General features: G+C 45.6%; 2 protein-coding genes and 5 long non-coding RNA genes across 11 annotated transcripts; 1 reads left to right on the forward strand and 6 right to left on the reverse strand.

Annotated features, from left to right (window-relative positions):
• Positions 1 to 52687: 52687 nt before the first annotated feature.
• Positions 52688 to 69919, reverse strand: NGDN (neuroguidin). Of its 3 annotated transcripts, none has more exons than XM_078868708.1 (11): positions 63688 to 63746; positions 62698 to 62757; positions 61537 to 61608; positions 61007 to 61144; positions 60357 to 60441; positions 59406 to 59458; positions 58410 to 58518; positions 56872 to 57046; positions 54005 to 54164; positions 53683 to 53737; positions 52688 to 53324 (listed from the first exon to the last, which is right to left on the reverse strand). In XM_078868708.1, the coding sequence occupies exons 1-11, from the start codon at positions 63700 to 63702 to the stop codon at positions 53305 to 53307; spliced, it is 942 nt and encodes a 313-aa protein (XP_078724834.1). In that variant the 5' UTR covers positions 63703 to 63746; the 3' UTR covers positions 52688 to 53304. The 3 variants fall into 3 exon arrangements, with proteins under 3 accessions (XP_078724834.1, XP_078724836.1, XP_078724835.1); XM_078868710.1 differs by lacking the exon at positions 63688 to 63746 and adding an exon at positions 69861 to 69919 and having other exon boundaries at positions 52691 to 53324; XM_078868709.1 differs by having other exon boundaries at positions 52691 to 53324; positions 63684 to 63697.
• A 3938-nt stretch (positions 69920 to 73857) lies between these two features.
• LOC144942192 (uncharacterized) lies at positions 73858 to 74745 on the reverse strand. Its single transcript, XR_013639328.1, has 4 exons — positions 74594 to 74745; positions 74355 to 74474; positions 74157 to 74224; positions 73858 to 74018 (listed from the first exon to the last, which is right to left on the reverse strand). It is a non-coding gene; the product is annotated as an uncharacterized LOC144942192 (long non-coding RNA).
• Positions 74746 to 84579: 9834 nt separating this feature from the next.
• Positions 84580 to 85698, reverse strand: LOC144942193 (uncharacterized). Its single transcript, XR_013639329.1, has 3 exons — positions 85585 to 85698; positions 84752 to 84973; positions 84580 to 84643 (listed from the first exon to the last, which is right to left on the reverse strand). It is a non-coding gene; the product is annotated as an uncharacterized LOC144942193 (long non-coding RNA).
• Positions 85699 to 91978: 6280 nt separating this feature from the next.
• On the reverse strand, positions 91979 to 92549 carry LOC144942194 (uncharacterized). The gene is made up of 3 exons (XR_013639330.1): positions 92483 to 92549; positions 92253 to 92372; positions 91979 to 92052 (listed from the first exon to the last, which is right to left on the reverse strand). It is a non-coding gene; the product is annotated as an uncharacterized LOC144942194 (long non-coding RNA).
• A 644-nt stretch (positions 92550 to 93193) lies between these two features.
• On the reverse strand, positions 93194 to 94189 carry LOC144942195 (uncharacterized). Its single transcript, XR_013639331.1, has 4 exons — positions 94149 to 94189; positions 93754 to 93975; positions 93524 to 93643; positions 93194 to 93323 (listed from the first exon to the last, which is right to left on the reverse strand). It is a non-coding gene; the product is annotated as an uncharacterized LOC144942195 (long non-coding RNA).
• A 1009-nt stretch (positions 94190 to 95198) lies between these two features.
• On the reverse strand, positions 95199 to 100406 carry LOC144942196 (uncharacterized). Its single transcript, XR_013639332.1, has 3 exons — positions 100356 to 100406; positions 95874 to 95942; positions 95199 to 95246 (listed from the first exon to the last, which is right to left on the reverse strand). It is a non-coding gene; the product is annotated as an uncharacterized LOC144942196 (long non-coding RNA).
• Positions 100407 to 118914: 18508 nt separating this feature from the next.
• LOC144942057 (rho family-interacting cell polarization regulator 1-like) lies at positions 118915 to 138516 on the forward strand. 3 transcript variants are annotated; one of them, XM_078868712.1, is made up of 18 exons: positions 118915 to 119140; positions 120931 to 121011; positions 121457 to 121589; positions 126070 to 126231; positions 126812 to 126890; positions 127114 to 127137; positions 127315 to 127368; positions 128979 to 129128; positions 129494 to 129557; positions 129663 to 129706; positions 130055 to 130180; positions 131398 to 131546; positions 132576 to 132693; positions 133147 to 134253; positions 135030 to 135169; positions 135286 to 135406; positions 136133 to 136367; positions 136763 to 138516. In XM_078868712.1, exons 3-18 carry the CDS (start codon positions 121495 to 121497, stop codon positions 136858 to 136860), a joined length of 2766 nt encoding a protein of 921 aa, XP_078724838.1. In that variant the 5' UTR covers positions 118915 to 119140; positions 120931 to 121011; positions 121457 to 121494; the 3' UTR covers positions 136861 to 138516. The 3 variants fall into 3 exon arrangements, with proteins under 3 accessions (XP_078724838.1, XP_078724839.1, XP_078724837.1); XM_078868713.1 differs by lacking the exon at positions 118915 to 119140 and adding an exon at positions 119906 to 120447 and having other exon boundaries at positions 133150 to 134253; XM_078868711.1 differs by lacking the exon at positions 118915 to 119140 and adding an exon at positions 119910 to 120447.
• Positions 138517 to 143323: the final 4807 nt, after the last annotated feature.

A 143323-nucleotide genomic window follows, 5' to 3' on the forward strand; every position in this document is an offset into this window, starting at 1 on the left:
GACTGACGCCGAGGCATTAGAAGTTCTTCTGACTCTCCTTGATGACGAGTCCGTTCGATTCTTTCGCTCTATAAAAGCCGCGAAGAAGAAAACATTGCGTGGTGTGTTCGACGAAATGGCAGACGCTTACGAGCCGCCGGATGATGCTCATCGCCAGTTTGTGCAATGACAACGCGCACCCGAGGAGTCTCCGGTGGCATATAGGGGCGCGGAACTGGAGCTGGCAATGGCCGCAAACCCGGAGATGGAGCCTGACCTGTTGGAACCTCTCATCCTGGGGAAGATGCTGGAGTTGTCCCGGGATCTCGGCATTCCCATGCCGGTGTGCGGTCACGAGAAGCTCACATCCCGGGCTGCGGCTAAGTGTCTGGACGCCCAGTTCAACCTGCGCCGGTGGAAGCAAGTTACGGCGTGGACGGGGGGGCCCATCGTCGAAGGGGGAGCCGTGGGTTGGGACCCCAAGAAGGCAGTTTATGTGCCGGACGACAGGTGCCCGCAGGAGCTGTCGGCTGCCGCTGCTCCGTGGCCGGGGCCGCGAGAGAAGCGTCCGTGTCTTTTATTACATATATGTGCTTTCTTGAGCAGGGGGACCTTGCGGGCGCTGCAGGATTTCAGTCCTTCACGGCGTAGTGTGTTACTAACTGTTTTCTTGGTGACTATGGTCCCAGCTGCCTTGAGATCATTGACAAGATCCTCCCGTGTAGTTCTGGGCTGATTCCTCACCGTTCTCATGATCATTGCAACTCCACGAGGTGAGATCTTGCATGGAGCCCCAGGCCGAGGGAGATAGACAGTTCTTTAGTGTTTCTTCCATTTGCGACTAATCGCACCAACTGTTGTTACCTTCTCACCAAGCTGCTTGGCGATGGTCTTGTAGCCCATTCCAGCCTTGTGTAGGTCTACAATCTTGTCTCTGACATCCTTGGAGAGCTCTTTGGTCTTGGCCATGGTGGAGAGTTTGGAATCTGATTGATTGATTGCTTCTGTGAACAGGTGTCTTTTATGAAGGTAACAAGCTGAGATTAGGAGCACTCCCTTTAAGAGTGTGCTCCTAATCTCAGCTCGTTACCTGTATAAAAGACACCTGGGAGCCAGAAACCTTTCTGATTGAGAGGGGGTCAAATACTTATTTACCTCATTAAAATGCAAATCAATTGATTAAATTTTTGACATACGTTTTTCTGGATTTTGTTCTTATTCTGTCTCTCACTGTTCAAATAAGCCTACCATTAAAATTATAGACTGATCATTTCTTTGTCAGTGGGCAAACGTACAAAATCAGCAGAGGATCAAATACTTTTTTCCCTCACTGTACATGACTTTACCAAAAGACCCAAGAATAGGAATGGAAATTTCCAGATATGTAGATATGACGTATTCATATTTAGGTTATCTACTGGCAGTTAATAGAGTTATTCTGTCAACAAACCTCTTTCACAGTCGCTTTCATCAGATCCATCGCGACAGTCAGTTTCTCCATCGCAGACGTAGAGTGGGTCCAAACATTCGGTGTTACTGTTATTGCATTTGTACTGGTTCGCATTGCACGCTGCAAACACACAATATCAATTAAAATCTTCCAATAAATGATACAGATTTTACATTGAGAAATAGCTTTCATATTTAAAAGTATACATTCCATGTTTTAACTCACTGCAGTTGATTTCGTCTGAATAGTCTCCACAGTCGTTGACTCCATCACACACGGACACTATTCCAAGGCAGGTTCCATTGCCACAACGGATTTGGTCTGAGCGGCATTGGCAGTTTGGAGTCTCATCACTCTGGTCTGCACAGTCCGGCTCCCCATCACAGTAAAGACGTCCAGGGATGCAATGCTTCTTATCAGCACAGCGAAACTGACTGTCGGAACACTCTGGGATGACAACGATGAAAGTTTAAATATTCGTGACATTTTATACTTTGACAATCATGAATTTGTACTTAATTTGGCCGAGCCGCTGTCCAAGTTACTTTATGGAATGTAAATTGACAGATTTGTAGATAAAATGCATCCATGTTTAAGTTATCGAATGGCAGTTAATACAGTTATTCTCTAAACAAACCTCTTTCACAGTCGCTTTCGTCAGATCCATCGCTACAGTCAGTTTCTCCATCGCAGACGTAGATCAGGTCCAAACATTCGGTGTTACTGTTATTGCATTTGTACTGATTCGGAGTGCAAGCTGCAAAAACAAAATGACAATTAAAACCTTCCTATAAATGATACCGATATTTTCATTGAGATATGGAATTCTTAACTTAAAGTATACATCCCATGCTTCAACTCACTGCAGTTGCTTTCATCTGCATAGTCTCCACAGTCGTTGACTCCATCACACACGAACACTATTCCAAGGCAGGTTCCATTGCCACAACGTATTTGGTCTGAGCGGCATTGGCAGTTTGGAGTCTCATCACTCTGGTCTGCACAGTCGGGCTCCCCATCACAGTAAATATGTCCAGGGATGCAATGCTTCTTATCGGCACAGCGGAACTCACTGTCGGAACACTCTGGGATGACAACGATAAAAGGTTAAATATTGGTGACATTTTATACTTTGACAATTATGAATTTGTGCTGAATTTGCCCTAGCCGCTGTACACGTTATTTTATGGAATGTAAATTGACAGAGATAAAATGCATCCATGTTTAGGTTATCTAATGGCAGTTAATAGAGTTATTCAGTAAACAAACCTCTTTCACAGTTGCTTTCATCAGATCCATCGCTGCAGTCAGTTTGTCCATCGCAGATGTAGAGTGGGTCCAAACATTCGGAGTTACTGTTATTGCATTTGTACTGATTCGGAGTGCAAGCTGCAAAACAAATGTCAATTAAAACCTTTCTATAAATGATAGAGATGTTTTCATTGAGATATGGAATTCTTAATTTAAAGTATACGTCCCATGTTTTAACTCACTGCAGTTGCTTTCGTCTGCATAGTCTCCACAGTCGTTGACTCCATCACACACGGACACTATTCCAAGGCAGGTTCCATTGCCACAACGGATTTGGTCTGAGCGGCATTGGCAGTTTGGAGTCTCATCACTCTGGTCTGCACAGTCCGGCTCTCCATCACAGTAAAGACGTCCAGGGATGCAATGCTTCTTATCGGCACAGCGAAACTGACTGTCGGAACACTCTGGGATGACAACGATGAAAGGTTAAATATTGGTGACATTTTATACTTTGACAATTATGAATTTGTACTTAATTTGGCCGAGCCGCTGTCCAAGTTACTTTATGGAATGTAAATTGACAGATATGTAGATAGAATGCATCCATGTTTAAGTTATCGAATGGCAGTTAATACAGTTGTTCTCTAAACAAACCTATTTCACAGTCGCTTTCATCAGATCCATCGCTACAGTCAGTTTCTCCATCGCAGACGTAGAGTGGGTCCAAACATTCGGAGTTACTGTTATTGCATTTGTGCTGATTCGGAGTGCAAGCTGCAAAAACAAAATGACAATTAAAACCTTCCTATAAATGATACCGATATTTTCATTGAGTTATGGAATTCTTAACTTAAAGTATATGTCCCATGCTTCAACTCACTGCAGTTGCTTTCATCTGCATAGTCTCCACAGTCGTTGACTCCATCACACAGGAACACTATTCCAAGGCAGGTTCCATTGCCACAACGGATTTGGTCTGAGCGGCATTGGCAGTTTGGAGTCTCATCACTCTGGTCTGCACAGTCGGGATCCCCATCACAGTAAAGATGTCCAGGGATGCAATGCTTCTTATCGGTACAGCGGAACTCACTGTCGGAACACTCTGGGATGACAACGATAAAAGGTTAAATATTGGTGACATTTTATACTTTGACAATTATGAATTTGTGCTGAATTTGCCCTAGCCGCTGTACACGTTACTTTATGGAATGTAAATTGACAGAGATAAAATGCATCCATGTTTAGGTTATCTAATGGCAGTTAATAGAGTAATTCAGTAAACAAACCTCTTTCACAGTTGCTTTCATCAGATCCATCGCTGCAGTCAGTTTGTCCATCGCAGACGTAGAGTGGGTCCAAACATTCGGAGTTACTGTTATTGCATTTGTACTGATTCGGAGTGCAAGCTGCAAAACAAATGTCAATTAAAACCTTCCTATAAATGATACAGATGTTTTCATTGAGATATGGAATTCTTAATTTAAAGTATACGTCCCATGTTTTAACTCACTGCAGTTGCTTTCGTCTGCATAGTCTCCACAGTCGTTGACTCCATCACACACGGACACTATTCCAAGGCAGGTTTCATTGCCACAACGGATTTGGTCTGAGCGGCATTGGCAGTTTGGAGTCTCATCACTCTGGTCTGCACAGTCCGGCTCGCCATCACAGTAAAGACGTCCAGGGATGCAATGCTTCTTATCGGCACAGCGAAACTGACTGTCGGAACACTCTGGGATGATAACGATGAAAGTCTAAATATTGGTGATATTTTATACTTTGACAATTATGAATTTGTACTTAATTTGGCCGAGCCGCTGTCCAAGTTACTTTATGGAATGTAAATTGACAGATTTGTAGATAAAATGCATCCATGTTTAAGTTATCGAATGGCAGTTAATACAGTTATTCTCTAAACAAACCTCTTTCACAGTCGCTTTCGTCAGATCCATCGCTACAGTCAGTTTCTCCATCACAGACGTAGATCAGGTCCAAACATTCGGTGTTACTGTTATTGCATTTGTACTGATTCGGAGAGCAAGCTGCAAAAACAAAATGACAATTAAAACCTTCCTATAAATGATACCGATATTTTCATTGAGATATGGAATTCTTAACTTAAAGTATACATCCCATGCTTCAACTCACTGCAGTTGCTTTCATCTGCATAGTCTCCACAGTCGTTGACTCCATCACACACGAACACTATTCCAAGGCAGGTTCCATTGCCACAACGTATTTGGTCTGAGCGGCATTGGCAGTTTGGAGTCTCATCACTCTGGTCTGCACAGTCGGGCTGCCCATCACAGTAAAGATGTCCAGGGATGCAATGCTTCTTATCGGCACAGCGGAACTCACTGTCGGAACACTCTGGGATGACAACGATAAAAGGTTAAATATTGGTGACATTTTATACTTTGACAATTATGAATTTGTGCTGAATTTGTCCTAGCCACTGTACACGTTACTTTATGGAATGTAAATTGACGGATGTAAAATGCATCCATGTTTAGGTTATCTAATGGCAGTTAATAGAGTAATTCAGTAAACAAACCTCTTTCACAGTTGCTTTCATCAGATCCATCGCTGCAGTCAGTTTGTCCATCACAGACGTAGAGTGGGTCCAAACATTCGGAGTTACTGTTATTGCATTTGTACTGATTCGGAGTGCAAGCTGCAAAACAAATGTCAATTAAAACCTTCCTATAAATGATACAGATGTTTTCATTGAGATATGGAATTCTTAATTTAAAGTATACGTCCCATGTTTTAACTCACTGCAGTTGCTTTCGTCTGAATAGTCTCCACAGTCGTTGACTCCATCACACACAAACACTATTCCTAGGCAGGTTCCATTGCCACAACGGATTTGGTCTGAGCGGCATTGGCAGTTTGGAGTCTCATCACTCTGGTCTGCACAGTCCGGCTCGCCATCACAGTAAAGACGTCCAGGGATGCAATGCTTCTTATCGGCACATCTAAACTGACTGTCGGAACACTCTGGGATGACAACGATGAAAGTTTAATTATTTGTGACATTTTATACTTTGACAATCATGAATTTGTACTTAATTTGGCAGAGCCGCTGTCCAAGTTACTTTATGGAATGTAAATTGACAGATTTGTAGATAAAATGCATCCATGTTTAAGTTATCGAATGGCAGTTAATACAGTTATTCTCTAAACAAACCTCTTTCACAGTCGCTTTCGTCAGATCCATCGCTACAGTCAGTTTCTCCATCGCAGACGTAGATCAGGTCCAAACATTCGGTGTTACTGTTATTGCATTTGTACTGATTCGGAGTGCAAGCTGCAAAAACAAAATGACAATTAAAACCTTCCTATAAATGATACCGATATTTTCATTGAGATATGGAATTTTAAACTTAAAGTATACATCACATGCTTCAACTCACTGCAGTTGCTTTCATCTGCATAGTCTCCACAGTCGTTGACTCCATCACACACGAACACTATTCCAAGGCAGGTTCCATTGCCACAACGTATTTGGTCTGAGCGGCATTGGCAGTTTGGAGTCTCATCACTCTGGTCTGCACAGTCGGGCTCCCCATCACAGTAAAAATGTCCAGGGATGCAATGCTTCTTATCGGTACAGCGGAACTCACTGTCGGAACACTCTGGGATGACAACGATAAAAGGTTAAATATTGGTGACATTTTATACTTTGACAATTATGAATTTGCCCTAGCCGCTGTACACGTTACTTTATGGAATGTAAATTGACAGATATGTAAATAAAATGCATCCATGTTTAGGTTATCTACTGGCAGTTAATAGAGTAATTCAGTAAACAAACCTCTTTCACAGTCGCTTTCATCAGATCCATCGCTACAGTCAGTTTGTCCATCACAGACGTAGAGTGGGTCCAAACATTCGGAGTTACTGTTATTGCATTTGTACTGATTCGGAGTGCAAGCTGCAAAACAAATGTCAATTAAAACCTTCCTATAAATGATACAGATGTTTTCATTGAGATATGGAATTCTTAATTTAAAGTATACGTCCCATGTTTTAACTCACTGCAGTTGCTTTCGTCTGAATAGTCTCCACAGTCGTTGACTCCATCACACACGAACACTATTCCAAGGCAGGTTCCATTGCCACAACGGATTTGGTCTGAGCGGCATTGGCAATTTGGAGTCTCATCACTCTGGTCTGCACAGTCCGGCTCCCCATCACAGTAAAGACGTCCAGGGATGCAATGCTTCTTATTGGCACAGCGAAACTGACTGTTGGAACACTCTGGGATGACAACGATGAAAGTTTAAATATTTGTGACATTTTATACTTTGACAATTATGAATTTGTATTTAATTTGGCCTAGCCGCTGTCCAAGTTACTTCATGGAATGTAAATTGACAGATTTGTAGATAAAATGCATCCATGTTTAAGTTATCGAATGGCAGTTAATACAGTTATTCTCTAAACAAACCTCTTTCACAGTCGCTTTCGTCAGATCCATCGCTACAGTCAGTTTCTCCATCGCAGACGTAGATCAGGTCCAAACATTCGGTGTTACTGTTATTGCATTTGTACTGATTCGGAGTGCAAGCTGCAAAAACAAAATGACAATTAAAACCTTCCTATAAATGATACCGATATTTTCATTGAGATTTGGAGTTCTTAACTTAAAGTATACATCCCATGCTTCAACTCACTGCAGTTGCTTTCATCTGCATAGTCTCCACAGTCGTTGACTCCATCACACACGAAGACTATTCCAAGGCAGGTTCCATTGCCACAACGTATTTGGTCTGAGCGGCATTGGCAGTTTGGAGTCTCATCACTCTGGTCTGCACAGTCGGGCTCCCCATCACAGTAAAAATGTCCAGGGATGCAATGCTTCTTATCGGTACAGCGGAACTCACTGTCGGAACACTCTGGGATGACAACGATAAAATGTTAAATATTGGTGACATTTTATACTTTGACAATTATGAATTTGTGCTGAATTTGCCCTAGCCGCTGTACACGTTACTTTATGGAATGTAAATTGACAGATATGTAAATAAAATGCATCCATGTTTAGGTTATCTACTGGCAGTTAATAGAGTAATTCAGTAAACAAACCTCTTTCACAGTCGCTTTCATCAGATCCATCGCTACAGTCAGTTTGTCCATCACAGACGTAGAGTGGGTCCAAACATTCGGTGTTACTGTTATTGCATTTGTACTGATTCGGAGTGCAAGCTGCAAAACAAATGTCAATTAAAACCTTCCTATAAATGATACAGATGTTTTCATTGAGATATGGAATTCTTAATTTAAAGTATACGTCCCATGTTTTAACTCACTGCAGTTGCTTTCGTCTGAATAGTCTCCACAGTCGTTGACTCCATCACACACAAACACTATTCCTAGGCAGGTTCCATTGCCACAACGGATTTGGTCTGAGCGGCATTGGCAGTTTGAAGTCTCATCACTCTGGTCTGCACAGTCCGGCTCGCCATCACAGTAAAGACGTCCAGGGATGCAATGCTTCTTATCGGCACATCTAAACTGACTGTCGGAACACTCTGGGATGACAACGATGAAAGTTACATTTTTTGTGACATTTTATACTTTGACAATTATGAATTTGTACTTAATTTGGCCGATCCGCTGTCCAAGTTACTTTATGGAATGTAAATTGACAGATTTGTAGATAAAATGCATCCATGTTAAAGTTATCGAATGGCAGTTAATACAGTTATTCTCTAAACAAACCTCTTTCACAGTCGCTTTCGTCAGATCCATCGCTACAGTCAGTTTCTCCATCGCAGACGTAGATCAGGTCCAAACATTCGGTGTTACTGTTATTGCATTTGTACTGATTCGGAGTGCAAGCTGCAAAAACAAAATGACAATTAAAACCTTCCTATAAATGATACCGATATTTTCATTAAGATTTGGAGTTCTTAACTTAAAGTATACATCCCATGCTTCAACTCACTGCAGTTGCTTTCATCTGCATAGTCTCCACAGTCGTTGACTCCATCACACACGAACACTATTCCAAGGCAGGTTCCATTGCCACAACGTATTTGGTCTGAGCGGCATTGGCAGTTTGGAGTCTCATCACTCTGGTCTGCACAGTCGGGCTCCCCATCACAGTAAAAATGTCCAGGGATGCAATGCTTCTTATCGGTACAGCGGAACTCACTGTCGGAACACTCTGGGATGAAAACGATAAAAGGTTAAATATTGGTGACATTTTATACTTTGACAATTATGAATTTGTGCTGAATTTGCCCTAGCCGCTGTACACGTTACTTTATGGAATGTAAATTGACAGATATGTAAATAAAATGCATCCATGTTTAGGTTATCTACTGGCAGTTAATAGAGTAATTCAGTAAACAAACCTCTTTCACAGTCGCTTTCATCAGATCCATCGCTACAGTCAGTTTGTCCATCACAGACGTAGAGTGGGTCCAAACATTCGGTGTTACTGTTATTGCATTTGTACTGATTCGGAGTGCAAGCTGCAAAACAAATGTCAATTAAAACATTCCTATAAATGATACAGATGTTTTCATTGAGATATGGAATTCTTAATTTAAAGTATACGTCCCATGTTTTAACTCACTGCAGTTGCTTTCGTCTGAATAGTCTCCACAGTCGTTGACTCCATCACACACGAACACTATTCCAAGGCAGGTTCCATTGCCACAACGGATTTGGTCTGAGCGGCATTGGCAGTTTGGAGTCTCATCACTCTGGTCTGCACAGTCCGGCTCCCCATCACAGTAAAGACGTCCAGGGATGCAATGCTTCTTATCGGCACAGCTAAACTGACTGTCGGAACACTCTGGGATGACAACGATGAAAGGTTAAATATTGGTGACATTTTATACTCTGACAATTATGTATTTTTACTTAATTTGGCCGAGCCGTTGTCCAAGTTACTTTATGGAATGTAAATTGACAGATATGTAGATAAAATGCATCCATGTTTAAGTTATCGAATGGCAGTTAATACAGTTATTCTCTAAACAAACCTCTTTCACAGTCGCTTTCGTCAGATCCATCTCTACAGTCAGTTTCTCCATCGCAGACGTAGATCAGGTCCAAACATTCGGTGTTGCTGTTATTGCATTTGTACTGATTCGGAGTGCAAGCTGCAAACACAAAATGACAATTAAAACCTTCCTATAAGTGATACCGATATTTTCATTGATATGCTAATTTTTTCTCTAACCCTCCTCCCTCTCTCTGCCTCCGCCCCCCCCCTCTGTCTATTTAAGGCCACCACACAGAGACGATCACCCCTCTCTGTTACCTGTGTTGCTCTCGCTATGTATCTTGGTGATATCTGTCTGCTAATATGTCTGTCTATAGTTTTCTGGTTAGATTTTATGTCGCTATTTCATTATACCTGATGATGATTGCTTGTGTTGCAATCGAAACGTCGTATTCTATTATTTAATTTAATTTATTATTTTATCTTTAGACGTGACTTAACCGAAAGAAACAAATAATAATTCCTGCAGTCACGAAAGTTCTAAAATTAAGATTGAACCACTTCTACGGGGAAGTTTTAAGCTTATCTTTTTTCTCTCTCTCTGGCGACTTGTTTTCTCTGCCTGTGTCCTCTCTTTAGATTGTTCACACTTAAATTCTAACTTAGCAATCTTTGAAATACGTAATCAACCAGGCTATGCGTTAATTGTGTGTTGACCGACCCTCTGTGTTGTATTACATTACATTTCGATATTTTACTAGGTTATTTAATTTTAGTGTGTCCTTCTCCTGATTTTCAGGCTTGCTTGCCGTGCCATCGCATTCGCAGCACCACGTCTGTTGACCACTCATTGATATGCTAATTTTTTCTCTAACCCTCCTCCCTCTCTCTGCCTCCGCCTCCCCCCCTCTGTCTATTTAAGGCCACCACACAGAGACGATCACCCCTCTCTGTTACCTGTGTTGCTCTCGCTATGTATCTTGGTGATATCTGTCTGCTAATATGTCTGTCTATAGTTTTCTGGTTAGATTTTATGTCGCTATTTCATTATACCTGATGATGATTGCTTGTGTTGCAATCGAAACGTCGTATTCTATTATTTAATTTAATTTATTATTTTATCTTTAGACGTGACTTAACCGAAAGAAACAAATAATAATTCCTGCAGTCACGAAAGTTCTAAAATTAAGATTGAACCACTTCTACGGGGAAGTTTTAAGCTTATCTTTTTTCTCTCTCTCTGGCGACTTGTTTTCTCTGCCTGTGTCCTCTCTTTAGATTGTTCACACTTAAATTCTAACTTAGCAATCTTTGAAATACGTAATCAACCAGGCTATGCGTTAATTGTGTGTTGACCGACCCTCTGTGTTGTATTACATTACATTTTGATATTTTACTAGGTTATTTAATTTTAGTGTGTCCTTCTCCTGATTTTCAGGCTTGCTTGCCGTGCCATCGCATTCGCAGCACCACGTCTGTTGACCACTCATTGATATGCTAATTTTTTCTCTAACCCTCCTCCCTCTCTCTGCCTCCGCCCCCCTCTGTCTATTTAAGGCCACCACACAGAGACGATCACCCCTCTCTGTTACCTGTGTTGCTCTCGCTATGTATCTTGGTGATATCTGTCTGCTAATATGTCTGTCTATAGTTTTCTGGTTAGATTTTATGTCGCTATTTCATTATACCTGATGATGATTGCTTGTGTTGCAATCGAAACGTCGTATTCTATTATTTAATTTAATTTATTATTTTATCTTTAGACGTGACTTAACCGAAAGAAACAAATAATAATTCCTGCAGTCACGAAAGTTCTAAAATTAAGATTGTACCCTATTGTAAGTAAACTGACAACGTGCCGCGTTGTCAGTTTACTTACAATAGGGTACGTTGGCGTGCAGTCTTTGATATGCTTGATTCTCTCCGCCCTCTCCCTCTCCCCGTCCCCACCCCCTCCTCTCTATATTTAAGGGACCGTCACAGAAACGACCCCTCTCTTTGTGCCGATGTGTGTCCTCTCTCTGTGTGCCGTTGTGATGTCTGTCTGCTTGTATGTCTGTCTATAGTTTACTAGTTAGATTTTTGTTGCTCACACTTAAAATTCTAACTTAGCAAATTTTGAAACACGTAATCAACCAGGCTATGCGTTAATTGTGTGTTAACCGACTCTCTGTGTTGTATTACATTACATTTCGATATTTTACTAGGTTATTTAATTTTCGTGTGCCTGCCTCCTAATTTTCAGGCTTGCGTGCCCGTGCCGCGTTGTCAGCTTGCTCCTCTCTCTGTGTGCCGTTGTGATGTCTGTCTGCTTGTATGTCTGTCTATAGTTTTTTCTAGTTAGATTTTTGTTGCTATTTCTTTTATGCCTGATGATGATTGCTTGTGTTGCAATCGAAACGTCGTAATATGTTATTTTATTTTAATTTATTATTTTATTTTTAGACGTGACTTAACCGAAAAGAACCAAAGAATACCTTCGTATAAATGATACCGATATTTTCATTGAGATATGGAATTCTTAACTTAAAGTATACGTCACATGCTTCAACTCACTGCAGTTGCTTTCATCTGCATAGTCTCCACAGTCATTGACTCCATCACACACGAACACTATTCCAAGGCAGGTTCCATTGCCACAACGTATTTGGTCTGAGCGGCATTGGCAGTTTGGAGTCTCATCACTCTGGTCTGCACAGTCGGGCTCCCCATCACAGTAAAAATGTCCAGGGATGCAATGCTTCTTATCGGTACAGCGAAACTCACTGTCGGAACACTCTGGGATGACAGCGATAAAAGGTTAAATATTGGTGACATTTTATACTTTGACAATTATGAATTTGTGCTGAATTTGCCCTAGCCGCTGTACACGTTACTTTATGGAATGTAAATTTACAGATATGTAAATAAAATGCATTCATGTTTAGGTTATCTACTGGCAGTTAATAGAGTAATTCAGTAAACAAACCTCTTTCACAGTCGCTTTCATCAGATCCATCGCTACAGTCAGTTTGTCCATCACAGACGTAGAGTGGGTCCAAACATTCGGAGTTACTGTTATTGCATTTGTACTGATTCGGAGTGCAAGCTGCAAAACAAATGTCAATTAAAACCTTCCTATAAATGATACAGATGTTTTCATTGAGATATGGAATTCTTAATTTAAAGTATACGTCCCATGTTTTAACTCACTGCAGTTGCTTTCGTCTGAATAGTCTCCACAGTCGTTGACTCCATCACACACGAACACTATTCCAAGGCAGGTTCCATTGCCACAACGGATTTGGTCTGAGCGGCATTGGCAGTTTGGAGTCTCATCACTCTGGTCTGCACAGTCCGGCTCCCCATCACAGTAAAGACGTCCAGGGATGCAATGCTTCTTATCGGCACAGCTAAACTGACTGTCGGAACACTCTGGGATGACAACGATGAAAGGTTAAATATTGGTGACATTTTATACTGACAATTATGTATTTTTACTTAATTTGGCCGAGCCGTTGTCCAAGTTACTTTATGGAATGTAAATTGACAGATATGAAGATAAAATGCATCCATGTTTAAGTTATCGAATGGCAGTTAATACAGTTATTCTCTAAACAAACCTCTTTCACAGTCGCTTTCGTCAGATCCATCGCTACAGTCAGTTTCTCCATCGCAGACGTAGATCAGGTCCAAACATTCGGTGTTGCTGTTATTGCATTTGTACTGATTCGGAGTGCAAGCTGCAAACACAAAATGACAATTAAAACCTTCCTATAAGTGATACCGATATTTTCATTGATATGCTAATTTTTTCTCTAACCCTCCTCCCTCTCTCTGCCTCCACCCCCCCCCCCTCTGTCTATTTAAGGCCACCACACAGAGACGATCACCCCTCTCTGTTACCTGTGTTGCTCTCGCTATGTATCTTGGTGATATCTGTCTGCTAATATGTCTGTCTATAGTTTTCTGGTTAGATTTTATGTCGCTATTTCATTATACCTGATGATGATTGCTTGTGTTGCAATCGAAACGTCGTATTCTATTATTTAATTTAATTTATTATTTTATCTTTAGACGTGACTTAACCGAAAGAAACAAATAATAATTCCTGCAGTCACGAAAGTTCTAAAATTGAGATTGAACCACTTCTACGGGGAAGTTTTAAGCTTATCTTTTTTCTCTCTCTCTGGCGACTTGTTTTCTCTGCCTGTGTCCTCTCTTTAGATTGTTCACACTTAAATTCTAACTTAGCAATCTTTGAAATACGTAATCAACCAGGCTATGCGTTAATTGTGTGTTGACCGACCCTCTGTGTTGTATTACATTACATTTCGATATTTTACTAGGTTATTTAATTTTAGTGTGTCCTTCTCCTGATTTTCAGGCTTGCTTGCCGTGCCATCGCATTCGCAGCACCACGTCTGTTGACCACTCATTGATATGCTAATTTTTTCTCTAACCCTCCTCCCTCTCTCTGCCTCCGCCCCCCCCCCTCTGTCTATTTAAGGCCACCACACAGAGACGATCACCCCTCTCTGTTACCTGTGTTGCTCTCGCTATGTATCTTGGTGATATCTGTCTGCTAATATGTCTGTCTATAGTTTTCTGGTTAGATTTTATGTCGCTATTTCATTATACCTGATGATGATTGCTTGTGTTGCAATCGAAACGTCGTATTCTATTATTTAATTTAATTTATTATTTTATCTTTAGACGTGACTTAACCGAAAGAAACAAATAATAATTCCTGCAGTCACGAAAGTTCTAAAATTAAGATTGAACCACTTCTACGGGGAAGTTTTAAGCTTATCTTTTTTCTCTCTCTCTGGCGACTTGTTTTCTCTGCCTGTGTCCTCTCTTTAGATTGTTCACACTTAAATTCTAACTTAGCAATCTTTGAAATACGTAATCAACCAGGCTATGCGTTAATTGTGTGTTGACCGACCCTCTGTGTTGTATTACATTACATTTTGATATTTTACTAGGTTATTTAATTTTAGTGTGTCCTTCTCCTGATTTTCAGGCTTGCTTGCCGTGCCATCGCATTCGCAGCACCACGTCTGTTGACCACTCATTGATATGCTAATTTTTTCTCTAACCCTCCTCCCTCTCTCTGCCTCCGCCCCCCTCTGTCTATTTAAGGCCACCACACAGAGACGATCACCCCTCTCTGTTACCTGTGTTGCTCTCGCTATGTATCTTGGTGATATCTGTCTGCTAATATGTCTGTCTATAGTTTTCTGGTTAGATTTTATGTCGCTATTTCATTATACCTGATGATGATTGCTTGTGTTGCAATCGAAACTTCGTATTCTATTATTTAATTTAATTTATTATTTTATCTTTAGACGTGACTTAACCGAAAGAAACAAATAATAATTCCTGCAGTCACGAAAGTTCTAAAATTAAGATTGTACCCTATTGTAAGTAAACTGACAACGTGCCGCGTTGTCAGTTTACTTACAATAGGGTACGTTGGCGTGCAGTCTTTGATATGCTTGATTCTCTCCGCCCTCTCCCTCTCCTCGTCCCCACCCCCTCCTCTCTATATTTAAGGGACCGTCACAGAAACGACCCCTCTCTTTGTGCCGATGTGTGTCCTCTCTCTGTGTGCCGTTGTGATGTCTGTCTGCTTGTATGTCTGTCTATAGTTTACTAGTTAGATTTTTGTTGCTCACACTTAAAATTCTAACTTAGCAAATTTTGAAACACGTAATCAACCAGGCTATGCGTTAATTGTGTGTTAACCGACTCTCTGTGTTGTATTACATTACATTTCGATATTTTACTAGGTTATTTAATTTTCGTGTGCCTGCCTCCTAATTTTCAGGCTTGCGTGCCCGTGCCGCGTTGTCAGCTTGCTCCTCTCTCTGTGTGCCGTTGTGATGTCTGTCTGCTTGTATGTCTGTCTATAGTTTTTTCTAGTTAGATTTTTGTTGCTATTTCTTTTATGCCTGATGATGATTGCTTGTGTTGCAATCGAAACGTCGTAATATGTTATTTTATTTTAATTTATTATTTTATTTTTAGACGTGACTTAACCGAAAAGAACCAAAGAATACCTTCGTATAAATGATACCGATATTTTCATTGAGATATGGAATTCTTAACTTAAAGTATACGTCACATGCTTCAACTCACTGCAGTTGCTTTCATCTGCATAGTCTCCACAGTCATTGACTCCATCACACACGAACACTATTCCAAGGCAGGTTCCATTGCCACAACGTATTTGGTCTGAGCGGCATTGGCAGTTTGGAGTCTCATCACTCTGGTCTGCACAGTCGGGCTCCCCATCACAGTAAAAATGTCCAGGGATGCAATGCTTCTTATCGGTACAGCGAAACTCACTGTCGGAACACTCTGGGATGACAGCGATAAAAGGTTAAATATTGGTGACATTTTATACTTTGACAATTATGAATTTGTGCTGAATTTGCCCTAGCCGCTGTACACGTTACTTTATGGAATGTAAATTTACAGATATGTAAATAAAATGCATTCATGTTTAGGTTATCTACTGGCAGTTAATAGAGTAATTCAGTAAACAAACCTCTTTCACAGTCGCTTTCATCAGATCCATCGCTACAGTCAGTTTGTCCATCACAGACGTAGAGTGGGTCCAAACATTCGGAGTTACTGTTATTGCATTTGTACTGATTCGGAGTGCAAGCTGCAAAACAAATGTCAATTAAAACCTTCCTATAAATGATACAGATGTTTTCATTGAGATATGGAATTCTTAATTTAAAGTATACGTCCCATGTTTTAACTCACTGCAGTTGCTTTCGTCTGAATAGTCTCCACAGTCGTTGACTCCATCACACACGAACACTATTCCAAGGCAGGTTCCATTGCCACAACGGATTTGGTCTGAGCGGCATTGGCAGTTTGGAGTCTCATCACTCTGGTCTGCACAGTCCGGCTCCCCATCACAGTAAAGACGTCCAGGGATGCAATGCTTCTTATCGGCACAGCTAAACTGACTGTCGGAACACTCTGGGATGACAACGATGAAAGGTTAAATATTGGTGACATTTTATACTCTGACAATTATGTATTTTTACTTAATTTGGCCGAGCCGTTGTCCAAGTTACTTTATGGAATGTAAATTGACAGATATGTAGATAAAATGCATCCATGTTTAAGTTATCGAATGGCAGTTAATACAGTTATTCTCTAAACAAACCTCTTTCACAGTCACTTTCGTCAGATCCATCGCTACAGTCAGTTTCTCCATCGCAGACGTAGATCAGGTCCAAACATTCGGTGTTGCTGTTATTGCATTTGTACTGATTCGGAGTGCAAGCTGCAAACACAAAATGACAATTAAAACCTTCCTATAAGTGATACCGATATTTTCATTGAGATATGGAATTCTTAACTTAAAGTATACGTCCCATGCTTCAACTCACTGCAGTTGCCTTCATCTGCATAGTCTCCACAGTCGTTGACTCCATCACACACGAACCCTATTCCAAGGCAGGTTCTATTGCCACAACGTATTTGGTCTGAGCGGCATTGGCAGTTTGGAGTCTCATCACTCTGGTCTGCACAGTCGGACTCCCCATCACAGTAAAAATGTCCAGGGATGCAATGCTTCTTATCCGTACAACGAAACTCACTGTCGGAACACTCTGGGATGACAACGATAAAAGGTTAAATATTGGTGACATTTTATACTTTGACAATTATGAATTTGTGCTGAATTTGCCCTAGCCGCTGTACACGTTACTTTATGGAATGTAAATTTACAGATATGTAAATAAAATGCATTCATGTTTAGGTTATCTACTGGCAGTTAATAGAGTAATTCAGTAAACAAACCTCTTTCACAGTCGCTTTCATCAGATCCATCGCTACAGTCAGTTTGTCCATCGCAGACGTAGAGTGGGTCCAAACATTCGGAGTTACTGTTATTGCATTTGTACTGATTCGGAGTGCAGGCTGCAAAACAAATGTCAATTAAAACCTTCCTTTAAATGATACAGATGTTTTCATTGAGATATGGAATTCTTAATTTAAAGTATACGTCCCATGTTTTAACTCACTGCAGTTGCTTTCGTCTGAATAATCTCCACAGTCGTTGACTCCATCACACACGTACACTATTCCAAGGCAGCTTCCATTGCCACAACGGATTTGGTCTGAGCGGCATTGGCAGTTTGGAGTCTCATCACTCTGGTCCGCACAGTCGGGCTCCCCATCACAGTTAAGATGTCCAGGGATGCAATGCTTCTTATCGGCACAGCGGAACTCACTGTCGGAACACTCTGGGATGACAATAATGATAGGTAAAATATTGGTGACATTTTATACTTTTGTATTGGTTTAACTCGCACAAAGGGGGATAAGTGTCAACACGTGTGGGCTGGGATCAGTGGGGTCGTACCGGGAAGGGCTGGTGTTGCTGGGGGACAACGGAGGAGACAAAGACGGCCCATTAGGCAATTAGGGATGCGGGGCAGTGATTGGCCGGTTGTTGTTGTCAGGGTCAGGGTGGCGCCGCTAAGTCTGGGAATGAGGACAGGTGGCGCCGGGGGCTGGGGGAGCGGGGCATTAGGGGGGACGCCAACTATTTAATTGGGAATTAATGAGGAGGGGGATAAATAGGGGAGCGTCAGAGCAAGACGGGGAGTTGTGTTGGGAGCTGGACGGAGACGGTCGAAGCAGAAGAAGAAGCATAGAGTAGCAGTGGAGAAGAAGAAGAAGTGTAGGGTAGCAGTAGAGAAGAAGAAGTGTAGGGTAGCAGTGAAGTCTAAGAACAAGTGTAGGGTAGCAGTGGAGTAGAAGAAGAGGTGTAGAGTAGCAGTGGAGTAGAAGAATAAGTGTGGCGTAGCAGTGGAGTAGAAGAAGAAGTGTAGTGTAGAAGGAAGTGGAAGAAGAAGTAGAGACGGAGAAGCCGAACGAGAAAGATAGTCGGAGTGAGACTGTGAAGCCGAACGAGAGAGACAGTCGGAGTGAGACGGAAAAGCCGAGAGTGAGCGACGGCTGGAGTGGGATGGGGAAGCAGCGAAGGGAGTCGGGAGAGACGGAGAGAGAGAGGGAGGAACGGAGCGAGCGAGGCCGGCGGAGCACAGCGAGCGAGCGGAGAACGCGCTAAAGGATGGTGGCGAAATGTGCTGTGTTGGACAAATAAAATGCCGACAGAAAAGGAAGAAGTTGTCCACATAATGTTTAGCACTACACTTTGACAATCATGAATTTGTGGTGAATTTGCCCTAGCCGCTGTCCAAGTTACTTTATGGAATGTAAATTGACAGATATGTAGATAAAATTCATCCATGTTTAAGTTATTGAATGGCAGTTAATACAGTTATTATCTAAACATACCTCTTTCACAGTCGCTTTCGTCAGATCCATCGCTACAGTCAGTTTCTCCATCGCAGACGTAGATCAGGTCCAAACATTCGGTGTTACTGTTATTGCATTTGTACTGATTCGGAGTGCAAGCTGCAAAAACAAAATCACAATTTAAACCTTCCTATAAATGATACCGATATTTTCATTGAGATATGGAATTCTTAACTTAAAGTATATATCCCATGCTTCAACTCACTGCAGTTGCTTTCATCTTCATAGTCTCCACAGTCATTGACTCCATCACACACAAATACTATTCCAAGGCAAGTTCCATTGCCACAACGGATTTGGTCTGAGCGGCATTGGCAGTTTGGAGTCTCATCACTCTGGTCTGCACAGTCCGGCTCCCCATCACAGTAAAGATGTCCAGGGATGCAATGCTTCTTATCGGCACAGCGGAACTCACTGTCGGAACACTCTGGGATGACAATAATGAAAGGTAAAATATTGGTGATATTTTATACTTTTGAAGTGGTTTAACTCGCACCAAGGGGGGTAAGTGTAAACACGATCAGTGGGGTCGTACCGGGACGGGCTGGTGTTGCTGGGGGACAACGGAGAAGACAAAGACGGCCCATTAGGCAATTAGGGATGCGGGACAGTGATTGGCCGGTTGTTGTTGTCAGGGTCTGGGTGGCGCCGCTAAGTCTGGGAATGGGGACAGATGGCGCCGGGGTCTGGGGGCGTGGGCATTAGGGGGGACGCCAACTAATTAATTGGGAATTAATGAGGAGGGGGATAAATAGGGGAGCGTCAGAGCAAGACGGGGAGTTGTGTTGGGAGCTGGACGGAGACGGTCGGAGCGGAAGAAGAAGAAGAAGCATAGAGTAGCAGTGGAGAAGAAGAAGTGTAGAGTAGCAGTGGAGTAGAAGAATAAGTGTAGCGTAGCAGTGGAGTAGAAGAAGAAGTGTAGTGTAGAAGGAAGTGGAAGAAGAAGTAGAGATGGAGAAGCCGAACGAGAAAGATAGTCGGAGTGAGACGGAGAAGCCGAACGAGAGAGACAGTCGGAGTGAGACAGAAAAGCTGAGGAGAGCGACGGCTGCAGTGGGATGGGGAAGCAGCGAAGAGAGCACGGAGAGACGGAGAGAGAGAGAGGGAGGAACGAAGCGAGCGAGGCCGGCGGAGCGCGGCGAGCGAGCGGAGAACGCGCTGAAGGATGATGGCGAAATGTGCTGTGTTGGACAAATAAAATGACGATAGAAAAGGAAGAAGTTGTCCGCGTAAAGTTCAGCACTACACTTTGACAATCATGAATTTGTGGTGAATTTGCCCTAGCCGCTGTCCAAGTTACTTTACGGAATGTAAATTGACAGATGTGTAGATAAAATGCATCCATTTTTAAGTTATCGAATGGCAGTTAATACAGTTATTCTCTAAACTAACCTCTTTCACAGTCGCTTTCATCAGATCCATTGCTACAGTCAGTTTCTCCATCGCAGACGTAGATCGGGTCCAAACATTCTGTGATGCTGTTATTGCATTTGTATTGGTTCGTTGTGCAAGCTGCAAAAAACAACGTCAATTAATACCTTCCTATATATGATACAGATGTTTTCATTGAGACATGGAATTCTTAACTTAAAGTATATGTCCCATGTTTTAACTCACTGCAGTTGCTTTCGTCTGAATAGTCTCCACAGTCGTTGACTCCATCACACACGAACACTATTCCAAGGCAGGTTCCATTGCCACAACGGATTTGGTCTGAGCGACATTGGCAGTTTGGAGTCTCATCACTCTGGTCTGCACAGTCGGGCTCCCCATCACAGTAAAGATGTCCAGGGATGCAATGCTTCTTATCGGCACAGCGGAACTCACTGTCGGAACACTCTGGGATGACAATGATAAAAGGCAAAATTTTGGTGACATTTTATACTTTTGTAATAAATCAGGTCGACGACAAGTGACTGTGTCTCCGTGTTTATTTCTTCGTTATCTGGACAGCTCGCATTCCGCTCTCTTCTGTCGTTCCGCGGCGCGTCGCTTGAGCTGGCGTCCCGCTCTTGCGCCGCTCTCTCTTTCTCTCGCTTCTCCGCTCCCGCGCACCGTTGGCAGACGGCGCGCTGAGAGCTGTCTCCACGTCGCCACATGGCTGATGGCTCACGGAGACCCGCGACGTGGCCCAGCTTCCAGACCTTACCAACTGACCCCGAGCCCCTTCCGTCTTTCCCTTATATCCCCTTCCCGCTTCACCCAGACCCCACCCTTCACAACACCACCTTAAGAACTTTCCAGATAATACCACCCTCCAGTGCCTGCGGGCTCCGTCCTTGAACTCTGCCCCTGATGGTTCGTGTCGCCTGGTTGGCTTAGAGGCTGAGGCGGCGAAGCCCACCCCACCAACCGGCGACCCCCCAGCATACGCTCACAGTACATCACCCCTCCCCCTCCCCCCCGGTGTAAAAGACTAGCCGTCCCGGCTAATTCAAAACAAGACCATAATGCGAGAGACATAATAACACAGTAACGGACAATTTGAACAAGTGCAACGCATAACGTGAAGGAACGGTAACAATCAACGGAAGGGGAGAGATTTGGATCTGGTACGCGACGCCGGACCATCCCCTGCATGAGCAGGGGGCTTCGCCGACTGCAATCCAGACGGGGTTGGAAGAGCGGCGGAATCGACATCCCTCGCCGCAGGTGAAGACCCGGTCGGTGCAGGATCACCTGTGTCCAGTTGCCTCAGGGCCGCCGAGTGTGTGGGAGGCCCCTTCGGAGGTTCAACAGGCAAGGGGGGTGGCTCATCCTACGCATCAGACACCGGCAAGGCAACCTTTGGGGATGACGGATTAACGCGAGGAGCAAAGAAGGGTTTCAACCGAGAAGTGTGGACATACCAACGGTGCGACCCTGCCCGGATACGTGCGCACTGAGGACTAGATACCTCGATCAATTCCACAGGACCTTGCCAGGGTCTGTGCAGCTTGGGAGAGATACCCACCGGCACCTGTGGACAATGGAGCCAGGCCCGGTCCCCTACAGCCCATGGCATAGCGCGTTGCGAGCGCTTAGCACACTGCTCGTTACGGGCCTGGGTTTTAGACGTGGCAATCCGTGCCGCATCCCGTGCCTCCGTGACGCGGCGAACCGTGTCACGAACGTATTCGGGGAGAGTCAGCACGGGCTCCTTTGCGTATGCCCCCAACTGCACATCAACGGGCGGCATGTTCTCACGTCCATATATGAGGAAGAAGGGTCAGTACCCAGTGGACCCGTGTGGTGCCATCCGGCAGGCGGAGAGCACCCCAGGGATGTGCAAATCCCAATCGGCCTGCTTCTCGCTAACCATATGGCAGAGCATAGCCGACAGGGTACGGTTCAACCGCTCAACCATCCCATCCGTTTGTGGGTGGTAGGGTGAAGTACGTACTTTCCTGGTGCCCACACACATTACGCAACAACTTAGATGAGAAGTTGCGGCCCTGATCCGTAAGCAGCCGTTCGGGCGCGCCCTTGTCCATCACGTACCCGTACAAAAATGCCTCCGTGATAGACGATGCCGACTGATCGGGCAAGGGCTAAGCCACCGGCCACCGCGAGAAATATTCCACACCCACCAACAGAAATATATTACCCCGGGCGGATGGGGGAAAGGGTCCGAGGATGTCCAGAGCCACCAGCTCGTTAATGCGCGTCACCTGGATCGATTTCAAGGGCGGAATATAACCCCGTTTCGGTGGCTTCCGACGAGCACACTCGGAACAGGCCTGAATGTCCTTGGCGACATCAGCCGTCATGCCATGCCAAAAAGGCTTTCTGTAAGCCGAGATCTAACAACTTCTCGGCGTGCAGTACCCGAATCAATTCGTACCGAAGCGCGACAGGAACCACCAGGCGCCAACGGCCCAGCAAATCATTCCTCCACATCAACAACCCGTCCCGGAGGGCCGCCTGTGGGGAATCGTCCACAGACGAGGACACCCGCGGCCTGCCCGCCTGACCTCGCAATGAACTCAATGAATCGACCAACAGTTGCTCGCGGACCCATACCGAACGCGGAAAGTTCAACACCCCGTCAGCCGGCTCAGGGCAGGCCGGGCCCGTGGAATCCGCCATCGCGGACATGACCGGCCGAAGGGGCTGAGGGGGGCGCGTGCACCGATTAGTGCCCGAGGCGCACGCGCAAGAGGATTTCTGCGATAACCTGGAGAGCGCAGCCACGTTACCATGACGAGAACCTTTACGGTAATGTATATCAAATGAGAATTCGTGCAACATCTCCAACCACCGCGACAACTGGCCAGAGGGCTGTTCGATCTTCAAGGAATATTGCAAGGCGGCATGGTCCGTGCGCACTAGGAATTTCCTGCCGTACAGGTACGGGCAATATTGGCGAACGAAATGAACAATCGCCAATAATTCCCTACGGGTAACACAATAGCGAGTTTCAGTCGACGAGAGAACGCGGCTAGGAGAAATCGGGGTAATCAAGCGTCGGCGCAGTCGACAATCGATCTCGAAGGTCCTGGAACGATTTCTCCTTCTCCGGTCCCCATTTGAACCTTTGATTCTTCGCCGTGAGGAGGTGCAGCGGTCTAGCGATAGTAGCGAAATTCGGCACGAATCGACGGTAGTAGGATGCGAACCCGACAAACCGACGTACCTCCCCTACCGAGGTGGGGGTCGGCCCGTCCCGGATGCATGACGTCTTGTCCGGGTCCGTGGCAACACCGTCCGAGCTGACATGTCCCAAATAACGCACGGAGCGTTGCAAGAGGTGGCACTTTTTAGGTTTGAATTTGAGATTTGCGGAACGCATCCTGTCGAAAACAGCCTTCAATCTCTGAAGGTGTTCCTCGAACGTACGACTGAACACAATGACGTCGTCTAAGTATATCAGACACGTGTCCCATTGTAACCCGGTCAACACTAGTTCCATCAACCGCTGGAACGTGGCGGGAGCGGCGTTCAGTCCCATGGGAAGGCAGTTAAACTGGAATAACCTCTGAGGCGTATGGAACGCCGTCTTTTCCTTCGACGAATCGTCGAGGGGAAGTTGCCAAAACCTAGAGGAGAGATCGAGGGTGGAAAAGTATTGTGCTCCCGACAAGGCATCGAGGGAGTTATCCATCCGTGGCAGAGGGTACGCGTCTGCCACCGAAATTTTATTAAGCTTCCGGAAATCAACGTAGAATCGGAGGCTACCTTTTCTTTACGAGGACAACGGGAGCGCCCCACGGGCTATTCTACGGAGAGATAATGTCAGCGGCCAGCATATCATCCACCGCACCGCGTACATGGTCCCTCTCCGAGGGACTTAGCCGGTGCGGATTCATTCGTATAGGGCTCGCCCCCCCAGTATCAATGTGATGGGACAACAGTGAAGTGCGCCCCAAGTCGAAATCGTTCTTGCTGAAAATGTTGGAGCTGTCCAAGGAACTCGGCATTCCAATGCCGGTGTGTGGCCATGAGCCGCTTACTTCCCGGTTGGCCGCCAAATTCCTCGATTCCCAGTTCAACTTGCACCACTGAGCAGCGTTCCTTGCGGAAGTCCTGGCGCGGCGGACGGCGCGACCAGCGTCACCAGGTTGAGTAGGACGGCATGCAGCGAATCGATCTGCTCCGCCATATGCCGCCAGCCATCGCCAGCGCCCGGGGACGAAGACGGCTCGGCACCGACGACCTTCTCCGGCACCTTAACAGAGCCGACCGTAGCCGCCGCGTCCGGGCCCACCGCCCCCGGGATCGCCAGGTCCTGGGTGAGTGAGTCATCGTCGTCGGAAGACGGCGTAGGCGGAATTTTCTTCTTGAGATGCTTGGACATGTCGTCCAACGTCAAGAATCACTTCTGACCCTAATTGTAATATATCAGGTCGACGACAAGCGACTGTGTCTCCGTGTTTATTTCTTCGTTATCTGGACAGCTCGCATTCCGCTCTCTTCTGTCGTTCCGCAGCGCGTCGCGTGAGCTGGCGTCCCGCTCTTGCGCTGCTCTCTCTTTCTCTCGCTTCTCCGCTCCTGCGCACCGTTGGCAGACGGCGCGCTGAGAGCCGTCTCCTTCTCTGCTCCCGCGCACCGTTGGTAGACGGCGCGGGAGACTGAGAGCCATCTCCGCATCGCCACGTGGCCGATGGCTCGCGGAGACCTGCGACATGGCCCAGCTTCCAGCCCCTTACCAACGGACCCCGAGCCTCTTCCGGCTTTCCTTTATATCCCCTTCCCGCGTCACCCAGACCCCGCATTTTATCCCCCGCCCTTCGCCACAACCCTTAAGAACTTTCCAGATAATACCACCTCCTAGCGCCCGCGGGCTCCGCCCTTGAACTCTGCCCCCGATGGTTCGTGTCGCCTGGTTGGCTTAGAGGCTGAGGCGGCGAAGCCCACCCCACCAGCCGGCGACCCCCCAGAATACGCTCACATTACACTTTGACAATTATTAATTTTTGCTGAATTTGCCCTAGCTGCTGTCCAAGTTACTTCATGGAATGTAAATTGACAGATATGTAGATAAAATGCATCCATCTTTAGGTTATCTACTGGCAGTTAATACAGTTATTCAGTAAACAAACCTTTTTCACAGTTGCTTTCATCAGATCCATCGCTACAGTCAGTTTCTCCATCGCAGACGTAGAGTGGGTCCAAACATTCGGTGTTACTGTTATTGCATTTGTACTGATTCGGAGTGCAAGCTGCAAAAAGAAATCTCAATTAAATCCTTCCTATAAATGATACCGATATTTTCATTGAGACATGGAATTCTTAACTTAAAGTATACGTCCCATGTTTTAACTCACTGCAGTTGCTTTCGTCTGAAAAGTCTCCACAGTCGTTGACTCCATCACACACGAACACTATTCCAAGGCAGGTTCTATTGCCACAACGTATTTGGTCTGAGCGGCATTGGCAGTTTGGAGTCTCATCACTCTGGTCTGCACAGTCGGACTCCCCATCACAGTAAAAATGTCCAGGGATGCAATGCTTCTTATCGGCACAGCGGAACTCACTGTCAGAACATTCTGGGATGACAACGATAAAAGGTTAAATATTGGTGAAATGTTATACTTGGGCATTTATTAATTTGGCCTCTCACCATACCAAGTTGCTTAGTGGTACATCAATTTCCAGATATATAAATAAAACACATCCATGTTCAGGTTATCCAAATGTCAGTTATTCAGTTATTTTTTTTCTGAAACAAACCTTTTTCACAGCTGCTTTCATCAGATCCATCGCTACAGTCAGTTTCTCCATCGCAGATGTAGATCCAGTCCAAACATTCAGTGTTACTGTTATTGCATTTGTACTGGCTTGGAGTGCAAACTGCAAAACACAATATCAATTCACGTCTTCTTTTAAATTATACGTATTTATATTAAATGAGATATGACATTCATAATAGTATCATATAGTTAATATAATTAACTCACTGCAGTTGTTTTCATCTGAATAGTCTCCACAGTCATAGACCCCATCGCACACATATTCTATTCCTAGGCATGTTCCATCGCCACAACGGATTTGGTCTGACCGGCATTGGCAGTTTGGAGTCTCGTCGCTTTGGTCCGCACAATCAGCCACCCCATCACAGTACAGGATTCCCAGGATGCAGCGCTTATCAACAGCACATTGGAAGTCACTTCCTGCACACTCTAGTAGAAGAGAAATACATTTTGTGATCATTTTACCCTTCGAAAAATAACAGGTGAAATGTTAGAAAATAATTAAGGAACCTTTTTTGTTTGTGATAAACATTTTCTAGACAGTCACCTTTTTCACAGTCACTATCATCTGTAGTCCACTTCGCCATCATAATCATACAGCACATCCAAACAATTACCATATATTCACATCCCCTTAGTTCCGTATGTTTGTGTTACATTGGGTAAATAAATGTTGGAAGCACTGGGTGTCTTACCAATAATCAAAGATGTTATCTGTACTGTCACTGGCAGATGTGTTGTCAATGCTGTCGGGGTTGTCTGTCCTGTTAAACAAGAATAAAGTGCATTTGAATGAACATTCAGCTCCTGTAACTATGCCCCATGTCCCACCATTTCAACAAATGTTATTAGCTGCAATCAATTCAATAGCTTACCAGGACTACAGCTAAGGGTCGTTCTTGGCTATCATCGCTTTGAAGACAAAATATAAACGTCCAAAAAGGCCCAGACCAAATTCTCTCTAAATTGAGTTCACTAACACAAATAGACAAATAGCCACTGATGCAGAGGAGATGCAGTCCAGTCACACAGCTTGTCTTTTCGAAATGTGTCCTCACCCTCAACTTGTACATTTCTCCAATATAGTATAAATAAAACACAGGAACAGGTATACAATTGAAGTATTGGGTGACGTCTCCGGCAGTGGACCAGATTCCAGGGCACGGATCAAGGCTTTGTAAACAACACAATGAATAATACAATGGTTTCCGAGGGTCAGAAAGTAATTAGAAGCACACATCAAGAGCAAGATCAAAGTTAATAATAGTAAAACATACTGTAGGGTTAGGGTATAACACGATAAATGCAGATTTAACAATGTGCAGTAATATAGCCACACAAAGTCACGTAATAAAAATGTGCTAAAATGTAAATGAAATTCGGAATATGTCAATTTACTAAAATGTAAATAGTATATACTTTAGAATAAGTACCATTATAATGTATAATAAAATTGAATTGAACATGTTACATCGTGTAATGGAGCTCTCGGATACACCGTCTTGTTCAGTTATATGTATATTTATTATGAACTAGCTTTACTACCCGGCTTCTCCCGGGACTTGGATTCACCACGCCTGGCCACCATTGTCTCCCAAGTGGCGATGTTCACATACCACACCAGTTACTCGTTTGAGGCTGAGTCGACCTAGGGGAGGCCCAGAAGCGGTTAAAATAATCGTCACCGGTGGTGGCCGTGAGCGGGAATAGAACTTGGGTCGCCGGGTTCGTAGCGCAGAACGCCAAATACTACGCATGCGCGGGTGACATGACAGATGTGATGTCACAGCTCACTGGCCGTACAAAAAATATGCATTATTGCGCCCCCCCCAAAAAAAAATACCAAAGTCTATTTTTATAATTTTTGCATGGTGTACAGTTTGGAAAGTACCCACATGGCAAATTTCAAGTTTGTTGCATGTTGGGAAGTACGCTAAACATTTTGAACAGACACACATAATCACAAATGTTCCTTTTATATATATGTAGGGGTGTTAGAGAGAGAGCCGTTATGCATGGCAGCTTATGGGAAACAAACACAGTGGGCGGGGCTACGTGAGTGCACGGGGGGGGGTGCTCTCAACGACGTCCGCACCAGGCAGCCCGGGGCCCCACCCCTCAGCGGGGGTGGAGTATAAAGGGGGATGTGTCAGAGGGCTCGGGGCAGAATGTTAAAGCTAAACCAGTGAAGACCGAAGATCGTCTAGCTAGAGCCCTGGACTCCCCTGGGACGCCGCCCTTGTCAGGGCCGCGCAGGACCGAGCCAGCGGCGTGGTCCCGAGAACCAGAGCTAGTGCTCTGGGACTCCGGGTACCGTAGCCCGACTTACCAGTGTCGGGCCAGACAGCCTCCCCTAGCCCGTTAGTGGAGGACTAGGAGGTAGGTCAGAGATAGCTAGCAGTGTATTCCCAGCTAGCCGGGTGAGGGGGCCGATACCTCCTCCAGTATTGTATGTCCGCGGTTGTGACAACTGTTGCGGAATAAATGCGTGTGCCTCAACCCCGGGTGTCCAAGAGTCCTCAACGGTATTACATATATATAAAGTCCGCCGACTCACTGATAACTTAACAAGCAACCGCAAGTAACTATATACACTTGAGTAATTTAGGTAATTCTATTCTGAGACGACATAACTCTAGCCTTCCAAGACTACAAGGTGCCCACTCCTGGATGATGAAGACGACCCGCTCCAAGGTGACGACGGCGACGGCAGTTCCCTAACAACAGCAGCCCAGAGCCCCGGTTCACGCTGGCTCTTATCCCCCTCAGGACCTGACCACGCCCCTATTCCCGAACCCTCTCTCACCGCACCTGGCCCTGTCTGTCTCTGCCCTTATTACAATTTATGACCGTTAGATCCCGTGCTTCCCCTCACACGACCCTGTCAAAGCTTGTCGCATAATTATTATTAGCGACCACTTAGGTCCCACATTACCCTAACGTGACCCTGTCTGTTCCCGTTATATTAATTAGTAACCATGGCCACGGGGAGCCGTACTGTCCCTACATGCTGTCCTTACACAAGTGTATGACATAGTGACATCAACTGGTTGGAAAAGGGAAGCACGGGTACAGGCACCACTATAAAGATCATCCAATCCCAAAAGGGAGAGGTATCTGTGCCAAAGGTAAAGGGCGGGGCTGGCCGAGATACTCCGGGAACCGGCTAGAAGGTTCCACAAGAGGGCGTGGCTGGAGGCGGAGCCTAGCCGCACCTGCGGCAATATAAGCGGAGGCGGACTCGTGGTCGGTGTGGGGAGCCTTAGGTCCGGACTGCGTCGCTGCTCGCCGTTATCTCTCTCCGTCGTTCGGCCACGTGGCAGATCTCCTGCGAAGTCCCACCACCCTCGCCGGCACGCCATCAACCAGCGGTGAGGCCAGCAGTGTGCGGACAGAACCATGCTGTGGGATCGACCACGTGTAGCCTGTAGGGAGGCTAATATCTATGTGTGTACTCGAAGAAGGAAGAGGATAAGGTTGGCCTGTGGTGTGCCCGAATGTGAATAAAGAAGAGAGTACCCTCTATACGACGTGTCGCGGAAGTCGCTCATTACACAAGTATACCCCCAATATATCTTCATTCGATTTACGATGATTCGTCATGAATGAAGACCTTTTCGTTTGTTTCATTATTGTGTTTTTTATAAAAATTGGTAGAAAAAAATCTAAATACTTCTAGTAAATGCACATTGTTACGTTGCTTGTTCGTGCGTGCATTGTATACAGTTCCATGCAATTTGCCTAGGGGCAGTGTTTCGTAGCTACACTACTCGTTTGTGTTATTTTAGGATTCTGGGTGACGAAATATTTTCTTAGGAATGCACGTTAAGTTACATAATGGAGGCCTCATTATGGGAAAATACGTTTCAAAGTTTCACGTTTTAAAGAACGCTAAATCAAATGTTATACATCGAGGTATGGTCAAACGTTAATGGTGGAGGTGTGATAGGGGAGAGATAGGGGAGAGATGGTGGAAGGTGGGGGAAGGAGGACCGGTGAAGGACCAAAGGATATAAAGTTGTAGAGCTAGCTATAGACTTTTCAGGTCTGGCTGACACGGTAGCAGGCCTGCAGACCGAAAGCTCAGCCAGCCATACAAGCCAGCAGGCCGTCAGTCTTCTTCGTTGGCAGACGGGCAGACCCATAGCTCAGGTAGCCCAGGTGGTTGGACAGGCAGGCAGGCAGACTGACCAGCAGAAAACCCTGTTAGGTAGGCAGCTGAACTGCAGAAAGGTGGGTTACAGTGGAAGAGGCCAAGCAGTGGAGAAAGCAGCCAAAGCGTGGAGAAGGATGCTATGCGAGGACGAGGCTGCCCCCGATCGATATAGGCCGCTTCTCTCAGTAACCTTAAACTTATGCTGGTGCTTTAGTTCATGGCGCTATTGCTCATGCTATTAGAACTGTTGCTATTGTAAATGATTTTACTTTACATAATATTTCCACTGTTATATTTAACTATTAATCTATGCACATTCACAAACAAGGACATGAACCCTCATTAGAATTTTTGTCATGTGTAGATTCAAACATTCACTATAAATCGTGGTATGTTGAATTCTCCTAAAGCAACAAATAGCTTTCTTTAAACAGCATATACTGCAAATACAGGAACGTAGCAAGCAATTTTAACCCTTGCTTACGAATATAACACGTTACGGAATTTTTTTTTATCTTTAGGATTAAGAGCTTGTACACTATTCCTAGTCACACAGTGTCACCAATAATCACCTTCATGGGACCTCCTTTGCCAGTACCAAAATATGTTAATAGGTTTTCCCCCTTTCTTTCTGGCAACAAAATAGGTGTTAAGATGTTAAAACACCAAAATGAAACCTTTTACAAGGAATCATGTCTGCATTAACCACAATGCTTGTGGTCAGAAGACACCTTTTGGCGTCCTCTGGTCTAACACCGTTTGAGACGAGGCTCAAAAGAAAGGTGTCTCTGGTGTGGACCAATCAGTTTCAAGGACAACTTCAACTTTAAAGTTATTAACCGTGTACTACATTCATGTATTCGAATACAAATACGAATGCATACATGTTATGTATATTTATGCAAACAAACTCCATACACCTTTTATTTAAATGACATGCATTTAAAATCCAGGAATCGTAACGTCACCCATGATGTAAAGACAAGTCTATTCTTGTGTAGTCGGATCTCTCACTTTCAGGTCACGTCGGTGCCACTTCTCGTTTCAACCCAGATTAATCTGACTACTGTTCACATTCTAGGGAAGCGATTATTGTGGGTCGCTTCTTATCACTGCCATGTCTTTGAAAAATCTCGTTTTACTCGTAAGATAACATTTGTGGAAAATCTTTGCTCATTCTGCAGTAGAGCCGACACGTGGAAGCCGAAACCAGCTGACATGCTTCACACCAATGCCCACAGTCCTGCCCGCACACGTACTAATTCAGGTGTTTTAGAGGCGGCTCAGAGGTCAGAGCACTGAGCTGGCACTGCCGAGATTCTGGGTTCTCACGAATAGTGAGTTGATGGTCTCAGCTCAGTCACCAACGATTGGACAAAATAAACAACAATAAACTTATATTTTGACTTCATTTTGCTCCATCCCAGACGTGAAAATGTAAATTACAGCTGTACTGTATATTATTTTAAATGTCGTGTTACGTACATTATTTTCTGTAGCAAAGTGTGTGGCAAAGTTCTGCCTCTACTGTGTGACCAGACAAGCTATTTCACTTGTCAGTCCCACCTGAGGTCGTATTGTCGTTCCAATTTTTTTCGTTCCAATTTAAGGCCTTGACACAGAGTGGTTGTCCTTCTGCTTGTCTTGGTGTGTGTCTTTGTGTGTGTGTCTCTCTGCATGTGTGTCTGCCTATGTTTTGCCGTGTCTGTGTTTTATCTTAGTATGTGTCTCACTCGGTGTGTCTTTGTGTGTGTGTCTCTCTCTGCATGTTGTCTGCCTATGTTGTTTCCGCGTCTGTGTTTTATCATTCATTCTTACCTGATGATGGTTGCTTGTGTTGCAACCGAAATGTCGTATTCTATTATTATTTGATTTATTTTCTACGTGACTTTACCGAAATAACCAAAGAGTACAGTGGTTCTACTTTAAGTGGGACCAATTTCTGCTCTGGTCCAGCGACTAAAAAGTATTGCACTTGCCTCCTTGAAATCCGAATGGGTAGTGTACTCTGTCTCGTGACAGGACACAACAGTACAATCGGCAGTGGCGGCTCGTGACATTTCCATTAGGTGGGGTTGTTGTGAGTGACTTTTGATAAGATGGTGTTCTAATTAAGAAAAACCTTGTCATGTTATTGGCCTTCCCGTGAAAGTGATATAACTGTCTTATCTACCAACAGTAGGCATTAATAAACAATATGAAGCAAAACAACAAAGCACTCAAATGCTGTCTCCATGAACCTCAAGTCCACACGACACAACCCCTTTGACACTGCCAAAAGCCGTGACCTGTTACATTTGCAGTGCTACCTCGCAGCGTGACATCGTCTCATTACAGCCATGGGTGCCTTTTTCCCCACCCTGAATGGGTCTCAAACGGCGTGGCTAAAATGTGAAGCTAATCGCAATGAACGAAGGGATATCTCTCACTCGGACACCTTCACAGCCACCCCCGGCTAAAAATCAGGCTGTGGTGTTACAGCGGTTTCTAATATGAACTTTAAAATGTTATCTTCATTAGGCAATTCACGTTGAATGAATCGTTGTATTTGATTTTTTTTAAACACAAAAAATGAATTTCTAAATTATCTGGTTCAACAATTTTGAGAATATTTTTTACTACTGATTTGAACGTTCCGGGCCTTTTTAACATGTAGGCTTTTGCGACCAATATCATCCATAATGCAGGTTTTTTGGGTTATATCGCGTAAATATATAAATGTGTCGTTAAACCCGGCACCACCCGACAGCCAATTAGTAAGGTTTGTCATGTAAACAGAACATGCCAATCAGGTGACTGATGAAGCTAGTTGTAATTACTGGCGAAACGTCGTACTCAGATTGTAAATGTTGTGGCTTGGCTCTCCAACACACCAGTATGCTGGACTAGTAAGGAATTGGCATGTTCTGTTTACATGACAACCCCCTTACTAATTGGCTGTTGCGGGTGGTGGCGGGTGGTGGTGGGTTTAACGACACATTTATATATTTACGCGATCCAGTGCCGGATTGAGCTTGTACGGGGCCTGCATTGTAAGTAATTGTATTTTTTTTATTTTCTATACAGCCAGATAATACGACAAATCGCTAACCTTAAACACCCAGTCGTTCATAAAAGTTGAAGGCAGTATAATACTATAGTTATAGAACAAGTGCAGAATCACTGAACCGGAATTTATAGCTTGAAAGCATCTAGCACGGGGCCTTTGAAAGCGCAGGGCCTGTAGCTACTACATATATGTAACTACTACATATATGTAGCTACTACATATATGTGTAGTGTTGTAGATTTTAGGTGGACGACTTCTTGTCTTTATCTTTCCAGGCCACTTTATTCACGATGTCAACATTACAGCACTTAAATTTTGATTTAAAGCTTTCGTGACTGCAGGGATTCATATTCTTGGTTCTTTCGGTAAAGTCACGTAGAAGGGAAATAATAAAATAATAATACAAATTTACAATAAAATTATCACGTTTCGATTGCAACACAAGCAATCATCATCAAGGTGTGAAAACCACAGCAAGAAAATGTTCTTGCTGTGCTTTCTCCGTTTCCGTTTTCCCATGTGTTTCCCCCGATTTGTTGCCTGTGTAGGGTTGTTACGGGAGGGCTGTAGGTGCATGGGATCCAACGGGGAATAAACACAGTGGGCGGAGCTCCGGGAGTACACGGGGGTGGGGTGCCCGCAGCGACGTCCGCATCAGGCAGCCTGGGGGGTTGTGATCCTGACGGGGGGTATAAAGGGGGAGGACAGAGAGAGCTCGTGGCTCAGTCTGGGAACGAAGGAGGAAGAAGGAAGATCTCCTAGTTAGAAGCCCTGGACTCCCCTCGACGCCGCCCTTGTCAGGGCTGCGGAGGATCAAGCCAGAGGCGTGGTTCCGTGAACCAGGGTCAGTACCCTGGGACTCCGGAGACCGTAGCCCGATTCACCAGTGTCGGGCCAGTTAGCCTCCCCTAGCCCGTTAGTGGAGGACTTGGGAGTAGGTCAGGATTAGCTAGGGTGTATCCCCAGTTATCCGGGTGAGGGGGCCGCTACCCCCTCTAGTGCTGTCCTGTACCGACAACTTGTAATAAAGATACGTGTGCCTCAACCTGGGTGTCCAGCGTACTTACCGGTACTTCATCTGGGGTCAGAAGTATTACGAACATGGATACACGTCAGACAGCTCGAGCCAGAGTGCCGGACGAGGACACTGCTGAAATCGTTGAGCCCGAGACGGCTCACCAGGACATGGTACAGCCGGGGCCTGACGCGTTCCTGCCGGGGCATCGGCATGAAGAGGGGCCGCAGCCAGACGCGCTACGGCTGGCTCACGAGAGGCTGGCGGAGCTGCTGTATGCCGCTGCCGCCACGCTGGAAAACATCACGCGGCTGGGGGCTGGTGGTCCACCACGGGGCGAGGGGAGTCGACGACCGGAGCGCCTTCCCGCCATTTCGGAAGACTCCAACTTTGAATTTCCCGCCATCGCCACGGCAGCTGCAGAGGGCGTGGCCGGGCTAAACCTTGGGTCCGACACCGCTCTCGCTGGGACAGCCGCATCATCGCCAGCGGCGGGAACGTCATCACGGCTGCGACAGGCGATTCCATCTGCCATTCGCGCCGACGCACAGCCGAGTCCTGGGGATAGCAGCCTGCAGACTTCCAAGGCGAACGCTGCGCTGCAACAACGCCTACCTCCGCTGAAGGAATTTGTTGGCGCGGAGGGCGACTGGGGCGGCTTCCAGCGTCGCTTCATCGCCCACCAAGAAATGGCTAGGTGGTCGGACGACGAAGCCCTCTGCGCGCTGCCGGCGCTCCTCGACGCCGACGCGCTCGCCGCCCTCACATCGGCGCCAAGAGAGAAGCGTTCTACTCTGCCGAGGGCGCTACAACTGCTGGCTGGGGTCTATGGACCATCTGCAGAATGCAGACAGCAGTTCTACGACCGCAAGCGGGGTGAAAAAGAGTCGCCCCTGGCATACAGGACGAGCCTCCTGGCGCTGGCCAAAACGGCTTTTCCCCGTATGGACGACGACGGCGTGGACGCGATGGTCACGGAGAAGATCCTCCTCCTGGCAGACGACCTGGACATCGCTGTCGTCGCACAGGAGGACGCCGAGATGACCTCTCTTCAGGCGGCGCGCCTCCTTCACGCCAACCTTCTGTCCCTGCGGCGGAAAGCCAGCAGGGCATCGGCCGGGCGTGCGGTGGCTGCAGCCACCCTTCAGACGGAGGAGCTCTACGCCGTCGACCACCGACGGCAACAGGCGCAAGGAGCACGGGCGGGCCGGGACGGCTCAAGCCGGTTCGACCGTCCATCGTCTCCACCGGGGGGTCCGCGGTGTTTCAACTGCGGCGTTCGGGGCCACGTCGCCTTGGGGTGCCGCTCGCCTCGACAGCGCGGGACGACGCCTCGACGGGACGCCGGGCCTCCTCCTCCCAAGCTCCAGCAACATGATCCGGCGAGTCGCGGCACCACACATGTTTGGCCAAAGCAACCACCCGTTGCACACTCTCGCACCACAACGAACGGGGGGCCGATGTTGCGTTGCGACGGCCCAACGCGGATCACTGCGGGGACTCGAATCGAGCCCAAACAGTGGTCCGTGTTGGCCCATCGCGTGGTAGCCGCGTCGTCAGGGTCGTCGGCCGTGGTCGGACACATTGACGGGGTAGAGGTACGCATCCTGGTCGATACGGGGGCATCGGCGACAATCATTTCGGAGTTAATTTACAATATTCTGCCTGTACAAAGCCGGCCCTTACTGCCGGTTAACGTCCCATTCTATGCCGCTAACGGGGGCTCTCTGGGCATCATGGGACAGATTCGCGCGCAAATTTGTATCGGGGACATCAAATTGTCGGGGCCGATTTTCGTTTCCTCCTCGCTGGCGGTTCCGTGCCTGCTGGGGACGGATTTCTTAGGAAAAATGCCAATTCGTATTTTGATCGACCAAGGATGCATTGAGCTTCCGTCAGGGCGACGCATGGCCTTCCTGCCTTCCCCTGCGGCGGCTCGGACGGCGTTCGCGACGGTACCGGCGTTTGTCGTCAGAACAGTTAGTGTGCCGCCGGGAGCTCAAATGCTAGTGCCTCTGAAACTTCGTAAGCCCTTCGCTATGGGCGTAGGGGATCAGGGTGTTTTGCTGGGACCGTCTAGGGCCGGGGTTAGTGCACCTAATTTGATTCCGGCCCAGACCGTCGTAAGAGGGGACGAGGACCCTTTCATCGCGGTCCTCAATGTGGGGTCGCAGACAGTGGTGGTTCCTCAAGGGACGGTGCTCGCTCACGCGACGCCGGTACCCTGCGAGGAACCTGTCGCGAACCATGTTGGCACTGCTTCCCGAATGCTCCCACATTCGGACAGCGATGAAGGGTGGCTCGACGCGCTTTGTGCGGGATCGACGGACCTGACAAATTCAGAGCGCCAACAGCTTAGAACGCTACTGAGGGAATTTTCCGACGTTTTCAGTCGGGATAAATATGATTTGGGTTGCACTCACCTGCTGCGTCACCATATTGACACGGGTGACAGCGCGCCAATTCGCCAAAATCCGTTTCGGTTAAGTCCCGCCGAAAAGGACCATGTCAAATCGGCTGTTGATGACATGTTAGCCGCCGACATCATTTCTCTCTCCACCAGCCCTTGGGGAGCGCCGATTGTCCTGGTTAAAAAGCAGGACGGCTCGTTGCGGTTTTGCGTGGATTTTCGGCGCCTTAATAAAATTTCGGTTGCCGACGCATACCCGCTCCCACGGATGGACGAATCGCTGGACGCCTTGGCGGGAGCGCGATTCTTCTCCACACTAGATTTACTTTCGGGATTCTGGCAGCTTCCTCTGGACGATGATTCTAAGCCTAAAACTGCTTTCCGTACACCGCACGGCCTGTTCCAATTCAACCGGTTGCCGATGGGCTTACACTCAGCGCCGGCAACTTTCCAGCGATTGATGGAATTGGTTTTGGCTGGATTGCAATGGGAATCGTGCCTGATTTATTTGGATGACGTTATTGTCTTTGGTAAAACTTTTGATGAACATCTCCAGAGGTTGCGGGCGGTTTTCCTAAAGATGCGGGCTGCTAATTTGAAATTTAAGCCCCAGAAATGCCATTTGTTACGCGAGTCGGTGCGTTATTTGGGGCACATCGTAGGGCGCTCGGGTATTGCTACCGATCCCGCCAAAACGCAGTGTGTCAGCTCCTGGCCGACTCCCACCTCGGTGGGAGAGGTCAGGAGTTTTATTGGCTTCGCATCATATTACCGACGCTTCGTCGCTAATTTTGCAACGATTGCCAAACCCCTACACGCGTTAACATCTAAAGGGGTTCGGTTCCACTGGGGTCAGGAGGAGGAAGCTGCTTTCTGCTCCCTTCGGGACGCCCTGGTAAAGGCTCCTCCCCTGATTTACCCAGATTTTTCTAGGCCGTTTTTGCTCGACACCGACGCGAGCAACACGGGTATTGGAGGTGTGCTTTCCCAGGTGGTTGACGGCGTGGAACGGGTGGTTGCGTACGGCAGTCGGGTGTTGTCTCCAGCGGAGCAAAGATATTGTGTCACCCGTAGGGAACTGTTGGCAATTGTCTATTTCATCCAACAGTATCGCCCATATCTGTACGGTCGGCGTTTCACCGTCCGCACAGATCATGCGGCACTGCAGTACGCCCTGAAGGTTCAACAGCCATCGGGACAATTGTCCCGATGGTTGGAGGTCCTCCAGGATTTCGATTTCGAAACCACCTACCGTAAGGGCGTTCGCCACACCAACGCTGACGCTCTGTCACGGATGCCAACCGCCTCCGAATGCGCATGCCTCCTGGGGTCTGGGCGTTGCAAGCCGGCAGGGGACATGATGGTTCCGGTCCTGGCGGCCGCCGCCAATGACGAAACATTGGTCACCATTGATATCGCGGAACAGGGGAAAGATTCCCTGCTTGGGTTGCCCGTTAATGAATGGGGGCGCCTCCAAATGGAGGATACCTCCCTCCTCGCGTTGCGTCGTCGCGCCGGGGAGAGGGGGCGGGGGACGGGTGAGGCCGACGCTTGGGGCATGCACGCAGGGTTGCTCATGCATTGGGACAGCAAATCCCACCGTCACCGGCTGGTGGTCCCTTCGGGATTACGGGGTAAGGTGGTGTGGGCTGCGCATGAGCGCCTCCTCCACCTGGGGACCCAGAAAACTCTCGCCTTGCTCCAGCTGAATTTTTTTTGGCCAGGCATGACAAGGGATGTCACTGATCTGTTGGCAGCGTGCCCTCGGTGTGCGCAGCGCAAACCACCGGCACGGGAGTCGAACCCGCCCTTGCAGTCCATCCAGGTCTCCCGAGTAAATGAACTGGTCGCACTGGACATTCTGGGGCCATTCCCCGCCACCCCCAGGGGAAATAAATATTTGCTTACTGGGGTCGAATATTTTACGCGCTGGCCTATGGCCTGGCCCCTGGCGAATCAGTCGGCAGCAGCCATCGTCGACGCCTTTGTCCAAGGTTATGTCATGGACAAAGGTGCCCCGGAGCGGTTGTTGACCGACCAGGGTAGAAATTTTTCCGGGAAACTCCTAAAACAAGTCTGTGATCTCCTAGGAACGAAAAAAATTCGAACCTCTCCTTATCACCCGCAAACGGACGGGATGGTCGAGCGTCTGCATCGCACCATCTCGTCTATGTTGTCGCAGCAAGTCTCGGACTCACAGACTGATTGGGACTTACAAATTCAAGGGGTTCTAGCGGCATACAGATTGGCTCCCCATGCTGCGACGGGATTTTCACCATTCTTTCTTATGTATGGCCGCGAACCCGACCCACCTGTTCCGGCACAGCTGCAGATCCCCGCGCCGCTGGGTAAAATTAAATTGGATGAACACGTTAAATTTAACCTTGACAAACTGACTGAGGCGCGGGATGCTGCGAGGCTAAATTCTGACAGGCGTCAAAAGGCGAACGAGCGCCTCAGGCTGGCTCGCGCGCACGTGCTGCAGTGGAAGCCGGGGGACAGGGCATGGCTGCACTGTCCCCAGGTACCGCTCGCGACCTCCTCTAAACTCGTGCGCCCGTGGCGGGGCCCCGTCGAGGTTGTCGAGGTTTTGAGGCCTCAGTGCGTTCGAATCAAATGGGGCAGGCGCCGGTGGTTTGTACACCCCTCTAGGCTAAAACCGTTTGTTGCGGTGCGAGGGCCCACTCCACACGCGCGGGGCCAAGCATGTGGGGGGTCGACCGACTCGGAGGGTCCGTCGCTGCTCTCGCCTGATGTGTTGCCGGCTGTCCCACCCACAGGTGCACCGGGAATGACGGGCTCATGCCCTACAACCCACACGGGTGATGCCGACGGTCGCGCCACTTCAATCGCGACCTCATCTCGAAAGGGACAGCCGCCACCGGATGGTCCGCCGTCCGGGGTTGCCCCGTGTGACGGGCCTGCGGCAAGGACGCGCGCTAAGATGCGCAGACTCTTATAATATACAGAAAGAAGAAATTTTTTTTTATTTCACGTGTCATGGTTACTGTATGCTGCGTCGGTGGTGCGCTCCTGCCACAGTGTGTGTGTTGTGGGTGCGTTGTGTGTCGTGGGTGTGCTGTGTGTGCTGGGGGAGTTCCTGGCTAGTTGTATATACGCGCTTTTACGGATTTCGTATTTATACGGGGGGGGGGGTGCGTCGGACATTCCCTTCGGGGGTGTGCTTGTTCTTCTTGTTGTTCTTGTTGTTGTTGTTCAATTTGCATTTTGTTGAAAAAAAATGAGGCACACACGGGGTTGAGGGGTAAATGTTCCTTTATTGGAATTGTTGCAGCCGGGACGGCTGCGAGCTGTAATGGGGGGAGTGATGTAGGGTTGTTACGGGAGGGCTGTAGGTGCATGGGATCCAACGGGGAATAAACACAGTGGGCGGAGCTCCGGGAGTACACGGGGGTGGGGTGCCCGCAGCGACGTCCGCATCAGGCAGCCTGGGGGGTTGTGATCCTGACGGGGGGTATAAAGGGGGAGGACAGAGAGAGCTCGTGGCTCAGTCTGGGAACGAAGGAGGAAGAAGGAAGATCTCCTAGTTAGAAGCCCTGGACTCCCCTCGACGCCGCCCTTGTCAGGGCTGCGGAGGATCAAGCCAGAGGCGTGGTTCCGTGAACCAGGGTCAGTACCCTGGGACTCCGGAGACCGTAGCCCGATTCACCAGTGTCGGGCCAGTTAGCCTCCCCTAGCCCGTTAGTGGAGGACTTGGGAGTAGGTCAGGATTAGCTAGGGTGTATCCCCAGTTATCCGGGTGAGGGGGCCGCTACCCCCTCTAGTGCTGTCCTGTACCGACAACTTGTAATAAAGATACGTGTGCCTCAACCTGGGTGTCCAGCGTACTTACCGGTACTTCACCTGCATTGGTATTTGCATGTCCATGCACGGTTACACTTCCCTTCCCCCACCTCTACAGCCTATGTAAGTCCCTGTACGTTATCCCTCCCGGCATCTTTCTGTGTGTATGTCTCTTGGTGTGGTGTTGCTCGTTGTGTCCCTCTGTACTGCCTAAAACACCTTTCCCTGTGTCTTCTTTGTGTATGTATCTCTGCTTCCTTGTACCTCGTGTCTGTTCACGAGTCCTTATCCTCTATTTACGTTGGTGTGTTCAACCTAGAAGATGACCACAATATTTTGCAGTCTTTTGAAATACGTGGTCAACCAGGTTTAGTGTCTAACTGTGTTGTTGGTCGATTGGGTTGCATCGCATTATATTTCTAAGGTTTGCTGAGTTCGCGTCTCCCATCTTCTTGCTGTATTTGCCTCCGTGCATTTTATTTCTACATACGTGACTTTACCAAAAGAACCAATGAGTATAGTAATTCCTGCAGTCCCGGTGTGCTCTGCGTGTGATGTCCCTCTGTGTGTTCCCTCGCGCCTCTCCCATCTTCTTGCTGTATTTGCCTCCGTGCAGTTCTCCATTCTCTGTGCGCTCTGTGTGATGTCCCTCTGTGTGGTCCCTCGCTGTGTGGTTTACGCTATTTTCACCTGAGGACGAGCGCTTGTGTTATGTTCGAAACGTCGTGATTTATTTTTATTTTATTTCGACATACGTGACTTTACCGAAAAAAACAATGAGTATAAAGCATGACATATTTTTTTTGCATGATCGTTACTGCTTTATCAACTGTTCAAGTCATATTAATTTCCCCAGTGAGAAACACGAACATTCAGGACTTACCTTGGGCACTTAACAGAACCGCCAGGAGGGTTAGAAGACGTAAATAATTCCATGCCATTTTCCCCTCTGTTAACTTTAACTGCGACACAACCAATGGGAACAACACAAAACGAAATACAGTAACATCAGAGTTTTTTTTTTAAACATAGATCAAACGTTCGCAACTATACATTTAATTCTACAATGTTGCGACATCTAAATGCTGGAGAAAACTCTCGATACCAAACCAATATTGTTAATTAACGTCACTGCAATGTACTCCCCCTCTCCAAAAAAGAAGTGCAAGCTTATCTGATGATGTCTTATCTGAGGATGTCTTCAGCAGAACTGCGAGCACCTGCGTAGCAGTAAGTGAGGTTGCGACACGTAGACAATGCGTACACACACAGAGAGAACGCAACACGCGTGTGCAGCACGTCGAACAAACGTACAAGTTATAAAGTCTTACCGGCGTTTGAGTTGTACACGTCTTTAGCGCGCACACTCACACGCTCATCCACTCGTATGGAGCAAATACATTGTCGTACTTAATCTAGCGGCAGGTTTGATTAGACAGACTGACGACGATGGTGACGAGTGATGAACACCTCCAATGCAATGCCACTCACGTTCCTAGGCGCACGGCTTGGTGAAATAGTTTGTTCACTATGTATAGTACCGAATGGCTATGAGCAAGTTTAAACAATGCACTCTCATACCCCCCCCCCCCCAAAAAAACCGGTTTTCACCACCACAAAACTTGTTCCAGGTAAATTCAATGCTTTAAGAAATACGACCCGACACGCTTCAGAGGAGACGCAGTAAAACATTTAAATCTGGGATGGCAAACCCACCGTCGTTCCTGGATTATCTTTGCCACTTGGGTGTATAACTAAGTTGCCAAAGCCTAATTTACCATTGTTAATTTTAGCGATAAAGCTGTAAATAGTAAAATTGTGGCATCCCAAAGTAAAGACAAACACAATAGTAACATCATGGGACCTCCCTTACCAGTATCAAAATATAAGAATAGATCTTTGTGCTATTTGCCTTTTGGCGTCCTCTGGTCTAACACTGTTTGAGACTAGGCTCTAAAGAAAGCTGTCTCTGGTGTGGAACCAATCAGTTTAAAAGACAATGCATCATATACTACCAGAGCATGTTTTTTGTTTGCACGCTTATCACAAGTATATGTGGTTAATGCAGACATGATTCCTTGCCAAAGGTTTCCGTTTGGTGTTTTAACATCTTAACACATATTTTATTGCCAGAAAGGGTAAAACCTATTCTCATACAACTAGCTTCTTTGCCCGTCCTAGGCCGGAAGCTGTAATATTTACGAAAAAAATCGAGCAGAGTATAATTGTATCTTGTGTAAATTTAATGGCAGTGAATCTTGCACAAAACTACGTCATCAAACACTTCACTGCAGTGCACTGTAGCACTGTATTAATGGCAATTAATCTTTCACAAAAGTACGTCATCAAACACTTCACTGCAGTGCACTGTATAACTATATTAATGGCAGTGATTCTTACACAAAACTACACAATAAAACACCTCACTTAATGTCACTTTAGCACTGTATATAAACTCACCTTCAATTTGTTAAAATATACTGCTCTGATACTTTATTCTCTTATGCTTTCGGTCGCTGTGGTTGAAATCATTTGGAAATCGATGCAACATGTGGAAAATCACCGAGAAGTATATTTTACCATAATGTAGAGGCATACATTAGACTTACTGTACCTTTTGACTCAAGTGCTGAAGAAATAAATAAAGACACCAAATCCACTTTGTTGCTGCGTAGAATTATTTATTACATTTACTATCAACCGTCAAACTTAAAGCGAATTTGCGAAAATAAATTATTTCTGCTCGACCTGCGTGAGTGTAAAAATCCACCCGCGCATAATTATGTTATTATTAATGACGGGGGGGGGGGGGGGGGGCGGCATGTGGAGTGACGTCACGCGCATCCCACATATTTCTGGACTATTATTATGGTAGTATGGTGGGTAATACACCGCCACTACTTTGGTTGAGCAGGTACTTCCAATCAGGGGCCAACAGGGGGCAATAGCGAGTCCGGCCTGTGCGAAGCAGGACTTGTGGGTCAGGCATCCCGGGGGGGGGGGACGGTTGGGAACCGGAGCGGGACACCCCAGGCCCCCGGGTGAGGGGCTGGGGAGGATTGCGCAACAATCCAGGTCCCTCGAGAAGGTTCCAGATGGTGGGCATGACCAGGGGCGGGGTGACCCTGGGAGCCCCATAACAGCCAGACCCCAGAGCGGCTGAGGCAGTTCGCCTCAAGCCGAAGACCCAGAAGCCCACCTGAAAATAGGACCCTGGACCCCAAGCCCCGCTGTCCTTATAAGGGCCACGGCTCAGTGAGGCCAGTGGTCAATAGGTTAGGACCCTGAGGATCCCCCGACCTGAGCCAGCGGTCGAGACCCGAGGACCAAAGGCGTAGCTAGGATATTTTGCGCCCGGGGACGAACTATAAATATGGCGCCCCCCCCCCCCCCCCCCCCCCCCGTTTAATCACATTTTCCTATTACATCGAATAAGGAATAACAATTTAAATTTGAATGAAACATTGTATTTAAAGAAGCAAATTTATAGAAATTATATTACATGGCTCACTCAGTCACTGTCGTAGACTGGTTGACATAGTCTACAAAAGATTCGTTTTTCCTGATTTCACTGTCGCAAACTGGTCAATCACGTAATCAAAATCTGTTTTTTCCAATGTTTCTCTTTCAACGTTATGAAGAGCAAGATCGCTGAGACGATATTACCCCATTGAAGTACGCAAATACGTCAAAATAAGTTTCAATTTGCTGAACGACCGCTCACAGCTTGCAATTGAAACTGCTATTGTTAATAAAATTTGCAGTGCATTTCGGAAATATGTCGTCTCCATAAAACACAATAAAACCAAGAAGATCCAAAGGATTTTCTGGTAGAACTTCAGTCCGGTTACTGAGCAGCATTTTGCAATCTCCAATTTCTGTGAAAAGTTCGTGGCCATTGATGTCGGTGTCATGCAAATTTCCAAAATCTGTGCAATTTCGACGAATTGCATCAACATCTGTGTCGGATAGAAGAGTTTTGACGTCCAGCAGAAATCCAAATTTTGTGTTCAGGTCTTTTAGTCGTAAAAACCGTGTTGACATCTCCTGTTGAAGTCGATAAAATACACTCTTCATAACGCGCACAATTTCTTCTTCTGCTGAAAGTCCTGCATCTCTTGCCAGTTCTCCTGGCATCTTCCGACGTCGCCTAATTCTTCTGTCCACATCGATCCCCCAGGCTGTGCATCTTGTTTTGGCGTTTTCTACAGCAACTTGGCTCAAATCATCACGAAGCTTGACAAATTCATGCTCCAAAGATTCAAGATCAGTTGCTGCTTACTTGAAATTCATAGTAGGATCCTGTAAGCGCTTCTGAACACGATCAATATTTCCAAGAATGACATTCCAGAAATGTAATAAAACTATGAAGTTAAAATTTAATACGCATGCCTGTAACTGTTCTGCATCACTTCTGGTTTCAGGCGTCATAGTTACGTCCTCCAATAATTTGTCTAGCAGCCCTACTAGTTCATCCAGTCCTTCATAGATAGCTTTAACAGCTTCTGATCGTGCACTCCAGTGTGTTTCAGACTCCCGCTTTACTGTGATGGGCACATCTTTTTTAACTCTTCCCAACGAATTATTGAACGAGAGAAAAACAAATATATACTTTCAACTGTTCCAAAAAAATGTGACAAGTGGATCCTGTTTAGCTGAGTGTACTCCTGCTAAGTTTAAGCTGTGGTTGTCACAGTTGACAAACAATGCTCTGTGATTTTTGTCACATATTCGTTGTTGAAGGCCGGATATATGCCCAGTCATCACAGCAGCATTGTCATAACATTGTGCCCGACAGTCGGCTAGATTCCAAGAACACAGGATGAGATGTTACTATCCTTTGTGCAAGCACTTCCAAGAGTTCATGAACAGTGAGCCTGGTGAAATTTGGGGAGCGCATCGTCAGTAGTGAACCTTTGGTTCCTAGGGTGTTTCGGCCTTTCATACTATACACCCTCCCCAAAGGCGGCCAGCGACAGGGTGATCAATCCTACGCTTGCGTCCCATTCCCAATTAGTCATAGGAGTTGCTTTGTTGTTGATAGCCAACATCCCATGGGACTATGCATGGCAGGGGCGTCCTCCTCCCTGAGTCAAGCATTGTTGACTGCATACCTCCTGGCCCTCTCACTTTGGGGCCCAGCTGGGTCTTTCCTCTTCATCCAGAGCCACTGACTGCTGCCTTCTGCCGCCTCCGATACAGCTCTGATTGCCGAACGCTGGCTCTGGCCCTTAATTCACAGGTCTCTAAGCAGTCTGGTTGTAGATGTTGCCACAAAACCTCTGCAGCCCACCTCCACTGGTCGGACTTCTGTGTTCCAGCCATGATGCCGTGCTTCGGCAGCTAGATCGGCATAGCGCAGATGTTTTCGCTCATAAGCCTCATCTACTGAGTCCTCCCAGGGTACTGTGAGCTCAATGATGAAGACCTTCTTGAGCGAACGGGACCAGAGCACCATGTCAGGTCTTAGGGTGGTGGTTGCGATCTCCGGAGGAAACACAAGTTGCCGGCCAATGTCAGCTAGCATTTTCCAGTCGCGGGCCAAGCGCAGCTGGTCTCACTCTAATGGTGTAGAGCCGCTCTTCGGTGGTTTAGCCCCTTCGCGGACAAAGGTCGTCCGTAAGGGGTGTGATGCTGCTGGGGGTGGTAGGGAGTTGGTGGCAGCTCGCTTGTCCTCCAGGGCGGATGCAAGGTTTTTAAGGACTTGGTTGTGATGCCAAGTGTAGCGTCCTTGGGTGAGGCTTGTTTTACACCCTGTGAGAATGTGCCTGAGGTTGGCTGGCATGGAACAGAGGGCACAGTCCGGATCTTCACCATACCATTGGTGAAGATTAACTGGTGTTGGAAGGACGTCATATGTTGCGCTGATGGAAAAGCTCAACCGCCTCGCTTCCATAGCCCACAGATCCTTCCAGCTGAGGTATGTTGTCAGATTTCAGTCTCTCGACGATGACTCTTTCTAGGCTTGCTGCATCTTTTGCATGTATCTTACTTTTTAGTTTGAAAAAGCTGTTCCCGATGTCCTAGATCAGGAGTTGAGTCAAGTAAGATACCGTAGTACTTGTTTTTCCTGATATCACTCAACAATTGGTTCTTTACAGTCGACGCAAATATGTGGATACATTCATTCTGGATTTCCGGTGACAAATAAGAAACTGATCCCGGATTTTCTCCTGCGTGCTGTACGTGTTTTGCTAACAATGGGTCATACTGAGCAACGAGTTTGATCAGCGCGAGAAAGTTTCCAACATTTTTATCCTCATCCGCATTCAAATTTTCCGCGTACCAAAATGTAATTATATGACATGTAGGCTGTGTGTGGCGGGATATATAAACTTTTAGGTTGAGGTGTAGATTTGTGCAGTAGTTTCAGGCTGCCGCGCCCGCCGCAATAAGTTATAATGTAACGTTGTAAGCCTCATTTTGGCGCCCCTTTACCTTGGCGCCCGGGGACATATGTACCCCCCTGCCCCCCCTAGCTACGCCTCTGCCGAGGACCTTGGCTGGGTCGGGTCAGCCTCCCCTAGGTCCCGCTAGCCGGAGGGCTAAAGAGGGGTTAGCCCTATAGTAGTTAGGGCACGTTAGCTCGGAGGCCATACCTCCTTAAGTTGTGGGTAGAAGGGGCCATTACCCCTTCGTGTTAGGGACCTAGTGTTACTGCTATTGGTGTTATAAATAAATACGTGTTGCCTCCTACGAAGACTCCGTCTCCATACAAACCCACTACAGTAGTAATAGCAACAATTTGTTGCCGTGTTTCGCAGAGCCGAGTAGTGCTGCACTCCTGCATTCCAGCGCTCGAGGCAAGAGCAATTGGACTTTGTACATTTGTTAAACTTTGAAACCTGCTGGACTGCAAGGTGATCAGATGTCAGTAAATATATTGCATTCAGGAACCTGTATGACCAGATATTTGAAGCATGCCTTGTATAAATGAGGTTTCTCTGGGTGCTCAGGAAATACACCCTGAAATATGTAAATTTTTGGGGTGTGTAATGTGAGCTTTTGTGAAGGGTTTCTGTTCACAAAAGCTTGCTATGGTTTGTGCGCAACGAGAATGTTCAGAATCATTCCAGAGTGGAGATGGTAAAATGAGTGTGGCGCTAATACAATGTACTTCCTTCACAATCTGGTTCACAGATGTTACGTGCAGACATCATTTTAACTTATTTTAGAGGCCAACAATGTGTGGCCCTGCCAACACGACCTATTGAAAAATTACATAACGTACTGTATTGTCCTAAAGCCAAAACATACTCATACATTTGCTATGAAGACAATTTAAGTTATTAATATGGCTTGACTCAAACATGGACATCACATGATACGTTCAGATATACAGTAAGCCCTCGATATTCATGGTTCCTGAATCAAGGATTTTGCATTATCGCGAGTTACTAAATGCAATACTAATTCCCTATTCAAGACCTGCTGGACTCCAGTACACAGTCCTCTACTTATGAATGCCTGACTTACGATTACCCCGTACATACGAACCAGCTGCCATGATTTTTACATCGATTTAAAACACGAGATTGCAATTGCAAACTGATATGCGGAACTATTTTGTCCAGAGGAGCGATCCTCTGCGAGATGTAATGAGCATTCCTCGCGCTGGGAGTGAGTCTTTGTGTGTGCGTGCGCGCAGGTCTGCAGAGCATTTTTGTGAGGCCTTGGCTGTGGGCAATCCTTTGAGCTTTCGGAGTCCCTGACTCTCTACTCACAACCATTAAGGGCTTTCATGATGGTGGGCAAGCTGCCAGGCGTCGGAGCCAATGTGACGGGGGTGTCCACTGGTTCCCACATTATTTAACATCATCTTTGACCACGTCTGAGACCTTGCTTCCATTCACGGGCAAGACGACCTCAGCAGTACGTAACTCAGCTGACTTGGTCTCTCTAATCAAGGACATATCACTGTCTCCAGATGATTTGCTTGTCAGCTTTGATGTAGTCTCTCTGTTCACCAAGGTTCCTGTACCTGACACCTTAGCAATAATTGAAGACTTGGTCCAACATGGACTGAATCCTGATGTACCAACTTTGGTTAGGCACTGCCTTACCAATGCTTACTTCGCCTGGAATGGTACTTTCTACAAACAAAATGAAGGTGCCCCCATGGGTTCCCCTTTATCACCAGTGATAGCGAATGTTTTCACGGAGAAATTTGAAACAGATGCCATCCAGACCTCCACCCTACGCCCTTCCTTGTGGAAGAGATACGTAGATGACACTTTCAAATTCACCATGGAAGTGGAGAAGGATGGTAAGCTACTATTCCTGGATGTTCTGTTTGAGAAGAGGCCTGACGGCTCGATGGGACACTGTCCACAGGAAAGCCACCCACACTGATTCCTATCTTAAACCTGATTCCCACCACCATCCAGCCCAGAAGAATTCCCTCATCAAAACACTACACCATAGGGCCCACTGTATTTCCGACCAACACCACCTAGCCAGTGAACTGGAACACGTACACCAGGCCCTCAAGATGAATGGGAACTCGGACCGCATTAATCGCAAAGCTGTTTCTCCAACCATGGCGAAACAATCCCCTGAGAAGCCGATCAAAACCATCATGTTACCATACATAGCAGGTGTTACCAAAAATATTTCAAAAATCTTAAACAAACACAAGATCCAGGTCCGATTCAATACAGTACACAAAATCCGTGATCTAATCCCATCTGTGACGGATGTCATTCCTGACATGCAATATCCTGGAGTTTACAAACTGAGTTGTACCTGCGGTAGCAGTTACATTGGGGAAACAAAACGACATGTCTCGGACCGTGTTCGCGAGCACAAGGCAGATCTGAAACGTGGCAGAACCAATACCTCTGCCTTAGCTGTTATAACGCGTTGGGCTCGCATGATATATAAATGATATATAAACATAGACAAAACTTCAACTGAGAAGATGAATACATATTGAACAATCATTGGAAGGATGTTATCAACCAGATCATGCCTTAACTTGTTGTTTCAATCATTACCTGCCGGTTTACTAGCACATTTGTATCTGTTCTTCTCCAGCTTCCCACTGCTAGCCCCGCCCATGTCCCCCCCCCAGCCTCGCATCCTCTTCCCCGAGCGCTCACGCGGCCCCCTCCTCCTACCCCACACACACCCCTCTCTCTCTCCCACCTTGCCTCCTCTCCCCTTTCTTACCTATATTACCTCTTGCCACGGCAGCTCTCCCGCCAACTTCAGCATTTTCTTGCTGTGGTTGTCCCACCTGATGAGGATCGCTTGTGTTGCGATCAAAACGTCGTGATTTGTTTTATTTTATTTCTACCTACGTGACTTTACCGAAAGAACCAAAGAGTATATTTGACCACGTAGCTCGAGAAGCTTTCCATGGCTGTAACATAGGAATTTCCATCTGGTACAAATACAACGAGAGGTTGATTGATGCCCGGGTGCAGTCGAGGGATCGCTCCCAATTAGTCAACCATGTATGTATGCCGATGATCTGGTGATTGCTGCTCACTCAGAGGAGGAGTTGGAGGCGCTGCTGGTGAACCTGGAGTGTGCCAATAAGAGGTGGGGTCTTACAATCAGCCCCACCAAAACTACGCACCTGCCTCTGTATTCTGTGCCACGAAACACTCCACCCCCTCAACTCCCCATTGGTGATGGAGCAGTTGTGGAGAGAGTGGAGAGTTTCCCATACCTGGGCAGTGTGCTTATGACCAGCTCCGGTTTGACAACAGAGGTATTGCTCCGACTCTGTCGGGCGGCATTATCTTTTCATCGGCTGCGCAATGTTGTGTGGAAGCTACCTGGCCTGTCGCTCCACACGAAACTTCGGGTCTTTTCGGCCACAATCATTCCTTCCTTTCTCTATGCTTGTGAAACGTGGACCCCTCTAATGGGACATTTGCGCCGGTTAGAAACATTCAGGGTGGCATGCCTCCAATCCATCCTGGGTTTAACCGGGCTGGATTGTGTACGGAGCTCACAAATCCTTGAAATATCTGGACACATTCCCATCAGTGAGCTCCAGCAGGCAAGGCTGCGTTGGCTGGGTCATGTAGCCCGCATGCCCAGCCACCGCATGCCCAAGCAGCTTCTGTTGGGCCGCATAGAAGGGAAAACTGGCCACGACATGGGCTGGAGAAGACATGGACTGATGCGGTACGGGAGGATGTACAGCTGAGTGGACTTGCCGATGACTGGTACCAGCGGTGTCAAGATTGGCCTCTATGGAGGAGGTTCGTGGAGGATGCTACTGGGCAGTTGGAGGCAGTCGCCCTCCAGCAACAACAAAGGGCAGAGGAGCGATGCTCACAACAATGAGCAGAGCGCCGGGAGACTAAACACAGCAAGTTGGCACAGCTGGTGCATCTGCCAGTCATCTCAGTGAGCCAATCCATGGCACTCGCTGGATCTGTCCAGTGTCCTCCTGTCAGCAAGCCTTCGACACTCCACGTGGCCTCAAAGGGCACCTGACCTGGCACAGGCACCGTGGTGATGTCACAGTCACTTCGTGGCGAGTTATTGGTGGGTTATTGGTGTTGGTGTGCGCGCGCGGACGTGGGGAGCGGTAGTGTAGCGGTTAGCGCGCAGCTGTACGAAAGCAGCAACGCGAGTTCGATTCTTGCTCACGGCCAACACCAGGACTGTATCTGGTGTGGTGTGTAAACATCACCACCGGGGAGACAAAGGCAACCGGGCGTGGCGCTGGCCACCCACCTCCTCGTGTGCCATTCCGGCCTTCATGTGTGCTGTTTGCTAACAGCTCTTGCCCTGACAGTTTAAGGCTATATGGGTTTTTTGTGTTTGTGTGTACACGTGTGGGGGCAGTGGTAGCACAACGATGAGCGCGCTGTGCTACCAAACTGGCGACCAAAGTGGAATTCCCGATCACGATCAACACCAGTGACGATTATCTGAATGGGACCTGGGCGTCCCCTATGTCGACTTAGCCTCAAATGAATACGTGGTGCAGTTCGTAAACATCGCTATTGGGGAGGCAAAGGCAGCCAAGCGTGGCACTGGCCACTCACCGCCTCGTGTGCCGTGACGGCCTTCATAGGCGCTGCTCACTAACAGCACTTGCCCCGACAGCCTGTTAAGGATACACGAGGGATCGTTGTCGTTGGGGTGTCTGCAATTGTGTTGACTCATTGCCCCCCTTCCGACGACAAGCTAGCATGACTCAATGTAAGTGAAAACACATTCCTGCGGAGGGAGCTGGTAGGAACGTTTGGTTGCTCGGTCAATGGCCAGGGTCAACGGCGGCGTGGTGTATTCCGCAAATATGCCCGACTGTGAGGGCGGGCACAAGCCGGCGTGAGTTGGTTAAACGTTGAGTTTTATAAGGGCACCACGGGGTGACCAGCCCCTCCCCACCTAGCCCCACCCCACCCAGCCCCACCCCACCAAGCCCCTCCCTGCACGACGGACACAATAATCCCATGGGCTGGTGTAACCAGGTTCCTACCAGTAATAAACGTTTTTTGTTACTATATTTTATTTACTAGTCTTTTTTACAGTGTTACATGCTAATGTACAATATTTCTTCTTGAATTTAACAATGCTTCCCTTTTTGTTGAACCGCAACATTTCATAACACTTACCTTATGTACATTTAAATAGTGCATTGTTCCGACTTATGAACGGATCTCAGGAACGAATTAAGTTAGTAACCAGAGGACTAACCGTATTCTCGAGTGTGTGCCAGACCACCAACACCGGGAGGTGAGCGCAGAAAGTTTAATTTGAAACTGTCTGCGAAGATTAGGCACATCACCTAGGCTGCCCGCTTTGTCCTCAAGTCTCGCAGTAATCCCGTGTGCCACGAATAGGTTACTATCTTGCAGCTCCTCTTAACTCGACAATTCTGCATTTTTACTTCATGAGTACGCTTGTTAATTCCCTTTAATCATGGCTCGCAAGCATCATGCTAGCAGGGACCATTTTCCTCTCATTGCATCTCCCCCCATCAACACCAACCTTAGTCGTCAAATCAAAGGTAATATAAAAATACACATTTTTAATTGATCTACTTAATAATTATTGTTAAAGGTAAGAAAAAACACCTCATTGTTATTTATAATGTATTATTTATTGCAGTCATCGTTTTAAAGAATGTAACACCTCGCAAATTGAGGGTTTATTGTATTATCCAAAAAACCATGGCTCTCAAAGATAGTTATTTTCATATTGGTTTATTCTCAAACTTTTTCTTGTACATAAAACACAATTCCAGACAAACGAAAAATTGTTACTTTCGTTAGTGTCTTGACAAACATAAGCAAATCAATAATTTAATTTAATGTTAGGTTGAAAGAAAACTACTTTTTAAAATGGCATCTAACAATGGGTAGCCGTCACCTAAAAAACGTTGTGTCACAAATCAAAACTGGAGGGCGAAGCCTTGATAATAATAATGCAGCTGGTGGTGGACTGTTTGCTTCAACACGTTAATATCATTAATCATTGATCGTTTCTGCGTGGATTAAATATCGGCCGTTCTATGTGCGTCAAGCGTATGTACGCAGGTGGGGGGGGGGTGTCAAAAGTATGCGTGCGTACAGGGAGGGGGGGAGGGGGTCACGTTGACAGATTTTTGCGTACATACTAAATGGATGGCCCCTAACTGGAGTCTCAAAACCTTTATTTAAGTCTTAACAGCACATTTTTTGTACAAAAAAACGTGTGGTCGGAGATTTCTGGATGTGAAAATGCAAATTTCCAAATAACTTCCCCTTCAGTGCCTCCGCCGGAAACCTGCAAAACAACCATGTAATTAAAACACATTTTCACAGATTAGGTTTGAAATATTATGAAAAATACCGTGCAATGGGGTTACAGTTCTAATATACAACTCGTCATTCTACTTCTGGATGAAGCCCCCTCCCCCACACTGTACTGGTTATGTGGGTTGTTTGACCATCTTTTTAATAAAGGTTGGCGAGGGTCAATTGTCAAGGACAAGTAAAGACATCACTCAACAGATATTAGCCATGGCATGGAATTCAACTCAGGTTGTCAGGTTCAGAGCAGTGCGCTTACTAATGTGCGCTTCTCATGCAAGCAATGAGTTTATTTTATCTTAATGATCAGTCATTAACGTCACAACATTTACCTTTCTTTCCCTTCTTTTTAAGTACTTTCTTCTTTTTCTTGTGAGGCCTCTCATCCTAAAAAGTACACAAATCAGATTTAACTTGAGGGATTACAACAAACTTGCTACGCAGCAGTTCCAGTGAAAACTCCATCCATTTTACATTTACTTCATGCCTAAAAATTACTGAACAGAGCCCCAACATGCACTCATGCGCTGATTTGAAAAAAGAATTTACAAACCAGCAGCACAACACCTCATCCCACACTGCATTTCCCTTTGGCTCTGCCCGTAACTTTTAAATAATTCGTGTGTACCAATCCATTGACCAACCACCACCTACTTCGTCCTCCCCCAGCGTTCCATCTCTGGTCAGCGCACTGATGTCACCAAAGTGTGTGAGTGAGTCCAGCTGCGATGTCATGGCCAAGGCGCGCTTTCTCTTCTGCTGCTCCTTTTTGGGCACGTTGAGACGTACCATCATCGCCTCCTCATACTCCTTTCTGCGTGCGCACAGTGAAAAACGGTCATTAATCCTCCATCTCTGTGGCTCCCCACCAACTTCTGATTCCACAGTATTCCAAATCAACGCTGTCAAGGCAATTGAGGCTGGGAATGGGAACACTCATGACAACACAATGGAGTGCACCAGCCTATATTTTACTATAATGAACTTATTAAAATATTTGACCTCGTAAATATGCAGGATTTCTGTAGAGGCTCCCAGTTAACATTCACTCAGTGAGAGGTCACTCATTTTCCTTGTTATCCTATGCATTTTCATTCTCCCATAGCATGGAACTCCCTTCTCCCAGTCATCTGTGCTGTTGGCTTCCTGGCCCTGATTCAATTCCAGACTCACCTGAATTTCTCTTCCAACGGCTACCTTGCTCTTTATGAAATCAAGATGCCATTTCTGTACATGTCCAGATGCAATCATATTGTCGCTATTCAAATGCAAATTGTATTATAGACAAAACCCATACAAAACAAATCTGTGTTTGAAAAGTACAATGCCACAATGAATAAATACCGGAATTCCCTGCTATAAGTAGTCGCGTAATGCGTCGCTCTACATATACATGTATAGTGGGTACCGTCGAAATTCCCTCAACCCACGTGCTCAGCCTCCATCATTGTGCAAGTGTTAGGTAAAGACTCCAGTATAAGGTGACAGTTTATATAAAAAATACAAAGGGCTTCCAAAGATGAGTGCAAAATGCAGTGAATTATGTATTAATCTAAAGGTAAAATTACACATTTTAAAAGCTTTGAAGGTGCCTACATTTTTTGCCTACCCATGGCCTCGGGGAAAACTATTCAAGTTAATGTGGTAAAAATTCTAGAATGTGCTTCCCTTTAAGTGCCATTAAAATAACTTGCATAGCAGTTGTGGAACTACAGAAACTATGGAAAGACTTTTACGTGTCTGGATTGAAGATAAAAATCAGCATAGCTTTTCAACCATATCTGGTAAGTTTTATCTAATAATTTGAATACATTGTTTATTAAAATGTATGTTAACGTATACTCATGTGCATTTTTGTATACTTCATTACATTCAGTCACTCGTTTTTTCCAGAAATATCAGCTAGGAATGCAACCCCCGACTTTAACATTGTATATGGGAAATTAAGAGTTCACTTTCTCATTAACGCATCCCTTACGTTTCACAGGGGTTTTCCTGTATATGAATTACATGCAAACATAAAGGCAGTTAGGCAAAGATATCGGTTTTGTCAATGAAAACACTTCCTTTTAATTAATTGGTATATGGTTCTTGTTGGTGTTAAAGCATGGCAACGTTTGATAAGTTTTTACGTCATGAAGTCTTATTAGCAAGGTGCGGCCTGTTTATCCAACACAGCTAGGTAGCCTGATGTATGCATAAAAGCTACGGAGGTTCAGATTTCAAGTTGCAGCAATATATTATTGCAGTGTTCTGAAATAAATTTTGGTTGCCGTCGTGATGCTGCCCCACCACTTACCTACTGTCCCCAACCCACCACTTCCATTGTTCGGCAGGGACACGCCCCCCCCCTCCCCCTTCTACAACCCCCACCACTACCCCATACGTCAAGGATTTCCACTGAACTCACGGTTTTTCATAACCCTGAGCATATCATGCCCATGCAATTGATTCTAGTTTTTTGTTGTTATTGTTTATCTGAATATAATGCACTCAAGCATATTTTTTGCAGTGTACTGGCAGCTGTCGCTGGTTCAGGATCCTATGAGAAAGGGAGCGTGGCTTAAAGAGAAGGGGGCAGGGCGTGAGGAGAAAGGAACAGGGCCTGAAGAGGCAGCCCAATTAAAACAGGGCCCAAAACAACTGCAATCCCCGCAACTCTCAAAACAACTCTGCATATAGATGTGTACTTTAGCTGTTCACTTCCCTTTTGATATAAGAAAATGAAAACTCAAATAAGCACAGCAAGCAGTAATAATGTAATGCCGTAGATCCGGCCACAAGCCAACGAGTGCATGTAACATGCTCATTTTTTGTCCGTTTGGCAACCTAATGCTGCTCCCTACAGCTGAGTACAACAAAGTGCACCCACCTTCATCTAATCTCGTTAAAGTGCAGCAGCTAAGCAAAGCAGGTTTGAGTCTAGGTAGTGTGTGGACAGGTGCCAACTAATGGCAAACAGTTTATCATGGTCTTTGGTTTTTTCGGTAAAGTCACGTAGGTTAAAAAAGAAAACAAATAAATTAAATGACGACGTTTCGGAGGCAACACAAGCTTCCGTCTTCAGGTGAAACCGTCACAGCAAAATTGCTGCATCAAGTGAAGAGAAGTCCCAAGAGACACGACCTTATATACTGGTTATCATAGGCCTGCATGGCTACGTGATGGGAAGCAGGAGGCAATGCAGCAGAATCCACTGCTGTATTGTTCTTCTATGTTCCCCACCTTCACAAATCCTCAATGACCACCAAAGTGGAATAATGTTAATAACCCTCATGACTCACCCAGCATAGAGATGCCTTTATCCAACAGAAGATGGGAAAAAAATTGCTGTACATATGCATTCATATAAAAAAATTACTCTTTAAAAAAATACGAAATTACCAGGTAACGGTCACTGAGTGAAATAGCTTTTTCATATGTGACCTTGCCACAAATGAAAGTGCAAAGAAGTGGCTTATCATGTGGAAACGTATAGTCAAATATATCTGAGCAACAACCCCCAATGGGGCTCTGGGCACCTGTGCTGGTCCTCACGGCTGTGGCGCATGCGGTGCATGTTGTATCCGTCGCGGATCTCCTCAGGCGCCTCCGAGTACTCCTCGTGCAGCTCACGAATCACAGAGCTGCTCAGCGCACGCCGCCGCGCATCCTCCAAGCGCTTCCGCTGCCGGTCCGCCTCCGTGTCATCCTGGTCTGCGGACGCAAAGAAACACACACATGAGCATGAACGGATAGACGGACAGACCCATCTACGGCCATATGGAAACCTTGTTTTGTCAAATGAAAGCACACCCGGGATCTCAAGGATGCCATGTGCAAAGGGGTTTGAGCGATGGTTGCTCATCGTTTTGATCATGAGTAAACAATGGCATCAGTTGAGCAGTTATTGAGTTCATAGTTTGAGTCCAAGATTGCCAATATCTTGAGGTATGGTTGTAGCATTATAAACCACAATCGCTGACAGAGGCATGTAATGGCCAACCATAATGTGTCCCAACTCCATTCCTCGTAATGCCCCCAACGGTCCACTGCATGCACTTGGTAATCACGGTCAACTGTAGTAATGCTTGGGGAGTTGCAAGGACTGGAGTGCAGAAAACATACCCCAGGCTCAACCGAACCAATTCAGAAGCCAGACGATGCCAACCAGAGGATTAAACATAGTAATATTAAAGCAACGATGAAAGGGCAGATGTGGAAAGACCACCGCAAGGAGACGTCAGGGAAATGTTTACGCCTCAATGGCCCAAAAGCCAAATACACTTTTCTGCCCCCCAGTATTGTCCACCCGCCAACTACGACCAGGCCGATCCCAACCCTCCTTCCTTATCAATCCCTCTTGTTTTACTGAATCAAAACTACACAACTACGTCCAATAACCCAATTCTTCATTTCAAACTATTATCATGCAATGTACAATTTTATAATTGCTATATTCTTTGGTTCTTTCGGTAAAGTCACGTAGATAGAATACAAATTAAGTGAATATAAAAAACACACACTTGGGCTACGCCCATCTCTAAACCTTTATAAACAGTTTGCCTTTAGAGGCTAACCCCCCCCCCCCCCAATTTTCCTGATGACGACCGCTTGTGTTGCGATCGAAACGTCGTGGTTTTTGCTTTAGTTGATTTTTATTTTATTCAGGTTAGAACCAGGCCACAGTCTACATTATAGACTGCCAGTACACTCACCGAGGTTAAGAACCAGGCTACAGTCTACATTATAGACTGCCAGTACACTCACTCCGATTTAGAACCAGGCTAGTCTACATTAGTGTTTTTTTAATTCACTTTCTTTTTTATAAGTATTCTATCTACGTGACTTTACCGAAAGAACCAAAGAATATGAATTCCTGCTGTCACGAAAGTTAAGTAAAAATGTATAATTGCTGTAAAGCACCTTGGTAAAGGCGCTATATAAACCTCATTAAGGTAAGACGAAGCACAATTCCCTCCTGTGCATGTATGTATGTTGAACTTCTTTCGAACCGTGCGTAGCCAACCGCGCTAATCGGAGATGCGGGAAACACAATGAGCAGGCATCTATATCTTACTGTAGGGCATTGCTGCAATCTGCGGCGGGACATATCTATTTTGTTTCTTCTGATCTTCCTTCGTTGTCTTCTCGTCTTGTTCACTGTCTTCATCATTCTCATCACCCAACTGTCACAAAGCACATACCCAACAGAACGAGGGAAAGGGAGGAAGGGTATAATGTGATATTTCTTTACCTCAATCCTATCATACCTTTCTTTCCATATTACCCTCATCAGTCAATATACAGTAAACCCTCTCTATCCACGAGGGTTAGATTCTTGAAAACAATCAGGAATTAAGAATTCGCAAATGCAGAAACTTTGTTCCAATGGGAAAAATGGGGTTACATTCCTGGTACAAGTGAACATGGGGGGGAATTGTAAATGTTTAATAACAATGACCGCAATAAATACTATATAAAGACCAATGTGTTTTTTAAATTACATTTACTGGTGATGATTTGATAATGATGGAGGTGGTGGTGATGCTCAAAAATTCAGGTGGGTGACTACCGGGAGATGCATGTGATTGATAATCTTTTTCACAGATGTCCATTTTAGCACTGGGCAGCACTCGCTGCAATACTTTCCCCGATTGCATTCACGTTTTTTTTAAATGGAACTCAGTAAACTTTTATACCAAAATGTATAAATGAGTCGACTGCAAGTACGTATCAAGTATAATGCAGAAATATACTTTTTTCACTGTCATCATTCAAATGTAAAATTCTACACGCACCTCCCCGGTGTCGGTGATCTGGTACTACGTCCACTCGTAAATACTGGAGTCCGGTAGGTCACGAATAGGGACTAAGTATACATTTAGGAACTCGTTAATATGCAAAACTCGCACATAGCCACCACATACCTCATATGGTTCCTACTGCCCTTATCAGCTCCACAATTACTTTACTTAAATCCGTGAAAGTGAGAATTCACTCAGAAATATGCAATCTGCAAAGCATTACAGCACAAGTTCTTAAAATGCAGAATGCAAGGCTGTTTCGTGCTTACCTTGCTAACCATGTTGTCAGGGTTGGGCTTGAATCTCAGTGGGTTATTCTCTCCTACAAAAAAGTGGAACAATGTGCAAAACAGCTTGACAACGCTGAATCCTGACAATTGCATTATGACTGCAGGTATTGTGGTCTATGCAAACATGACTCCTTGTAAAAAAGGTGTCAGTTTTGTTGCCAGATGGAAGGGTAAAAAACCAATTATCATATTTTTTACTGGCAAATGAGGTTCCAATAATGTGCAAATACATATAACATGACAACCTGGAGGATGGCTAAGTTGCAAATGCCACCAAAAAAGCCTCAAATGGCATAAAATAAACAACACTAAATTCTCATATACAAATACGGAATTTTATATGGCTGCCAAGCAAAAAATAATTCGCTCTTTTCTTACAGATGTGCAAATGCATCCCTGGTTAAAGCTTCGATGGTAAGGCACTCCCCGTTACAGTGCTATAAATGTCACACGTCTTAATACACCAATGTGGCGGCATCATCAAAGCACTGCGACATGGCACCTGACCGTCATTTCAAAGTCTCGTTTCTCATTCGCAAACAGCTATTGGCAAACAGTCCAGGAGTGTCTTACATTAAAAGCACACATTTTCTTAAACCCCACTAAACACACAATGCTCTTTATAATGCATATAACTTACTGGCATAAACAAAGCGAAAGAAGCTGCAATAATGGTTTGAACGAGTCAATCGAAAGACAAGGGGGACTTTCCAAAATCATGTAGCAGGGCCCAGTCGAAGGGAAGTCAGCCAAGGAGCAGAAGGATGATGAAAAGTGTCAAGGACATTAGTGGTATGCATTGTGCAGATCATAAAAATGTTTACCCCATGATTAAGGGATGATGATGATTATTATTACGAAACTATGTACATAAACACACATGGTGGTTTCATTTTGTGAAGTTCAAAACCAACAACCGTCCAAGCTTACCCATGCTGCCAGTGAGTGTGGTCTTCACCAGCTTGTCAATCTGGTAGCGTAGCTTCTGTTCTACAGGACGCATCTTCTCCAGCACCTACAGGGAAAACGTCCTCCTCTTGAAACAAGCCTTTGGAATTTACCATTTGTCATTGCTTCAGGATGGAGGTAAACATTGCTGACACCTGCAATTAGCACGGTTGGCTACGTATGGTGCAAAATACGTTTAACATACATACAATCATGTTCTTTACGCAAGTGTTGTTACAGTCACTGAACATGTAATGGTTAATCTCCGCACCCTCGATATTCAATCAATTATCAGGATTCGAAGTTGTGAAGCTTCAAGAATACCGGCTTATTGCCACTGTGGTTAATAAATATGGTATATGTAGTAATCTCCAGTGGCTGCATGGGTTACGCAAATGTATGCATGTTGAACTTCTCGCACCAAATGTATCCAACCATGCTAATCGGAGGTGTGGGGGAAGAACAAACTAAGATGATGATGATGTGCAACATACAAACTATTTCCATTCTTATACATACAATTCTATACAGTGTTCATAAAATGTTTTGAGATACATCTGTATATACCGAGAACACCATTAATAATCACGAAGCATGGCTCGAGGTAATGCAAAAAATAAACAATTACTCACAGTTCTCACTTCCACCAAGCGGAAGATCGCCGGCTCATTTACCAACGTCTGTCCTTCCACTTTCTTAAGCATCACGAAAGTCAGGTCCATCAGGTAGGTGAGCAGCATATGGTTCTTAACGTCCAATAAACTCAGCCCCTGTATGTGGATTCACAGGCAAGTGTCAACCAAGATCAGTGTTGCCAAATCAGATCAGCAATTCTCTAGTAAGAGTGACTCTTTGAGGTTCCCGAATAAAAATGTTTTTGTCCAGGTGACTTTAGTGAGAAATTGAGCTACTTTCTGGGACAAGTAAATAATGCAGATTTAGGGGCAATTCCAGTTAAATATTGGCAATCCTATAACAGTTAACTGTGTAATATTTGTTAAATCGGCAGGCATAATTGACTTTAGGTCATTCTAGTGACCTTTGTGACTTTTTGAAGTTCGTTTTGGGTTAGCAACAATGGCAATATATCCCAAGCACGTTCACAAGCGTTTAAAGAAACAACGAGACGACAGTAGAGTAAAAATGCCTGGCAGTAACGTACCTTGGCCATGTCAAAATCTTCACTCGTGCATTTATTCCAAAGCCCTTGAACGTGCGATGTAACACTGGTCACCTGAAATTAAGAGCATCATGGATTAGAATAACAATTCTAAAAATGCAAACTATGAATAAATATAACACATAGGATTTTGCAAACAATGATTTCCAATTTATTTTTGGGTCAGATCGCGTCATTGAAATGTTATACACCCTCCTCCACATTTAACAATTGGGTACCCAAATGTTATGGATTCCTCTCCAATATATCGGTGTGCTGAAGCGGTAATACACTGGAAGGTTTGTTCACATGACAACTGTATTACCTGGTTGTGTCACGTGGAGAGTGTACGCCATCCATTTTGCTTATGCAATATCATCAACATCAATTAAGAATAACCTTAATACACTTTATAATTGTGGTCATCTTCGCTTTTACCACATGTCAAGATGCCTACCGTGAACAGAATTTGTGGAATTACAGCTTCCAAACCATTAACATAACTAAAGTACAAATGTAATGTGCAACAAGTTTAGTCAATCTACTGCTGGGTGAGGGCCTCCCCATGCCACGTGGGTCGTGCGGGTTCAAGTAAAGTTCATATTGTTTATCCAGGTTGAGAATTCAAGAGACCAGGATTAAGAGTCTTACTTGCAAGAGTGACCTGGGTCACCAAAATGACAAAACCAAACAAGTTGAAGCTGGACTTGAAGGCGGGGCACACACACGTGGATGGATAGTACCGTACAACAAAATATGTTTCTGCACGGACCTCTGCTGCCCACAAATAAGCCCACTAACATAACAACTTTGGTTTCGATAATTGGTTTTTTACCCTTCTATCTGGCAACAAGACTGACACCTTTTTTTACCAACATGTGTAAAACATGTGCAGTAGGCGTTGTGGGTATATATTCATGTCTATGCAAACATGACTCCTTGTAAAAAAGGTGTCAGTTTTGTTGCCAGATAGAAGGGTAAAAAAACAATTATCATATTTTGAACTGGCAAATGAGGTTCCAATGGTGTAAACTTTGGTTTCCCCTGTAAATGAAACAGTCAATCTCAGTGGGCTTCTCGTGATGTAACATAGAGACAGGTGTTGTGATTGTAGCAGTCTTGATAATTGTTGGACACTCTCTAGTGCTCTTTACAATCATTTACCTGCTCCTTCAGCGAATTCAAGAGGCTTAAGGCCTCCTTGACGTCCTTGTCTGGATATGTCTGGACACAAAAATGAAAATTCCACGCGTTCATCACAGACTGCATAAGAACCCATACACACACACATTCAACGTTGGGCTAACGCTGGTCTAACGGTTCCAAACACACGCAAACTTTGGCGTGTTTAACTGGGAAATCTCATCTTTCAATATAGGCAAGTCGGTAACGTGAGTGAACTGGACTCCTCATGGCCGATGTTTTCACTGCAATAAGAACACAACCTAACAATTTACAGCACTGTGCTAGACGAGCCTTTGACCACACGACACACAGAATTGGCCCGGTTATCGCCACAACTCGGAAACCAAGCAACTTTGGGCCTGGGCAGTGTGGATGGGCGACCAACATGCGTAAAACATGTGCAGTAGGCGTTGTGGGTATATATTCATAACTTCTTTCGCACCTTACGCTACCAACCATGCTTATGGGAGGTGCGGGATAAGTAAAGAGCAGGGTGGCACAATATCATTATTGTATCGTACCCCCCTCCCCCAACTCCACCGTCAACAACACGCACTGACCGGAGCGGTGAAGTATGGTTAAAATAAGCCTTCACTGCCTGCAACGGCGTGGAGGCCTTCATTCCGCAGTGGATTGACTGCACGTGGACTGCTACCGCCACCTCTGCCCATCAATGAATCACTAACATGAACTAAATAAACGCCCCAGTCCCCGCACACGCATGTCCGCACTTCTAGCTGAACACACGTGTGCGAGTACAGTACAGTACAGTATCAAACAACGCGCTCCGTTCCTCCTTGACCGCTCCGCACCACGCAAGCGCGCCACATTATCGGACAGGGCCAATTTAAAGTGTCGCTTGTAAAGAATGTTTACGTGCGGCGGTGACCAGATAAAAAAAACACAAGAAGAAAGTTCAACATTAGCAAAAAGGGGGGACGAACATCAGAGTAACGTTACAGCACTCACCGTGTTCGCCGCCATGGTTCTGGAGTGGCACACCACGTGGGGCTGACCACGCCCCCCGCCCGCCTTACCAGACCAGAGGTTTTTAACCTCCAATGACGATCGCTTGCCAGAACAAAGGTTTTTTTGCCTCTAGATGGGGCTTGTTGGCAGCATGGAGGTTTTATCAAACTTAATTTGGAGCTTTCGAGACTGCAGGAATTACTCTTTGGTTCTTTCGGTAAAGTCACGTATAAATATAAAATAATAAATTAAATACTAGCATACGACGTTTCCATTGCAACACAAGCAATCAACATCAGGTATAAATGAAATAGAAACACAAATCTAGTATACTTAGAAATGTAATGTAATACAACAGAGAGTCGGATAACATAACAGTCAACACCCTACCTGGTTGATTACGTTCTTCCTGAGAATGCTAAATTTGAGAGAGAGATAAAACACAGAACCAGAGACATATGGAGGTTTTATCTCTGGGTGTAAGCATTTGCCAGACCAATAGGGTTTAGGCATCGTGCAGATCACAACCATTTTTATTTTTTTGTTTAACCTCTCGATGGAATAATTTTTTAAGAATTAGAATATTTATTTATACTGGAGGAATTCGATGAGCTATAAAGCTCTTTTTCACAGATGTCCAGTAGGGGCGGGTAAGAACGTTACAACAACAAACAGTACAAAACACGATAGTAGTGCAAGGTAGAAGAAAGGCAAACAATGATTTTATTTTCTACCTACGTGACTTTACCGAAAGAACCAAATAGTATGGATTCCTGCAGTCACGAAAGCTTAAAATCCAGAAAAGTATACAAATCACCCAAACACATACAAAATAAAACTAAACCATCCCCATCCTACCAGGCAAAGCCCACTGAGGTATTAACTTATTTTTCAGAAGCGACCTGGCCACAAATGATAGCTAAAAAAGTGGCTTTTTCATTTGGACATTAAATTTGAACCTTATGGCGGGACCCCGGGGTCCCATAAGCCCCCGGCTCTCGCATAAACTGCGTTGCGACGTCATTGTATGTCTGTTGAAGGCGAACGATACGGCAATCTATTCCTCTCGACGAGCTTTACACGATGCGCTAATCAACGTTTCAAAGTGTTGTTTCTTCTGCGCATTCGTCTTCGCTGCTGCGCTTGGGGGCCATCCATAAATGACGTCAGGGGGGGGGGGTGAGAAATGTGACGTCACATCAAAATGAGCAACTTTAAATAAATATAGACAACACGTTCTACTTAATTAAATAGACTTTTTAATAAATGTTTTATCCTACAACATCAGAGTGCAGCGCCACATTAAATACGCACTACAATGACAATAGTTTAAGGGAAAATGTCAAAACTGGGTGGTTTTTAACTTTTGCCGACAAAACTGGATCCCAAATGTCAAAACTGGGTGGTCTTGGAAAACGACAGGCAAAACAGGGTGGTGCTTTTTGATATGACAAAACTGGGTGATGTTCAATGTGGACAAATGTCAAAACTGGGTGAAGAAGGTGTACGATTTAATGTATCATTTTGTACACGTTTAGGTCCTTGCGTTATTCATCCATATGTCGCCACAGATTTAGAGCATTCCAAATGATGTTTCTCGTGGCTCATGTTCCATACCTTGCACCACAAACTTCCCGTTTGCATACTGGCACAGTGTGCCAGCTCGCTACTACAGTAACACTTACTTGCCATATGTATACTGGCACAGTGTGCCAGCTTGCAACTACAGTAACACTTTCAGCTCGCGAACATACACGAACTTGCCATTTGTATACTGGTACAGTGTGCCAGCTTGCATGCTACACCTACTACAGTAGAACAACGGTAGATAGTGTTTGCGTCGAGAAGTATGGTGCTGCACACTTAGAACAAAACATGTTTGTTACATATATATAACTACTTCGACGGGCAAGAGTGCTTGTTGTGGCCCTTGGCGCGACAGAAGGAGCACCGCGTGAGGCCCAATGGGCCACCTTTGCCACGGTTGCGAATCCGACGCTTCTTCGGGCGGCCAGCCTTCTTCTGACGAGGAGGTGGCATCATGGTGTTGTCGCGTTGCAGCTCCTCGGCAATGGGCAGCTCGATACCGGCAACCGAGGTCCATGTCGTGTTGATGGCAGAGACTTGGTAACACACCGCACATGCGTCGTAGAGCTCGGGCATCCGCCCAAACGCCATGAGGGCACGAATGTAGTGCCGACACGGCAAGCCCATCTGCTTCATGTACCCGCACGTGCACGACCGAGAGCTGAGATCGACTCGGCGCTTGGCAGAGGCGTAGGCGTCTGGATCCTTTACGTATGCACGCGTCGAGGTACTCTCGTAGACCTTGTACCTCGGGGCCAACGTCTGCTGAGCGTCGATGAGTCCTTGAGCGTACGGCGTAATGACACGCCCTTGAGCGGCCCACTTCTCGGCGTCGCTGCGGTGGGCAAAGGCCGTCGTCATCATGTCTTCCATGTGGTGCATGAGGAAGTGGAAGGGGTCCATCTCGCGAGCCGGCAGGGCCTCGCTGTTCGTGGACTCCACAAAGTTCGTCGTGCGCCAGCCGTACAATGGCGTCGTGTGCAGGTGCGGGTAGAGCGCCCACGTGTGGGGGTCGATCTTGTTGTAGTACGTGGCCGCCGCAGGCAGAGCTACGCCCAAGCAGCCCAAGGAGCTGCGGAACGCGGCCTCGGAGGCGCACCCTTGGGCATCGTAGATGATGCCTTGGAGGTCGGGCGTGAACGCGGAGCCGATGTTGTCCACGCCGTTGCAGATCAAATGCCGCGTGCAGTGGATGAGCATGAGGTCCTTCCAGTCGGAGGCTAGGATGCCCGTGCCACGATCGCAGAAGACCGGCGTGCCGTCGAGCTCGATGTCGTTGGTCGTGCAGCAGTTGAGAAACCAGTCGTAGGCCGCTGCCGTCTCGGACGGCACCAGCGCCACGGCGAGAAGGACGTTGCGGTTGTTGCCGTCGCGCCCAACGAGGACGAGCATGGTTCCATTGTAGGCGCGCGCCTTCATGTGCGACCCGTCGATGCCGACGACGCGTTGAAGACTTGGCTGCAACGAGCGTGCGATCGGGTTGCAGATGAACGCACCCCAGAAGATGCCCGCGTCTTCTCGCACACTGCAGGTCGTCGCTTTGAGCTTGCCGAACGTCTCCACCAGCGAGTTGATGAACTCGAAGCCTGCATGGGCCGCACTCTCGTTCGCCGCGATGCACGTGTCCTTGGCGCGGTACATCATCCGGGTCGGGACAATGACGCGAGCAACGTCGGCGACCTGGGCAATGACAGTCGGTGCGGAGGTACGGGGGTTGGCGCGAAAGGCCGAACGGGCTGTCGTGTTCGCCTCCACTTGGCGCTGCGTGATCTTGGTAGTGCCCGTGCAGCCGTGGTGATCCGTGCACAGCGCCGAGACGTGGAAGCCGCGTCGTTCCCCCGTGAGCTTCGTCAGCTTCACCTTGAAGGAACAAGGTGTTGAACTAGAGCAGACGATGGCAACGTGCCGTCCGCCGCTTCGCTTGAGGTCAAGGACCGCGCGCTTGCCTTGTTGCAAAGCAAAGTCTTGGATGCCGTGGATGGCCTCGCGGCGCGTGGTAAAAGTCTTCTTGGGGTGGAGGGTTGCCATTCGAATGTGAGCAAAGTGGCAGTGCGCCCGCCTGGTCGCAAGCCCGCCCCGAGCTCACTTCCGAGTCCGAGCCGTAGCTTGAAATGTTGGTCGTTGGGGTGCTGGCACACTGTGCCAGCGTACAAATATCAAGTGTGTGTAGTTATATGGTGCTGGCACACTGTGCCAGCATACTAATACCACGTGTTTAGATGAATGGGGTGCTGGCACAGTGTGCCAGTATACAAATACCAAGTGTTTGGATGAATGGGGTGCTGGCACATTGTGCTAGTATACAATTATCAAGTGTATTTGACAAATGTCAAAACTGGGTGCACCCTGAGTGTCCAAAACTCAAGTTTTTGGCCACCCAGGGTGCACCCAGTTTTGACATTTGGGATCCAGTTTTGTCGGCAAAAGTTAAAAACCACCCAGTTTTGACATTTTCCCATAGTTTAAAGCGATTTGAAGCATGTTTTATATTTGGGGGGGGGGGGCAGAGCTTTGTGACGTCATATTTGAGGGGGGGCTGATTATTTGTGACGCCGTGTGACGAAGGGGGGGGGGGGGTAAAAAAATCGTCCAAAATCGCGTGACGTCATTTATGGACGGCCCCTTGGACATGACATTAGAATGATCTGCGCCAGGTGGGTCGCGGCGTTTATGTGCGCGGTGGGACGGAGTCACCAAAAATAAATGAATTAATTACGATTTTGACTTATTCGGGACCCCGGGGTCCCGCCATCAGGTTCATTTATCACATCTAAATAATCTCAATGCACGTTTCTAAATATGGAGGGGAAAACCGGAGAACCCGGAGAAAAAATCCATGCGGCCACGGGGAGAACACGAAAACTCCAAACATACAGCAGGCGTCAGGGTCTGGATCGAACCCCGAGACCTCCCTGCATACATACCAGACGAGGAAGAAATATCTCACCACCGTGGCGCCCCTTAAAACAATAAAGTATATACATTAAAGTTGCATCCCGATCCAGGCGTCCGAGCCCCATGTGTACTGCTTCTCTTCTGCTGCACTGCTTCCTGCCAACCAGGGACAGGGAAACCACGGTGCAATAGCGCGCGCGTGTGTGGTTTTTTGTAGGGTGTCTTTCCAACGAAGAAGGGGCCAGACAACCTTTTGAACGGCTGCCTTGGTAGAGTTCGCCAATAATGAGTTCCTTTGGAATGCGATCGTCTGACATTCTCATTACGTTTCTGGCCCATCGCAGCTGATGCTTCCTCGGCAGTATTTGAACATCCAGCATGCACGCCCTGTCCAAAGTACCTTATCGTTGGTTAATCTCTCAGCATCTACTTTGGGCCTTTGTGGTCATTTATTTTAATGACATTCATGTCGTTTAAATGCCCCTTTGCGCACAGCTTACATGTGCTTCAATGTTCCAATCGCTTTCCTTAATTTATTTGGATTATTATGCACACTAGGCTGAGCTTTAATAATTTCCAGTAGAAGTGTAGAGTAACATATATGTAATGGATCGACAGAGGCGCACACACTCGTATGGAGGCAACACTTTAACACAACTGCAAAACAACTGTAACACACACACTATAAAGTCACGTAGAAGGGAAATAATAAAATAATAAAAATAAAACATGATCAAATAATATAAAGTAATATAATAAAATGTATTTATTATTATTTTATTATTTCCCTTCTACGTGACTTTACCGAAAGAACCAAGAAGATGAATCCCTGCAGTCACGAAAGCTTTAAATCGAAATTTACACACACTATATATAAGGTGGTGACCACCGTCCTAATCTCGCTAACACTCGGGCACTACTCAACGTGGCCAAGCCAGGAGGGCTTCTGTATGGCCACGACGACTTGAGGTTTCTGTCTTCATGAGGCATCTTCATCCCGGACACGAACAGCTCCGCTTTGCGTGCAGAGCCCGCTTATATGCGCCTCGGTGTGGCCGGCCACACCCAGGCCACGCCCACCTTCTCGAACCCCCGAGAAGGCTCTGCTCCCCGACCACGTGACCCCCAAGGTCCCTCTGGGGCTACTGGCCCCCACCTTGTCCCGGTCGAGTTCATTCAGAGTGCAACGGCCTGACACGATTCCTGTGGCACTCGTTAACAGCCTCCAACACAGCAGTGTCGTCATTCATACCGACCCGACATAGTAGTGACGTCACGTGTGTACAGACCCAACACGGTAGTGACGTCATATGTCACTACATATACACCAAATATCTATGATGTTTTTTTAAAGTACAGAAACCGTCCAGGATTTTCCGAAGCAAGGGTACTGTAAGGTTCGTAAAGTTGAATTGCTTAATGGATGTATTTGTTCTAATTATCTAAAGAATTATAAAAAAACAATTGTATTTTCTGAAATATTATTGAAGACAATGAAAAGCCCACTGGAGACCCACCTCTGACCGATCCATAGGTACGTTGGAGCATTAAAAAAACGTGATTTTGGATATTGATCAAGAAAGCCTACGTGTTAAACTATACAAAAAAATTGATTTTCAGAAATTTTCCGGACAGAATAAAGTTGGTACAGATTTACTTCGCAACTTCTGAAGCCAATTTCCAGCAGTTACCACAAGGGGGCAGCGTCAACCAGCGGATGAATGGATCCCGGAACGTGGCTCTCATGGTGATGTGGGGCCTCCACATTCATTGCCCGGCAGAAACAGCCGGATGATGATGATGTCAGCCCGTTACGGAGAGTCTAAAGCAGATAGAAGCAACATCGCTTACCCCCCTTTCATTAACGCGAAATCCCCGAGGGTTGTATTATAGCCCGTGGAACCCTCCTAAGCCACACACGCGGACACACGTACGTAGACACACACACGCACACAAAGACAGAGATCCCCCGTAAAGCCTTAACAGACTTTTGGAGCAAGTGCTGTTAACGAGTACCGATGAACGCCGGCACGGCACAGGAGGGGTGGGTGTCGGGGTGGGTGTCCGGGTGGGTAGTCAGATAGTCGTCACTGGTGTTGGTGGCCGTGAGTGGGAATGCACTCGTGAGATTAAAGTTCGTGTTCTACCACGTGTGTAATTAGTAAGTTTTGGCAGCCGTATCTTGTAGCAAGTGTCTTGGAAACGTAAACCAGCCAGTGTCTATCTTTTCGTATTGCCAACAGAAGGCACCGACTGGCAATGAAGAGCTTACAGAGATGGAATATTGACTTTAATCTATGTATATAAAAGGGAAATTTGTGAATACGTGTGTCTGTTCGAAATGTTTAGCATACTTCCCGACATGCAACAAACTTGAAATTTAGCATGTGGGTAGTTTCCAGACTGTACAGCATGCAAAAAGTATAAAAATAGACTTTTGTATTTTTTTGGGGGGTGTGAGGGGGGCGCAATAATGGATATATTTTGCACGGCAAGTGAGCTGTGACGTCACATCTGTGATGTCACCCGCATGCGGAAGCGTTACGCATTGTGCCTGCTGACGTCACCCCCCCCCAACCCTCTGCGTAGGTCGTGTATCCCGCACAAATGCGCGGCATAGCTGTCTCGATTTTCTAGGTCAGCGCGACTTTTCAGCTCGCTCTTAAATGTTAAGCAGAAAATACATTTGTTTGTGTCAAGCAGCAAAAACTCTCGAACGTTGACGTCATGAAATTTGCACAGCTGATGCTGTCTGGAATTTCTAAGGGAACGCGACTATTTTCACCAAGCCACGTCATTCCATTCCCGAGTTGCCTAAATCGACCTTACGTATAAGTGAGTTAAGGTTGAATTTTCTTGAGTGAAAAACATCCGATTTAGTAAAATTTATTTGTTTCGGTTTTTTTCTTTCTTGCAAGCATACATTTTTTCAGGGTTTTTCAGTGAAATGTAAGGGAATATGAAATTAATCCTAGACAAGAATCGAAGTCCCGGGCGAAGCCGGGTAGTAAAGCTAGTAATAGGGTAAAAGGCGTAAGCGATAAATAAACATTAGTTGAAATAGTTTACTCGCTTTGTATGGTACTGAACGTATGAGGAAGTTCAAATAATGCACTCATACCTAAACGGGTTTCACAACCACGAAACTTCTTGCCATGAATTGTCATTGCTTTAGAACTTCGATCCTAAATACTTAACAGAAAACGGAATTAAACATTTAAGTAACAGGTGGCAAACCCACCTTTGTTCCTGGATTAGTTTTGCCATTTCCAAATCATAAATTAAAGCGATAAAGCTGTTTAGAATGAAATTGTTCCACCCGCAAAGTAAAGTGTAAAAACACAATAGCAATAATTAGTTGGCGTGTTTCGCAGAGCGTAGTCGTGCTGCACGCCTGCATTCTGGCGCTGCGGCATGAGTGGATCTCGTATATTTGTTAAACTTGGAAAGCTGCCGGGCAGCAATGTGGCCATGTGACTGAATACATTGCATTTAGGAACCTATATGTAAAGAGATTTACTTGAGTGTGATGGCTTTCTTTTTAAATGGAGTTTCTTTGGGTGATTGTTTCTTCTCACATGCCAGCATTCCCAATGGGAATTTTCCAATATCCCAATGGAGTATGCCCTAAAATGTGGAGTGAGGTTTTTACGGCTACGTTCTTCATGTTTTGGGTTGTGCAATGTGGGCTTCTGTCAGTAGTTTTTGTTCACAAAAGCTTGCTGTGGTTTGTGCGACTATTCGTAATTACTCCAGGGTGGAGACAGTACAATGTGTCACGTGCTGAGGGTATTTCCTGTTTTGAGGCCAACAATTGGGTGGTCCATGGTAACATGATCGAGTGAGAAATTATATATTATTCTAAAGCCATAATATAGGTATGCATTAGCTATGAATGGACACTTTAAGTTATAACCGTGTGGACTGTGTAATATTGATGTGCAATAAGATTGTAAAAATATGCCGGAGAATTATCTCTTCCAAAATAACTTGTGATATAGTTTGCAGTAATACCAATATGAATTTTAGTTTACTGCACTAAGTCCTTTCATTTGTATGTGTGAATAAGGAAATGTATTATTCGATGTGCGTCTGCTGCATAGTGGTGGCTTGAGAGTGGAGCCCACAAGCGGATGGTACTGGCCCAATCGCTTGAGATCAAACAAGCAAGATACTAGTTATATAAGCATTGTCAATGACAGAAGCCTAGTTTAAGCCAAATGAGAGGCAATGTTAAGATTAGAGGCAGAATAACCCCAGTGTTTAAATTCGAGTAATCTGCTGATAGATTCTAAGGATATGTAGACAAGATTTGTCATTTTCTTGGTTCTTTCGGTAAAGTCACGTAGAAGGGAAATAATAAAATAATAAATATAAAACAATAAAATATTTTATTATTTCCCTTCTACGTGACTTTACAGAAAGAACCAAGAAGATGAATCCCTGCAGTCACGAAAGCTTTAAATCGAAATTTAAGAGTTGTCATGTGTTACTTGAAATGGCCCATTTAGTGAATTCCTTTGTTTACATTCTCACCTCCTGCTGATAAAATCCTCTTGCTGATAAAATGAAGCCACAATAGGACTGTGCCATTCATCTGCATAGGTATTTTAAATTATGTTACCATTTTCATATATTTTTTTAAAATTAACTTTGTTAAATACAACATAAACTTACCATTGCGTGCATATTACTCCAGGAAGTAAAACAGACTTTGTGGCACATAATGTGCACCACCTTCATGCACATTCCACAATGCCATTTCAGGTAAATAGTTAACTTAGCCTTGTTCAACGTCATGTCTTTATAGTGATGTAGCCGACAGTCCTGTTCTCTTGTTATGATCACGGCTGGGGAGAGGCGGAACGGACCAGCTCTAGAGACCTATGTTGGTTCATTGCATGTGCTGCCATGGCGTTATGTTTCGTACAATGGACTCGTAAAAACGAGAGGTCGTCGGTTTGATCCCCAGCTCAGCAAGTTTCACAATATCCCCTGCCTGTTCACCCAGCTGCAGATTCACGTGTGGCGATGTAATGTGGCTATTTCCTCCAAGATGTCTGGCCAGTGTGGAAGAGTAGGCCATTAATAACCCTCCAGAGTTCTCCATAGCCTCCTCGAGTGGAGGCCCCTTCCGTCAGCAGTGCCGTGAGCAAGTAATTGCAGGTCTGCACCTTTACCTTTTGTTTTTTTTTATCGTCGCCAATCCAGAGAGAGCTGGATAGACCCGTGTGGTGACCGACTCAGCAATGAGTTTCGGGAAATTTGTTAAAGTATTTGGACACAAGTAAATGTTGTCTTAAATTTTATTTCCAATAACCACCTGAACATCATAAAACTACATAATGGGACCTCCTTTGCCAGTACCAAAATATGATAATCGGTTTTCCACTTTTTTTTGGCAACAAAACAGGTGTTAAGATGTTAAAACACCAAACTGAAACCTTTTACAAGGAATCATGTCTGCATTAACCACAATACTTGTGGTCAGAATGCAAAAAAAAACATACTCTGATAATATATGCATTGTCTTTGAAACTGATAGGTCCACACCAGAGACAGGTTTCTTTGGAGCCTCGTCTCAAATGGTGTTAGTTAGACCAGAGGACCCCAAAAGGACGCCGTTTGCGTACATGGGGGTGTATTTGATGCTCTCAAAAGTACTGAATTTTTGTTTTAAGTGTTCCATACAGTATTGTATTGTATATAGTTAATTGCTTTAAAACAACTAGTTGTGGTTATTTGGTGGAGAAATTCTCTGTTTCAATTTTAAAAAGTGTTTAGGGAAGTTGCTTATAATGTATCTTCACATTCTGCTTTGGTAGTACATTCTTCATGTATGTTTGTATCTGTCATTTAGGAGGAGAAAACAACTCATTAATAATGTAAAAAACAGTTCAATACAAGGATTCCATTATTGCCCACCAAGTATAAAAGTACATGCAAAATATTGGCCTAATTGTCCATAAAATAACCAAGATTCTCACCTCATTCTCCATTTGATTGATGCTCAGAGATGGATCAAAATTCAACATTGCTCTAAAATTATACTTTGCTGTAATACACGAAGGACAAAACAGTGTCAATGTAAATGTCAACGTATAGCAACATCGACTCACAGTGGCAGGCAAAAAGCATTAAACTATTTTTATTTTGAGAAAGACTGAGGAGATACACTGGCTTACCTGGTCTGCATAAAAATAAAGCTTCATCCGAGCCATCTACACAGTCTACTTCGCCATCACAAACAAGAGAAAGCGGAACGCATCCACTGCTTTTGCACTGAAAGTCCCCATCAACACAGGCTGCAAGGCACGCATTAGCACACTTTTGGTGAATTGTTAATTAAGGTTTGATCAATAATGTAATATTTTACAAAGGTTTGGTGGCTCAAAAATGAAAATATTGAGCTTAAGCCACTCACTGCAGTTGTCCTCATCTGAGTAGTCTCCACAGTCGTTGACTCCATCACACACGAACACTATTCCAAGGCAGTTTCCATTGCCGCAACGGATTTGGTCTGAGCGGCATTGGCAGTTTGGAGTCTCATCGCTCTGGTCTGCACAGTCGGCCTCTCCATTGCAATAAAACCATCGAGGTATGCACTGCTGGTCAGCACATTTGAACTCACTGATTGAACATCCTGGTAAGATATAGATAATTTTTTAAGATAACGTGAGATCCAATATGATACTTTCACATTACGAATTGAAGCCACATTACCATCTGGATTGTCAAAGATAACGTTCATGTTCATGAAACATTTACTATTTTTCATAGTTAATGTGTTATTGTAGTCAATTTGTATTAATATATTTAATAGGAAATGGGGTTCTTTATCAAGATTCATAAAAATGGCACGACATTTTTTTTCTTTTGTTTCAAATGTACCTAATTCATCTTCATCTGATCCATCGCTGCAGTCTGTGTCTCCATCAAAAACAAACATCGAGTCAAGGCATTGCCTGCTGCTACTGCATGTGAACTGACTTGGAGAGCAAGCTGCAGGAAAAAAGTAACACGCACAAATTTCAATACACAGTGATTAACTCAGAGGGAATCCACTTTGAATAATCAACCCTTTAATGCTTAAAAAGACTACGAATCTAAACTCACTGCAGTTGGCCTCATCTGAGTAATCCCCACAGTCGTTGACTCCATCACAGAAGCTCTCCTTGGCCAGGCAGGTCCCATTGCCACAAGACAGTTGCAGCTCTGGGAGGCAATGGCAGCTGGGAGTCTCATCGCTCTGGTCTGCACAGTCGGCCTCCCCATCACAGTAAAGATGTCCAGAGATGCATTGCTTCTTGTCAGCACAGCGGAACTCATTCCGTGCACAATCTGGGTTGTCACATGATAAGACAACTATTGGTGTTGGTTTTTACTTCGAAAATCTTACATACATTTATTTTGTTGGGAGTAATATGATGTGTGTATCTTGAGGACCATGATGAAGCATGCATTTTTTACAATAAAAGTTTCAAAGAGCAATCGTGATGAAAGGTACCTTTATCACAGCCAATTTCATCTGATCCATCACTGCAGTCTGTTTCTCCATCACAAACAAACATCGAGTCCACGCACAGCCTGCTGCTCCTGCATGTGAACTGGATTGGTGAACAAGCTGCACAGAAAATGAGAAAAAATTATGAAACAATAGTTTATGTAACACGACGTATTTAATTGACATACATCGTTGTCAATTTGAAAGACATTAAACTCACTGCAGTTGGCCTCATCTGAGTAGTCCCCACAGTCGTTGACTCCATCACAGAAGCTCTCCTTGGCCAGGCAGGTCCCATTGCCACAAGACAGTTGCAGCTCTGGGAGGCAATGGCAGCTGGGAGTCTCATCGCTCTGGTCTGCACAGTCGGCCTCCCCATCACAGTAAAGATGTCCAGAGATGCATTGCTTCTTGTCAGCACAGCGGAACTCATTCCGTGCACAATCTGGGTTGTCACATGATAAGACAACTATTGGTGTTGGTTTTTACTTCGAAAATCTTACATACATTTATTTTGTTGGGAGTAATATGATGTGTGTATCTTGAGGACCATGATGAAGCATGCATTTTTTACAATAAAAGTTTCAAAGAGCAATCGTGATGAAAGGTACCTTTATCACAGCCAATTTCATCTGATCCATCACTGCAGTCCGTTTCTCCATCACAAACAAACAGCGAGTCCACACACAGTCTGCCGCTCTTGCATGTGAATTGGCTTAGAGAACAAGCTGCAATAAAAAGGCACGTGCAAATATTGATTGTAAGCAATGGTTTGCCAAAGAAGTACGCATTATTCAGATACATTGTTCCATATTTTGATAGACATTTGACTCACTGCAGTTGTCCTCATCTGAGTAGTCTCCACAATCGTTGACTCCATCACACATGAACACTATTCCAAGGCAGGTTCCATTTCCACAACGGATTTGGTCTGGTTGGCATTGACAGTCCAGAGTCTCATCGCTATGGTCCATGCAATCTGGCTCCCCATTGCAGTAAAACCATCCAGGTATGCACTGCTTCTTGTTAGCACAGCGGAACTTAGGCACTGCACACTCTGGATTGTCACAAATGTTAGTCGATGGGTCTTTAGTTTTTTGCTTTGAAATTTCATATATTTACTTTGTTGGTGGTACAAGGACCCGTGGCTCTTTAGGATGAGGTTAAATCACTTTTCATTTTAATACATTCGTTAGAGTATAAAACTATATAAAAGTTACCAATATCGCAGTCAATTTCATCTGATCCATCACTGCAGTCCGTTTCTCCATCACAAACAAACATCGAGTCCACACACAGCCTGCTGCTCCTGCACGTGAACTGAATTGGTGAACAAGCTGTACAGAAAATGAGAAGAAATTATGAAACGATAGTTTATGTAACACGACTTATTTAATTGTTCGTTGTTTCCAATTGGAAATACATTAAACTCACTGCAGTTGGCCTCATCTGAGTAGTCTCCACAGTCGTTGACTCCATCACAGAAGCTCTCCTTTGCCAGGCAGGTCCCATTGCCACAAGGCAGTTGCAGCTCTGGGAGGCAATGGCAGCTGGGAGTCTCATCGCTCTGGTCTGCACAGTCGGCCTCTCCATTGCAATAAAACCATCCAGGTATGCACTGCTGGTCAGCACATTGAAACTCACTGATTGAACATCCTGGTAAGATATAGATTATTTCATAAGATAACGTGAGATCCAATATGATACTTTCACATTACGAATTGAAGCCACATTACCATCTGGATTGTCAAAGATAACGTTCATGTTCATGAAACATTATTTTTCATAGTTAATGTGTTATTGTAGTCAATTTGTATTAATGTATTTAACAGGAAATGGGGTTCTTTATCAAGATTCATAAAAATGGCACATTTTAAATTTTGTTTCAAATGTACCTAATTCATCTTCATCTGATCCATCGCTGCAGTCTGTGTCTCCATCAAAAACAAACATCGAGTCAAGGCATTGCCTGCTGCTACTGCATGTGAACTGACTTGGAGAGCAAGCTGCAGGTAAAAAGTAACACGCACAAATTTCAATACACAGTGATTAACACAGCGGGAATCCACTTTGAATAATCAACCCTTTAATGCTTAAAAAGACTACGAATCTAAACTCACTGCAGTTGGCCTCATCTGAGTAATCCCCACAGTCGTTGACTCCATCACAGAAGCTCTCCTTGGCCAGGCAGGTCCCATTGCCACAAGACAGTTGCAGCTCTGGGAGGCAATGGCAGCTGGGAGTCTCATCGCTCTTGTCTGCACAGTCGGCCTCTCCATCACAGTAAAGATGTCCAGAGATGCATTGCTTCTTGTCAGCACAGCGGAACTCATTCCGTGCACAATCTGGGTTGTCACATGATAAGACAACTATTGGTGTTGGTTTTTACTTCGAAAATCTTACATACATTTATTTTGTTGGGAGTAATATGATGTGTGTATCTTGAGGACCATGATGAAGCATGCATTTTTTACAATAAAAGTTTCAAAGAGCAATCGTGATGAAAGGTACCTTTATCACAGCCAATTTCATCTGATCCATCACTGCAGTCTGTTTCTCCATCACAAACAAACATCGAGTCCACGCACAGCCTGCTGCTCCTGCATGTGAACTGGATTGGTGAACAAGCTGCACAGAAAATGAGAAAAAATTATGAAACAATAGTTTATGTAACACGACGTATTTAATTGACATACATCGTTGTCAATTTGAAAGACATTAAACTCACTGCAGTTGGCCTCATCTGAGTAGTCCCCACAGTCGTTGACTCCATCACAGAAGCTCTCCTTGGCCAGGCAGGTCCCATTGCCACAAGACAGTTGCAGCTCTGGGAGGCAATGGCAGCTGGGAGTCTCATCGCTCTGGTCTGCACAGTCGGCCTCCCCATCACAGTAAAGATGTCCAGAGATGCATTGCTTCTTGTCAGCACAGCGGAACTCATTCCGTGCACAATCTGGGTTGTCACATGATAAGACAACTATTGGTGTTGGTTTTTACTTCGAAAATCTTACATACATTTATTTTGTTGGGAGTAATATGATGTGTGTATCTTGAGGACCATGATGAAGCATGCATTTTTTACAATAAAAGTTTCAAAGAGCAATCGTGATGAAAGGTACCTTTATCACAGCCAATTTCATCTGATCCATCACTGCAGTCCGTTTCTCCATCACAAACAAACAGCGAGTCCACACACAGTCTGCCGCTCTTGCATGTGAATTGGCTTAGAGAACAAGCTGCAATAAAAAGGCACGTGCAAATATTGATTGTAAGCAATGGTTTGCCAAAGAAGTACGCATTATTCAGATACATTGTTCCATATTTTGATAGACATTTGACTCACTGCAGTTGTCCTCATCTGAGTAGTCTCCACAATCGTTGACTCCATCACACATGAACACTATTCCAAGGCAGGTTCCATTTCCACAACGGATTTGGTCTGGTTGGCATTGACAGTCCAGAGTCTCATCGCTATGGTCCATGCAATCTGGCTCCCCATTGCAGTAAAACCATCCAGGTATGCACTGCTTCTTGTTAGCACAGCGGAACTTAGGCACTGCACACTCTGGATTGTCACAAATGTTAGTCGATGGGTCTTTAGTTTTTTGCTTTGAAATTTCATATATTTACTTTGTTGGTGGTACAAGGACCCGTGGCTCTTTAGGATGAGGTTAAATCACTTTTCATTTTAATACATTCGTTAGAGTATAAAACTATATAAAAGTTACCAATATCGCAGTCAATTTCATCTGATCCATCACTGCAGTCCGTTTCTCCATCACAAACAAACATCGAGTCCACACACAGCCTGCTGCTCCTGCACGTGAACTGAATTGGTGAACAAGCTGTACAGAAAATGAGAAGAAATTATGAAACGATAGTTTATGTAACACGACTTATTTAATTGTTCGTTGTTTCCAATTGGAAATACATTAAACTCACTGCAGTTGGCCTCATCTGAGTAGTCTCCACAGTCGTTGACTCCATCACAGAAGCTCTCCTTTGCCAGGCAGGTCCCATTGCCACAAGGCAGTTGCAGCTCTGGGAGGCAATGGCAGCTGGGAGTCTCATCGCTCTGGTCTGCACAGTCGGCCTCTCCATTGCAATAAAACCATCCAGGTATGCACTGCTGGTCAGCACATTGAAACTCACTGATTGAACATCCTGGTAAGATATAGATTATTTCATAAGATAACGTGAGATCCAATATGATACTTTCACATTACGAATTGAAGCCACATTACCATCTGGATTGTCAAAGATAACGTTCATGTTCATGAAACATTATTTTTCATAGTTAATGTGTTATTGTAGTCAATTTGTATTAATGTATTTAACAGGAAATGGGGTTCTTTATCAAGATTCATAAAAATGGCACATTTTAAATTTTGTTTCAAATGTACCTAATTCATCTTCATCTGATCCATCGCTGCAGTCTGTGTCTCCATCAAAAACAAACATCGAGTCAAGGCATTGCCTGCTGCTACTGCATGTGAACTGACTTGGAGAGCAAGCTGCAGGTAAAAAGTAACACGCACAAATTTCAATACACAGTGATTAACACAGCGGGAATCCACTTTGAATAATCAACCCTTTAATGCTTAAAAAGACTACGAATCTAAACTCACTGCAGTTGGCCTCATCTGAGTAATCCCCACAGTCGTTGACTCCATCACAGAAGCTCTCCTTGGCCAGGCAGGTCCCATTGCCACAAGACAGTTGCAGCTCTGGGAGGCAATGGCAGCTGGGAGTCTCATCGCTCTTGTCTGCACAGTCGGCCTCTCCATCACAGTAAAGATGTCCAGAGATGCATTGCTTCTTGTCAGCACAGCGGAACTCATTCCGTGCACAATCTGGGTTGTCACATGATAAGACAACTATTGGTGTTGGTTTTTACTTCGAAAATCTTACATACATTTATTTTGTTGGGAGTAATATGATGTGTGTATCTTGAGGACCATGATGAAGCATGCATTTTTTACAATAAAAGTTTCAAAGAGCAATCGTGATGAAAGGTACCTTTATCACAGCCAATTTCATCTGATCCATCACTGCAGTCTGTTTCTCCATCACAAACAAACATCGAGTCCACGCACAGCCTGCTGCTCCTGCATGTGAACTGGATTGGTGAACAAGCTGCACAGAAAATGAGAAAAAATTATGAAACAATAGTTTATGTAACACGACGTATTTAATTGACATACATCGTTGTCAATTTGAAAGACATTAAACTCACTGCAGTTGGCCTCATCTGAGTAGTCCCCACAGTCGTTGACTCCATCACAGAAGCTCTCCTTGGCCAGGCAGGTCCCATTGCCACAAGACAGTTGCAGCTCTGGGAGGCAATGGCAGCTGGGAGTCTCATCGCTCTGGTCTGCACAGTCGGCCTCCCCATCACAGTAAAGATGTCCAGAGATGCATTGCTTCTTGTCAGCACAGCGGAACTCATTCCGTGCACAATCTGGGTTGTCACATGATAAGACAACTATTGGTGTTGGTTTTTACTTCGAAAATCTTACATACATTTATTTTGTTGGGAGTAATATGATGTGTGTATCTTGAGGACCATGATGAAGCATGCATTTTTTACAATAAAAGTTTCAAAGAGCAATCGTGATGAAAGGTACCTTTATCACAGCCAATTTCATCTGATCCATCACTGCAGTCCGTTTCTCCATCACAAACAAACAGCGAGTCCACACACAGTCTGCCGCTCTTGCATGTGAATTGGCTTAGAGAACAAGCTGCAATAAAAAGGCACGTGCAAATATTGATTGTAAGCAATGGTTTGCCAAAGAAGTACGCATTATTCAGATACATTGTTCCATATTTTGATAGACATTTGACTCACTGCAGTTGTCCTCATCTGAGTAGTCTCCACAATCGTTGACTCCATCACACATGAACACTATTCCAAGGCAGGTTCCATTTCCACAACGGATTTGGTCTGGTTGGCATTGACAGTCCAGAGTCTCATCGCTATGGTCCATGCAATCTGGCTCCCCATTGCAGTAAAACCATCCAGGTATGCACTGCTTCTTGTTAGCACAGCGGAACTTAGGCACTGCACACTCTGGATTGTCACAAATGTTAGTCGATGGGTCTTTAGTTTTTTGCTTTGAAATTTCATATATTTACTTTGTTTGTGGTACAAGGACCCGTGGCTCTTTAGGATGAGGTTAAATCGCTTTTCATTTTAATACATTCGTTAGAGTATAAAACTATATTAAAGTTACCAATATCGCAGTCAATTTCATCTGATCCATCACTGCAGTCCGTTTCTCCATCACAAACAAACATCGAGTCCACGCACAGCCTGCTGCTCCTGCACGTGAACTGAATTGGTGAACAAGCTGCACAGAAAATGAGAAGAAATTATGAAACGATAGTTTATGTAACACGACTTATTTAATTGTTCATTGTTTCCAATTGGAAAGACATTAAACTCACTGCAGTTGGCCTCATCTGAGTAGTCTCCACAGTCGTTGACTCCATCACAGAAGCTCTCCTTTGCCAGGCAGGTCCCATTGCCACAAGGCAGTTGCAGCTCTGGGAGGCAATGGCAGCTGGGAGTCTCATCGCTCTGGTCTGCACAGTCGGCCTCTCCATTGCAATAAAACCATCCAGGTATGCACTGCTTGTTAGCACAGCGGAACTCACTGATTGAACATCCTGGTAAAATATAGATTATTTTATAAGATAACGTGAGATCCAATATGATACTTTCACATTACGAATTGAAGCCACATTACCATCTGGATTGTCAAAGATAACGTTCATGTTCATGAAACATTATTTTTCATAGTTAATGTGTTATTGTAGTCAATTTGTATTAATATATTTAATAGGAAATGGGGTTCTTTATCAAGATTCATAAAAATGGCACGACATTTTTTTTCTTTTGTTTCAAATGTACCTAATTCATCTTCATCCGATCCATCGCTGCAGTCTGTGTCTCCATCAAAAACAAACATCGAGTCAAGGCATTGCCTGCTGCTTCTGCAAATGAACTGACTTGGAGAGCAAGCTGCAGGAAAAAAGTAACACGCACAAATTTCAATACACAGTGATTAACTCAGCGGGAATCCACTTTGAATAATCAACCCTTTAATGCTTAAAAAGACTACGAATCTAAACTCACTGCAGTTGGTCTCATCTGAGTAATCCCCACAGTCGTTGACTCCATCACAGAAGCTCTCCTTTGCCAGGCAGGTCCCATTGCCACAAGACAGTTGCAGCTCTGGGAGGCAATGGCAGCTGGGAGTTTCATCGCTCTGGTCTGCACAGTCGGCCTCCCCATCACAGTAAAGATGTCCAGAGATGCATTGCTTCTTGTCAGCACAGCGGAACTCACTTTTTGAACATTCTGGAATGACATGGATAAACAATTAGTGGATAAATATTACGTTGCGTTGGTTCGTTTACATTGACATGCTAATTTCTCACAATACTGTAGTGGATAATAAACTAGAGGAAGCTTACTCTGAGGCAACACGTCTATTACAACACCAACAGACTACAACACAAAGAGGTAACGGCCTCTTTCACTCGATACTCTATGGAGGGAGTTCCTCCGGGCTAGCTCGCCTCTTACTGGCTATCACTACGCCTACACTGCTGGGGCTTGAGTCTTCTCTTGAGTCTTCATTGGTAATAAGTTGGAGCTCTCACTGGTACGAGCTCGAGCCGACCCTAGCCAGGGATTCGGCTCTGCCCATTGGGCTCTTCTTTTCAGGGCTCCAGGTGAGGCTCTTCGGTTTTCGGCAGGATGATGACTGCCGGGACCGCTCAGGGACCTGGCTTATATACAGGGTCCCGGCTCACTCCGCCCCTAGCCACGCCTTCCTTCCAGGACCGTCTTCAAGGGCCTGGAGAATGACATCATCCCCCAGCCCCCTTCCTGGGGTCTGGGGTAACGACCGTTGGTCACGATGCTCCCCCCAGGGATTGCCTAAGGCCAATGGCCCGTCCTCATTATCCAGCAGGTCCAGCCACCCTTCCGCTCCCTACTGGCACAAGCTAGTACTGCCAGCTATAGGTAGTGGCGATCATGTTCAACCATGCCACTACAATACAATGGCCACCCCTCAGCTCTCACAGCTCTCTCACCACCCCCCCATCTCGGTTCCCATCTTTGGATTTCCCACTCGCTTAGGCACCATCTCTAGTCCCCATCCTCTTGCCAGATGCGGAACCCCCCCCCTTCTCCCCTCTCGGCTCTATATATAAGGACTTGTTTCAGCAGCCTGTTTCTCCATCCCACCTGAGGACGATTGCTTGTGTGGCGATCGAAACGTCGTGATCTATTATTTTTTCGACCTACGTGACTTTACCGAAAGAACCAAAGAGTATGGATTCCTGCAGTAATGAAAGCTTCAAATCAAGATTAAATATTACACTTTAACATTCATTTATTGGTTCCTAATTTGTCCTTATTTCCAGTTACTTAGTGGTGTGCAACTCTTTGCTTATTTCGATTGCAACGCAAGCAATCATCATCAGGTACAAATGAAAGTGAAAACAAACCTAGTAAACTTAGAAATATAATGCAATACAACACAGAGTAATTCTTGCAGTCACGAACGTCTCATCACTCTAGTCTGGCTCCGCATCACAGTAAAGACGTCAAGGGATGCAATGCTTCTTATCGGCACAGCGGAACTCACTACTGGAACACTCTGGTAGGATATACATTGTAAAAAAGATTAAGTGAGATCAAATTGTATACTTTCACATCATAGATTGATGTTTAATTTTATCCTTAACTGATTCCACGTTGCATCGGGGAAAAAACTATTTTAAAGTTATTCGCAAGCAGGTAATTGATTTCATGTTTTTTGTTAAACAAACCTTTCTCACAGTCACTTTCATCAGATCCATCGCTACAGTCAGTTTCTCCATCGCAGACGTAGAGCGGGTCCAAACATTCGGTGTTGCTGTTATTGCATTTGTACTTGCTTGGAGTGCAAGCTGAAAAAAACATAAATTAATTACTTCGTAGGAATGACACCATTTTTCTCATCATCAATATATGGCATTCAAAATGCTAAAGTATAGTTTACATGATGATTAACTCACTGCAGTTGCTTTCATCTGAATTATCTCCACAGTCGTTGACTCCATCACACACGAACGCTATTCCAAGGCAGGTTCCATTGCCACAACGGATTTGGTCTGAGCGGCATTGGCAGTTTGAAGTCTCATCGCTCTGGTCTGCACAGTCGGCCTCTCCATCACAGTAAAGACGTCCAGGGATACAGTGCTTCTTATCGGCACAGCGGAACTCACTTTCTGAACATTCTGGTATGACATGGATAAACAATGTGTATTGGGTAAATATTACTTTAACACATTCCTGCGGAGGGATCTGGTAGGAACGTTGGGTTGCTTGGTCAATGGCCAGGGTCAACGGCGGCGTGGTGTATTCCGCCAATATGCCCAACTGTGAGGGCGGGCACAAGCCGGCGTGAGTAGGTTTAACGTTGAGTTTTATAAAGGCACCACGGGGTGACCAGTCCCTCCCCACCCAGCCCCTCCCCTCCCACCCACCCCCCACCCAGCCCCTCCCCACCCTCCCCACCCAGCCCCTCCCCACCCTACCCTCCCCACCCAGCCCTCCCCACCCAGCCCCACCCTCCCCACCCAGCCCCTCCCCACCCTCCCCTCCCCACCCAGTCCCTCCCTCCCCACCCAGCCCCTCCCTGCACGACGGACACAATAATCCCCTGTGGGCTGGTGGAACCAGTGGATTCCTACCAGTAACATTTATTTATTGGTTCCTAATTTGTCCTAACATCATTTCAGTTACTTTATGGCATGCACATTTCCCAAATACATAGGAACAACACAACCATCTGCGAGTTATCCTTGGGCAGGTAATTAATTTCATGATCATATATTTTTAAACAAACCTCTTTCACAGTCACTTTCATCAGATCCATCACTACAGTCGGTTTCTCCATCACAAACGTAGAGCCAGTCCAAACATTCGGTGTTGCTGCTATTGCATTTGTACTTGCTTGGAGTGCAAGCTGGAAAATAAAAACATGAATTCATTACTTGGTAGGAATGATACAAATTTTCTAATCATCAATATATGACATTAAAAATGCGAAAGTATAGTTTCCATTATGATTTACTCACTGCAGTTGCTTTCATCTGAATAGTCTCCACAGTCGTTGACTCCATCACACATGAACGCTATTCCAAGGCAGCTTCCATTGTCACAACTGATTTGGTCTGAGCGGCATTGGCAGTTTGGCGTCTCATCACTCTGGTCTGCGCAGTCGGCCTCTCCATCACAGTAAAGACGTCCAGAGATGCAGTGCTTCTTATCAGCACAGCGGAACTCACTTTCTGAACATTCTGGTATGACATATATAAACAATGTGTATTGGGTAAATATGACACTTTAACATTCATTTATTGGTTCCTAATTTCCAGTTCCATCGTGGTATGAAAATTTTCCAAATACGTAGACATAACACAACCATCTGCGAGTTATCCTTGGGCAGGTAGTTAATTTCATGATCGTATATTTTTAAACAAACCTCTTTCACAGTCACTTTCATCAGATCCATCACTACAGTCAGTTTCTTCATCACAAACGTAGAGCCAGTCCAAACATTCGGTGTTGCTGTTATTGCATTTGTACTTGCTTGGAGTGCAAGCTGAAAAAAAAACAGAAATTAATTACTTCGTAGGAATGACACAAAATTTCATCAATATGTAGTGACTGGGAATGTCACTGTGTGGTGCCGGGCTTGCGAGGCCACGGCGGGATGTATACTGTTGTGCTTGGGTGAGTGCTGGTTAAGCGCGGTTGAGAAAGCGAGAGAGTGTCAGCCAGCTAGGGTTACATTGGGAGCATGATACTCTGGCTGACCTGGGGACATGTGACCGGATGATACTGGAGGGGGGCCACCGGTGGAGGGGGACAATGGGTGGTCACATGGTCCAAGAAGAACTCTCGAGAGCCTTCGGGCAATGGCGAGAGAGATCGAGAAGGTGGGCGGGGCGAGATGAGGAGCCAGCCCCAGCCTGGCCTGATATAAGGGGAGCCCTGAGAGGGGCTCGGGGTTCTTACTGTTGGAGAGGCAGGAGATCCACGTCAAGCTTGAAGAAGCCTCCAGTCACGCGGTCCGGGACCCAGCTTGTAGTCCGGACCAGGATAGTGGAACCGTATCTAGTTCTGCCGTCGTGTGGTTAGTTGGGTGGTCACCACCCAAGAGTATATTGTGTTAATAGCTTGGAGTATGTTGTGCTAAGAGTTTAATAAAAAACGTGTTGCTCCGAAGACTCACTACAACTGGTGTCGGAAGTAGCCAACTTGCTAGGAAATAGCTAGCAGTAGACAGTCATGTCTACACGTCGCAGAGTTCGTACACGGGCATCGGACGACGAAGACGATGTAGAGCTGATTCCGCCCACGGCCGTCGATGAAGGAGCGGAGGCGCTGCCAGCAGAGCAGAGCGCTGTCGGAGCACACAGCGCCTCGCCATCGTTCGAGGCGCTCGTCAGAGACGCGCACGGTCACCTTGCGGAGCTTCTTCAGACGCCGTCCTCGATTCTCGCCGAGCTGCGTCCTCTATCTGCTGCGGCGAAGGAGGGAGCGGTGGAGTCGTCTGGACGGAGCGACTCGGCCGCCATTTCACAAAGGGCAGGAACGTCGACGGAGCAGCCTGCGCTCGCAGCCGCCATTATAATGCCGGCGTGGAGCACGGAGCCCGCCAGGCTCGAAGCGGAGCTGTCTTCGCCGATGGACATCCTGTCGCTCCGCTACCGCCTGCCCTTCATTAAAGAATGTGTTGCTGCAAATGGCGATTGGGGAGCGTTTAAGCGGCGATTTCTCACCAATGCCGACTTAGCGGGATGGACGGAGGCGGAGGCGCTGAAAGCGCTGCCCGCCATCCTCGATGACGACGCCTTGGCGGCGTTCCTCGCCATCCCGCCGTCTGACATATCCACCCTCACGCAGGCGTTCGACCAGATGGCGGCTGTTTGAGCCTCCGCTGAACACCCGGCAAAAGTTCACCATAAGACGTAAAGGGGAGGGTGAGTCGGCTCTTGCCTACCGTAGCACGCTTTTGGTGCTAGCGAAGGCCGCGTTCCCTAAAATGGACCACGACGGTCTTGTCACGAAAGACCTCCATACTGTGCTTCCCGCCGAGGACGATGCGGTGTCTTCACTCCAGGTCACCAGGTGTATCCAGGCGCAGCAGACCCTGGTGTTGGTGGTGTGCGCCACATCCTCCACAGAGCCGGAGGCCTGTGCGGAGACCGAGACTGCTCCTGCATGCTCGCTGCACCAGTGGGGTGGCATCCATCGCGGTGCTGACGATTGGCGGAGGGATGACCGGCGACGGGCGACGTCTTCATCGTCCCAGTCCACGAGTGGCCGGGTCGTCTGCTACAACTGCGGCCTGCCGGGACACGTCCAGTCGGGCTGTCGGATTCCTCGACGGCGGCCCCCGGGGAGTCCGCCTTCCTACGACTCCCTGCTTCATAAGGCGAGTCGCGGCGCACCCCACACACGGTCCCAGGGTTCACTTCACCCATCAGGGGGTCCGGGTTGGGTCGGGGGCGCGCACGGGTTCGGGGGGAGTCGGGACGTGTTCGTGACACGCGCACGCTCCGACCGGAGCAGTGGTCGGAGCTGGCCCATCGAGTGGTCGCGGCGGCTGCGGGTTCGTCGGCCATGCTCGGGTTTATTGAGGGAGTGGAAATCCGTACGCCTGTTAATACCGGTGCGTCTTTGACCATTATTTCTGAACTTATCTATTACATTTTACCTCCCCGGTGTCGTGTTTTGAAACCTGTGGATGCTCCCTGTTTTGCCGCCAATGGCGGTTCGTTGGGAATAATCGGACGGATAACAGCTGAGTTGCGTATCGCCGATGTCAAATTGTCAGGTCACGTTTTGGTTTCTACGGCCCTAGCCGTCCCGTGTTTACTCGGGACCGATTTTCTGGGCAAAATGCCGCTCAATGTGCGCACTGCGGATGAGGGTGTTGTTTGGGGGCCCTCCAATAAACTTAATCACGGTATGTCGCTAGAAGTAGCCTAGACATTGGTGTCCCAGGACCAAGAACCTTTCATTCAGGTTCTTAATGCCCGGCCGAACACAACGGTCATCCAGGAGGGTACCGTGCTGGCAAATGCTTCATCGGCGCGTCTAGAGAGGGACGTTGTGGGAAGTGTCGGGGTCGGTCCTCAAGCTCGCGGGTTCCGGGATGTGGACGAGGAATGCATTGATAAAATTTCCTCTGAGTGTGGCGATTTATCTATGGGACAACGCGGGAAGCTGCGTGCTCTCTTGCGTGAATTTTCTGACATTTTTAGTAAAGGTAAATTTGATATTGGCCGCATGTCCCTTTTGAGCCACCATATTTATACGGGCGATGTTGCCCCGATTTGGCAAAATTCTTACCGCTTGAGAAGGAACACGTTTGTGTGGCGGTTGATGAGATGATGGCCGCAGACATCATCTCACCATCCACCAGTCCATGGGGTGCCCCGATCGTGCTTGTCAAGAAGCACGATAGCATCTTGCGGTTTTGTGTTGATTTCCGCAAGCTAAATGAGGTTTCTGTCGCGGATGCATATCCCTTGCCGCGTATGGGTGATTCCCTGGACGTCCTAGCGGGAGCACGGTTCTTTTCCACCCTTGACCTTCTATCGGGATTTTGGCAGTTGCCACTCGATGAGGCTTCCAAGCCCAAGACGGCCTTTCATACGCCGCAAGGGTTGTTCGAATTTAACTGGCTCCCTATGGGCCTTCACTCCGCGCCGGCCACGTTTCAGAGGCTAATGGAGCTGGTTTTAGAGGGCCTCCAGTGGGATTCGTGCCTAATTTATTTGGACAACGTTATTGTCTTTGGTCGTACATTCGATGAACATTTGGTTCGCCTGCGGACTGTTTTCCTAAAGATGCGTGCAGCCAACCTGAAATTTAAACCACAGAAGTATCACCTCCTCCAAAAATTGGTTCGATATTTGGGTCACATAGTGAGCGAATCGGATATTGCTACGGACCCGGAGAAGATGGCGTGTGTTTGCACATGGCCGACACCCACCTCAGCGAGCGAGGTGCGCAGTTTTATCGGCTTTGCATCCTATTATCGCCGATTTGTCGCCGGCTTCGCATCCATTGCTAAGCCTCTCCATGCATTGACTGCTAAGGGGCAAACATATCATTGGGGGGAGGAGGAAGCCGTATTCTGCTCCATTCATGATGAGCTGGTTAATGCACCTCCCCTGCGTTATCCCGATTTTTCATTACCGTTCGTTTTGGATACGGACGCCAGTAATACCGGTATTGGAGCGGTATTATCTCAAGCTGTCAACTGCGTGGAGCACGTGGTCGCTTATGGGAGCAGGGTGCTGTCCCCGGCCGAGAAGCAGTACTGCGTTACGCGCCGGGAATTATTGGCCATTGTGGTTTTTGTGCAGCAATACTAGCCTCATTTGTATGGCTGACATTTCAAGGTGTGCTCCGACCACGCAGTGCTCCAATACGCGCTGCGTGTGGATCAGTCCTCAGGCCAATTATCACGCTGGCTTGAAATCCTGCAGGATTTTTGTTCCGTGTTACGTATCGCAAAGGTTCTCGTCACACGAACGCTGATGCCCTGTCGCGATTGCCCGCGGGCGGCGGGTATGCATGCTATTCGGGTTCCGGTCGTTGTAGACCGGCCAAGTCAACCGTCAACCTCCCACGCCCCTCTAGTTGCGTCAGCCGCGGACACGATGGGCGGGTCGGGCGACGTCCCAGCCACGCGGGATGCGACAATCGGGTTGGACTACGAGGTGTGGGGGCGCTTGCAGGCGGAAAATGTGTCCTTGCTTAAATTACGACGGCAAGTCAGAGAGGCTGCCGGTGAGGCGGCTACACGTGGTGTCGCCTCGGTTGTCCTGCGGGGCGCACTGCTCATGCACTGGGACGGTGGATTACGCCGGTACGCTATTGTTGTCCCTACCACTCTGCGTGGCGAGGTTGTTTGGGCCGTACATAACGTCTGTTACATCTGGGGGTGCAAAAAACGCTGGCCGCGCTCAAATTGGATTTTTATTGGCTGGTCATGGGCCCGGACGTTTAAAATTTGCTTAAAGGTTGCGTACAATGTGCACGGCAGAAGCCACCGACGAAATCTTGTTTCCCTCTGCTGCAATCCATTCAAGTGTCGTGAATCAATGAGCTGGTTGCCCTCGATATTCTGGGTCCATTTCCAACTTCCGCGTGAGGCAACAATTACTTGCTCATTGGCGTTGCGTATTTCTCACGCTGGCCTATGTCCTGGCCGCTCCCGAATCAATCGGCTGTAGCTGTGACCGAGGCGTTCCTTAATGGCTATGTCCTGGATAAGGGTGCCCCCGAGCGCCTTTTGACCAATCAAGGTAAAACATTTTCTTCTGAACTGCTGCGTGAGGTTTGCGATTTGCTGGGGACAAAGAAGGTGCGCACGTCACCATACCATCCGCAGACAGGATGTATACTGTGGTGTGTAGACCCCGGACATGGGGTGTAGTACCAGCCCCAGTGGGGGCTTGGGTGAGCGCTGGTTAAGCGCGGTGGCACCATGCACAGCGTGCGGTGTGGGCTCCCGTTGAGAGAGCGAGAGAGTGTCTACCAGCTAGGGTTACGTTGGGGGCATGATACTCTGGCTGACTGCATGTGACCAGATGATACTGGAGGGGGGCCTCCGGTGGAGGGGGCCAATGGGTGGTCACATGGTCCAAGAAGAACTCTCAAGAGCCTTCGGGCAATGGCGAGAGAGATCAAGAAGGTGGGCGGGGCGAGAGGCGGAGCCAGCCCCAGCCCGGCCCGATATGAGGGGGGCCCTGAGAGGGGCTCGGGGTTCTTACTGTTGGAGAGGCAGGAGATCCACGTCAAGCTTGAAGAAGCCTCCAGCCACGCGGTCCGGGACCCAGCTTGTGGTCCGGACCGGGATAGTGGAACCGTGTCAAGTTCCGTCGTAGTGTGGTTAGTTGGGTGGTCACCACCCGAGAGTATGTTGTGTTAATATCTTGGAGTATGTTGTGCTAAGAGTTTAATAAAACGTGTTGCTCCCAAAACAACGTCTGCGACTCAGTTGGACTCACTACTAATATATAACATTAAAAATGCGAAAGTATAGTTTCCATTATGATTTACTCACTGCAGTTGCTTTCATCTGAATAGTCTCCACAGTCGTTGACTCCATCACACATGAACGCTATTCCAAAGCAGCTTCCATTGCCACAACGGATTTGGTCTGAACGGCATTGGCAGTTTCGAGTCTCATCACTCTGGTCTGCACAGTCGGGCTCCCCATCACAGTAAAGACGTCCAGGGATGCAGTGCTTCTTATCGGCACATCGGAACTCACTTTCTGAACATTCTGGTATGACATAGATAAACAATGTGTTTTGGGTAAATATTACACTTTGACATCCATTTATTGGTTCAAAATGTGTTCTAACACCATTTCCAGTTATATCGTGGTATGCATATTTCCCAAATACGTAGATATAACACAACCATCTGCGAGTTATCCTTGGGCAGGTAGTTAATTTTATGATCGTATATTTTTAAACAAACCTCTTTCACAGTCACTTTCATCAGATCCATCGCTGCAGTCAGTTTCTCCATCACAAACGTAGAACCAGTCCAGACATTCGATGTTGCTGTTATTGCATTTGTACTTGCTTTGAGTGCAAGCTGAAAAAAGTACATAAATTAATGACTTCGTAGGAATGATACAAATTTTCTATTCATAAATATAGAACATTCAAAATGCGAAAGTACAGTTTTCATTATGATTTACTCACTGCAGTTGCTTTCATCTGAATAGTCTCCACAGTCGTTGACTCCATCACACACGAACGCTATTCCAAGACAGGTTCCATTATCACAACGCATTTGGTCTGAGCGGCATTGGCAGCTTGGAGTCTCATCACTCTGGTCTGGACAGTCGGGCTCCCCATCACAGTACAGATGTCCAGGGATGCAATGCTTCTTATCGGCACAGCGGAACTCACTGCTGGAACACTCTGGTAGGATATACATTGTAAAATAGATCAAGTGAGATCAAATTGTATACTTTCACATCATGGATTGATGTTTAATTTTATCCTTAACTGATTCCACGTTGCATAGGGGGAAAAAACTATTTTAAAGTTATTCGTAAGCAGGTAATTGATTTCATGTTTTTTGTTAAACAAACCTTTCTCACAGTCACTTTCATCAGATCCATCGCTACAGTCAGTTTCTCCATCGCAGACGTAGAGCGGGTCCAAACATTCGGTGTTGCTGTTATTGCATTTGTACTGATTCGGTGTGCATGCTGAAAAAACAATTGTCAATTAATATCCTTCTATAAATGATACAGATTTTACATTGAGATATGGCATTCGTAATTTAAAGTATACGTCCCATGTTTTAACTCACTGCAGTTGTCTTCGTCTGAATAGTCTCCACAGTCGTTGACTCCATCACACACGAACACTATTCCAAGGCAGGTTCCATTGCTACAACGGATTTGGTCTGAGCGGCATTGGCAGTTTGCAGTCTCATCACTCTGGTCTGCACAGTCGGGCTCCCCATCACAGTAAAGACGTCCAGGGATGCAGTGCTTCTTATCGGCACATCGGAACTCACTTTCTGAACATTCTGGTATGACATAGATAAACAATGTGTTTTGGGTAAATATTACACTTTGACATCCATTTATTGGTTCAAAATGTGTTCTAACACCATTTCCAGTTACATCGTGGTATGCATATTTCCCAAATACGTAGATATAACACAACCATCTGCGAGTTATCCTTGGGCAGGTAGTTAATTTTATGATCGTATATTTTTAAACAAACCTCTTTCACAGTCACTTTCATCAGATCCATCGCTGCAGTCAGTTTCTCCATCACAAACGTAGAACCAGTCCAGACATTCGATGTTGCTGTTATTGCATTTGTACTTGCTTTGAGTGCAAGCTGAAAAAAGTACATAAATTAATGACTTCGTAGGAATGATACAAATTTTCTATTCATAAATATAGAACATTCAAAATGCGAAAGTACAGTTTTCATTATGATTTACTCACTGCAGTTGCTTTCATCTGAATAGTCTCCACAGTCGTTGACTCCATCACACACGAACGCTATTCCAAGGCAGGTTCCATTATCACAACGCATTTGGTCTGAGCGGCATTGGCAGTTTGGAGTCTCATCACTCTGGTCTGGACAGTCGGGCTCCCCATCACAGTACAGATGTCCAGGGATGCAATGCTTCTTATCGGCACAGCGGAACTCACTGCTGGAACACTCTGGTAGGATATACATTGTAAAATAGATGAAGTGAGATCAAATTGTATACTTTCACATCATGGATTGATGTTTAATTTTATCCTTAACTGATTCCACGTTGCATAGGGGGAAAAAACTATTTTAAAGTTATTCGTAAGCAGGTAATTGATTTCATGTTTTTTGTTAAACAAACCTTTCTCACAGTCACTTTCATCAGATCCATCGCTACAGTCAGTTTCTCCATCGCAGACGTAGAGCGGGTCCAAACATTCGGTGTTGCTGTTATTGCATTTGTACTGATTCGGTGTGCAAGCTGAAAAAACAATTGTCAATTAATATCCTTCTATAAATGATACAGATTTTACATTGAGATATGGCATTCGTAATTTAAAGTATACGTCCCATGTTTTAACTCACTGCAGTTGTCTTCGTCTGAATAGTCTCCACAGTCGTTGACTCCATCACACACGAACACTATTCCAAGGCAGGTTCCATTGCTACAACGGATTTGGTCTGAGCGGCATTGGCAGTTTGCAGTTTCATCACTCTGGTCTGTACAGTCGGGCTCCCCATCACAGTAAAGACGTCCAGGGATGCAGTGCTTCTTATCGGCACATCGGAACTCACTTTCTGAACATTCTGGTATGACATAGATAAACAATGTGTTTTGGGTAAATATTACACTTTGACATCCATTTATTGGTTCAAAATGTGTTCTAACACCATTTCCAGTTACATCGTGGTATGCATATTTCCCAAATACGTAGATATAACACAACCATCTGCGAGTTATCCTTGGGCAGGTAGTTAATTTTATGATCGTATATTTTTAAACAAACCTCTTTCACAGTCACTTTCATCAGATCCATCGCTGCAGTCAGTTTCTCCATCACAAACGTAGAACCAGTCCAGACATTCGATGTTGCTGTTATTGCATTTGTACTTGCTTTGAGTGCAAGCTGAAAAAAGTACATAAATTAATGACTTCGTAGGTATGATACAAATTTTCTATTCATAAATATAGAACATTCAAAATGCGAAAGTATAGTTTTCATTATGATTTACTCACTGCAGTTGCTTTCATCTGCATAGTCTCCACAGTCGTTGACTCCATCACACACGAACACTATTCCAAGGCAAGTTCCATTGCCACAACGTATTTGGTCTGAGCGGCATTGGCAGTTTGGAGTCTCATCACTCTGGTCTGCACAGTCGGGCTCCCCATCACAGTAAAGATGTCCCAGGATGCAGTGCTTATTATCAGCACATTGGAATTCACTTCCTACACACACTAATAAAACACAATAAATTATGTGATTATTTTACAATGTGAAAAAGATTAGGTGAAATATTCTTTGGGTCTTTCGGTAAAGTCACGTGGACAGGTTCAAAGAAAATAACAAAAAATAGCAAAAAAGTACAACGTTTCGATCGCAACAAGCATTCATCATCAGGAAGACAGGGTTCGCCCATTTCAAACCTTTATAAACAGTTTACCTTTAGAAGCTAACCCATTTCAAACCTTTATACCTTTAGAAGCTAACCCCCTCTTCCTGATGACGAATGTTTGGGTTGCGATCGAAACGTCGTAGTTTTTTGTTATTTTTTGTTTTGTTTGAACTTATCTATGTGACTTTACCAAAAGACCCAAAGAATATGAATTCCTGCAGTCACGAAAGCTTTAAGTTAAGAATTAAGTGAAATGTTATACATATGGAATCTTGTTTTATGCTTGATTCATCATATTTCGTTGATCAAGTTACCTGTAGTCCACTTCTCCATTACAAACATAAAGTGCATCCAAACAACTCCCATATATTCACATCCTTTTAGGCATGTTGAAAGATGAAAAAAACAGACTTTCATCCTTCCTGGCAAAATTTCTCTGGTAAGAAGTTTGAAGCACTGCGTGTCTTACCAATAGTCAACGGTGTTGTCTGTAGTGTCACTGGCAGCTGTGTTGGCAATGGTGTTGGGGTTGTCTGTCCTGTTAAACAAGAGCAGGTGATCGTTAATGCATATTCAGCTACTGTAACTATGTTCCATGTCCCACCATTTCGAAACATGTTATTGGCTGCAGTCAATTAAACAGTTGAACAGGACTGCAGTTAAGTGTGAGTGTCGGTCTGGGTTTTCACTTCTGGATGGCGAGACATTCCAAAAAGGCCCGAACCAAATTTCCTCTAAAACGAGTTCACTAGCTCAGACAGACAGCCACTGATGCACAGGAGATTTAATCCAGTCGTGGCTTGTCTTCTAGAAATCTGTTCTCACCCTCAACTCATAATTTACGATAATGTTATTCTGTCTAAATAAAACACAGAAACAGTTATACAAGTATTGGGTGACTGTCTTGGACAGTGGACCTGTGAAGATCACTAGTTTCCAGGGCACAGATCAAGCGAATTGGGAATCTGAGTGAAAAAAAGGGTTTGCAAATAAGACATCGAAGTTCGTAATGGTTTCCAAGGTTCAGACGGCAACTAGAAGCACATGTCAAAAAGGCAAGATCAAAGTTAACAGAAGTCAAAAGTACTTGGGGTTACGGTATAACAAGATCAAATGCAGTGCTAGGATTTTACAACGCGGAGTAAAACCCTGGCTCAAGCTCGCCGGATTTTGTATATAGCCACACCAAACCAGATAATGCAAGAAAAGTATTAAAACATTTTAATGCAATTCAAAATATGTAAATACATTATAATGTCCATACTAAATACTGTGGAATTCTATGTAATGTTATATGAATACACTATAATGCGTGATCTTACCTATAAACGTAAATTTGTGTCTGTCTGTCTGTGTACGAAACTTGCGAAGGATTTGGCTCGCAAACCGTGGGGTTTACGTTTTTTAAAAGTACCCAGGTACCACGCCATAACCCCCGTGGTGAGCCAGCGCTATTCCATTTTCGCATCCGTCAACTTAAAAGTAGTTAAAATGTACAATTTAGTTACATTTATTCTTATTTCCTTACACCGCTCAGCGCTCGCCAAAGTACGTATTTGCGCATGCGCGACAAAGCCGTGGTTGCCCCTAGCAACGCACACTCACGCGATTGGTGTTGTGGAAAAATTCTCATTCGCGTTAAAAATGCAATAAAAATACACAAAATGCTGAGGTAAATTATTCACAGTGTGATGTCCTCTTCTCCCCCCCACCCCAATGTGTGCAGTTACTACTATAGTCGGTAGATGTTACTACTGTAGACCGTAGATACTACTGCAGAGCGAGGGGGGGGGGGAATCGTGGGTGGGGAGGTAGCAGCCGAGGCCCAGCCTGCCAAGGTGCCACCTCGGCTGGCTGGGCAATCTAGGCGAGGCCGGGGGCTCTGCACGGGACTAGGCCTCACCACTATACTCTGTGAAGTTTGTACTATTATAGATTTTGACTTAAAACTTTCGTGACTGCAGGAAATCATATTCTTTGGTTCGTTCGGTAAAGTAACATAGATGGAAAAATTATAATACAAATAAAGTTAATAAAAATCATAAAAATGTAATAACAATATTAAATAAAACCACTCATATAGACTGTTGCCTGGTTTGGAGCTTTCGTGACTGCAGGAATTACTCTTTGGTTCGCGCAGAGAAGAACGGAATGGTTAATATACAAGAAGGAGCGTGGAGCTGTTCAGTCGACACAGATATAAATAAAGACAAGTCAAAGTCCGTCGTCGAAGTGTTTTATTACACTACTATAGAGTCGCTAGATTCTACTCTCTATTGTATGTAGGGTGTGTAGGTATATATGCCTACTAGCAGAAGTACCCGGCGTTGCCCAGGTGAAAAATATATTTCTTAATAACCTTACATATATACACAGATGGGCTGCTACCCCCCCCCCCCCACCAGCTACGATCTCCTCGGCCGCTGTGCAGTAATATGTACGGCCTATAGTGTGGTGGGGTGTCGAGGCCTAGTACCGTGCAGAGCCTCCGGCCTCGCCTAAATTGCCCACTCGGCTGAAGCTGGGTACTGGGGCCGTTACCCCCCCCCCCCCCGCGCTACAATAATACTGTCTAATCGCTATAATTTTATTATCTACCGACCCTATAATAGTAATTGCACACATTGGGGTGGGGGGGGGAGTGAAGAGGACGTGAAACTTTGATGAATTTACCTCAGAGTCGCGTGTTAATGCGTGCGCATATTTTTAACGGGAATTAAAAATGGCGTCCACCCCGCAGCGAATGCGTCGCTACCCATTGCCAGGGGCAACCGCCGTGGAAAACCAAACGGACCAATCGTGTCTCGCAAATCCCTCACATTTCGTCCAATGAAACTGCGTATGGTCCGGCGACACACAGACACACACACAGACAGACAGACAGATTTGCGATTTTATATATATAGATGGAGTGGTAAAAATATTTTTTTAGGGGGGGGGGGGAGGTCGACAATTTTAGGAAACCTTTGAGATCAACCATTTACCCGCCACTTTCTATTACTTTGGATTCAGGACTTCTTCAAGCCTCTTAAAATGTTGTTGATGGACAAATCGATGGACAAATCGACAAACAGAACGCTGGGCTTTCACAATAGCTTAGTACTTGTGTATGGATATGTTATGTTTTTAAGATAAGTTTTAAATATATATTTTCTCCCGGGCAACGCCGGGTACTTCCCGCTAGTATTATATAAAGTGTACAAGATATGCAGTTAAAGTGTATCGAGCCTTTTGCCCGTCCAAGGACGGGTGTATTGCAGTGAATCATTGCATCCATTCGTGTGCAATTTGTAAGGGCGCGGTGACACAGACTTAATTCATTTAAAGGTTATAATCCCTTGTTCATCACGACGTCCTTTATACTTCTATGTCTCGATAGCGTTACGTAGATCGCGTGACGTGAGGGTTCTGGCTTTGTAGTGAGGATTGTAAATTGATGCCGAGGAGGGGGGGCGCTTCAGCCCCCCATGTGGAGTGACATCACCCGCTATTTTTTATTAATGGAGGGGGGTGTCCATTTGGAGGACGTCACCTGTTCATGATTATTAATGAGGCTGTTCGATGTGCAGTGACGTCACCTGCTCATGATTATTAATGAGGGGCGGGTCCATGTGGAGGTCGTAACCTGTTCATTATTCTTGATTTGAAGCTTTCGTGACTGCAGGAATCCATACTCTTTGGTTCTTTCGGTAAAGTCACGTAGGTATAAAATAAAATAAATCACGACGTTCCGAGCGCAACACAAGCGTCCGTCATCAGGTGGGAAAGCATGGCCTGCTGCTAAGGCAGACTGTTTTAATAAAAAATAGTCAATAAATGTACAGTACTTATTTACATGATTAAACAGTCTGGATACTGCCGTGGTGTAATGGCACACTGGACTTGCATACCAGCCAGAGGTTATCAGTTCAATCTACCGATACGGAATTTGAAGCAATGGGCAAATTTCTTAAATCACCTTTGCCTGTCCACCCAGCAGTATACTTGGCTACATCTGAGTCGATCGGCAGATTGCGTGTGGATGGGAAACCTGGGTCATCCTCTTCCAAAATGTTTATTTAGCACGGAAGAGTAGGCTCTCTAGTGCTACTGCAAGTGGTGGCCCTTCCATCAGGAGTAAATGTAGGTTTCATTGTTCATGCTTCCAGATACAATGTCAAGTACACCAAAACCTCGCCCATTGCGGGTTTTCCAATCGCGGATTTGACCATTCGTCCCAAATCTATTGAGGTATAGTTCGCCAATCGCGTCCCTGTGGCTTGACCATTCGTAGGATGACTGTGAGATTTCTGTACAGCATGCATCGTAAAGGTACTATAGCTTCACACTACTCGCGATGCTGCTACAGAAGAATACACGTGCCGTCTTGTCTCCATCCTATCTCTTACGCAGCCCATCGTGGGTCCCAGGTCACAAGTTGTTGCCAGCCCAGTGAGGAGGCGATTTTTCTGACTTCCATTATTTTTCCCATTCATATTTTACATGAAAAAAATTTCACTTCCCGTTTCATGTTTGGGTTAATCTAGGGTAACATGAAACAAAAGGATGGGATGTCGTATAACGCAGCGTGAGCCAAAGCTTATATTTTGCCTTTGAGTTTGCGGAGCGTGGATTTGCCAATTGCGGCTATTTTCAAGAACGTAACCACCGCGATGGATTGTCCCCCTAACAAAACTTTAATGATAGTGTTATATTGCCGATCGTGTTCAAACAATTATACAGATATTGTTGGGCATTGGTATTAGTAAGCTTCTTGGTACGTCTGATATGGTAGATGATTTCAAGTGTCATTCACTTTTGTAAAAACATACACAAGGCAACTCCTGGAATGGACAGAGTCCACTTCAAACGTACAGTATTTGCATCAACAACACACATTTTTGACAATTACTGCTTGATCAAAGATTTACGTCGTATCAAATTCCCCATGAAGAAAACATTCAGGGCTCACCGTGGACACTCAGTACAGCTGCCAGAACGGTTATTATATGTAAAAAATTCCACACCATGTTTCCACTGGTATCTCAACTGTGACACAGGCAGGGAGAAAGACAAAACGAAACATGACATTTTTACATGCGCACAATACATCTGTCAAACATTCTCAGTTATACATTTATGCACGTCAAAATACCAGAGGAAACGCAATCACCCGAATATTGTGAATTCACTTCACTGCAGCGTACCTAACAAACGTGAAAGCTCCCCGATTTTTTCAGCAGAACGGCAAAAACCCTACGTAGTAAGAAGTGGTGGGGCACGTTACACAATGTGTACACACACGGACAGAGAGAACGCAACACACCAGTGCAGCAATTCAGACAAACGTACACATTATAAAGTCTTACCGGCGTCTGAGTTGTACACGTCTTTCCCGACCACACGCATACACTTATCTACAAGAGTAGTGGAGCAACTTAATTGTCATACATCATCCAGTAGTGGACAGATTAGGCAGGCCTGACTATGGTGGTGGCAATAACACCTTCAAGCAGTGCCACTGACGATGTTGAAATGGTTTGTTCGCTGTGTATGGAATTGAATTGAGGAAGTTCAAACAACGTCATACCCAAAAAACCGGTTTTGACCACGTCAATATTTCTTACAGTAAAATGTCAGTGGTTGTATAGCTCTATCCCAATTTTTTAACAGGAAACGCAATTAAATATTTAAGAGATGGCAACCCCGCCTTCGTTCCTGGAGTACCTTTGCCCACTTGGGTCCATAACTAAGTTGACAAAAACAAAATCACGATTATGAATTAAAGCGATGCAGTTGTAAAGAATTCACTTGTTCCACCCCAAAGTAAATAGTGTAAAAACAATTAGTTGGCGTATTTCGCAGAGCATAGTCGTGCTGCTCGCCAGCATTCTATTATAAAAGTCCGGCGTTCCATGGGTGTCAACTAAATGATGAGCCTTTCAGAAGGCCTGAATCAAAAGTTATAGAAAGTTGACCCCCACCCAAAAATATATTTATTTTGTAGGCATATGTGCCTACACACCATACATATGTAGTGACATCGCGGGTGTCACTGTGTAATGCCGGCTCTTGAGAGGCACGGCGTGCGATGTATTGACATCGCGTGCACCACGTGTATGTGGGTGCAGCACCGGCCCTAGAGGGGCTCGGTGAGCCCTGACTGGCAGTGCTGCGTGGCACCACGCTCTGCGTGCAGTGCCGACCCCTACAGGATAGGGTGTGAGAGTGTCGGCCATGGGAATGGGGTTACTAAGGGCCGTGGCACTCTGGTTGACACCGAAGGACACGTGACCGGAAAATCTATACAGGGCCCCCAAGTGGGGGCTAGGGGTGGTCACGTGTCAGGGCCGAGATCCTGCTCGAGGATTCTCGAAGATGAGCGTGGCTAAGGGCGGGTCCAGCCGTTGTTATCCTGAAGATCTACGTTCTCCGTCCGAGAAGAGTCACCAACACGTGGACCTGGACCCAAGCTGGGGTCCTGTCTGTTGTAGCTACTCCCATTGTAATTAGTGTAGTTAGCCTGGGGGTCCACCACCATAGGTTGTTATCTGGTGAAAGGGCAGTTACCCTTTTGTGTTGGTATCAATAAATGTGTTGCCTCCAAAGAGTACTTCTGCGACTCGGTTGAACTCACTGCACACATGTAAGGACAGTGCGTGGCCGAGTAGGCTTGGGGGGATGGTCGTGGTGACAGGGGAAGAGTCACACGAGGTGACTGCGGAGCAACTGAACATACATTACACATTCAATAGTCAGTAGTAATCCGCACCCATCGAGGGAGGAGAAGAGGGCATCAGTGGAGGCGACGTGGACGAGGTGCTGAGACGCCCTCCACAGGAGTTAGATTAAGGCGACCCTAGTTTTGTTAAATTTTGAAGGCTGCATGGCCGCATTGCGGCCATGTCAGTGAAGAAATTGCATTTAGGAACCTGAATGTAAAAATAATGACTTGAGTGTTATTTTGACTTAAAACTTTCATGACTGCAGAAATTCATATTCTTTGGTTCTTTTGGTAAAGTCACTTAAATAGAAAAATATAAAGAATAATAAATAAATTAAATTAAAACCACTAATGTTGACTATAGCCTGGTTCTTAATCGGAGTGAGTGTACTGGCAGTCTATAATGTAGACTGTAGCCTGGTAATTAAGTTTTGTAAGTGTACTGGCAGTCTATAATGTAGACTGTAGCAATTGTTATTAAGCTGGGTGAGTGTACTGGCAGTCTATGATGTAGACTGTAGCCTGGTTCTTAACCTTGGTGAGTGTACTGGGAGTCGATAATGTAGACTGTAGCCTGGTATTTTAAAGCTTGGTGAGCGTATTGGCAGTCTATAATGTAGACTGTCGCAGTAGTTATTAAACTGAGTGAATGTACTGCCAGTCTATAATGTAGACTGTAGCCTGGTTCTTAACCTGAGTGAGCGTACTGGCAGTCTATAATGTAGACTTATTCTTGGTTCTTTCGGTAATACAAATACATATTCTTGGGTCTTTCGGTAAAGTTACGTAGATAGGTTCAAAGAAAATAACAAAAAATAAGAGAAAACTAGACATTTCTAACGCAACACAAGCGGCCGTCTTCAGGAAAAGGGGGTTAGCTTCCAAGGCAAGTTGTTTATAAGGGTTTGAAATGGACGTAGCCCAAATGTCAGCAGCCAATGCAAATGTGAGTGGTGAGCAGCCAATCCGACGGTGGTTGGTTTTCCACCAATCAAAGGGCTACCAGATGAAAATTAGCATGTTAAAGAGAGATTAGCATGTTAATGGCAGGTAGCAGAGCCACAACCAAGGGGTCGGCACGCGAAGTGATTGTGAAAGCGCAAGTTTGAAATGGGCGTAAAGCACAACTAACATCGGAAGGTGGTAGGATGGGAAAATCATGGCCAATTCTGACTTAAACTGGTTGATATCATCCTTCCAATGATTGTTCAGTTTGTACCCATCTTCTCTGTTGAAATTGTGTCTGTGTCTATATATATGGATGGCTTCATGAACGAATTTGTTGATAGCCAGTGGGCTTGCAAAGTACCTTCGTCTTAGATAAATCAATTTCGTGTGAGCCCACTGCATTAAAACAATGATCAGCCACGGCCGAGGTATTGGTCCTACCGTGTTTCAGATCTGCCTTATGTTCACGAACACGGTCCGAGACATGTCGCTTAGTTTCCCCAATGTTACTACTGTTTGTAGACGCCGGGGCATGTCAGGGATCACATCCTTCACAGATGGGATCAGATCACGAATTGTATGTACTGTGTTAAATCGAACCTGGATCTTGTGTTTGTTCATGATTTTGGAAATATTTTAGTGCCCCTGCTATGCACGGCAAGGTGATGGTTTTGATTGGGTCCTCAGATAGTTATTTCCCAACGGTTGGGGTGATAGCTTTACGGATTGTGTAGTCTAAATATCCATTCACCTTGAGAGATTGGTGTACGTATTCCAGTTCACTGGCTAGGTGATGACGGTCAGAAATACATCGAGCTCCATGGTGTAGAGTTTTTATGAGGGAATTCTTCTGGGATGGATGGTGGTGGGAGTCAGGTTTTCGGTAGGCATCCGTATGGGTGGCTTTCCTGTAGACAGAGTGTTCCATTGAGCCATCTGGTCTCTTTTCGATTTAAACATCCAAGAATGGCAACTTGCCAACCTTTTCCACCTCCATGGTGAATTTGATGGCTGGGTGTATGTAATTAATATGGTTGAGGAATTGGTTCAGAGCTGGTCGGTCATGTGGGCAGATGACGAACGTGTCATCTACGTACCTCTTTCACAAGGACAAACGTAGAGTGGATGCCTGGATGGCATCTGTATCAAATTTTTCCATGAAAACATTGGCTACAACTGGAGTACCTTCAACTTGTTTGTAGAATGTTCCATTCCAGGTGAAGTAAGTGTTGGTGAGACAGTGTCTCGCCAGGGCCGGTACATCAGCATTCAGTCCTTGTTGGACCAAATCTTCAATGATTGCAATGGTGTCAAGCACAGGAACTTTGATAAACAAAGAGACCACATCGAAACTAACCAGCAAATCACCTGGAGATAGTGAGATGTCCTTAATTAACGATACCAAGTGAGCTGAGTTGAGTACAGCTGAGATGGTCTTACCAGTGAATGGTTGCAAGATCTCAGAAATCGGGCCAGTTTGTAGGTGGGTGAGTCAATGTTGGAGACGATAGGACGAAGGGGTGCCCCTTCTTTATGGATTTTGGCAAGCTATACAATCTGCGTGGTCTAGCAGCAGAGGGTTTTAAGGAAAACCGCTTGGTTGGTTCGATCAAAGATGTCGAATCAGTGATGATATTGTTGGTTTTCATAACGAAGCGGTTGGTGGGATCTCTTTTAATTTTGGTATAGCTACTATCATTAAGTAGGTCCTGAATTTTGTTATTGTATCTGGGTTTGCCCATTATAACTGTGGCATTGCCCTTGTCGGCTGAGAGGATGACAATGGCATTTCTTTTTTCATTGAAAAAGCTCAAAGCGCTCGTCTTTACTGATGTTGCTAATAGGTGTCTTAGCGTTTTTGAGGATTGCAGCGATTTCTGATCTTGCTACATCTGCAGTAATGTGTCACAAACCCTTAAGGGCTACGTCGACCTGGACAATGATATCATCAACTGGGATGTGTTTAGGGGTTACTGCGAAATTCAACCCTTTTGGCTAGAACCGAGTTTAGGCTGTCTGAAATTGGACTCTTACTGTGATTGATAACAATCTTGTCAACGTCTAACTTTTTGACGTGTGGATCTGGCTTCTTCTTGGAAAGAAGGTTGAACTTGGAAATCAGGTTATCTTTGCATTTAGCTGACATTGAGGAGGCTGAAGAGGGTGTCATGTTATCTACATGTTCCCAATCAGATGTAGACATTTTTTTCGTCAATGTTAAGTGTTATTTCATGAGAGTCTTGTCTAAATTGTCTAGTTCAAATCGGAGCAATCTTATTCTCTCTGAGATCAGGGCTAGGCCAGCCCTGAATAAGATCCGTTTAGCATTGGGAGAATTGACAGCTGCAGATGGCAGTGTAAAGGCGATCGGTATTACCGTAGTGTCACGGCATCTCTTCAGAAATGTGAGCGACTCCATCAGATTAGCCTTCTTGTCTCGAAGTTTGTTAAAAAATCTAATAGTTGTTTGGAAACCCTCCCCATAGAGGCGGTTAAATCTTGACTTAAAGCTTTTGTGACTGCAGGAATTCACATTCTTGGGTCTTTCGGTAAAGTCACGTACATAGGTTCAAAGAAAATAACAAAAAATAACAAAAAACTAGACATTTAGATCGCAACACAAGCGGTCATCTTCAGGAAACGGGGGTTAGCTTCCGAGGCGTGACTTTACCGTAAGAACCAACGAATTTGAGTGTTATTTCTTTATAAAGGGAGTTTTATCTGGATTGTTTCTTCTCACATACCAACACTCCCAATGGCAATTTTCCAATATCCCAATGGAGTATGCCCTGAAAATGGTGTAAGGTTGTTACAGGGAAGTTCTTAATGTTTTGGCTTTTGCAATGTGGGCTTCCGTCAAAAGTTTTTGTTCACAAAAGCTTTCTATGGTTTGTGCGACAACTGTCATAATTGCTCCATTGTGGAGACGGTACAATGCGTCACGTGCAGAGGGCATTTTACCGATTATGAGGCCAACAATTGGGTGGCCCCTGCTAACATGGCATTGAGAAATCATATATTCTCTTAAAGCCAAAATATACGTATACATTTGTTATGAATGGACAATTTAAGTTGGAAGCTTGTGCTTGTATTCCAAAAAACACTTGGGTCTCAAAGTTATTTCCTATTAATTGTCAAACATGTTTTGATACGTAAAACACTATTCAGGATCTAAACAAATACAACTTTCGTTAGTGCCTTGATAAAACATTAAAAAGTAACTGACATTTTATCTCACGATTTTACGTACTGTATTAGGTTGTAAGACATTAACTTTTTAAAAGAACGCCATTTCACAATAGGTTGACGTCATTTTAAAAAAACCCCTCTAAGTTTGCATCACAAATCAAATCTGTCTAAAAGCAAAGTAACTTGCGTCTCAAACCCTACTATTCAATTATAAACCGCGGACTTTTGTACAAGAAAGCACATGGTCGCGAAAGGAAAATTTCCAAATAACTTGCATTATCACCTCCGCCGGAAATATGCAAAAAGACTATGTAATTGAATTCTAGATTTGAAGCTTTCGTGACTGCGAGGATTCATACTCTTAGGGTTTTTCGGTAAAGTCACGTAGGTAAAAAAAAATAATTAATAAAATATTAGAAGTAATAATATAATTTTTAATGATTATTTTATTTCTATTAAGACTTCTATTAATGTATTATTTTTTTTTAATCACGTAGGTAAAAAAAAGAGGTAATAATAGACATAATTTTTATTATTTTATTTCAATTATTACTTCAACAATTTAATTATTTATTTTTACTTTTTCCCCTACGTGACTTTACCGAAAAAAACTTAAGAGTATGTAATTTAACTCTTTCGCGGATTAGGTTATAAACAATACGAACAAAAAAACTACACATAAATGGGGTTACAATTATGATATTCAGCTCTTTGTCAATACAAAGTGTTATTTTTAGAAGGTTTACCTATAGCAGCGGCGACACGAAAGCTCAACATAAGCGAGGGGATAACGACAAAGAATTAATTAAGGGGCGCAAGAGCGCGGATTCACTCACCGCGTGTCGCCACCTAATGCTTTGGAGTGCGCACGTGGCGCCAAGCGCACACCCGACCCGACCACAGGTTTTACCTCTATTCAGACGCTGTCTTTCTGACAGACCTGTTCTTCACCTGAGGACGGCTGCTTGCGTTGTGGCCGAAACGTCGTTAGAATTATTTTATTATGTTTTATTTTTATTATTTTATTATTTCCATTCTACGTGACTTTACCGAAAGAACCAAGAAGAGGTTTTACCTCTAATTACGATCGCTTGCCAGACCAAAGGTTTTTTGTGTGCCCCCCACGAGATGTGGAGTCTGTCAGCACAGGGGTTTTACCGCGAGATGTAAGCAATTGCCAGACCAAAGGTTTTTTTTTTCTTCGTGAATTTTATTTTTTAAACAGCATAGAGTTTGTTTTACCTTCAGATGTAAGCATTTGTCACAGGCGATGCTTAATATACAGTATTTAAAAATGGTTGGCCAAGTATCTGATGTTATTGTCGAACCTTCGGGAAAATATTACAATTATCAATGAAATGCGAGTGGAAGATTTTAGAACATATTAGCCAATGTTGTGGTGCGTATGTGCATGACCACATTTGCATGCAAATGTGAAAAGTTACCAGCACATAGGTTTTACTTCGACTGTATGTGTAGTATGGTTCCAGGGAGACTTGACACGTAGTTGGAGGCACACGCTTATTTATTAACACAAGCACGTAACTTGGAAGCTTACAGTAACTGAAGGGGTATCGGCCCCTTCACCCGCCTAGCTACGGAACACAACAGCCTAGCTCACAGCTAGCTTACACCTAGGTTACGGCACCCCGAATACCCAGACCCCGCTCTTAGAAGAGCGTCGGTTCTGGGCTCTGGGGGCCACGCCGCTGGCTTGCCTGGTCGGTCCTTAAAAGGACAGCGATCCCAGGGAGTTCCAGGGCCGGTCTAGCTGGTCTTCTTTCTTCACTGGTTACAGCTTAACACTAGACCCAGAGCCCTTCTGGCTCACCGCCTTAAATAGCCATCTCCCCCCGAGGGGAGGGGCTGTGGGGGATCCCAGCGTACGGCGAGGACGTCGCTGCGAGCACCTGCTCCGCGTACCGACGTAGCCACGCCCATTGTGTTTGTTTGCCACCCGCGGCAAGTCTAAATCAGGCCGTCTACAACGGCTACAACAGCTCTACATCACCCCCCCCTGTACAGCTCGCAGCCGTCCCGGCTGCAACAAAATAGCAATAAAGATGCATCCCCCCCTTTGAACCCGTGTGTGCCTCACAAATCTTTAACAACAACAACAACAAGAACAAACCAACACGACGCACCCTGACCAAATAAATACCCCATCCCGTAAAAACAACATATATACAAGAACCGAGGGCGGTCGCTCGCAAAGGTCGCGTTGGCGGCCGGCCTCACAAAAGTCTACACGTTCTGGCGCGCGTCCTTGCAGCGGGGCCGTCACAAGGGACCCCTCTGGTTTGGCCAGTGGCGGTTGTTAGCAGTCCGGGTGTGAGGGTGTCCGGCTCCGCTGCAGAGCGACCCCCGACCCCCCCAGGAGGGGTTGGCGGTCGTGAGCGTGTCACTCCTGGTGCGCCTGGAGGTGGAACAGACGGTGTTAAGTCAGGTGACAGCAGAGAAGTCGTACTCCGGGAGTCGGTGGACCCCTCACATGATTGGCCACGCGTGTGTGAAGTATGAACATGGGGCACAACGAACGGTTTTAACCTGGAGGGGTGCACAAACCACCGACGTTTCCCCCATCGGATATGCACACATTGTGGGCGCAAAACCTGCACCACCTCCACGGGCCCCCGCCACGGCCGCACCAGTTTAGACGAGGTTGCTAGCGGGACTTGGGGACAGTGCAACCACGCCTGGTCACCCGGCTTCCACTGAAGCACGTGCACCCGACCCAGCCTGAGCCTCTCATTCGCCTTCTGGCGGAGTTCAGAGTTCTTCATGGCCGCCTCCCGCGCCTCTGTCAATTTAGCAACGTTGAATTTCACATGTTCGGCCAATTTGGATTTACTATGTGGCGTGGCGATCCGCAGCTGAGTCGGAACAGGTGGGTTAGGCTCGCGGCCATACATTAGGAAAAATGGCGAAAACCCGGTCGCCGCATGGGGAGCCATCCTGTATGCTGCCAGAACCCCCGGGATATGAAGGTCCCAATCGGTCTGGGATTCAGACACCTGCTGGGACACCATGGACGTGATGGTCCGATGCAGCCGCTCCACCATTCCGTCAGTTTGCGGATGATATGGGGAGGTACAAATCTTTTTCGTTCCCAGGAGCTCGCACACCTCGTGGAGAAGCTTCCCCGAAATGTTTTTACCCTGATCGGTCAGCAGCCGCTCCGGAGCGCCTTTGTCGAGGACATTGCCTTGGACAAAGGTCTCCACGATGGCTGCTGCTGACTGATTGGCAAGGGGCCAGGCCATAGGCCATCTCGTAAAATATTCTACCCCGGTTAACAGGTATCTATTCCCCCTTGGCGTAGCGGGGAATGGGCCCAGAATATCTAGTGCGACGAGCTCGTTAACTCGGGAAACTTTTACGGACTGTAAGGGCGGGTTAGACTCCTTCGCTGGTGGCTTCCTTTGAGCGCACTCGGTGCATGACCCCAACAGGTCCTCCACATCCTTTGCCATGCCCGGCCATGAAAAATCTAGTTGGAGTGTGGCAAGGGTTTTGTGGGTCCCTAAGTGGAGGAGTTGCTCGTGCGCAGCCCACACGACTCTCCCCCGCAACGCAGAAGGCACCACCAGCCGGTGTCGACGGGATTTTCCGTCCCAGTGCATGAGAAGGCCCTGGACCAACCCCCAGGAGTCGACATTTTCACCCCCCCGCACGATTCCCCCGACGCGACGGCGCAAAGCGAGGAGGGAGGTGTCCTCCATTTGGAGGCGCCCCCACTCCGCAACCGACAACCCCAGCAAGGAATCCCTCCCTTCTTGCTTGATAGGACCAGCAACGGAAGGCGCATCGGCGGCGGCTGCTAAAACCGAATTAGAGCTGACATTCGGAGGTCTGCAACGCCCCGAACCCAGCAGGCAAGCGCACTCAGAGGTGGGTGGTAACCGGGACAGAGCGTCCGCATTGGTGTGGCGAGTGCCCTTACGATAGGTAGTCGCAAAATCGAAATCCTGAAGGATTTCCAACCATCGAGACAATTGTCCCGATGGCTGTTGAACCCGCAAAGCATACTGCAGCGCCGTATGATCTGTGCGGACGGTGAACCGCCGACCGTACAAATATGGGCGGTATTGTTGAATGAAGTACACGATTGCCAATAGTTCCCTATGGGTAACGCAGTATCTTTGTTCCGCCGGAGACAACACCCGACTGCCGTACGCAACCACATGTTCCACGCCCCCAATAACCTGGGAGAGAACGCCCCCGATGCCCGTGTTGCTTGCGTCTGTATCGAGCAAGAAGGGTTTTGTAAAATCCGGGTAACTCAATGGCGGAGCCCCGACTAGGGCGTCCCGGAGCGAGTGAAAAGCGGCGTCTTCCTCCTCACCCCAATGAAATTTGACCCCTTAGATGTCAAGGCATGTAAGGGTTTCGCAATGGTAGCGAAATCAGCGACAAACCGGCGGTAGTATGATGCGAATCCGATGAAACTCCTGACCTCACCCACCGAGGTGGGAGTCGGCCAGGAGCGAACACATTTCGTTTTGGCGGGATCAGTGGCAATGCCTGAACGGCCCACAATGTGACCCAAATAGCGCACCGATTCGCGGAGCAAGAAACACTTCTGGGGCTTGAACTTCAAATTAGCAGCCCGCATTTTGAGAAAAACGGCACGCAACCTCTGGAGGTGTTCATCGAATGTTCTACTAAAGACGATGACATCGTCTAGGTAAATCAGACACGAATCCCACTGCAAGCCAGCCAGAACCAATTCCATTAATCGCTGAAAAGTTGCCAGCGCGGAATGTAATCCCATCGGCAAGCGATTAAATTGGAAAAGGCCCTGCGGCGTACGGAAAGCAGTTTTCGGTTTGGATTCGTCATCCAGAGGGAGCTGCCAGAACCTGGACAATAAATCCAATGTGGAGAAGAATCGCGCCCCTGCCAGGGCATCAAGCGATTCGTCCATCCGGGGAAGCGGGTATGCGTCGGCTACAGAAATTTTGTTAAGACGACGGAAATCCACACAAAAGCGCAATGATCCGTCGTGTTTTTTAACCAGAACGATCGGCGCGCCCCAAGGGCTGGTGGAAGGGGATATGATATCCGCAGCTAGCATGTCGTCTACAGCCGATTTAACATGCTCCTTTTCGGCGGGACTTAACCGAAATGGATTTTGGCGGATTGGCGCGCTGTCACCCGTGTCAATATGGTGTTTCAGCAATTTAGTACAGCCAATATCGTATTTATTTAGACTAAAAACGTCTGAAAATTCGCGAAGGAGGACTCGAAGCCTCTCACGCTGTGGACCGGACAGGTCCACCGATCCTGCGCAAAGCGCATCGAGCCACCCCTCATCACGATCCGAATGCGGTAGCGAGGGCGAACCGGCGCTCACCTGAGCAACAACCGGTTCCTCACGAGGCACCGGCGTCGCGTGCGCGAGCACGGTCCCCTGAGGAACCATGGCCGTTCGCGACCCCACATTGAGGACCGCGATGAAGGGGTCCTCGTCCCCTTTTACCAGGGTCTGGGCCGCTACCAAGTCGGGTCCGTTGACCCCGGCCCTCGATGGTCCCAATAGAACCCCCCGATCCCCGACGCCCTCCGCAAACGGCCGGCGCAGCCTAAGAGGTACGAGCATTTGAGCTCCCGGCGGTACGCGTACCGTCCTCGCGACCAGCGCCGGTACCGTTGCAAACGCCGCATGGACAGTGGTAGCAGGGGATGACAAAAAGCCCATATGTCGCCCCGACGGGAGTTCAATGCATCCTTGGTCGATTAGTATACGAATGGGCATTTTGGCCAAGAAATCCGTCCCCAACAGGCACGGAACCACCAGCGAGGAGGAGACCAATATCGGGCCAAATAATTTAATGTCCCCAATACAAATTTGCGCGCGGATCTGTCCGATAATGCCCAATGAACCCTCATTAGCAGCGTAACATGGGACATCAACAGGGAGCAAGGGACGACTTTGAATTGGGAGAATGTTGTAAATCAAATCGGACACAATAGTCGCTGATGCTCCCGTATCAATCAAGACCCGTACCTGACCCCATCAATATGTCCCACAACAACCGACGACCCCAACGACGCGGCAACAACACGATGAGCCAACTCGGACCACTGGGTCTGTTGGACCGCACACCCCCCGGAGGTACGTTTTGGCGTGACAATGGATAATTTCTGACCCCCGTTAGTTGCGGTGTGTGAGTGAGTGGCAGGTGTGTGTGTGGGCCAATCATGTGGGGTGCCACGACTCGCCGGATTTTGCTGGGGAGACTTGGGTCGAGGCGCGACGTCCTGGCGAGGCGTCGCACCATGCTGCCGAGGAGCCCGGCATCCCGAGGCCACATGGCCCCGGAGGCCACAGTTGTAGCAGCGCGTGAGTGCTGCTGATGACTTGGGCTGATCCCGGCGGCTCGGTCCGTCTCGAGCTGGCCGTACTCTGGACCTCCACTCCGTCGGGCGATCCACAGCGCAGATGTCTTCCGCTGGGAGGGCGGACGCAGCCACGGTATGGCTGGCCGTCGCTTTGCTGGCCTTCCGACGTTGGGCCAGCAGGTTGGCATGAATGTGCCGGGCGGCCCTCAACGAACACATTTCCGCGTCGTCTTCAGCCAAGACGACGATGTCCAAATCATCGGCCAGCAGCAGCAGCTTCTCCGTGACCATGGTGTCCACCCCATCCTCGTCCATCCGTGGAAAAGCCGTTTTCGCCAGGGCCAGGAGAGCCGTGCGGTACGCCAGGGGCGACTACTTGGCGCCTCGCTGGCGATTGTAAAACAGCTGACGACAGTCCGAGGGTGGTCCATAGACCGCGGCGAGGAGTTGCAGCGCCATTTGCAGCGTGGCGCGCTTCGCCCTTGGTGCCGAGGTGAGAGTGGCGAGGGCATCATTGTCAAGCATCGCCGGCAGCGCACGCAACGCCTCGTCGTCGGTCCATTTCGCCATCTCTTGATGGGCGAGGAAGCACCTCTGGAAGCCACCCCAGTCGCCTTCTCCTCCCACGAATTCCTTGAGAGGTGGCAGTCGCTGTTGCAGCGCAGCGTCCGTAGGCGAAAAACGCTCTCCGTCACTCCGTGCAGCTTTGGCGGGCTGGTCGCGTGGCAACGGCAGTTGCTGTGGTGACGTTTCACTGTCTGCCGCTGCCGACGTGGCTTGTGGTTGGTGAGTATCGGCCACGTGACGTAGCCCCGCCTCGCCGTCAGCCTGCACTGTACTTATGGCGGGAACTTCAAACTCAGCGTCCTTGGAAATGGCGGGAAGCGGCATCTTATGCCGGCCGCCATCGGCCCGCGCAGCTCCACCCGCACCCAGCCGGGTAATTTCTTCCAGCGTCGCGGCTGCAGCATACAGCAATTCGGCCAGTCGAGACGGTCCCCACTCGTCCTGACGCTGCGGTGTAGGTGGACTTGGCTCCTGCTGCTCGGGTCCGCCCGCAGCCATCTCTGGCTCGAAGTCGGCCGTGGTTTCCTCCGCCTCCGTCTCTCTTGTACGAGCTGTGCGTCGCGTCTCCATCTTTGTAGAACCACTTCTGACACCAGATGTAGTATGGTTCCAGGGAGACTTGACACGTAGTTGGAGGCACACGCTTATTTATTAACACCAGCACGTAACTCGGAAGCTTACAGTAACTGAAGGGGTATCGGCCCCTTCACCCGTCTAGCTACGGAACACAACAAGCCTAGCTCACAGCTAGCTTACACCTAGGTTACGGCACCCCGAATACCCAGACCCCGCTCTTAGAAGAGCGTCGGTTCTGGGCTCTGGGGGCCACGCCGCTGGCTTGCCTGGTCGGTCCTTAAAGGACAGCGATCCCAGGGAGCTCCAGGGCCGGTCTAGCTGGTCTTCTTTCTTCACTGGTTACAGCTTAACACTAGACCCAGAGCCCTTCGGCTCACCGCCTTAAATAGCCATCTCCCCCCGAGGGGAGGGGCTGTGGGGGATCCCAGCGTACGGCGAGGACGTCGCTGCGAGCACCTGCTCCGCGTACCGACGTAGCCACGCCCATTGTGTTTGTTTGCCACCCGCGGCAAGTCTAAATCAGGCCGTCTAGAACGGCTACAACGGCTCTACATGTGTATCAGCAATTGCCTGGCTAAAGTTTTTTTTAAAAAATCTCCGTTATGTGAATATTTACGGAGTTTTTTGTTAAATTTTGATCACAAGTATTGTGGTTAATGCAGAAATTATTCCTTGTAAAAGGTTTCAGTTTGGTGTTTTAACAACTTAAAACCTCTTTTGTTGCCAGATAAAAGGGGGAAACCCTAATCTCATTTATGGAGTATATTTTAACAAAACGGAGGTGTTTACCTCCAGATCTAAGAATTTGCCATAGGAGAAGTTTAATATATTGAATTATTGTGAGCCAAGTGTCTGATGTTATTGCCGCATCTCTCAAACGCTGCCTTTGTAATGCCCAAAGCTTGATTGTTGTATATTTCTACGTAGATCGTTTTTGTTATGCCAATAGATAAAATATTACAACTATCAATGAAATGTTAGCGGTAGATTTTGTAACACTCATATAATTTCTGCAGTTACAAAAGCTTCAATTGAAAACAATTGCCAGAGCACCAATGAAACACAATTTACTATACTATGTGGATTCATATAGCCGTCTCAATGTGCCCACAACTTAACTTGTACATAACAACGGGGGCAATTCCAGTGGCGAAGTAATGACATTATCAGTGGCGTAGTAACTACACTACCAGTGGCATAGTAACGACATGGGATGCGGCAATCGATCAAGTGGAGCCCCAATATTTGATTCGTCTTGCACGGTCGCACCTTACGCTATTATACATCGCGGCTGCTCTTGTCTAATCACATCATTACGCTCACGGGCGTAATGATGTGATTAGACACGTACAGCCCTACTTGTCTACCTGGTTGCACACTATGATGACAACGTAGGAAAAAAAACGTGATGGGTAATTTGCCGAAGCCAATCGTTACTGCTCTACATCAGTTTAAATAAAACGTGGAACATAAAAGAAAGCTTTTTTTGTACTAAAAATTTAACCGCGTGCTAAATAAGTTCTTGTTCTTTTACACTGTTACTCTTTGGTTCTTTCGGTAAAGTCACCTAGAAAGAAAATGAATTAAATAATAGCATACGACGTTTCGATTGCAACAAAAGCAATCATCATCAGGTACAAATGAAAGAGAAAACAAACCGAGTAAACTTAGAAATATAATGCAATACAACACAGAGTCGGCTAACATAACAGTCAACACCCTATACCTGGTTGATTACGTTCTTCCAAAGATTGCTAAATTTGAGAGAGAGAGACAAAACACAGACACGGAGACACATAGACAAACACATAAGCAGAGAGAGATAACGCAGAGACACACAGAGAGAGACACACACATAGGCACACAGAGAAACAACGCCTCTGTGTCGAGGCCTTAAATAGAGAGAGAGGGGGGCAGAGAGAGAGGGGGGGAGAAATTAGCATGTCAATGAGAGATTTGGAGCTTTCGTGACTGCAGGAAATACTACAACACGCGGACATAGAGAGAGAGAAAACACACTTAATCAAACAAGCTTAGCAAAATTTGGAAATGTAATGCAATGCAACACAGAGAGTCGGTCAACACACAATTAACGCATAGCCTGGTTGATTACGTTCTTCCTAAGATTGCTAAATTAAAGAGTTAAAAGTGTGAAATTTTGAGAGAGAGACTAGACACAGAGACGGAGACACAAAGACAGACACACAAGCAGAGAGACAACACAGAGACACACAGAGAGAGAGAAAGAGAGAGAGAAAACTAATTTAAAACCTCCCCGTAGAGGTGGTTCAAACTTGATTTGGAGCTTTCGTGACTGCAGGAATTACTCTTTGGTTCTTTCGGTAAAGTCACGCAGAAAATAAATAAATTAAATAATAGGATACGACGTTTCGATTGCAACACAAGCAATCTTCATCAGGTACAAATGAAAGAGAAAACAAACCTAGTAAACTGAGAAATATAATTCAATACAAGACAGAGAGTCGGCTAACACAACAGTCAACACCCCACCTGGTTGATTACGTTCTTCCAAAGATTGCCAAATTTGAGAGGGAGACAAAGCATAGACACTGTTGTTGAATAAATATCTCATGGTGGTTAAGGGAGGACCAACTCGTAGCTTTGGTCACCAGGGGGGGCCCAAGGCACCCCGTGCCTGCCACCCATGCTCGTTACGCGATTGAGCACATTCATTTTGATAGCGAGGAGTGATGCACTCAGTCAGTCAAAGGGGCCGTCCATAAATGACGTCACGCACCTAGGGGGAGGGGGGTCAGACATTTGTGACGATGTGTGACGAGGGGGGGGGGGTGAGAAATGTGACGTCACATTAAAATGCGCAACTTTAAATAAATAAAGCCAACACGTTCTACTTAATAAAATTTACTTTTTAATAAATGTTTTCTCCTACAACATCAGAGTGCAGCGCCACATTAAGTACGCACTTCAATGACAATAGTTTAAAGCGATTTGAAGCATGTTTTATATATTTTTTGGCGGGGGCAGAGCTTTGTGACGTCATATTTGAGGGGGGGGGTCTGACTTTTTGTGACGCTGTGTGACGAAGGGGTGGGGGGGGGTAAAAAATCGTCCAAAATCGCGTGACGTCATTTATGGACGGCCCCATAGGCAGAGGGAAATCGGACGTTCTTGATGAGCCTGGACTGGTACAGGGAGCAGATAGCACGGATAGGTGGGGGAAGGACTTGTTTTCGAGTTGAACTGGAAGCAATATAGCACGGTTGGCTACGTACGGTGCGAAAGAAGTTCAATATACGGTACATACCTCAACATAAATGCAGTATTTCGATTTAAAGCAGGGATTCATACTCTTGGATCTTTCGGTAAAGTCACGTAGAAGGGAAATAAAATAATACAAATAAACAATAAAATTATCACGACGCGATGCTTAAATACGCTGCCAAGCTTAGCAGTGTTCATTAGGATGCTGTCTTTCCGACAGCTCTGTTCTTCACCTGAGGACGGCTGCTTGTGTTGTGGCCGAAACGTCGTGAGAATTTTATTATGTTCTATTTTTATTATTTTATTTCCCTTCTACGTGACTTTACCGAAAGAACCAAGAGTATACATGCAGTACTTGTTATGTCAGCAGCGAGGGACCACGTGCAGTGCACGTGTGACACTGCAGATACTGCATTACCCTCACCACATTATATGGTGACTGAATTACTACAGCATATAGATTATCTACGTCAATATAGTACTGTATATATATACTATATTTAAATTACAGTAGAGTACTACTTGAAATTGCTACAGTAAATAACGACTGCAACTTCACTCATTGTCATCCATGATTAATCCATTGCAGGATTAAAGTCTCCAAAAGTCTGTTCCCTCTCTCATGGTCCCACGATGCACCGACCCATTAAAGCCCCCCCCCCCCGTGCGCCACGAGCTCAGCTGATTTTCATCGCTCCATCTCCGCGACGGATGTAACCCTATCGCCCTCCTCTTTTCCATCCATCAATCCCCTCTTAACAACGTGGTCATCCACCGAAGCCATTCTAGGGGCGTTTAAATGCCACCTTGCGCGAAACGTGCATCGTGGTCTCGTCGTTCCAATCGCTTCCCTGATTTTGTTTCGACGATTCTGCACACTCTGCTGAGCTGTAATCATCTCCTGCAGGAGACGTGTTGCGTAACAGCCACACAGACACACACACCATATGTCTTTGAATAAAACTAGTGCGGAAACCGTCCAGGTGTTGCGAAGCACGCATGCCGTAAGATTCGTAAAGTTTAATTGCTTAATTGGTTTATTGGTCTATTATTATTTTCAAAATGATTGAAACAACAATTGCATTTTGGGCCGTCCATAAATGACGTCACGCACCTGGGGGGGGTCAGACATTTGTGACAATGTGTGACGAGGGGGGTTTGAGAAATGTGACGTCACATCAAAATGCGCAACTTAAAATAAATATAGACAACACGTTCTACTTAATTAAATAGACTTTTAAATAAATGTTTTCTCCTACAACATCAGAGTGCAGCACCACATTAAATACGCACTACAATGCAATAGTTTAAAGCGATTTGAAGCATGTTTTATTTTTTGGGGGGGCAGAGCTTTGTGACGTCATATTTGAGGAGGGGGGGGGTCTGACATCATTTATGGGCGCTCCTTTCTGAAATATTCTTGAAGACAATGACAATCCAACTGGAGACCCACCCCTGTCTGATCCAACTGCTACGTTAGAGTATCAACAAAGTGCCAAAGGACTCTCCACATTGTTCCAATGTCCTTTTTAAAATGTTTATTCTCCAAGATAATGTACAACTTTATTTAAATGTACGTATGAAACAAAAAAAACTACCATCGTCTAGACAGCTTAAAAAAGTATAGACAACTTTAAAAAGATTTGAGATTTCAGAATTCTTTCACATTTGAATTGCTTCGCAACTTAAAAAAAATGCACCCAAAAATGCACAAGTTGAGTAAAATTGTCTTGCCTCATCAGCTCTCCCGTTATATTTTTCACCTGATGACGATTGCTTGTGTTGCGATCGAAACATCGTGATATTGTTATTATTTTATTATTATTATTTCTATCTACGTGGCTTTACCGAAAGACCCAAAGAATAAAAAGTTTGCAACTTCTGAAGCCAACTTTCCAGCAGTTACCATGGTGAGTGGGACACAAGGGGGCAGCCTCAACCAGCGGATGAATGGATACCGGGACGTGGCTCTCATGGTGATGTGGGGCCTCCACTTCCATTGCCCGGCAGAAACAGCCTGATGATGATGATGTCAGCGTCAGCCCGTTACGGAGAGTCTAAAGCAGATAGAAGCAACATCGCTTACCCCCCTTTCATTAACGCGAAATCCCCGAGGGTTGTGTCATAGCCCCTGGAACCCTCTTAAGCCACACACGCGGACACACGTACGTAGACACACACACACAGACAGAGATGCCCCGTAAAGCCTTCACAGACTTTTGGGGCAAGTGGTGTTAGCGAGCACCAATGCTGGGGAGTGGGTTTCCAGCACGACGTCCGGCCGCTTTGCCTCCTTAGTGGCGATGTTTACACACCGCACCGGGTACTCGTTTGAGGCTGAGTCGACCTTGGGGAGTCCCAGGATCGGTTCGGATAATCGTGACTGGTGTTGGTGACCGTGAGTGGGATTGGAACTCAGTTCGCCGGGTTCGTAGCGGAGCAGCGCTAACGCGTTTAGAGGATCGTTCCGCACCGCGAACGTTGACAAACACACACACACGCTCATACACACACACACGCTGATACACACACACGCTCATACACACACACACGTTCATACACACACACACGTTCATACACACACACGCTCACACACACATACACACACACGCGTTCATACACACACACATATTCATACACACATACACGCTCTTACACACACACATACACACACACGCTCATACACACACACGCTCATACACACACACGTTCATACACACACACGCTCATACACACACACACGTTCATACACACACACGCTCATACACACACACACGTTCATACACACACACGCTCATACACACACACGCTCATACACACGCTCATACACACACACGTTCATACACACACACGCTCATACACACACACACTCATACACACACACACGCTCATACACACACATACGTGCATACACACACACGCTCATACACACACACGCTCATATACACACACGCTCATATACACACACACGTTCATACACACACACACGCTCATACACACACACACACGCTCATACACACACGCTCATACACACGCACACACAATGCTGCCATCAGCTGTTTTGCATGAACGTTAACTCACAACAACAAATACACGTTCGAACTAGCACACACACACGGGCACACAAACCCAGACATAAACACACTACGATTACTACTACCACCACCACACATGTGTCCCCGCACACCACACATACAAACACGCGCCCATTCACAGACTTAAACACAAACACGCGCACAAACAAACACGCGCACACACAAACACGCACACACACATACACTCACACGCAAGTCCAAACACACGCGCGCACACACACGCACGGCTGCAGCTTCAGAACTCCGAGTGCCGCTTGAAAGCCAGTTGCCTGGATGCCAGGCTGAATAATCATCGCGCAGACTTGTCGGATACACATAATTGGCACAATCTTCAGCCGTGCAGCAGCTGTCTGTGGGTGCTCCCGGCGTGTTCCAAGGTAAGGGATGGCATGCACGCGCACAACGACATCGAACGCGGTTTACTCAGCCCAGATCCTTAATGATTGCCACTGCTGGGGTCTCGTTCACTGCTTGCTGAATTCATTGGCGGGACGTTCTTGTGTATGTGTATTGGGTATGTGAGGTTTTTTATGTTCATAATATGTTTTGGGGATTAGATCGCGTGAATAAAAATGTGTCGTTAAACCCGCCACCACCCGGCACAGCCAATTAGTAAGGTTTGTCACGTAAACAGAACATGCCAATTCGTTACAAGTGCAGCACACCGGTGTGTTGGAGAGCAAATCCACACCATTCATGTTGTTTTTAAATTAACAACGTCGTAACTGTATCAACAGAGACACGTTTTGAAGTGCCGGATATTTTGATGATAGCCAACGTTTTCCCTTAAGAGGTAGCATCACATACAAGTACGGTGAAGAACTTGATATGAACGAAAGCGTTGTGCGTGCTTATTCTAGGAGTTCGCGCTACACGGGATATGCCTGGTGTTGTCTCTTAACACATCTTACCTCTCTGAAGACATCTCGAACTGACAGGAGGTAATACCGACGACATGTTTCGTATAAAACTAATTCACAAAACACAAACAACGGACATTTTAATGCAAGCCCATAAACCGCGTTTAACTCTTCATTATAATCTGTGGACGGATTATTCGGGTTGCTTATTAACCGCTCCTCATCACTCATCAAACGCCAGTGACTCGGCGCCCATCTGTGCACATGTCTACAAGTAAACAGATAACTTTAAGAAGCAATACAAAAAATACACGTGACATTCATTGTACGTCTTTACCCCATTCTACATACGCAGAAATCTACATCCTAATGTACGAATGTGTTTTGGAAAAATATTTTTTGTGTGTGTTATGGGGGTTACGCGTCTGCCTCAATATCCGAAGTAATCGAGACTTTACTGGGCATGTATGAGTTTTATAAGTAACATCTTGAATGGCAGGGGCTGTTTTTGTGTTTTCTTTTAAAGAGGGATCGTTTGTGTGCCATCTTTGGGAGGAAGTGGCAATGTCGCTGGCTCTGAGGCCGGCCCCACGCGTCGGTCTGGTCTTCAGGAGCCAGTCGTTCGCAGGCTTCAGCTCGACGCGAGACAAGACACCCTGGTGAGACTGGCACTGGGCTCATAGAGGGGACACATCGCCCAGAACAGCATGCCGTCAACAACAAAGACCCGTATTGCTGCCTTCTGGATTTGAAGTTTCGTGACTGCAAGGATCCATACTCTTGGTTCTTTCGGTAAAGTCACGACGGTAAAGAAAATAATGAATACAAATAAAATAAAAGATAAAAATAAATAAAATAAAATCACGACGTTTCGATTGTAACACAAGCAATCATCATCAGGTGTGAACACCACAGCAATAAAATTTGTACTGAAGTTGGAGAGATGCCGGGGTTAGCGGTTATTTTATTTTTATTTATTATTTTCTTCACCTACATTACTGTACCGAAAGAACCAAGAGTATGGATCCTTGCAGTCACGAAAACTTCAAATCCAGAATGAACCACCTCGACGGGGAGGGATTACACCTATCTGTTAGAGCTTTTAACAGACAACGGAACAAAAAATCACAGCTAATCAAATCGCTAACTTTGGCATCTCTCCCACTTGAGTATAAATTGTCTTGCTGTGGTGTTCACACCTGGTGATGATTGCTTGTGTTGCAATCGAAACGTCGTGATTTTATTTTATTTATTTTTATATTTTTTTACCTACGCGACTTTAACGAAAGAACCAAGAGTATGGACCCGTACTGCTGTCTGATGATTTTTCTGGTTGAATTGCGCTTTGTTTTTCCGCATGGTGTCCTATGTTTTTCTCCACATGCTTGGAGCTTCTTGAGGTACTGACCTGAGCTAGTTCACTTTCTCCCTCGATGATTAAGTTCCAGCAGTGGCCGGCAATGCTTTATACTCGAGGGAGGAAAATGAGCGGCTCAAATCCGTCCCTAAAAAAGCTCCCCAGCATGTGGAGGCAAAATGTAGAACGTCATGCGTGGTACAGTTTGAGAAAAACATAAAATAAGCCATACAGCACAACCGCGAAAAAGCAATGAGATATATGTCTGTTGGCAAAAACACATGCTAACATAATCATATGCACATAAAAAACACGTATATATGTTAGATATAATAAAATGTCATGGAATAGATGGAAGCAGTGTCAATATTATTCACTGATATCATTAACGCGTGTGCATTAAGGGAACGGAAGAATGAGGGTAAATGTGAAGTAAAACTAATTTATTCAAAGTCTTTTCTCAGCTGTTGAAATGCTTAAATTTTTGTAACATGAATTACACTTTTTTACTGCAGCATTTGAATTTTGGTTCGATTTACATGCTATGGAGCCTCGCTTGCCAAAAATAACATGTCTCCTTCAATAATATGCGCTCCCCGCATCTCCGATGAGCACGGTTGGCTATGTACGGTGCAAAATAAGTTTAACATACATAGATATATTTACATATAAGTTGAATGCACAGCATAGGGTCACTCCACGCCAGACTTGCCTCATAATGCATCTAACCTGTTTATTTCAAAACTGCCTTATGTCCTCTCAATGTCATGATTATTAATATCTTATTAGAGTAATAACTTACAGTCTCATGTCAGTCCACTGCTAATTGAAGGCCTCCCATGTGGGATGCCAAAAAATATTAATAATATCACTTTGTCCAACTGTTAATACAAGTAATAGACAATATGATAAAGATAATAAACAAAATAATGGAAACATAATTAAAGAGGTCATAACAAACAACGGAAACACGAAACAGCAAAAAGAGAGTTGATAATTGGTAAATTACAAATGATCATGAAAGCCTTTAGTGAGCTAAAGGATGCCAGAAATCATGATACATAAAGAATCCTTAAACAAGTCAAGGAATTTTGTGCAGGTTCCCAAAGCAAAGAATATGATATACTACAGAAATATCATTTTTTTCGGATAAGGAGACAGATGTTCCAAATGTCACAGTTGAACCACTGCTCTTCACAGTATGATAAAGAGGAAAGCTCCTGAACCAGAATAATTATGGACATCATCATCAAAGACGTTTGATAGCAATGAGCAGACCTATTTACAAATTTATTACACAGTAACCACATGCCTCTATAACAATGTGATACCACAATAATTATATTTTAAAAGGGTGACAACATTTATATGAAAAGATACAGATTCATTCTCTGAATATCATCAATATAATATAAAAACTAATAATGGACATTGTATTGGCAAAATAAAAAGCATATACCTATGGCAATTATTGAAGTTGAACCAGGGTCAAAATGATGAAATAAAGAGGCAAGAGTAGGTTGGAATTATTTTGAAAACAAAAAATTTGATAATGAAAAACAACATATCAATATTCCAACATCAGAAAGTTTACAATCAGTGCACATGACCTGTTATACAATATGAATCAGTAACATGGACAATGACAAAGAAAACAGAGCAAAAAGTGAAATGTACACAACCGTGAAGAGATTCCTTCCTGTTTGAGAATTTCACTGAGACAGCAGCAGAAACAGAGGGATCAGAGATCAAACGTAAACTAGAGACATCATACTCTTTGGGGTTTTTTTTCGGTAAAAAATAAAATAAAATAAATGAAAACAACTAAATTTTTTGTTGTCAAAAATCAATTAAAATAAATGAAAACAACTAAAATTTGTTTTCATTTATTTTACTAGATCTTTTTACCTACGTGACTTTACCGAAAAAACACAAAGAGTATGAATCCTTGCAGTCACGAAAGCTTCAAATCTAGAATTAGAGACATCATATTGACTGTTTAGAAAAGTAAGTGGGCTTGGGTAGGACAATTGGCTCGAAGGGATGATGCCTGATGCACGAGGCCATTGATGGAATAGCAGCCAAGGCAGGGAGCATGACCGAGAGGATGACCAACGCGGAGATAAAGCGAAGAAATTATCTCATGATGTGCAGGCGCGAGATGGATTTTAGCATCGCAAGACCGCGAGGGATGGTGACAATATGGGGAGACCTTCATGCAGCAGTGACCGATGTTATCCGTGACCAGGAATTTGACTCAGCATGCCAGGCTCAGAGTGCAGTGCACTAACCACTGCGCCACTGTTGCTCCCTGCGTGCTACAGCAGCGTTGATTTGTCAGCACGTTCCATGTAACTATACTGAATACAGCAAAGATACAGTGGCACAATGCTGCTGGATGGTATCACGATTGCCACAACGAATGCTAGGCACGCTAAAAAAAATTTAAATAAGAACTTTTTCGCTGAAATAAGTCATTGTTATACAACGGTCACACAGGTCTGACTTTTAATAACAAATGGTCAATGTTTGGGAGCTCTCAACTGTATAAAAAATAATAATTCCATTGATACATAAATAATACATAGGCATGAGGGCAAATCGATTGTTTTAAACCAAAGGCTTGTACAAGGACTTACCACTTGAGATGCAGCTTATATGTATATGTTATTGAATGTGTCTCTTATTGATTGTAAGAGGGAAAGCTTGGCTGCATTGTGATTAAATTGTTAAATGTTTCATTGTGGGAAATAAATACAGTATAAGATGATTTAGAATCATTTTTACGACATCTATATTTACTGTGAGATGAAGTGCATAGTTTTAAATTATGTTCTCACAGTTTAATTAGATTTGTGTGCTTTTGTGCTGATAACTCACAGCAGATAGCTACAATTATATTTAATGACTACTCAAACTTGCGCCAAATGAATCAGCACACGAGGAAATATATTTAGTATTTAGTCTGAAGTTCATTCAATTACGGATCGCATTAACCTTGGAATGTACTTCTGATATTACAACGGGGAGGTCAGTGTGTATCTCAAAGTACATTGAAGTATCATCTCGTGTTTACGATTTACTGTTCAAGTGACGTGCCTCACACCCCTCCCTGCACAGCCCCATGGCTCGGTCGAAACAAGGCCACTAGGATATTTAGGCTAAGCGCAGCTTGTTTAGCATTCCAGTTGTTTGTGTTTATGTCGGGTCAAGCCACAGGAACAACCCAAGCACTTTACAAGCACAGCGTGCCCTCTTTAGAAATCATACGTAATGAGATTATTTAAAACTTCACTCGTCTCCGGCAGCGGTGTAACGCATTAAGTTAGCTGGTGCCCGGCTTTGTATCATAAATTCCTTCCCTATACTTATTTAATCACCACCCAGACCTGATGTCAAACACTCCATAGTTATTAACCTTGGTTATATCGGTTTTTTAATTTGATGTACAAATTGTAAACCTAAATCAGCGTTAAGACGAATGTGCTTATGGATGCTGTGGCTGGAATTACCATATTATGTATTTGATTTATCACAGTGCTATACTATTGCATTTTAAAACAGTGTACATTTTTACGGGCCCCTCAAGATCATAGGCCTGGGCTGCAGCCTCTGCGGCGCTGGTGAAGCGTAGCGCACGAGAGCAATCAGCCCTCAAGTGGGCAGCTCTGAAACACGTCCGAGGGTTTTTCCCAATTGCCCTGCTCGCCCGAGAGCATAGCATCATGGAGAGCCTTGGCTCGTGTGCTATGCCAACGGTCACTCGGTGGTGCGCTGTCCAGGCCACGCTCGCCGTACGGCAGTACGCCTGTGCAGGCGCGCCGATCGCCGACCCGGAGCATCAAGGGGTCATCCGCGACGGGCAAGCCACCCGGAGGGGCCTTGCGAACTCCACGGCCACAGCAAGCTGAGCACATCTACGTATCACTGAGAAGAGGGCTCGGGTATGGCTGAAATCAAGAATGGTGGCCCAAACACATAACCACAGCATTGTACATGTAAAGCCCCTTTGTTAATATTCGGCTAGATGAGGGCTGTCCCACGCCATATCGGTCGTAGGGGTTATTTACACATGCTTTGCCATACTTGCCAGCGGGGCTTGGTGAAGGTCGGTAGAATAGATGCGGGAGCATATAATTGTATTTTTGTAAATGTCAATGTAAGCTATCAATGGCATGGGGTATGTGGACGATTTACACATCAAACCAAGCTCAGGAAATCGAGATCCACATTCATGAACTTACTCAACCTGTATGGGATTAGGCAGTATATGCTTGAATATTGGAGGCAAAACATTAAAGCTGGGGACAATAGCCATATCTTATACGGTATCAGAAATATTATTGAGGCTAAAAGAAGTCTTTGGCAGATATGATGGAGGGAATACAGAAATCTTGGGCTATTAAGATGGAATAGAATTAGCTGGAGAAAATAAGTGCCTTACACAGGTGGGAGGTGGGTGGATGGTGGCCGATGGGGAAAATGTAAATGTTCTCAGATTCATTGCATATCATTGTCTTACAGTCAACTCCTGAAAGCTCATCACGATGAACTGGAAAGTCTGGTGGCCCAGCAGAAAGGAACCAAAAGAGACTCCAGAATGGTTTGACACCTCTGAGATACCATCTGTTTATGCCTTTTCTAATTTTCTTGATGCCATCAAAATAAAAATGCATACATATCCAAATAGTAAATTGTATTTTTTTAACTTGTTAAAATGAGTGGCTGAAGGCCACTTGATAGATTAAATAAAATAACACCGCTACATTATATAACACATAATAGTATATGATCTCTTTTTTTTCACATGTTTACCAAAAACCCAGGCGTTTTTCTATGAACTGGACAAGGTATGTAAAAAAGTGATTTTCTGTGTGTGTATGTAATAATGGCATCACCTCATAGCATGAAAGTAATGGTTGTTACAATATACACATGAAGCAAAAATGCTTGAGATAATTTCAACCAGGGTCACTGTTTTTTGCACAGGTTCTTGCAAACGGTTTCACCTCATTTTTCACCCACAGCAACTCCGAGCGACCCAGCGCTATCTCAGGCACCTAGAGTTCCACATAAGCAAGGTACGATCTCGTGCGTGGCTATGTAAATAAAAAATATCTTCAGGGGGCTCCCCAGTGCGTAATAAAATCTATAAACTGATAGTTTTTAAAGTTCAGCGTACAATGCTGCGCATGAATGTACTCTCGGAGGAAAAGTGGGAAAAAAGATGAAGGTCATTTTTCAGTTGAGCACAGTAAGCATTTAACAGTTTTGAAAGCACATCCCTCCCTCCTTTTTATTTTAACAGTTGTATGGAATTACCAAGTTTGGTGTGCTATGAAAGGTCAATTCACAGAGATTCACAAACACAGCAGTCCCTATGCGGGGAATTCCACTACACACAGGCCCTCTGTGCACTGCCCGTTTTGACCCAAAAAGACATTCATTTCCAGATGGAGCGCAAACTGACTCGCCGTTATGCTACAAACACACACATTTTTCAATATGGTTGGTGTGTGCTGATGCTGCGTTAGAAAGCAGCGATTTAAATTCGCAGCATGCTGGGTAAACAGCCAAACTGTAACTTGACCTCTCTCATACTCTTTGGTTCTTTCGGTAAAGTCACGTAGATAGAAAATTAATAGATCACGACGTTTCGATCGCAACACAAGCAATCGTCATCAGGTGTGTGTTGCGATCGAAACGTCGTGATCTATTAATTTTCTATCTACGTGACTTTACTGAAATAACCAAAGAGTATGGATTCCTGCAGTCACGAAAGCTTCAAATCAAGATTGACCTCTCTCACTTAATTAAACTTAGTGAACTGACTTTACGTTTCAATACATCATACACTAATCAATAATTGTTAATCTCATGATAATATTGTTCTTTTGAATTATTCCCTTGTCATAGAACTACTAGTCTAAGGAAAATGTTGTGGATTGGTCAATTTTAAAATAATTGAACTAGAGCTTTAGGCCCATGCTCCAAAGTGTCATTACAAATTTTATACAACAATGGTAGGCCCAATTTTTTTAAAAGAAAAATACCACAATTTTCCTTCACATGCGCAGAATTTCCAGCTAACAGTTCCATCCGACATTTAAATGTTTTCGTCACTCTTTTCGGAAGCAGTTAATAATGTTCGTCTGTCATTTTATAGAAGAGTTGCTTGCTTGTTGAGCAACTCGATCTGTCATCCACAAATTCCATCTCAAACGACATCGTGGTTGTAAAAAAAAAATCAGTGCCACTAAATAGGCATTTAACTGCTATTTAGTTCATGGATGTGAACATGTAGAGATCATACTTAATGGAGCGTTGTTGCAGTGGCTAGCACACTGCGTTATAAACTTAAGTACATGATTCCCACCCACGGCCAAGATGAGTGGCAAGTGATATCTAAACCAGTCCTGGGCCCCTCCTTTCATCCACTTGCACGAACCAGCATGATGAAGTATGCTCCAACAACCCTACAACCCACACAGGGTGGGAAACACCTTCATCCAGCAGTGGTAATGAAACATTGCCACAGCTGGGGAAATTAAGTAGAGTGGCACACAGGCAATCAAAAGTTATCTTACGCATTTTCGGGTGGTATTGTGTTGTTTGGCATGATGTCCGACGTGTTGGTCTACGTGCTGCGAGTTGAATCCACTGTGTGTCCGCCCACTCTGCCTCCTTGCAGATAGAGGAACTGTACGAGAGCTACTGCATCCAGGGCCGGCTCAGGGATGGCGCGCGTAAGATGGTGGCGGCGTACCAGGCATCGCGGAACAGCCGTCTGGCGCGTGCCGCCCTGCTGGCAGTGGCACGAGAGCACCGCGACTACACCGAGGTATCGGGCACTGTCCTAAACTCGGTCCTCACAGCAGGAATGGGCAGCATTTGTATTAAAACAGAACCTAGCTGATTTTTATATATATGTACAATTAAGGATTCCGTATTGTTTCCATTTGTTAACAGTGCTAAAATGAGCCACACACTTTTAACAGTGTGTCCCATTGATCAAAAGTGACATTTTCATTATTTTTAATTATATTCGATATTTGGGATCTTTATCACATTTCAGCGTATTGGCCTACAGTGCAGTTTTTTTTCCAGGGCGACAGCCAGGCACCAGTGCGTTCATGACAGTTATCCGTGTGTCGGCTGGGATGGTCTCAGTATTAAAAAAAAAAAATGGTCCCCATTCTTTCTCAGAGTCTATGCATGTTGGAAAATGAGCTGGAGAAGCTCCTGGGAGAGTTTCACATTCAGATGAAAGGTACGGTTGCACCTTATTTCCCGGAATATTAAGGTTTTATAAAGTGTTCGTAGAATCGCCTGTAGGTTGATGAGTCCTTTTTTTCTCTTGCTCTCTTCACGGCAGGTTTAGCAGGTTTTGCGCGGCTGTGTCCAGGAGATCAGTATGAGGTGAGCCACAGCACCTTCCGCTAACTGTGACAGCATTCAAACATTGACTTGGCACAATGTGCCTTTGGCGATATTCCACGAGTGAAAATACAGTATTGCATATCACTACTGTTGTGCTGAATATGCAATGTTGAAATGTGATCAAACACAACAAATAACACGAAATAATTCAGCACTTTGTCCAGGGCTTTTTCAACTAACATTTGGCAAATCATTATACATTGCATTGCCAAGCTGCTACAAATGCAGGACAGCGTTCACACTCGTCTGACATTTGTGCAGTGTGAGCAGTGAATCTGTGCTGTGGTACCAACTCGAGCGTGCACGGCGGTGTGTGTGGGCGAGAAGGTGGTGGTGCGGTACGGGCGGCAGCGCTGGAAGATGCGCGGGCGCATTGATTCGGCAGACGAGCAGCGCTGGGACGGCACGGAGGCCGTGCTGTCGGCCCTCCTCGCTGAACCCCTCTACGTGCGGGTCAGACTGGACCTTCCCACCCAAACGCTATAAAACTAAACCCATCCACATCATTCTTGTCAGTACTGAGCTGCATATTATGCTTTTCATGTATAGATGTTGAACTTCTTTCACACCGTACGTAGCCAACTGTGCTAATCGGAGGTGTGGGGGAAGGACAACAAATTCAAAACAAAATGCAGTTCTAACGAAATGAGTTTTCAATCTTGATTTAAAAGTACATAGCTCCAGTGGCTTCCTAATATCGGAAGGAAGAATGTTCTAGACGGCCGCAGAAGTGCAACCGAAAGCGCGCAATGCGTTGACCGTCTTTTGTTCGATGGCTAGCCAAAAGCTGCTGCGCGGATGACCGGAGTTCACGTGATGGTTTATGCTCCTTGACGAGATCAGCAAGGTATTGTGGTTCATTTGTGGCAAGCATTTTGTGTGTAATGAGTGTGACCTTAAAAGGAGAGCGATAGCGCAGTGGTAAGAGGGCGGCACTACGAACTCAGCGACCGAGTTTAATTATCGGCCACAGCTAACGATCGTAGCGAGTGATATATGAGCCGATCCAGGCCACTCCCTTCACCAGAGCAGCATGGTGAAATTCTGGTCAATACAACCCCCCTTGACCAACACTGTGTGAGGAGGCTTTCATCCAGCAGTGGACTGAGAAATCACGGCCAATTATTATTGAGCGTTTTGTATGTATGTTGAACTTCTTTCGTACCCTACATAGCCAACCGTGCTATTGGGAGGTGTGTATTATAGTAGCCGTCGCTGCTATAAAGCGGTGGTGTAGAACCTGATAACCAGTGACTAGTGGTATCTGAGCTTGTCCTGTTCCTCTTCTGGGATGACTCAGCCTTAAATTATTACCTGGTGCAGTGTGTAAACATCACCAATGGGGGGGGCAAAGGGGGTCGTGCATGGTCCTGGCCATACCACCCCCCCTCATGTTCCGTGCTGGACTTCACAGGTGCTCGTTAACAACACTTGCACCAATGATCTATTGGGGCTATATGGGGGATCTTTATATTTTTGTCCATGCACATGTGTTTATGTGTGTGTCGGCATTTAGTACTATACTCATGCAAAAAATATAGTTAGCAAATGATACACTGGCACCAAATAGTTCATAAATGTGATGATAAGAACCCTCCCTGGCTGTAATGCCACTTTTCACGAAGCAGCGCTTGTTACTTTCCACGCGTCTGTCTGGATTTTGTGCACAGGTGACTGAGCTGAGAGGCCTGGCAAGCCACACGCTTGTGGGCAGCGTTGCCTGCGAGACGGGCAGCTTGTTTGCTGCAGGCACCCGCATCGTGGCGCTGGACATAAACTCACTGGGAACCATAAAACTCCATCTGGAGGTGACCTGGAAGTAAGTTAATTGCACTCCGGATTTTATGAGTAAAACAGGTGCAAAAGTTCAAATTCTCTTTACATTTTCAATTGAATCATAAATTGTGGTACAAACATATAACAAAAAATAATTTGGTATCGTGCACATTTCTGGCCTATGATCAAACCACCCAGAATGCATCCGATCTCGTGATATTTCTGGAGCTATGCAGGTTTGTGCCTGATGAGTGCTTGGATGGGCGAACAATGTGCGCATAACAGGTTAATATAGGTGGCTGCGGGACTGCACGAGGGCAGCAGAGGGCATTACAGAAAAATCAATTGTTGCACTAGACATTCTTGATTTGAAGCTTTCGTGACTGCAGGAATCTATACTCTTTGGTTCTTTCGGTAAAGTTACGTAGGTAGAAAATAAAAAAAATCACGACGTTTCAGCAGTTCCACTACTATTTTTTCGTGACTTTACCGAAAGAACCAAAGAGTATGCACTATACGTGTTGTGCTGCCACGTCTATTCTTCCCACCTATAAAGAGATGGGGGAGTGTATCCAAATAAGCCTCAACAACCTACACGGTGTGGGGAGGCCCTCATTCAACAATCGTATCTATGCATGTTGAACTTATTTATTTTAACTGTACATAGCCAACCGTGCTACTCGGAGGTGCGGGGGAAGGAAAACTAATTTAAACACAAACAAGCAGTTCTAAAGAAATTCGTTTTCAATCTAGGTGATTTAAAAGTGCATAGCTCCAGTGGCTTACTAATATCGGAAGGAAGAGAGTTTTCAAGACGGCCGCAGAAGCGCATCTGAAAGCATGTGATGCGGTGACCGCCTTTTTTTAATGGTTAGCCAAAAGCCGCTGCGAGGATGACGGGAGTTCTCGTGATGGTTTATGCTCCTTGACGAGATCAGCAAGGTATTTTGGTCCGTTTTCTCGCACCTTTTGTAAAGTCAGTTAACATGAATGGCTGTACGTGTACACGTATGCATCTAAGCAAAGCCGTATGTCCTGCGGTGAATGTGTTCCCCCGCGACGCGACCCACAGTCCATTCGACAAGGACGAGGCGGCGATGACCCCGCTGACGGTGGGGAAGCTGTCCGCCAACGCGCGCCGGCGAGCGCTGTGCTATGGACAGAGCCCCCCTGCCACTCCCTCGCTCCACGTGAGTCAGGGACGGCCGAGCCAAGAACAGAAGCACCATTTTATAACAGTGGTAATTTAGTTCTGCGGAAACAGGGGACAGTAGATCGCTATCTGGAGACAGTATTAATGTCATAAACTGTACTTTAAGTATGGCATACGTTTTTTTCTTTGTACTGTAATATTCTTTTAATTTGAAAATTTTCATCACATCTTTTTAAAGCAACATAATTCAAAGCTTTTAATTGCAAAATGCTGTTTGTGATGATTTTTGTAATCATAGTGACTTTAAAGATGATGGTAACAATGATGAAGATAAATTACTTTCACAAATCATACATTTAATAATCCACAGAAGAACGTATGCATAAGAACCAAGCTCTAATATTCTTGATTGATGCCTGAAGTTTCTACTCTGCATATCACTTAATTTTGTGTGTAATTCGTGTGTGGGGGGTGGGCTTGGTTACTGTAGCAGGCGGTTTTGTGCAGAACGGAGCTTCAGCCCACGTTGTCCTCCGCCTCTTGCATTTACCACCGGGTAAATGGGCAAGCTCGCCGGCCTCGGATACCAAACTACCAACCTCCAATGCCGGACGACTCCTCCCAGCCTTCCACTGATCACGTGGGAGAACCAGACGAGGACTTGAGATCATTGCCACATACCGCTTCGAACAAGATATCGTCTACTGAGGCCCTTTCCGGGGATTCGTCTTCGTCATCGGAGGAAGAGAAAGACATCGTGGTGGCCCTTCGCAGCCACAATCGGCCACCTGTCCACCATGGCATTTGGCCCAACAGCCGGGCACTGAGCCTCATCAGCGAGTGCAGCGTGGACTCATTCACAGACACTGGAGCCACCGACGAGCTGCTAGTGAAGCTGTGCAGCATTGCAGACACAGTCACGCTGGAGATGACGGAGCAAACGGTGCGTCCTCCGGGCAACGCTCTCGCGGAGGCCCGGCGTTCACAGTATGAAGAGATTTCAACAAACTTTATCGCACCAGAGCTTGAAGGCAACTCAGTGAAACCTATTTTGTGGAGCGGCGGCGTCGACGCCATTGCTGAATGTGCTGGCAAAGCTGGAGTAGCAAGGTCAGCAGGCGATAACGTGGAATCAGAAAGAACACACATCGAAGAAGACCCACTTCTAGAGAATATGGGCCCTGTCAATATGTCAGAGACAAGTCAGAGCAAGCGATGGCACTTACGCACCTCCAGCCTAACACCTGAGATTCCACATTCTGACCTAATGTCAAACGTGTTGCATATACATTCGACAGATTCAACTCCCACCAACAGTTTGTCGCGGACTTCTGCGAGCAATTCCATCCGCCCGATGAAATTAAGCTCTGCAATGGGTGACTTGGGCCTTGCCACAAAGGCGGTAACTAAGCCTAGCCACTTGGTTGAATCTCAGAGAGGAGGACCTCTACACGGTGTGGGAAAGCACCATGGCGAGTCCTGCAGTCTGAACGTAGCGTGGATGAACCTCCGCACTGCCCTCAATACCTGCAGAGGGAAATTCAGCGCACTGGACGAATTGGAACAAGAGGTGACGCACTTGGGACGCCTCTTGCAGGTTAGATTTAACTCAGATGTCTCAACATTTGCAGTCTTCATGCCCACATGGTTTTCCTTACCTGTCAAACGGAGCAACATTCATTGTCCACTCACAAAATCTTCATCTATAAGTAACACGTCTTATCTTATCCCGTGATCAAATTAACCGGAATGTGCCCGATCTCGTCAGATCTCGGAAGCTGAGCATGTTTATAGCCTCAATAGTTATTGAATGGGCAACTGCCATAAACAAACAGGTTGTTGTAGGCTGCTGCGGGGACTCATTTTCTGGAAGCAGTGGGAAGTGCAGCAAAATCCATTGTTGCACTGTACTCTATTCTCCCATATCTATGTTCCCCGCCTTCATCGACCTGCACTCACCAGCGTGGTGAAGAATGGTAAATTATCCCTCACAGTAACATGGTGGGTGGAGGCCATTATTCAGCAGGGTATTGGGGAAAATATTTTAGATTTATTATACTTACATCATCAACTAAACGTATGCATTACAAACAGACAGAGTTATAACTGTGTAAGTATCCGCAGTTATGCTGTGTGGCTTTCCCATGGGGTTTTGGGCTGTACCGCTTGTTGTTTGGCATGATAACTGACGTTTCGCTCCACGTGCTGCCTGAAGGAGCTCTCAGCAAATGAAGTTAAATATCAGACATCATGCCCCACAACACGCGGTACAACCCAATAGCACACATCGGAAGAGCCAAGCAGACAGAGACGATTGGTGCTGTAGTGCGGCACCATTCCGCTGTCTCAGCTGGTGCTGCTGTGTGTCTGCAGGCTCCGAGCACACCTGCCGAGCCCGAGAGCAGAGGAGGTTCCAGCTCCAGCCTGACGTTGGAGCAGGTTCTGGAGAGCTTCAGCTTCCTGAATGCCTGGGAGCAGGACGACATCTGCATGGATACGCAGCCTCAGCCAGGGTGGATACATGCCGTTTTTTAATTGTTTCTCCCAGGATGGGATAAACAGCACTGCTATGATAGTCATTAAATACAACAGGTACCGTGTATAACACTCTCTGTTGTTTTTGTTTCAGGTGTGGCAATAATAAAGTTAAAGATACAGGAAATCTCGACTCGGTTCCATTAACAACTGGAAACAAGATTCTGGATTGTTCCCTCGCACAACATCTTTGTCATTGCACAAACCTTCTGCAGGTAGGTCCAGCGCGAATGCAATATCTATCATCACCCTGACCTGAACTGCAGTCTTTATATCACCCACTGCAGGGTTTTGGCTCGAACGATCCACAGACTTGTTTTGCTACTGTGGGTACATTGAGTCCCGGCTCGGTTTTTGTGAAAATGCCATTTGACCACTGTTGTTGCCTTTTATGGTTTATGTGACACAAATGCATCCATCGGAAATGTGCGTACTTTCTCCAACCAAGTGGGAATGATACAATGGTGAGCTTGTTCCCCCATTTCGCTTTTGTTTCCTGCCCTTGACTGCAGACTGGATGCTTATTGTCCCAAATGCCGACCATACCCTAAAAAAAGCATCAAGGTTCTTGTACACTAGTCCAGAGATGGCAACAGTGTGGAAAAATATTTTAAATGAACGTATGTAAATATCATGAGAAGTCATCCTACATAGGAATAGATATTCTCCCAGTTCTATGTAAATGTAATTTACATAAAAATGGGTGCCCTTACAGATATATTAAAATAACCCCAAGTAATTCAGAAATAAAGTACTTTAACATGTGAATATGTACTTGACTTTAACATTGATATTGTATTCCATAATATAACATCTAAATAACTGGACATAAAAAAAGCCAAGCCTACATGTGAAAATAACACAAGTGTTATCGGAGTGAGGCATTGGATCTCGGCTTCGTCCAATCACTCGGTGACCGTGTGCCTGCTTGCTCTTTTCAGCAAGGGGGTTCGCTAGGGCCACTGCACTGTGGCGACGGGCGCACGCTGACTCGGCTCAGGGAGCAGGTTGGCGTGCTGCGCCAGGTGTCTCAGGTGATGTGCGAGAACCCTGGGGGCATAGCCCAGTTATCGCTGATGTACGGACAGCCGGACGTCACCGTGGATCCGTGTGGCATGGACATTCAGAAGCTCGTGGCAGAGCTGTGTTCAAAGCTGGACTCTAACATCCATCAAGGTGCGTGTTACCCACTCTCCCTAAAGTATTAAGCAATATAAGCATTAAGCTCAGGCTTTGACTCAACCACAGGCATGATCACATACAGTGCTTTGCCCTCTGGCGCTTCCCACTGAAGGCGCTGTTGATGCAGCTATCCTCCATCTCCCTTGCACTGTAAATATTTACACATTAATACAGAAATTTAGTGGCGGAAATTTACTTCTGTAGCTACACTGTAGCACTCCCCAATGACAGCGTTGATAGGGCATCTGTTTGCCTTCTCTTTGGTGTAAATATTTAAAGATTATTTTAATGTTTAAATATTCGGCTACGGACATGACATATCACTCCTCTGTGTCCTGCTCGCATCTGAGTGCACAAAATCTTATCCCATGCTTTACTCCCACCCACAGTGCTACGGCCGGATGCTGGAGACTGCACACAAGCGGAGCGGGGTGGGGAGGCGAGGTGGAACCAGATGGACTTGACGGAACTCCGGACAGTATTGTAGTGCCACTGAGTGTCAATGCCCACGCAGCGTTGCCACGGTCCAGTTGCCATCCTGAACTGTGACAGCAATCCACACCCCGTGGACACAACACGCCAGATGAAACGCCCTGCTGGTTGTCTAAAATGCCGCAATCTATTTCCCCAGTGAAGTTATTGTGAGTGTATTGCTGTTATGTCACCCTTTCCATTGCATATCTCAGAATAAGCGGTAAACTTGTGTCAATAATTTAGCTTGGCTTGGGTAGTTATTTGCTAAACTTAGTCAAACCAAACTTTAACTAATCCCATGCTTTCTAAATATGCACTGTGTACAAATGTGTACTTCAGTTGAATAATGTGCAACATAAGCGTTATCAGTGGCATATGATTTAAGTATATTAAACGCTTGGGAAAACATTTAACAATAATTTATACCATGTTTCTAAAGACATTGGAGATAAGAGTAGAATCGCATGTTAACCATGACTTTACTACAGCTGCTATTTATGGAATGTCTGTGCTCATAAAAAATATGACAAAACATTAAAAAAATATTTATTTGCTTAAAAATGTGCCTTTAAATTCTGTTACACAAGATCCAATGTGTATACCATGTCTTAAAAATAAAACAGCCATCTAATATGTATTTAAGGAATGTAAGATAATGGTTTTGATTTCTATAATTATTTCACCTGTGAAAAATGCCATTTCCAACATCTGTCAAAACGTATAAAATATCTGTTGGATTTGAGATTGGACCAGTTTAATTAAATCTCCATGAAAACGAATTAATCGAGAGTTTGGTTCTTGTTAACACCTGATTATGCTGGATGTATTCTCCAGCAAAACGTTAGTTTGGCTTGCTTTTCAATATTCCGGTTTGCTGATTAACTAAATCAGTTGGCAAATTTGCCCGTATGACGTGATTAAAATGGCTCTCTCGTGTGATGGTTATAGTTGAAACTTACACTATATCTACACTAACTCAAAAGAAACTAATTATAAATAATAATATTGGTCGGGAAAGCCTCCACATGAACTCAAAAGCAATTTTTGTATTTAATTGTTTTTGCTTGATACTTCATAATTCGCAGTCTGCTACTCATAGTAAAGCACCTTTATATATTATTATTCTTCAAGCTTACATGGTTAGAAATTCGTGGTCAATTTACCCGCTGTGACTGGAGCAGTCAACTAACACTGGATAGTGCCAGTTTCTTTTATGTTCAGTCCCTGTGGAAGCTTCTTCAAAGCAGGTGTGGGTTTACATCTTCGCCTCTGGGGGTCCTATTGGCTCCCAGGTCACTGTCTCTAAATAGCTGCACTAAAAATACTGAGCGGGTGGAGCTGCGAATGTATTTATTCTTCGTGAAAATCATACTGTACATATATGTTGAGTACTACTTAAATAATTGCATCAAGAGCTACTTAATCAGTGGATGACGTATACGTCCATTGCTAAATACGGTACGGCAAATTATAATTCGTAGGTTTTTGCCGTTTTCCTGTACTGTGCAGTTCTTCTTAGATGTGTTGTCGGGTTGTACCGCGTTTTGTTTGACATGTTAGATGTTTGTCTCGGAGAGCTAGACAGCGAATTGTGTCGTGAATACTGGATATCCCATGATCGAGATAAAAACGTACGACAAAAATAAACTATCAAGATTGTACATATTGTCCTCCATTAGACGTCAGTTCGAGGCCTCATCAGCCCTGACATGCGGTCTTTTCTGCCATATTTCGTCTTGACAAGCACCCCTTTGTCTATTTTGGACAAACAGCTATCACAACAATTGCTTCCTTGTGACATGAGCAAGGCTGCGTGATCTTGGCAGGCCAGAATTAATTTGCCTCTGGGTATTGTATGCAAACTTGAGTTGATTGCGTTGCGCGTGGAGTGCATTTAACAAGCTTCATATTAATTAGTGCACAGCTCTCTTGGGGACTTGCACAGCTCAAAATACTTTTTGTTTAGGACAAATAGTAACATCTGCAGAATTGATTTGGGGATAATGTATTGGACCACGTGAAAGCACGTGAACATTCTTCAAGTAAAGCAAAGATCTGTGATTTTGAATGACACATTATCTTTACGTTATATCATTGTTTAAATAACAAAAAACTGAACAATGGCTTGATTGAAGAGGTGGCAGCAGATGTAAACTCAATTGGCTGATGGAGTTAAATTAACTCAATTCAAATTCATTCGAATAAAAACATGTTACCGCACATTATCAGGGCAAATATATAATGACCTCACTACATTTAATGTTGTGAAACCAATGACAAAAACGTGTCAACTTAAAACAAGCAACTGACAATAAACGCCGTGATTCGGGCCATTGTGACGTCAGGCGCCGCCATCTTGGTGGCCAATAGCTTCAAAACGCGCAGCCGTTTATTCACGTCTAACGATATTAGACATGGCTAACAATATAATATTCCATATTAAGGTTGAGATCGGTTGTAAACGCGTCTCGCGATCGCACCCGCGCTTATGCTGCCCCCTGTCGCAATGAATTCTCAGAATTTGCTTCGGCTTCGTCGCGATAACCGCAGTGGGGGCCGTTACGCGACTCGCGCGCGCGCAGTGGCGTCGCCGTGTCAACACAAGGGTACGGTACGAGGAGCCTAAGGGGCCGTCCATAAATGACGTCACGCGATTTTGGACGATTTTTGACCCCCCCCCTCCTCGTCACACGGCGTCACAAAAAGTCAGACCCCCCTCAAATATAACGTCACAAAGCTTTGCCCCCCCCCCAAATAGAACATGCTTCAAATCGCTTTAAACTATTGTCATTGTAGTGCGTATTTAATGTGGCGCTGCACTCTGATGTTGTAGGAGAAAACATTTATTAAAAAGCCTATTTTATTAAGTAGAACGTGTCTATATTTATTTAAAGTTGCGAATTTGATGTGACGTCACATTTCTCAACCCCCCCCCCTCGTCACACATCGTCACAAATGTCTGACCCCCCCCCCCCCCAGGTGCATGACGTCATTTATGGACGGCCCCTGCGTTGCTCGTGCTGTGTTGCGTTTGTAGAGTAACTTTCGTTGCAATATTCACAGCGCGTTACCGCAGTGCAGCGAAGCTTCCCTGCTCTGGTTAAACGCGGATGCGAATCTTCGCGGAGGTGAAGGGCGACTGGGCAGGGGTGGAGTGGGGGTTCCCATGCGGGGTGAGTGAGCCCGGTTCTACCTGCTCGACCTGGCTCATTTATCCACTCCTCACATCTTTCCCTTCCTCCCAATTCTGCGTCCTCCTATACATCATCTCGCCTCTGCTGTGTCGCTCCATCATCTCATCACTCCTCGCCGTGCATCTCCATCCGTTCCTCATTTGGCATCTTCCCCTCCCCTTCCCTCGTCACCTCAACCTCCTTTACATCCTCGCATTCCCGGTTATATCCTCTCTTCCTCATCCTCCCATCCTGCTTCTCGTTCTCACTTTCCAGTGGCGTATCTAATCGAGTGTGCAGGCGGTACAACTGCATCGGGCACCACGCCGGGCTACGAAGGGGATGTATGGGGGCTGTGGGATTGGAAACTGCATCGGCAGTGGTGCACGCGCGCGCAAATGACAACCATTAAACGCAATCACAGTAACTGCCTAAAAAGGGGGGGGAACAAATATATAATAACATGGGACCTTTTTTCCCAGTATCAAAGTATGAAAAAGTAACAATATATGTTGTACCCTTTCTGGCAATAAAAAGGTGTTAACATGTTCAAACACCGAGTAGAAACCTTTTGCAAGGAATCGTGTCTGCATTAACCGCACGTACTTGTGGTGAACATGCAAATAAAACATGCTCTGATAATTATATATGGCATTGTCTTTCAACTGATTGGCCTACACCAGAGACAGCCTTGTTCTTCATGGCCGAGTCTCACCAAGTGTCAGACCAGAGAACAACACTTGAGTCCTTGCAAAAGTTTCGATTTAAAGCTTTCGTGACTGCAGGGAATCATATTCTTGGATCTTTCGGTAAAGTCACGTAGAAGGGAAACAATAAAATAATAAAAATAAACATAATGAAATTCTCACGACGTTTCGACCACAACACAAGCAGCCGTCCTCAGGTGAAGAACAGAGCTGTCGGAAAAAAACATCTCTGTTCTTCACCTGAGGACGGCTGCTTGTGTTGTGGCCGAAACGTCGTGAGAATTTCATTATGTTTAATTTTTATTCTTTTATTATTTCCCTTCTCCGTCACTTTACCGAAAGATTCAAGAATATGAATCCTTGCAAAAGGTTTCTATTTGGTGTTTGAACATCCTAACACCTGTTTTATTGCAAAAAAGGGTCAAATACATAATAGACGACGTTTCGGGCAATGTCCGTTCACAACACAATTTTTTTAAATTCCATTCTAGGCAAAAGAAACGATGTACATATGCTGCACAGTTATACTGTACTAGCTATGGTGCCTCGTTTAGCGCGAAGGGTGGATGTCCGATGCGTCATTTTGTTGCCACCCACCTATCTATAATAAATATCATCTAGCTCTGCTTTTCCAAACTCTTTGCAGTTGTATTATTGTGCACTTTTATTGAGGGACTGTGTGTTGTCTTGGTGTGGTCTGGGACTGTTTTGCTGTGGTTTTGCTGCCTTGCCCAAGGTTGGGAAGTGATGTTCACTTCTGTAATTTGAACTTATATATCTATTTTATACATTTATTTTTCGTGATTTACTTACCTTTCCTAAAACTTTGCTCTCATCTCGTTTTTATATTCTTGTAACTTTCTGACCCGCCCCTACTGGACATCTGTGGGGAAAAAGAGCTTCACAGCTCATCGGATTTCTGCAGAGTAAAGATTCTGATCCGAATTGCAATGGCGAGCGAGGAGGGTGCGGGCCAGAGGTCGCAAACGGGTTTTGATTCCTTATCCGTACCCGGCCGCACCAGGGTCGCAAATGGGTACCCTACCCGGCCAGGTACGGGTTCCCGTTCCCTACCCGTACCCTACCCGAAATGAGTGACAAACGGTTACTCACCAGTGACTCACGGCCTACCCGTACCCGGCCGCACCAGGGTCGCAAACGGCCCCCCGTACCCGGCCGGGTACGGGTAGCCGGGTATCGGGTAGGGTACGGGTATCAGGTACCTGGTTGCGACCTCTGGTGCGGGCTTCCGTGGCGCCCTCTGCTGGGAAGATCTCGGGGGACTAGGCGGGTGGCCAGTGGAGTCAGAGCCCCACCCCATCACCACCATCATCATCATCCCGAGAGCACAGCCGCAGGTGGATTTTGTTTTATCTCGCAGCCGTGTGGCACCACCAGGATTGCAACGCTTAAATTACATTTGATTCTATCGCCCCCGATAAATGCATCGGAAATCTTGGGTGGGTGGAAGGAAGGAAGAATCAATTATTTTATATCCATAAAATTGTACATTGATTTAAAAAAGAATCGTTAGTTTATTTAAAGTTTGAATAATACTATTTTTATATTCTTGGTTCTTTCGGTAAAGTCACGTAGAAGGGAAATAATAAAATAATAAAATTTCAACAATTAAATTCTCACGACGACTTTACCGAAAGAACCAAGAAAATATGAATCCCTGCAGACACGAAAGCTTTAAAACGAAATTTAATACTATTTTATTAAAACAACAATAAAAATACCATTTATCTCAGGAGTAACTGACAAATTAGCCCGTGTTTTGCAAAAGCAAAACATTACAGTAAGATTTGGTACAGTACACAAAATTCAACAACTAGTAACGTGCACTAAAGACGAATTACCTAAATTATCAACAGAAGGTGTATATCGGATTAATTGTGTATGTGGCAGATGCTATATTGGACAGACAGGGCGTAACGTTAGTGTAAGACTAAAAGAACACCAGAGAAATATTAAACTATCGCAAACACAACTGTCGGCAGTGGCAGAACATGCTTGCCAACAGGGACACTCAATTGATTTTGACAACGTTGAAGTGTTGTGTAAAACTAGTTACTACTGGCAAAGACTAATTAGAGAATCCATTGAGATTGAGAGAAATAGAAATAACTTTAATCGCTCAGACAGCTACAGGCTTAGTGCGGCCTGGAAGCGTATTATTAAATAAGATGCATTACAATTCCTTATAAGGGAAACAAGCACTAACTGATTATTAATGTAGCATAATCACAATAGAACACATTCCAAATGATTACTAATCTACAACTCGCATCGTAACAATAGCCTTATTACTAATCAAGTATATAATTACAACACCCCCCCCCTCAAATCTTTGCACCTGATGAGTTAATGAGTTAATGATGACGTCACCCTGCTGCTGCTCTATATAAGAACGGGAGACACAGCAGAGCCTCACCATTCTGGCGAATTGCCCGATGATGCTGGATGCAATTACCAGCGAAACGTCGTACTCAAATTGTAAATGTTGTGGTTTCACGCTTCAACACACCGGTGGGCTAAAGCAGTGAACTATTTGTCTTTTGTCAACGTGACACTTTTTTTTACTGATTGGCCG

This window comes from Lampetra fluviatilis, chromosome 26 (assembly GCF_964198595.1).
Source record: "Lampetra fluviatilis chromosome 26, kcLamFluv1.1, whole genome shotgun sequence".
Classification (NCBI taxonomy): domain Eukaryota; kingdom Metazoa; phylum Chordata; class Hyperoartia; order Petromyzontiformes; family Petromyzontidae; genus Lampetra; species Lampetra fluviatilis.

Excerpts from the sequence above, each read along its gene's own strand:
- NGDN (XM_078868708.1), bottom strand. Across the intron at positions 59,459-60,356 it reads CACACTCACTGGCAGCATGG|GAGAGAATAACCCACTGAGA; the intron begins GTAAGCTTGGAC and ends ACTTTTTTGTAG. Across the intron at positions 57,047-58,409 it reads GATTGCAGCAATGCCCTACA|ACCAGGATGACACGGAGGCG; the intron begins GTAAGATATAGA and ends TTGCGTCCGCAG.
- LOC144942057 (XM_078868712.1), top strand. The coding sequence starts at position 121,495 with ATGTCGCTGGCTCTGAGGCCGGCCCCACGCGTCGGTCTGGTCTTCAGG. Across the intron at positions 131,547-132,575 it reads CATCTGGAGGTGACCTGGAA|TCCATTCGACAAGGACGAGG; the intron begins GTAAGTTAATTG and ends CGCGACCCACAG. Across the intron at positions 136,368-136,762 it reads GGACTCTAACATCCATCAAG|TGCTACGGCCGGATGCTGGA; the intron begins GTGCGTGTTACC and ends TCCCACCCACAG.